Raw genomic sequence first — 144,179 nt, 5'->3', positions numbered from 1 at the left:
AAACATAATTTACATATCTTTACATACTTGTTTCTCTTTTATGTATTTTCTCAAATCATTTCTCTATTCTAGAATGGGAGCAGTAATGTAATCCAATTTACCTCTCGGAATCAATTAAGTATTTCTGATTCTGACATATATATATAATATCCTCACCAGTGAGAGTGATGTTTGTCCCAAAGCTTGCCGCTGTATTTATCCAGCTTCATTTCGCTGTGAGTGGTACTAACACAAGGTTCCCTCTGTCAGGGAGTGGGAGGGTGTAAGGGTCGGATTGGAATTGGGCCACTGTGGTACATTTGTCTCACCCTGATGACCCTATGACATCATTGGGCTTATTTTCTCTGACTTGACAAAGCTCCTTGAGCCGTTTTCAAACAGGCTCATAGCTGAGTTTTACTCCTCAGGTAAACTGACTTTAATGAGTACAATTGGTGGACTTCCCCTTTCCCTCTCATGTCATCTTGCATAATAACGTATCTACATATAAGCCAAACACACAACACATTTGCGTTTCACTGATAGGATCTGTTCGAGTGTCAGAATCCGTTTTTATTTTGAGTGACAGAGTAAATGTTGCACTGGCTATGTTGGCATCACAAACAAAAAAACTCCCTCTTTCCAGTTTTACCTAGTTCTTAGACTGCTCAAGTCAAAACAATTGTCTGGGCCAATAACCCTATGTCTCACAGCCCATTTGTCTAGAGTCCTTGGCACAGCGGTTGACAACCGCTGTCTTAGAGGCTTCATATGGATGCTAATTGGAGCGCAGCAGAGAACCGGAGCATGTGTTGCATCCTCTCCTCTCTCCCACTGATCCCTTCTCCTCTCATGATCATCTATTCTCTTTCTTCAGGCACTCGACCTCAGCTTCCAGTTCCAATAAAGTTTCCCCCACATCTCCCCGTTGACATCCATCTAACATCTCATTCCATTGGTTCATTTTATCCTCAATCCCCACCTCAGTATTTCATCCCTCACACTGTATCCGCCACCAGCCCTCTCCCTATTTAAATAATAAAAATAAAAAGTTGGGTGAGCGAGAGATAAATAGAAGTGGAGAATAGCAGCTCCGATGTCAGTGAGCAATCCCACTAACGCCACCGACGCACATCAGAGGCCCGTTGTGCAAATGTGTTTGTGTGGATAGTGCATCCTGAGGGCAGGAAATTTAAAATCAGGCGTCCAAGGGAAATGATACCACTGGAAATTTGAATATTTATTCCTTATCAGAAGCTGGGATATTAATGAGGGGAGCTGTGGAGAAAGAGAGAGAGAGCGAGAGAGTCTGGCTGTTATTGACAGGCAGATGGTGTGCTTACTTCTCGGTTTTGATGTCTTAGCAGAAAGCACATGAGCTCTGCCTAGTGTTTATCCTCTGGAATTACATAAGACTGAACACGTCTAACAAGGAAGTGGCGATGTGGTGTTATGATGACAGTATTCCCTGCTCCTCTGCAGTCTTGTTTCTTTTTTCTCTCCAGACTCTCCAGAAATAAGGCGGATAACCCGAATACAAGAAAGTAAAACCTGCTGTTCAATTTATTTTTTAAAGAGCTCTGGATATATTGCTGTTACAGAAATAAAACAAATAGTGTAAAAGGACATGCTTAAATGTGCTGGGTTGTGGATTTTTTTAATAATCTTTGAATAGAGCCAGGTTAGCCATTTCTTTCCCGTTTCCAGTCTTTAAGCAAAGCTAAGCTAACTGTTGCTTAACGGACAGACATGTGTCAATCTTCTCATCCGACTCAAGTCAAGAAGCATAAGCACCAAAAAACTTCTAAAAGGTCACTTAAACTATACAGATGTCAAAGGAATATTAGAGTTCCTTCATTACTGACACAACTTAACTTTCCCTGACTCTTGGAGTCAAAGAAGCCAACGCGTGGAACAAATCTCCCCTCCCTTTATCTCCTTTAACATTCACTCTGTTGGCCTGTTCCCGTCTTAATGGAACAATGTAGCCGCATTTCCAGCGGCTCATCCTTGTGATCCTGTCTCCCTGGGGTCCCGGTCCCCTTCCAGTGGTGTGTAAATGTAGGTCGACTGCACTGTGATTTGGCGGGCCTGCAGTTTGTTTGGATGAGGAGTTTTACTGTTTTGTTTGAACAGACAAGAACCTGCAGGCACCTCTCTTAAATTTGTGTTCTGTGATAGAAGTCCAGTGTGAAGATGTCGCCGTGTAATGGGGACTCGTGACGCGTGTTCTCATCCAACGGTTTCATGCACATTTTCAGTTTGTAAATATAGTTTGTTTATATATATATATATCATCCCTGTTGCTTCTTTATATATTTGATCTTTTATCTTGTGTGTTTGTATCTTCAATTGTAAGGCGCTACTGATGACGACAAAAAAAATTCCCCTTGGGGATTAATAAAGTATATATTCATTCTAAGCTATGGCTGGCGGATAGTTAGCTTAGCATTAAGGGGACACAGCTAGCCGGGTTTCCACCAATAACTTACCAGAACCTTTAGAGCTCACTAATTAACGTGATATCTTGCATTTCTTTAATATAGGTCTCCCCATACTTCATGTTTATCTATTATCGACTACACCTTGAATAAGGAAAGTAGCACTTAAATGGCACTTACTGATAGGACTTTGTAGTTTTACTTTATTGAAGAAAGTGTACTTTCTTGATTCTTGTTGTTCTGAGTTTGTACTCATGGTTGAATGCACTTATTGTAAGTCGCTTTGGATAAAAGCGTCAGCTAAATGAAATGTAATGTAATGATCTTCTAGCCAGCCAACCAGTATTCATTAATATTCCTGCAGGGACTTCCTGTGATATTTGTCTCTTTCTAACATCTACGACAGAATTATATTGGATGATTTTCAGGGAAAAGAGTTCCAAAAGGATCATTTTTGCAGGATCTATTGCCTGCCTCCCCCCCTCCCATTTGAAATCCTCACTTTGTCAGCGTGTTGTTCACCGACCAGAACGTACAATTTATCACAATGTTCTCCACAGGCACAATTTCAAATTGCAGAAGGCTGCACTTTCTTGTCAGGGAGAACGACGTTTTTGACAGCTTCCTAAGTAAGGTATTTTTATGTTATGCAGAATCTGTGGCCTGTAAACAATGCATTTTCCCAAGGGAAAAATCATTCAAACCAAGCACATCTTTCAAAAGCTGACAAAAAGAAAAAAACGGTCCTGTTGTACTCCAGCCCGTATCTCAACTGCAATATTGAGCAAAAAGAAACGGCAATAGGCCTGTGATTTCTTTTGTTTCTTTGTCAGCACTGTGCAGCCCAGAAGCAACACGCTCCGTGTTCCAAATGGATCAACAGACTGCGATAGATTTGTCTCGTCTACACTTCCATGCGCTTGTCCATTCACCCGTCCATTTATTCACCCGTGTATTACAGCGCTCTCATCTGAGAAGAGCAAAACAAGAGGGAGAGAAAAAGGGCAGTGTGTTTGGAGCAGAGCTGAGCCTTATTCCTCCGACGCAAAAGCTCACTCTGATCCCTGGAACACAATGGAGCCAACCCCCCTTGCACCTTTGGGCCTGGCAGCAAATAATACCCATAATGCAGCATGTCCGTTACTGCCGGAATCCCCCGTGGCCGTACTTGCCCAGCTTGTAGGGGACTGGGCCAGAGACCTGATGCCAGGCAGCAGCCTATAATGCCAATTTAGAGAAGCCATATCCTGGCACACGCCAACCATTATTCTTATTCTCTCATTCAGCTCTCCTTAGGGACAGTAAGAGACGTTGTTGTGCCTTGAATTGGCAGAGCCGGTCTGTGCCCTTCAGGTCTGCAGTGAATTTACTGTACACAAGTGTGTAGACCAGCATACAGGACCCTCGTCGCCTCCATCACGCTTAGAATGGAGTTATTCAACGCAGCCATGCTGGTCACACCAACAATACCATGCAGTGCAGCTCATGGAGGCTTAGATGAGGCAGATACAACAATAACCGTTCTCACACAAGTAATAAGTCCCATGGTGATGCTCCCTAAATAAAAGTTCAATTCACTGCAACGCTTCCCGCTGCACTCCCCCAAGCTCCCGTCATCTCCTCAAAACAGCTCCGATGAAGGAAAACTGGGAATTTACCCGCAGAAATAAAACAATTACATCTTTGATTCCCCTGAATAATTCACAAGTCGTTGTTTGCGGGATGCTACATAAACGTGTGTGTGTGTGTTAGGAAGACACTGGGCAATCCCTCGTAAACAACACAACTGTGCTAGATTTGTGGCCTCAAAGCTGAGGGGTTGGGAATTGAAGAAGACTGATAAACAGCTATTTTCTGGAGAGTCGAGTAGTGGCGGGCCAGTGTAAAGCTCCACAGCACCACACGGTGTTGAAAACAAAGCAAAACACTGGCATACTGTTTTTCCCTTTCTCATTTATTTGAAATATACAGGTCAACAGTGGCCTTAACAGCAAAAGTAAAACTTACACATCGGCAGCTCACACACACACGCGACAGCCAGCAACGTGTTCATCCTTTACGACAAAAGATTACAGCATGTAAATGCACTATATGGAGAAAAAAAAATGCGGAACATGTTCAGGTGCTTTTAAGCAACAATGATGCCCTCTGGATACATTAACGGGTCTCAGAGGTCTGAACCTAAAGCAGTGCGGTATATCGTATGAAGGCATAACGGCAGCGTTTTATTTGACCGTAACATATATAATAACAAGAATCCGGGATATATATTTACTGTCTGCCCTCGCTGGCCTGACGGACCACTAGTCTCGCCACATATGGGCACGAGGGTGTGTGTGTGTGTGTGTCCAGTCTGAGCACCCACACACACAGATCTTCAGGCTGTTTATGTGACTTGTTATTCATTACAGTACACCGTGATGTATTCTTGGCTTTGAACTCCCGGGAGACTCTTAAAAATAATAAATAATTGCTGCACATCCAACTAAATATAGAACAATTAAAAATAAAAAACACCACAACCTAATCCAAGTTTGTTGACTCGTGCACACAAACCGTTTTCTTTTCAAAAAAGGGAATGATAGTCGGCCGCCATCCGACATTCTCGGTCCTTATGCAGACTCGGGCTCAGGCGGCCTGTATCACAATCTAATAGCACTTAGAAGTGCACGCCGCTCCGTCATACATGGGTCTGCATCAACCCCCTTCCCTCCGTTCCATGGCTCCATCTAGGATCCACCACCCTCCAGCCATTCCAGATTTTTGGTCCTCTCAGCTCGTCCCAGAGCGTGACCAAGTGCTCTCCTCTGTTTCACCCGTCTCGTTCCGTCAGTCACACGTTGAGCTTCTTCAGCTGCTCGTATGTGAGGAAGAACTGGATACAGAGTGAAGGAAAAGTGCAGGAAAAGTGAACAGTGTTGTGGAGCGTGGGAGGTTCACTGAGGAATGTTTGTTGGACTCTTTCTGTACTTCAGCTCAAAGCCTCCCTTGTTACCTCAGACTGCTCAGCTGTAACAAGTCAATAATCTCATTACATGTTTCAGGCCTGGTGGGAGCACGCTGACGACCTGACAGAACTTCTCTCTCCCCTGTAACTCTTTGGCCTTTCCAGACAGACTTAAATAGAGTTCACCCTCCACTCTGTCCTTTTCTCTCCCCACCCTTCTTTCTTACTCTTGCCCCCCTCCCAGGTCCTCTCTAACCGCAGGCCGCGGAGCACTGAGGCAGTAGTTCCACAAACTTACATAAGAGTTCATCTGTGATGCCACACGTCACTGAATGTACAACATTCCCCCCGCTGATTTCTCCAGCTCAGAAAGATATTGCATCACAGAAACTATATGTAAACACAGCGCCACGCTAATGAGACGGTTAAAGGATACAATGATGTTCCACGGTCCCAGGCGGAGCCAGTTGGGGAAGAAACCCTTGTAGAGGGCCATGAAGCCCTCGGAGCGCCACGTCTGAAGAGAAAAACAAACACACTTTATCTAATTATCCTCTGATAATCGTTCTCAAGTCCTCTATGGGCATTTCTTTTTCACTGGGATAAGGAAATCAGTTGTATTATGTTCTGATCTAGATATCCAGCCTTACCACATTATATTAAATGTTCTTTCAGAAATCTAATCATTTTGACGTCATTGGTGGCTTTAAATGTCAAACGTTTGTCATTCACATGAGAATAATTTCCTAGAATGCAACCAATAGTATCTTCTTTTTGTTAGTCCCAGCCTGCCTACTGCACATTTTTTTCACGCACTATTTTCACAGACAAAAGTTCTCTGCAAAGCAGACATATTGTTATTTTTGTTGAATCAGTCGAATTGAGTCGTCTGCAAACACAATCTGAACAGGAGCAAGCGTAAGGTGACTGACCCGCAGTATGCAGTCCAGCGTTCCTTGGTACAGAGCTACGCCTCTCTGGTTCATCATGCGTGTCCGGACTACGTCCACTGGGTTGGAGGCCAATGCCCCGGCCAGACCACACGCAAAGCTGGACCTGGTGGGGGGTTTAAAGGAATCTCTCTGAATTCTTTCATTTTGCACCTTCATTTAATATTTGGCGCTAAACAGTCATTGCTGTGATGTGTGTGTGTGTTCTGTTTCCAAAAATGAAACAAAAGTTATTTCCTGGAAGGCTGAGAATGTAACCTGATACACACCGAGTGTTTTGAAAAGCTTGAAATATCTCAGCTGAGAAGGCAATCTAATGCCGATGGTCAACACGTGAAGATGGAAAAGGGATGGTCTACCTTCCACCCTAAGATGTAGAAATGTGTCTTGCCCTGACAAATTCCTCCTAGTAAAAACATTGCATTAAGACAGGAGGTCTCCAGGTGACTCTGCAAACTTACACAAAATGCGTGTACACGTTGTCCCCCATGTGACCCGACAGGATCAGATGCTTCTTGGTGATGTCATAAACCGGTAGCTCGACCCCGACCACGATGGCCGCCCGCTGAGCCGTGAGTGAGACGCCCTGTAGCAGGAGGAAAGGACAGGGAATGTTACAGCATTGAGGATTCAAGCATTAATGAGCAGCGTCTGTGCTACCTGCAACCCATGGAAACTGAGGTCATTTAGCATGCAAAGTAGGCATTTTTTTTTCCCCAGGCGCTCCGCACCTTCCACAGTCCTCTTGTTCCCTCCTGCTGATAAATGTTGATGAAGTTGCCCATCATGCTGCCCTGGATCACATTTCCCTGAGCCTGCATGCGGATCTGGAGAGAACAGACACACAGACGGAACTTGAGAGAATGAAAGTACTTACAATCACTGCGAAATGCTGTGGGGTCGCCAAGACAAGTACGGAGGTGAATTTATCTAGCGACCATTGGAACGCAAAAGGCAAAAAAGTTAGAGGCCGTTTTGGCAAGCGTGATGTCCTGAAGTGTTCACCCCCTCCTCTCTCTCCCCTCTCTCTCTCTCCTCAATTCCAGGAATCATTCATTAGGAAGGACTGCTGTTTGCAGATCAGCTTTGGTTAGTTTGTTTGTCCGACCACATAAATTATTAGTGGGCTAGAACACACTGTGATGAAAACACAATGTTCCAAGCCTGTAGCTACTTCCAATTAGCCTGTTAAGCCCCAAGAAACATGCAACGTCGACGGTAGGTAATTACATGCCGCGGGGAAGACGAGCAAAAAAAAAACGTCACGAGTACAGATGAGCATGTGCGCACACACATACACAAACCATAGTTATGCACCCATATCGTTTACAGAACACTATGTTAAGCCGTAGAGGCTTCCATCTATAAATAGTCCACAAGTGGGGTCTTGATAGCACCAAGAGGCCCTTCGCTCCACTCGGCATGCTCCTAAAGGACCCCACCTACAGCCTGCCCAGGTTAAGAGCTCACCTACAAACGGGATATTCAGTTCTGTGTTTCACAAAAACAATTAGTGAACTACAGTCCTACTCTGTATGTGTAAACAACAACAACTTCCTGCTGTTCGTAGTGACTGCCAAACCTGGTCTGCTGCTTAGGGAACCCCCGACAATTTGACAAAACAAGCCTGCCGTGTTTCAAATAGCTACCTTCAACACATCAGTGGGGTTGGCAATGGAGGACGAAATGACTCCAGAGAGAACTCCGCACATCACATTAGTCAGCAATGTCTCGTCTGAAAAAAAGGAGTGGGAGGCAGATTGTAAACAAGCAGCATTTGATACGACGCATCAGGTGGTCAGTTTGTCCTTACAGTCTTCTGTGTAGAAGCCCTCACTATTAAATTTAGCACGAAGAAATGAGGAGACATATTTAACTAGGTCTCACACACACTTCTGACAATTCCAGAGGAATGTGCATGTGTCGAGGGGGGCAGGTAGCCATAACTGTGTGCCGGAGGGAGATACAGAAACTGGGACTCACCCTCTGGTCTGTCAACCAGCAGCCGCTTCAAGGTCTGGTATGTGCCAATTTTTATGGTCCCATAGGAGGCCTGCCGCAGCATAGCAGGAGCTAGTCTGTAAAAGTGAAGTTAAGTCAAGTTTATTATTCATTCCCAGTACAACAATATCTTCAAAAGACCCAACAAATGTGGTTCCTGACTAAGCAAAATCCTTTTAAAAAAGTCATAGCACACAAAGAAAAACAAAAATACTGAGTTGAATAGATGGGGGTGGGTGGGTGCAGCAAGGTTGGTGGGGAACTGGCTTTTAACAGGAAGTGCACAAAAATGAGGAAATGCACGGTAAACACGGAGTGGGTCCAGCCCTTAGGTACTTCAAACAAGGTTTGGATGACAAAAGATAAGGAGACGACGACACATTGATCCACCATACTGACCCTGAATACAGCGCGAGCAGCCCCTCCTCTCTTACTATCCGTACGATAGCATGGAGCATGCCTCTGTACCGGATCTCTCGGTATCTGCTGTCGCCTACTTGGCCTTGAATTTGAAGACGTGTCTTTGCGAGGTCGATGGGGAACGTCCCTGCAACACAAAGCATGGGGGTACTGTGCTGGAAGACTGTATATCACAACAGAGACGCAGACCACGCAGCTCGGCCCCTCTCGGCCACTCTATTCATCACTTACCGCATTCTGCCGTCACAGAAGCGAGTCCGCCGAAAACAAACGGCTTCCAGCTGGCGTCAGACATTTTCTCCAACCGTGGACCGAGTCGCAGTGAAAAACCACCCGGCGGACGGGTGAGCGCTGGGGGCTAATATGAAAGTCTGCATCTAATACCCAGGGTGCAGCAGCGTTCAATCCCTGCCGGCGTTTGATAAGGCCAGCCTCGCGTGGCCCCTCCCGCTGCCGGTTATAAATAAAGCCCCGCCCCGGTTTTCACTGTCCCCGCCCAACGCCTGTTGCTAAGCAACCGCACCAGACAGTAGAAAGAAGACAAGATGTCGCAAAAAAGGCGACAGTATCACTTCCTTTTGAACAACAAAAAACTATTTATTTTGATTATATTGTTAGACTAAATGTTCGACGGACAAGTAAATACAACATATAAATGGAAATGAGCGTTGTTCTTTAGAGTCATATATGATATTTCTTTTGGCATATTTCATAAGAAATTATGCTGTTCTTCCTACAAATTGAATTACTTACTGCCATATAACTGTTGTCAACTGCTTTCACCGATGACGTCAACACAAAACCCTGCATGTAATCATCACTAGGATACAGAGGGTTAATGTGAAATTGTATATATAGTAAGTATGACATGCCTTGAAAATGTGTTATTGTAATACGGCTATCTAAACCTTTAAACATATGAGCAGAACATATTGCAACATGCTGTTCATCACCCGATACTGCTTCCCAGCTGCACACACATATCAGCACACTAACTTTAGCTGTACTGTGTCACAGAAAAGGTCCTGTTGTCACTCTCTTAAGAATTTCCCCAAGGGGATTAATAAATGATACATTATTATCAGTGGTGTGGTCCACTTATTTTTCAGTCAGCATTGCTTATACCCACTTCTCAATCACGCTGGTGCCTGGTGCGCATTATTTAGCAGTGCATGGGTCACTCACAGGCGGTCCGGGTCCGGACCCAGTCGCCGTTGTCTGTGGACCCTGGACCGAAATCCAATTATTATTTCCGAATTATTAACTGTTGATGGATCGCTTCTATTTCACCGGCGCAGCTTTTCCTGCCTTTGCGGCTCTCGTTCAGCGGTCCAGGAAACACACGCCTTGTAAATCCCGTCCTCGACTCTTGTGCCATGTTAACACACGGAGCGACAGGAGAGAGATCAGATAGTTGACAAAAGTACGTGAATCAGAGAAGTTATTTCACTTGGCGCTCCGAAAAGAGAAATTTGGGCCGCTTAACCAGAGCCTTTAACCAAGAATATAGAGACTGTTATATGTTTATTATTCCCACAATCAGTTCAAGAGCAGTACGACTCATGTTCAGCGATATTACAATCAGCGATGTGAAGCGCCACTACGAGACAAAGCACACGGACCGACTCGTATCCGAAATTAAGGCACAGAAAAATAAACCTAAAAGCCCAATATGATCAGAACCCTAACACATGAATTAATATGATCACAGAACCCTAATACATGAACTAACTGACCAACAATAATGTTTACAGAGGAGAAATGAGCTGGAACAAGTGGTTTAATAACCAGGTAAAGGATGACAAGAATATAATATCTTGGCTCTTTTGATTGACATCATTTGACGCCAGAATAAACTGAATTTGAAGCTGCATGACAATTCAGTTAAATAAATATTTCTAAAATTAACGACTTTATTTTATTTATTGAATTAATTTATATAGTCTGTATGTATTATTAGATAATGTATTATTTATAATTATTCCAGTTAAATGGGAAATCTGTAATAATGAATATTATAGATGTTAATTAATTTAACTTTATTGAATTTGACAGTCATTTGTTGACACGATTCAGACGTTAAAACTGTTGGCTACTTCAATACATATAGCACAAAATCATATAGCACAAATGTGACATTATTGTGATGTTCCAGACCTTTGCTTGAGGAAATTCTCTCGAACTGGACCTTGCTGAATTTGAGTTGAATACCCCTGTAGTAGTGGCTCAATGTTATTTCATAGGATGGTGAAGGCATGAGTCATGACCAGAGGTGTCAAAAGTATTCACATTCATTACTCAAGTAGAAGTATAGATACTAGGGTTTAAAAATACTTCTGTAAAAGTTAAAGTATCAACTCAAGCTTTTTACTTAAGTAAAAGTGTAAAAGTACTGGTTTAAAAACTACTTAAAAGTATAAAAGTAAAAGTAATGTAAGGGAATGTTTTTTTTCCATTAAGGACAAACTCTTAAGCCGCGTCTCAGGGGCCTATAGTGCACTACCCCACCTCCCCCCTAAAACAATCATTTTTATAAAGGCCATATTGACTATAATGTTTTAAAATGTTATGTTGAAAAATGTGGGATGCACTAGGCTACACGTTTCAGCTGCATATATGCCCATTTAAAATGATCACATTTAATTACAATGCAAATACATTAAAGTACCATATGTGTACTGAGCATTAACATGTGTTTCATGGAGAGGAAGACATGTTAACTAGTTGCCTATAAGTATTGTAATAGTGCAAAATAGGCGGCGGCGGTGACTCCGACTCCGACACAAACACTTAAAGCTGTGGTTCTCAAACTTTTTCTGTAAATAACATAATTGTGTGACTCATCTGTGCTTTTATAAATAACAGAATAAAGAAAATTGCAATCACTTTCAAGTAAATCAGATTGCCCTATCAGACAATGTTTTGTGTAAGTTATATCTGTGCAAAAAATGACTCATATTTAGTTCCTACTAAATAGCTCATTGTGGAAAACAATAAGCTTTGAATTTTTTTGCCAAACAAAACAGAATGAGTGCAGATATGTGAGCCGTCACGTTGTATCAGTATTAGTGGCTGCAGTGAGCTGCTTTCCTCGACACACATGTTATAAACGGGGTTGTAGATTTGATACGGCCTCTCTCAATTCATGCTCAATATTGAGCTTAGATCTGTTTTTTTATTTTGAGAAACGCAACAGCAAGAAAAGACGAGCTCATGGAGCTCACGGCGTCGCGTCAAATCGCGCATGCGCAAGCGTAACCTGTTAACGCCGTACCGTAACCATTTACCCGAAAGTACAGGCATTTGTCCATGGATTTATTAATGACTTAGTTTTAGATCCGTGTACTTTATACTTGTGTAATATGTGAAGCCAGCAGCTCATTGTTGGTAGAAGACACGAGCACTTTGGCTTGTTTCACCTGGAGCAGGAGAGCTGCTCCGGGTTCAGAGAGCTGCTCCAGTGCGAGGAGAACTCCGTTTGCTCCTCACATGAGAGCTGCTGTTGTTGCCATCTTCACCCTGGGAGCGTTTAAAACGCAGATATAGCGGTCTACTTTTCACGCGACATATTTTTCGACGCTCTCTGTCCGCTGGTATGTGTGCTCAGCGCTCACCTGTGTGCGCGCGCACGTATCTGTGGGCAACGGTTGGAGAGGTTTTTTTTGTGTGTGTTTTTGAACGATGACAAGCCGGAGTGAAAACAAACCAAAATGAAATAGTAGCGAGGCTATTTTTAAAATGTAGGGAGTAGAAAGTACAGATATTTGCGTGAAAATGTAAGGAGTAGAAGTAAAAAGTTGTCTGAAAAATAAATACTCCAGTAAAGTATAGATACCCAAAATTTCTACTTAAGTAAGGTAACGAAGTATTTGTACTTCGTTACTTGACACCTCTGGTCATGACCCGCCCTACTCTGCCTCTAATTGGCTAGTACTCGATGCCTGCGCTGATTAGATTGGTTAGGTTTTTAGCGCGAGTGGAGAGAACTGATGATAAGCCAATCAGAGGCAGAGTAGGGGCGGGTCTTAATAAGCAAAAATGTTTTGCCTATAGACAAATTTGTTAATTTACTTTGAATTATTACCCTTTACAAAAACGTAATGAACAGGTAAGATGAAGCGAGCCATTCAGACAACAATTTCTTTTTACAATTGCAAACGTCCTCGCGAAACTACATCAGCCAGCAGCTCAGCTACTGATAGTGAGGCTACACCGGAGCTGCTAACTGTTAGCTCCGTTAACATCAGCCCAGCGCCCGCGCTCACTCCATCCCCCTCCCTCGTTGAAGAGGATGCCGACAGCGAAGGAGATGAAGATGTCAACAACGGTGGGTCTCACTTCTATATTATAAGATTTTGTTTTCGGTTTATAGTTTTTAAAATGTAGAATTATTAAGTTTAGTATTTTCTGATTCTAGTGGTGCTAGTTAGCTAGTTAGCTATGATAGCAAACACAGTCATGGCAATGAACACAGCACACCTTAATGAGACAGAAAGACATTTGGAAAATGCATCAATTATTGGCTGCGATCCATATTAATTGCTTTCAACTTTATTTTGTCCCTTAAAATATGCTAAGCATCTGCCCCAACTTTCTTTTCCCGACATTTACATTTATCTTGTACACAAAATCCATACTCATACACCAAAGATAGCCTGAAGGCTTTTTAAGAGCACAGCTAGGTACTATACAATCTAAAGAACATTAGAAACTAGCTAACGTTAGCTAACATAACTTTAAAAGATCAGTGTGTGTTTGGTGACGTGACACAGCTAACTGCTTAATTGTAACGTTAGCTATGGCAACTGAAGTTAACTAATGTTTTGGATTGTCAGCATTTTCCTGTCAAAGGGAGATTACAAAAAATAGCTAGATAGCACTAGCTAGATAAATTGAGGTAAAATGTAGCTAGTGCTAACTTATAGGAGAATGCACAATCTGAGGGTAGATGTTGGCTGCCAGTGGTCCCTTCGAATTGAAGCCAGCCATTTATTCCGCCGATCTACCAATTTTAGGATGAATACAATCTTATATCTGGGCTACTTTGGCGACTGTTTTTACAGCCAACAGCACATACAGTATCAAGGGCATTTTGACCTTGTGCGACGCACAGCCAGATTCTGGCACAAATATGGCGGCACTTAAGCATAGGGGCGTCATGTGGAATCCATGAATTTGGGTAAATTATAAAAATGGGTACTTTTATTTTATTTTATAAAAGTTTACAAGTGCTTCTTCCTCACGAAAGGAAATGTTATTCTGTTGTTTACTTAGCACCTGGTTGAAGAGGGCACAAGGTTTGTCTGTGTTTGTCTAATTTGTGTGCAACATTGAGTCACGTTATAATGCCTTTTCTTAGAAGAGTTTTCACACTTTGTATTGACACAGCCAATGATAAAGCTACAGCTACATCATGTGTAATTGACTATTTGGGGGCTAAAATCAAAAAATGCGGATTATTAGGGTGACAACTTTACACTTTTGAATAGGCTGTGGTCATTGTTACCCTTTATAGCCTATAATTAAATTACTTTTGTTGTTCTTCCTTTAGACATCAATAATGACTGGCCTGACCCGTGGACTGTCAAACAAAAAGAGGATTTTAAATCCAAGAACCCATGGTTGGGATCAAAAAACAAAAAACTGGGTTAGTTTAGGTAGCTTCTGAAACAGTGTACACACAATAATATTGTGTGTGTGTGTGTGTGTGTGTGTGTGTGTGTGTGTGTGTGTGTGTGTGTGTGTGTGTACTTGTATGTGTATGGGAGAAATGGACCATGCGCACATACAGCTGTGGATACAGTAGCTACATTGTTTGTTTATGCTTCACAGGATGTCTGGTCTGTAGCTGTAACGGTTAGAAGGACTAGGACCCAGAAGCACGACTCACGAGACAGCAAACTCAGAATCCTTTACTTCACACAACAACACTGGAGAGCTTGTTTCCAAAACACAAGACAAGACAATAGACAGTAGATGGGGGCCTTGGAGCGGCGGCGGTTGGCCGCTGCGGAGTAACGGTTGGCTGAGCTGAGGAGCGCAACTCTGGCCTTGGCCCAGGTACGGGGGAAGCGGCGGACGAAAGCCTGGACCGAGGGGCAGGAAACCTCCTTCTCCAGGGCCGAGAACAATGGAGGTTGAAACCCGTAGGCACACTGGAACGGGGACATTCCAGTGGCAGAGCTGGTCAGGGTGTTGTGAGCATACTCCACCCACAGGAGCTGCTGGGACCAGGATGCTGGAGTTTCGGAGACCAAGCACCGTAGAGCTGTCTCCATCTCCTGGTTCTTGCGCTCAGTCTGGCCATTAGACTGTGGGTGGAATCCAGATGACAGGCTGGCTGTGGCCCCGATGAGTGTGCAGAACTCCCTCCAGAAGACTGACCTGAACTGAGGACCCCGGTCGGAGACTACATCCGTAGGAAGACCATGAAGCCAGAAGACATGCAGCAGAACCAGCTCAGCAGTCTCCTTGGCCGAGGGGAGCTTGGGCAGGGGCACAAAGTGGGCCATCTTGCTGAACCGATCTACCACCGTTAGGATGGTGGTATGCTTGTTGGACAGTGGGAGACCAGTCACAAAGTCCAGGGAGATGTGAGACCAGGGCCGATGACGCACAGACAGAGGTTGCAGGAAACCAGCGGGAGCCTGGTGGGAGGGTTTGTGCCGGTTGCAGACAGGACAGGCGTTGACGAATTCCCAGGTGTCCTTCTCCAGAGTAGCCCACCAGAACCACTGCTGCTAGGCATCCTTTCTACGCTGGCTCCCAGGATGGCAAGTGAGCTTGGAGCTATGGGCCCACTGGAGGACCTCAGGGTCTGGGGAACGAACAGACGGGCAGGGGGACAGGAGCTCGGCCCGGGCTGGGCAGCCTTGACTCTCTCCTCTACCTCCCAGGTGATAGAGGCAACCAGAACAGGGGCAGACAGGAACTTGTCAGTGCCAGGGGTGGAATCCCCCTTGTCCACAAACTGGCGTGACAGGGCGTCCGGCTTGACGTTATGGGTTCCGGGCCGGTAACAGAGGGAAAAGTTAAACCGGGTAATCGGGCATCTAGGCGGTCATCGCCGTCACAGCCTGCTCCTGGACTGCTGCAGACTGCCGTGTCTCCGCAGCAAAACTGACCATCTGCGCCTCGTGCTGCTGGAGGGCATTCTCGATCCTCTCGAACCGGCTTGCTGCAGAAGGTTGTGCTGGGTCCATAATTGGCCAGATTGTAGAGATGGGCAAACAATACCAGCGCTCCGAAGCTTGTGTCAGTCTACTGAACCGCCGTGTGTCGGCGCAATGTGTCGGAGCTTGTATCAAATGACAACTGTCACGTGACTGATGACGTCCGAAGCTTCGGACGTCATCAGTGCTTCACGAAGCGTTTCATTGGTTTGACGCGTTTGACAGCTTGAACGTTTTGGCACCAAACTCTGCTTCATAAGATGCCTCAGTGTCCATCAACAATGTGGGGTTTGAGAGAGGAGATAGCGATAATTGTGAGTTCATAAGCACGTTCCAATGCCACTTCTATGAAATCTTACCTCACTAAAATGAGCTATAAAGAACAAATACTATTTATAACTCTGTTGGCATAAAAGTTTAGGGCGATACAAATATAAAGAAATCTACTAAATTGTAAATGTCTCCATAGTATAGTGGGTTATGTACATGCAGAATAGTCTTTTTTGTTCTGTGTGGAGAGGTTCGAATCCCATGATGAACACGTCGTTTCATATTATTGACCTGCATTTAGTTTTATTGCAATGTAAAAAACGACAGAAGCAACATCGATTATGGTTGTATATAACTTCAAATCCGTGAATGAACACGCAGCTTTCATTGACTTTTACTGCAGAGATGTGAGATTGAAACATTGAGGTGTTGTAGTGCTTTGGTCACACTGTTAAACGGCTGCTTTGACTCCAGTCAGCCACCAGATGTCACTGTTTTTCTTCAAAGTGAAGCCCCAAAGCTTCGAATCATTTTCGGTACAAATAGGAAGAAAGCCTCAATGCTTCACAAGGCTTCATCCGCCCGCCCCTACCAGATTGTAATGTAACGGTTAGAAGGACTAGGACCCAGAAGCACGACTCACAAGACAGAGGTAGCAAACTCAGAATTCTTTACTTCACACAACAACACTGGAGAGCTTGGTTCCAAAACACAAGACAATCTGGCAGGGGACAAGTGCAAGTGAGGGGACCTAAGTAGTGAAGACTAATGAAGGAATGTGCTACAGGTGAGACGGGGATGGGCCAGGTGCATGGAATGAGGGCTGACGAGGAGGGAGTGACTGATGAAGGGGGCGTGAAGCAGGATCCGTGACAGTAGCAGTGTGAACTCCATTGGGATCAACAAGGAGCAACGTGTATCACTCTCAAGAGAATGGATGAACTTTGAAATTCAAGTGTCTTCTCAGGGAAGTAGAGAAACAAGTCTGTCAGTCTTGAGAAATAAGGTCAGGAAACATGCTTTGTCCAAGGCACACACTCAAACTGTGAAGGTGGCAGAACAACAGAAAGAAGCGGCCATTGAGAATGCAGTGGAGGTTATGACTGAGTCCTACATGAAGGAAACCGAAGCTGTGCTCCGAACAGCCTACCATTTGGCCAAAAAGAACGGACCCTTTTCTGACCATGAAAGCCTCATTGAGCTGCAGGAACTGAATGGTGTAAAGATGGGCTCAATACTTCATTCACGTTACAGTGCAACACAAATAATACAACATGTTGCCAGTGAGATGCAGAGCAAAATTGTCAGTAGCATAATAGCATCATCGACTAAGTTAGCTGTCCTAATTGACGAGGCCTCTTCTTTAAGTCACAAACCTGTCATGACAGTTTCTGTTAAAGCGTCAATTCAAGAAGAAAGCCCTGAGTTCATATTCCTTGAACTTGTTGAACTACAAAATCAGAGCGCAGATGGCATAGAGCAGGCTTTACTCACCTGTTTAACGAATGCTGGCTTTACAGAAGAGTGGCCTTGTGAAAACTGGGCAACATTTGTATCTGATGGAGCCAGCGTCATGTTAGGAAAGAAGTCAGGAGCAGCAACCAGGTTGACCTCTAGATTCCCAAAGCTGTTTGTATGGCACTGCATGAACCATAGACTTGAACTAGCTGTGTCAAATGCAGTTGATGAGGTACAGGGTGTCAATCACTTTAAAATATTTATGCGGAAGCTATATTCTCTGTATAGTATGTCAAACAAAAATGAACGTGAACTCAAAGATGCAGCAGCTGAAGTAGGCTCACAACTTCTTTGCATTGGCAGAGTCTTGGATTTACGCTGGGTGGCCAGTAGCTTTCGTACTGTTCGTGCTGTTTGGACATCACTGGGAGGTCTTGTGTAGCACTTTAAGAATGCATGTTCTGATGAGATGAGGTCCACCAAAGAGAAACAAATGTACATAGGTTTATTATATCGTGTTCAAAGTCCTGAATTTATCTGTGACCTTGGACTCATGTATGACACTCTCCATGAACTAAGTCTACTGTCACAGGAGCTTCAAGCTCATTCTATAACTCTCCTCAGAGCAAAGCATCTGCTGAAACGCTCAATCAGAATGATACAGTCATTCAAAGAGAGTCCAGGTGAAAAATACTGTGAAGCTTTAGAAGCAAAAGAGACTGGGGAGTATCGCTCTATAACCCTGGTAGGAAATGCAAAGCTGAAGTCAATCAATCCAGGCCAGTTCTTACAAAGCCTTGTGAACAATCTTGGCAACACTTGTCTTTTGAAGATGAGGTCATGAAGGACTTCAGCATCCTTGATCAGAGTAAATGGCCATCAAACCCCAGCATTCGCCATGGTGAAGAACAAGTTAAGCGACTGTGCAAGCGATTTAACTTGTGCACAGACCAAGCACTGAATGGGATGCGAGACCTACTGGAAGAGCCCAATAGTGAGCCCAAGGACCTAAACCCACTCATGAACTGTATGAAAACATTCCCTGTCAGCATAGCAGAGTGTGAGAGGAACTTTAGCCTTATGAACAATATAAGCTCAGACAAGAGGGCTGTCCTACTGATCTCAAACATATCAAACTTGATGATGATTAATATCAATGGCCCCCCTGCCTCGTCTATGCGTTCAAGGCAATGCGGTGTGAAAACCCCTGCAGAAAGCAAGTCTGTCTGGAATATACTGTAATATGAGCACTTATTTAGAAACCCAGCACTGGGTTGAGAGTCACTGTGATTTTCATGAATATGTTGTAAAATGTATATATTTGTGTTCATTGTTAACTAGATATTGTTGTTTTGTAACACATCGTTTTTAATATATTGTTGAATTATTTGAATGATGATATTCAATATTTGTGGTGATATTTATATATCTTTTTGATGTGTGGAAGAGGATGATTTGTGTTTTTAATTTAAAGTGAAACATGAACAAGGATGCATGGTCTAATTCAGTTTTGAAGTCATTTATTTAAATAAATGTTAAAACTGTGTTTGCCTCATGAATATATGTTGTACTCATGCATAACACCACCTGTGTAAGACAAGTAATATCTGCTCCAGGTGAAGTAATGTTAGTTTCATAATAGTACCACACTCTGGCCTACACTATGTTTTGTAAATTAGCTGTTCCAAGAGACAGTTTACAAAAGAAACTACTGGTCTATATGGACAACTTGCAAGGCGAGAGAATAGTTGTCCAATGTTGTGTGGAGGGAGTAAGGATAAGGATTAGTTCACTCAAATTGCATAATTATGTAGTTGTCTCTTAACAGTCTGTGGGTCAGTATTGGGTCAGTAATTTCATAATCCTTATTCCCTGAGGTCAAGCAGCAGTAATCATGTGGCAATGTGTAAATAATACTAGATTAATCATTTTTGGGTAAACTAAATAGAGTATGTCACTATTTATAAAACAGGGCGTTTATCCTTTGCTGTATGGGCTGCTTAAAAAAATTGCAAAATTAAGAGTATACCTACTTCTCCAGGGACAACTACACCACTGATTATTATTATTATTATTACATTGTTTTAATTGAATTTGAAATGAACCTGAGCTCATTTAAGCCAAGGAAGGAAGGCAATAAGGGCAAGGAAGCATATGAGAGGCATATCAAACTGAAGGATATGGCACGCAGGCAAAAGACACCGGACAAGGAAAGGTATGCAGAAGACGAATTGATTGTGGTATTAACAGTGAATCTTAAATCAGTAGTGTTGGCCAGTGAACCGTATTACAGAACTAAGCCTGTAACAATTACACAATCTACGACCTTCATTCCCATGATGCCAAATGTTACTTTTGGCATTCAGGTGAAGGGGGCAAAATGCCGACATATGTGCAACCTTGCAAAAGAATATATATTGTTTTTTTCTGCAAAAAGTTTATTTTTCAGATAAGAGGTTTTGCTCTTCGGCCATCGATATCAAAGGTCATACAGTACATCAAGGCAAATTAACTCATAACCTTTTTAAGGAGTGTGGGTGAAAAGAAAGCTTTGTATTGTAGTAATCTCAAAGCGATTCCTGTGTGTTATTGGCAAAAGGGCAACTACAGCAAATGGTGATCAGTAGAGAATACATTTAGTTGACGAATTAACTATAAAAACTAAATAAGAGATGCAAATCCAAGTACTAATGAATGAGCATGAGGCATTTCTGAGAGATAAATATATTTAAACAAGAGACATCACCAATAATCCAGGCACAGACTAGTAATAGGAATATACACGTCTGTAGTGCTGCCTTTTGTTTATTTTCCAATAAAGGTAATCCTCAAGAGCTTCAGTTTCCTTTTGGACTATATTTTGATTGGTGATTACATATGACACGTGATGCAAAAAGGGCCACGGATAAGTGCAAATATTACATAGCCATATCCTATTCTGCTTCGGTCATCTCCAGTGATGTCCACAATCGGCAAGAGAGCAAGAGGAGTGTGAGGATGGATGTGGAGGCCACTGATCCCTGAACACAAGTTGTCTCGGGCTGTAAATGTTCAACACAAGAAGGGGTCAGTATTTGATACGAGACTACCCGGAGATCCCCATGGACAGCGAGGCAGAGTTCGTTGGGGATGAACCTGGACTCACTGGAGGCCAGGAAGCTCTTTAACAGCACTTGACAAGCACCTTCAACATTCCTCTCATACCACCACAGAGGGAAGACAAGCATTATAGTCTTTCATTCGTCACCACTATAATAAGGATTCTATACTTTCTTCAAGGACCATATTCCCCCTAACAGTCACTACACTGCAGTTGTAGCCACTTTTCTCTCATCACCTCAGCCTGTCAAGTTGCCTCTTTACTTCATCATTTAATCAATATGTCATTGTATCTTAATGGCAATGCTATGTGTCAACAGTCAATTATGTTGACATCATACCAATATGCCTTCGTACCAAACATGTCAACGTGTCATTTTGACAATAGGTCACTGTGTGCTTGTGCAACGTCTTTATGTTTACATGGTGCTATATCTTGCGTTTAATGTCTTTGTGAGGGCTGTAGCTGATTCACATAGTGTATACGTGGAGAGGTTCTGGGAAATTGTGATGACACTACTTGGTGATCACACATTCCTTCATAATGTTCTTATTTAGTTAATTAATCTCAGTCTTAGTCTTATTCTCAAGTTTCTTGAAATCCAATTCAATGAAATTGTGTTTTACAGTGTGCAAAACGAAGTGCTTGATATAGAAATAACAAGATAAATGTACCCAAATACATAATATTAACAAAGGAAATGTGAATAAAACGTCGTAAAATAATACCAACGCATGCACTTTGCATTAACAATAATTGATACCTAAAGAAAGTACTTCAAATGTTGATATTTACAAGAACAACTCCTCCACTAACATGTGACCAAACCTTTCATTCCCTGCTCGGTCACGATGACACTAACAACAGGACAGAGCTCATTATTCGCACGTCCTGTTACTGTTACCAGAGCAACTGTCAACTGACCATTTTGGTGTACGACACAGAATGAAAACGAGGAACACCACACAAATAGTTCTGCTGCTCACACTCTTGGAATCAGAAACAAATAACCAATCAAAAGGCAAATACCAAAGAAACAGACAAATAAACCACACGTGTGATCACCAAAATGTCATATAAAATGTCATATAAAACTGAGAAAACTCCAAAATAATGCCTTGAAATCCCCAAATAAATGGCTCCAGATAAGTGGCTTTTAATCAGAGGAGACATGCAGTTCTTCCGCGTTCTGCTGTAGTTTCACATCTCTGCCACCAGAGGTCAGAACAACACCTCTGAGATATTCCTTCACACTCACATGAAGGCCCCTGTTATAGACGGTCTCTCTGACCAGCAGTGAGTCTATTGTGATAGTCACTTCAGCATCACATATAAGCCAATCAATCCCTTCTTAATGAGCGGACACTATCTATGCAGCCAATTAGGAAACACAGATATGTTTGAATGACAATATGCATGTATAACAGATAGTGTCCGCCGACGCAGTGCTCGCTTGTACTTCACGCTGTATGGATGACATGCTCGTCTGAGTGTAAGTGTGCTGCGCTTATCAAAGCAGATTTTCAAAGGAGGAATGTACCGCCTGTATTAATACCTCAGCTTCGTCTTATCTGTTTTCCATCACGTTTTGTCCTTCTGGTCTCGGCTGCCGGGCAGCATTGAGCGTGTTCTCTTGACTGCAAGACATTCATCTGGAGCATATTTATTATGATCATATGCTAGTTGCATTGTTTGATTAATGGGTTGGCTATGGGTCAGTAACCACAGTATTGCCATCAGTACATTATTAATGACCAAGGAGACAAAGCATGTGTGTGTATGTGTGTGTGTGTGTGTGTGTGTGTGTGTGTGTGTGTGTGTGTGTGTGTGTGTGTGTGTGTGTGTGTGTGTGTGTGTGTGTGTGTGTGGTATGGGCACGGGCGAACGCTATGCACAGCATCGACAAACAGAAATAGATGAACGGAAATATTGCAGTTTTATCTGAAACCAATAAGCAGAGGGAAGTGTGGTCTACGCCTGGAAATGGCCACGCTTAATGTGGTGATTTGTCAAAAGGAGCCAGAGAACAGACCTGTGATAGAAGAGGAGGGGATATATCTCTGTTTGGAGGCTTATGAAATAAGGAAAGAGAATACAGTTGTGTCAAGGATGTGAGAGTTGGCAAAGGGCTTTTGTTTGACCTGCGTGCATATAGTCACTCCAGAGAGATGTATATATAAATATATAGGAACACGTGCTCTACAGAAATATCTGAATTGCAATTGTGGGGGAAAAGCTGCGGTGCTTCCTGAAGTGAGGCCTACAGAAAACGTGTTACTGCTGCCAAAATATCTCTTTGTGTGTTCACAATTGCAACAACACACCCACACGTTCTGGTTTGTATTGCACTGATTTACATTTGTTTAATCTTTTAGCTGAACATGGGGCGCTTGTTTTGTGCTCACCGTGAGTGACGTGCGGCACCTTCGTACTAATGTCACTGAGTATCGCTCGACTGGTGTTTTTTACGCCAGTAATTCTCTCTCCAGAAAGAAAATGTGTGTGTGTTACTGTACGACATGACAGTGAGGTCACTGGTGGTCACGAGAAGGTACGATGTGTGACAGAGGATGCATGTGGATTAGAAAGTGTGCGATTATTTAACTCTATGCCAACACCCCTACAACCAACACACACGTGCAAAATTGGAGCTGTTCGAATACATTAAAGGACATTTTTGGAATTATGCTTAATCTCCTTTGTTACCTAGAATTACAAAAGGCGGTATCAATTGTATCCTCTTACTTTCGACATGAAAGTCAATAAGAGTGATTCTCAAAATTTCAACCAATGCTGCAGTGAATGAGTGCCATTTCTTGCCACTTCCAATACCTTGTCTTTAAGTCATGAATGTTAAATATTGTTTTGGTTGTGCCTGAAATAAGGTCTGTGTTTAACACGTAAGGTGAAGAGATTTTAACATTTTGTTCCACGACATACAATACGTCAGTATAAGTGTCTTTAAAAAAAGAAAAAAGGCAGTTGCTAACAAGCGGCTAAATGAGATGAAATAAAGCGAGACTACCTCATCAGACTTCATCACGCCGATGAAGTCTGCCTTTACAGCCTACTGTGGGATATATGTTCAGATCCTGGAAGGTGGTGGCTTAAAAAACACTACACTATCATGGTGTAGTTTGTCTATAGGAACTGTGTGAAGCATTTAGGAGGATCTGTTAGCAGAAATGGAACGTTTTTTACCTTTTTTGCACACGGCAGAAGGTTGCAACTGCACCGCTAGACGCCGCCAAACCCTACGTGCTGCACCTTTAAGCTCATGAGATAAAGGGGGATGCATTGACAGTGGGATGCTAATGCAAGTCAAGGGGGCTATTCAGACACGAGCTGCCTTTTCATGCTGAAGGGTTTAATCGCCCACAAATGTCCTAGATAGAGTAAACCTCCATACGTTTTTTTTTTGCTTCATTCTTTTTGCTGGAGGGAAGGTTTAAAAGGTTTAAAACTATTTTGTGAAATGAGAATGGCTTTTTCCTTCTTTTCTTTTTAAACGTATAGCATTAAATTGCAACCATCGTTATGTTTCCTTTAATTAAGATAATTAATTGCAGAGGAAAATCAGTCAGGTGAAGGTACACGAACAAGCACTGCCTCACACACACACACACACACACACACACACACACACACACACACACACACACACACACACACACACACACGTTGTTTTGGACCTTCTCTTTGTGGTGAAGTATTTTTACCCCATCCTCAGGGCAGCACTGAACTTAATGGGAAGCGAAGGCTTGTCCACTATGGTTAGTGTGTGTGTGTGTGTGTGTGTGTGTGTGTGTGTGTGTGTGTGTGTGTGTGTGTGTGTGTGCGTCTTCATGTGTGTGTGTCTTCATGTGTGTGTGTGTGTGTGTGTGTCCTAGTTGTTTACCGTGCCCCCTCTCACTCTGCTCCTCAAACCCTCCAGCTCTGACAGCGTGGGCTCATCGCTACGACTACGACTGCGACAAGCCGTTCTCTGATTGGCCCGACGTGAGCTGTGACCTGCTCGTTCCTCCAATCTGCATCCAGACTGCGTGTGAGAGGTGCGCACCAGTTATACAGAACCAACACGTCACAGTTACGCAAAAATAGCAGTTTTATTTTTTCCCCAAGACCTATATTTTTTACACCCCCATAAATCCATGCTTTGGATTTTAATTCTCACACCATATAAGGAATTCTCATGAGACGTCATCACTAAACCCCCAGGATTCAGTGATACGCTTGTTAATCTCCCTCCTGCGAGAGCACTTGTGTAGATTAATATGAAAAGGATCTGCAGTAAATGTGCACACACCGATTTTAGTTTGTGGGTGTGATTACCTTGGTTTGAGCTTCCTGTTGTCCACTAAGCATCCTGCCTCCTCAGGGCCGCCGCTGCCCCGTCAGCAGGATTCCCCTATCGAAGGCCTCCTAAGAGCTGAAGGTGGAAGGTGTCTCACTGACACACAAGTCTCCAACACAAATTGGAGATTTTGTTGAAAACACGAATAAGTGCTTTACTTTCCCAAGGCCCTTAATGTTGACCTTAACCTTCAGCCAGTGAGAACAGCCGACTTGCTGCACATTGATGTGCCGTCAATGTGCCAAGAAGAAAGAGGAGGCTCATCATAGTGAGGTCAGCAGTGTGAACCTCGGGACAGGAAATGTATGAAGAAGACACGAGCACACGAGAAAAGGCACGTGGAATACCTTGGAAAGTTAGGACATGTGAGTAACAACATGCTGAGTTTACATTTTCTGGATAAAAAAACTAAAACACTTTATTGGGGAACAATCACTAAAAAAGTCTGAGAACTCTCAGAAAAAACTCTCACTGTGAAGGAACCAAAAATATCCAATAAAAACCTTTCAGGAAACATCTTGGATCCAGCAGTTCAACATTTGAGATGAATGAACATATTTATTCATCCAATCAGACACAGTTGATCATTCCTGGCAGAGTACGTCATAAAAAATGTCTGGAGAAAATAATTGTAGCCACACTTGATCCCCAGCTGTACATATCATATCATGTAAATATGATAAACTTCACTCAAGCCTTTGTAACAAATACTTTTAAATTTCACATTTTTATAGATTGTCTGTCCTACTGTATATCATCTCGCCATAAAGAAGGCAAGATGGCTTTGAAAACAGCTACAGATTAAAGAAACTCAACCCTCAAAGAAAACTGTTCATTTTCTAGGAGCCCGGAGGCACAAGAGACATCTTGACTCGGCCATGCAAACAAACTGCAGAAAAAGAACACAGGCTGATTAAACAATAAAACTACATCTATTGAAATGTGTACATTTTTGCAGAGGCAGTAAAATGCTGCGACAGCAAGGCGAAGGAGAGAAAATCTATGGCTTAAATACAGTTAAGCGCCGAGCCTTTCTTTGTGTGTTCTCACTCAAAGGTCAAAGCCATTCGAGCTGCAACGTCTCCGACGAGCAAGAATAACATTCGGCTGTATTTTTCTTTATACCGACACAATCCCCCCCCTGTCGATGGAAAACTGCCAAAACGGATGCAATGTGTGTGATAATCGATCGTTGATGAATGTGCAAAGGTATGTCTGAGTCGTCAGATGTAGAACTTTGGCACATAAGAAAGGCTCTATGCCGAAGAGGAGGATTGGGGACAGTTCAGACTCATCTCGAGTGCAGGAGGCCCATAACTCCTAGCGACACCCTGGGAACATTTATAATAATCTCTAACACTCCTCTGCTCCGTTTAGGTCTGTATTTAGTGCCATTAAACCAACGTATGTATCCTCTTCTCCAACACTCCTTCACTCTGCTCCCTAATAGCCTGGATTAACCGCTGCTTTAATAGACTCATCCATCTCCTCTGTTTATTCACCAGCTTCCCTCTCGTTCGGTTCCTCCCGCCATCTCTTTCTGCTCATGGGCAATTACACAAACAAATGCACTTTGTTTTCCCCCCAGTCCGACTGTATGACAAATGAATGGATTTAGCGGGCAATTGCATCTTTCGTTTGAGGCCAGTTGTTGTGTGATATTAGCGCTGAGAAAAGGTGAAGTCACAGTGTCACTCCTTCAATTTGCACAGTACATTAGCCATGTAGATGAATGCAAATTCCTGCCACAGAGTTTTGCTTCTGATTGGCCAGAGCTTTACGCCCCCGCGAAGCACACTCAGGGCTTAAATCCCAAATTTGCATAGCTTGACAGGAAGTATGCGGGGGAGGCAGAGAGTAGCAGCCTTTTGTCAGCTGACGTCAAACATATGTAAGACACCCACATATGATTCAAACAAAAACATCTAAGGGGCAACACAAGCGTCCCTGTCATGGCTTCTGAAGGGCAAACCAAGGACAACCCCGGAGATTCCTGGGTTTTGTTTCTGAAAAAAATGTCTGAAGTGTTCAATTCTAGATGTTATGATTTGCCCAAAGCCTTTTAAAGGTTCACCCAACTCTTTAATTTCTGTAATTTTTTTTAGATTTGAAAAGGCCTTTTAAAAAAAAGAACCCACTGCTTGGAGGAAACAAGTGTTTTTAGATAACTGCAGCAATGTGCGTGTGTGTGTGTGTGTGTGTGTGTTTGTGTGTATAAGTCTACATGCTGTTTATTGATTAGCTGCCATTTCCCTAAACTCTGTAAAGTTAAGAGCAGCTGGGATCACACATACACACCCTCACACACATACACACACTGATACACTGGTGGGTTTGAAACAAAACAACATGTTTGACCTATAGTACTACTGTAAGCAATGACAGGGACGCGTCAACTTTCCGACCGTCACACACCCACCGGTCCCCGACCGCTCACTCCACATCCTGCGTGTTTTCATGCTTGATTCCCCGAGGGGAGGAAAACTCCTCTTATCAGTCGCAACCAGATGCAGCACTGTGTGTGTGTGTGTGAAGATAATCCCCTGCCTTATTGGCTCAGCACTAACCTGTTTTTTTTTTTTTTGGAATAGATGATGACTTGGGGTTTATTTTTGAAAGAGCTGCATTTCATTTAGCATTTCAAAGGTTGTGTCACTTAAATGGCACACCAGTAATTACAACAGGAAATCTAAGAGTGGCATTTCAGAAAAAATCATTATAAACTGTTGCGTAACTCTTGGTTCACCAGTTTGTATTTGCGACCGCTGACTCACTGGGCTTGTCTCAGAGTGTTAGTGTCAGTTCAGCTTATTCTGTTTTTACCAGCCGGCTCGTCCAGAGAATCTGCTTTCCTCATCCATATTTGTGATGCCCTCTGTTTGTATGAGGGTGTGTGTGTGTGTGTGTGTGTGTGTGTGTGTGTGTGTGTGTGTGTGTGTGTGTGTGTGTGTGTGTTTGTGAGTTTCCATTCAGCAAAATAACTACAGTCTGCCTGCACGTGAAAATGAACACTTCACTTTATTATGGGATGATTTCCGATCACCAATCACCACCGTCTTCAACCCCCATTGGTTGCAGATGCAGATCTGCTTTTTGATTCATCCCTCCATTCAGCGCCTCAGCCATGATCACACGACACCTGTGTGTGTGTGTGTGTGTGTGTGTGTGTGTGTGTGTGCAGCTCTATTGCCAAAATTGAGAAAAATGAAGAAAAAAACTCTCCCTCTGTAGTTGCCATAGTAACCAAGGATTTGCCGCATCTGGCAAATTATAGGGTTGCATCGAAGGGCGAGAGGGTGTGTGCGTACGTGAGAGTGTTAAAGCATGCGCTGCTGCGAGTGTGTGTGTATGTGTGTGTGTGATTGTAAGAGAGTGCGAACTTCTCCTGCATACAAAAGCCGATGTTCAGGTGAAAATGACAAGCAGAAATGGATGATCGATTGTGATTTCTGCAGCCAATCAATGTCAGAAAAGACAGTCCTCTCACACACAAACAGCTGTGTGGTCTGACTTTGTTGAGGACGAGCGCATGGAGACCGAAGCGAGAAGGAGGAAGATGTTGTCTCCAGTGACCTTGCAATAACGTCTCCTTCACCGGCGAAGGGCGTACAGGTATGAGGAGAAAGAGAGAGCAGTGGGGTTCGGATGATAGTCCCTGTGTGGAGATACTGGGGGTCACAGTGATTCTCCACCTCGCTCTTACATAAACCCTGTCAAAGAAGGTCAGAAGGAAACGATTGCTCCCTTCCAGTCATTTAAACAGCAAGCAGCATTGGGCGATGGACTCGATCAAAGAGTACTTTGTGTTCTGAAAGGTGCTATTTAAATAAATACAGTGACACAATTCTCTGCATGGCTCTACCCAACGTAAACCTGAGCAGAGATCGAATCAATAATGAACTGAAAACACCTGTCTGAGTGTGCGGGGCATTTAAACCAGAACTTTAAACCCATTCTGAACTCATTGTGCAGAGAGGAACTTTTGAGTATTCCATTATATTGTCTTGTATAATGTTTGAGCATAATGGTATCTTATTGAATTTATTTAATGTTTATTTACTGTGGTAATATCACTTTCCACCATTTTTAGGGTGAACTTCCAGCAGTTACGGCGTTGAATGTATTACCAATATTCATTCTCCTTTTAGCTCTGTTTTGGTCTCCACCAACTCACCAAGTATGTTCAACAGTTAGTTCCGAACTTTGTCTATTCAGTGCTAAACAGGTAGTGAGTTTAACAGCTGCCTGCTGTTGTTACTATAAACAACAGGCTTTGAGGCTGCAGTTAGTGACAGTTTGGGCTCCATAGCTGCTCTGGCTGCTTGACGGACTGGCAACGGGTGGGCGATATTTGAGAAGGTGCTATTTTAGTGATCAAGCTGCAAAACTTCAACAGCATGTTTGCATGATACACGCAACACAGCAAGCAGTGTTTTTGCAGGAGACAAACAAAAGATGAGACCTGCCTATTGGCTCCAAGCATTGCTGCATAAATCTCAAGGGTAAATGGCCTCTGTCTAAGGTTCAAGCACTCTCCATTAGAGAGTCATGTATGGCTGTCACCATTGTGTTTATTGGGAACATTAAGCAATTTATAAAGAAAACACATGTGTATTACAGTCTGAGAGTGTCTACCCTCTTCACCCCCGAGGATGATGGGATTATTGTTTTCTACCTTTGAACCAGACAGTGACATCTTTTTTTTTTTTACTGTATTTCAATTAACTGAGCAAAAAAAAAAAATGAACTGGGAGCAGCCTTGGGAGGGACGTAGAGGAGGAGGAGGGAGGAAAAAAAGGGGAAATGGGGAGAGAAACGAGAAGAAAGTGAATGAAGGATGGATGGGTGTGTGTCTGTATGTCCATGTGAGCGAGGAGAGAGATATACAGAGAGGGAGAGGTGTGTGAGGGCACCATTAAAGCCTTGTACTATAAATCTCTGACAGTGTGTATGTGTGTGTGTGTGTGTGTGTGTGTGTGTGGAGATAACAGAGGGATGTCTCTCTCCATTTTGGCTCCGTCAGAATGATGTATGCATCCCTTTCTTCCTCCCTGTGAAATATTACAGGGGGGCCCTGTGTGTGTGATCTCAGCCAGCGTGTGGCCAACATGTTTGGTAATTCTTCACCTCTTATCAGCGCTCACATGAGGTATTGTAGACGGGAGACTTGTGGCCGCCTGGGAAAAGAGGCGAAATGACCCAGAAACACAGTCACACACATACAGATGCCCGGGAAGCCAAACAAAAATGAGAGAAAGTCGGGGACAGGGGAGAAACAGTCAACAGCTGACAGTGACAGTTTTCTTGATCGAGGGCTCCAAGCTTGACAGGTGTGATTGATGACATAATGGCGAGCACATTTCGTCGCTCTGCTCTTCATTTAGCTGACAGCGTTTTCTTTATGGCACCTTGTGTTATGGTATCATAATCATGCCAGCGCCGCTGGAGCGCCCGAGGAATAAATCTTCATAAACCCACCCCACCACCACCGCATGAGGTGCGGCTGAGCTGTTGCCGCTGCTCGGGCCTCTTTGTCACCTTCGCGCTGTTTCCAATGGCTGCCTTGGCTGTCACTCAAATGACCTCATCATTCAACTGCATGCGTCATGGACAGAGAGAGTAGGTGTGAAAGACATGGAGGAGAGAGGGAGGGGGAGAGAGAGAGAGAGAGAGAGAGAGAGGATGGTGATAATATAAATCCTTATATTCTGCAGATATTCTCCATTACGCTTCATGTCTATTAAAGTTCAGGTCAGTATAACACAGCTATGAAGCTGGAGTTGGTTGTGTCTATGAAATGTCCAGTTCTCAAGGGAAGTCAGTCACACACCTGCACACTTCAACACTCACAACTGTTTATCAGTATATTGACATTAGAGAAGCAGATTGGTCGTTGCACGGTCCAGCCTTGTGAGAAAAGATGAGAACCCGAGATTCTCCTCCTCTTGACAGGATAGAGCGAATCAGATGTTAGGACGAGGCGAGACGAGGCGAGACGAACCTGTGACGATAACCTGTGTATGAAAGGCCCCACTTCCGTTTGTGGGGCAGTTGTTCTTGGCCCAACCTGCGTGTTGGCTGTACCACTCACTGCTTTTGCAATTGCAGCGCTTACTACTTTGCTAGGGGATCATTTAGTAAATGAATATAGAGACGGAGAGAAGTTGTTGAACTGAGTTCTTTCGGAGGCTACACCAGGCATCCAATAATTAGCACGCATTAACAATGGAGAATGTGTTCCTTTTCAGGTGTCATCTCACCTGTAGCCAATGGGACTCATGGTGAGCGATGGTTTTGAATCTGAAGTATTGCTCTTTAAAGCTGCGTTGATCAATAATCATAAACAATGAGTGAAATAATGTGATATGGTTCCGGGTGATGCACCCATACTGAACCACCCCCTGGCTCTGCATGCTCTATAGAGCCTTTTAGCCTCTTTTGGCTCATTGTTTTGGTTTTCTGGTTCTCAAATATGTGTACCTAAATAAGCAACAACATCCTTATCTCTACATGCATTAGAATTTTGGCAGCATAAACAAACAACCCAAAATATGTAAATTTCTGATCAGGCGGCAACCTCCAGATCTGAAAAGGTAAGCCAATGCGGAAGTGGTTTGAACTTGCATTCTTTCTAATAATAGCCATCAGGGGGCGACTTCTACGGTTGCAGAAAGAAGTCCGATTGTAAAGAAGTCCATGAGAAAATGACTTCTTCTTACTTATTTAGATAGATTTATTACCTCAGTAAACATTGTCAACATGAGTTCATGGTCACAAGCGCTAGTTTAAAGTCTTCTTCAATACGATATGATGTTCATTTTGTAAATTATGGTTCCATTTAGAGTAAAATAGGTGCCACAGGGTTATTCAGAAAAGTATTCAGCGTTCGGTTGTACTGAGCTCCACCCTCTCATGTCATTTAGTGGTCAAAAAGCCAAGATGATGATGGCCAAAAACCAAGATGGCTCTTGTCAAAATGACAAACTGGAGGCTTCAAAATGTGACGTCATGGTGAGTATACATCCACTTCTTATATACGGTCTATGATTCTGATTACTTAACACACTCTGAAGATCTATTTAATTTGTGCTGACCTGTAGTGGTTTAACTTCTCCCCTTATGCTTCAGCGATGTAGAAGTGTGCATGCCGGTACACTGTGACATCACTGGTGGGTGTGGTTACAGGTGCGACAGAGCACACAAATACAGACCTCTCTCATGTGAAGGAAACAATTATCCTTTTGCCAGATAGCAATGTGTCCATGCAGGCCCCCGTCACTTTCAGTCAGAAGTTGGGGAAAAAAAGGTGTTCAAGGCCTTTAAGGGCGTACACATAGGTACAGTGGAGGAGAACACGTTCTCACATTTCTCAGAAATGTCCTTAAAGGTTTAAACCAGTCTTGTGGATCTCTGTTAGATGTGGTTTATGAGGCATACACCCTCTTGTACCAATTCTACCCTTTCACTGCACCATCCTCAAACCAAATTTTGTGATTTTTAAAGGTCCCTCTCCCATTTAAAGATGGTGTGAGTAAATGTGTGTCTTTTTGTGGCTAATGGCTTTTTACTAGGATCAGTTTTAATTCTAAATCGTTTAACTTCCCAGTACAGAGCATCTTGGCCTGGACATCGGACTGCCTCTTTTTTTTAACAGCCACCATTAATAGATCAGTTACATAATATGATCACTAATCAGGTCCCCTCATGCAGTCAACCTCTGTAGGCTGTTTCATGGGAATATCTTCCTCTGTGGATGGACGGACAGCAAAAATGACAGAGACAGAAAATGAGGCGAGGAAAAGTTCTGGATATGGATACTGTGAAAAGTGGGAGGCAGATGGGTGGAGCGGAAGGAAGGGGTGGAATGCAAAACCCCCTGAAATGGGCGACTAGTGAAGAAGAGACAGAGATGGAGTGAGGACAGAAAATGAAGAAACACAGAGTTGATGAGTGAAGAAATGATGAATGGGCTGAAGGAGAGACAGATGGGCCAGCTCATCGTCAGTGAAAGAGTGCTTACGAAGTCAAAGATGATGATGATGATGATTGTGAAGATGACAGACACAAACACACACACACACACACACACACACACACACACACACACAGCAAAATCAGAAGTGGGAAATTAACTAGCATAGTGTTAAAATTAACACTATGCTATAATCCACTTGAGTGCAGAGTTCAATTTACACTTTTTTACACTCACAGTGTTGTCTTATGACACATGAAAGTGTATTTTTAACATTGCATTGTGTTGCTTCCCTTAACTGAAAGTGTTATCTACCACTCACAGTGTTGTCTTATGACACATGAAAGTGTATTTTTAACATTGCATTGTGTTGCTTCCCTTAGCTAAAAGTGTTATCTACCACTCACAGTGTTGTCTTATGACACATGAAAGTGTATTTTTAACATTAAATTGTATTGTTTCCTTTAACTAAAAGTGTTGATATCTAACACTCACAGTGTCTTATGACACATGAAAGTGTATTTTTAACATTAAATTGTGTATTTGTGTTTACAAATTTTACCGGAGAAAATGCCCCTTAATTAAATAACGTTAACTGATTGCTAGCCAGCTAGCTAGCATGTTAACCTAAATTTGTATTAGCTAGCTATTAGCCACCAGCCTCAATAGTGAATAAATCCCGTTAAACCACACTTGACGTCAACACATCATTGTATATAAAGATACACAGCCCGCATAACTAAATATGTTTCATTCTTACATCCTGAAATGAAAGAATATTCCAGACACTTTTCTGTGTATTTTCTCCACTGTCACCGTCACAGTTCAAGATGAAAGACCCCGATAAAACCGGATGTGTAGATAACTTAGTCAGGAGTGCATTGCGTTAGGTTAACTCCCCGAAACAACTCCACCACAGAGCTATTTCAGCACTGCAAGTGCTTAATGAACACCCAAAACAACATTGATCAACTCAAAATATTTTTCACTGGAAAATTAACACTAAGTAACATTACCGATTTAGCTGTGCACAGTCACTGCATTTATAGATGGAAAACGTATCTCGCCTCAAAGATTTGCAGTTCCTCCATGTTTTTGTATTAGGAATATTTTGGAGCCGCGGTTTCATGGAAGTCTTGTAGTATTTTTTACACGCAGGAAGTTGGGTTGAGATAGATGTAAGTGAGTCACATAAGATGTATGTTACGTTATTTACCTGAATAGTACTTTGTTCTTGAATTGATTTGTTGTTTCTTTATTTGTTGATGTTGTTTCTCTGGTTTTATTCACCGTGAGATGGTGCCATGTGTGACATGGAATTTTGGATTGTCTGGTAATAAATTAGGAATAAACCAGCTTCTGTTTTGATGAAGCTAATAAGGATCCTAATAACTGAAATGGAAAAATGAAGGCATGTCACAGCGGGAGAAAGAAACGTTACAGGCCTCCTCTGTAAATGACACTGAATCCACATGATATTCACACAGTTGTTGTGCTTTAAACACAGATTTCAAACATTCAGGAGCAGCTTGTGATGTAGCTGTATTTCTTTCTTTTGATCTGTGGCCCACCGTTACATCACACACAATAAGCCTTACTTGGCCCTCGTACTGGAAAAGTGCAATTTTGACCGATAAATAAGTCGATACTTGCAACACCTCTCTTGTCTTGTTATGCAGCCTGTTTATGACGTCAGCATCTGGCATTGGAAACTCCTCCACCCCCCTCTCGGTCTCTCTCTCTCTCTCTCTCTCTCTCTCTCTTTGTCTCTCTCTCTCTCTCTCTCTCTCTGTCTGTTACAGAAGATCCATACACACACAAAGCCATAATAGAGCAATTATCCTCTCCAACTCCGATCTGCTCCTCTGATTGTAATTTGCATTTATTATTAGCCCTCAGCCTACCAGAGGCTGCGAGGCGTGAGGATGGATCGTCACACACCACACCACACTGATAGACCTGCACAGATGCTTCATAAACACGTGGGCCTGAGGACACAGCAACATGAGCACCAACGTGCCACATACACACATAGACTTATTACACATGAGGTCCTTATGACAGCGTGACGTTGCTTCGTTTTTGTTCACGCTGATCCCTGTTAATGATGGGAACAGTGTGTTCAGTGGCGTTCTATCACAGAAATACACGACTCACATACCACATGGTGATGTCCTGCAGGACTGCGATGAGTCCTCCTGTCCCCTTTTTCCTGCTCTGGGTTCTCTTTTGCAGCCTCGGGGATCATCATATGGACATTTGTGAGAGGCAGAGTCTCTCAAGGAGCATACAGTACATAGCACACTAATAGATGTGCATTCGGGTGCTCACTCACACACACACACACACACACACACACACACACACACGCACAAGCTCATAAATGCACACAAAGAGAATGTGTAGAGGATCACTGAAGTGTGAAATGATTCTGTTATCATGTCGTCTGTGTGGAATATATTTTCCCATCACCCGGCCATGGCAGGTGTGCCTGATGGGCTGCTGGAGCTGTGTGTGTGTGTGCATTTTGTGATTCTCTCCGTCTGTCTCTTGTCTGGGGGGGTTCTCCATTAAAAACAAGGTGACAAAGTTAAAGAAACTTTTGTGGCTCATGTTCCACCAATTGTTGTTTGGCATATGACACATGACTAAATTGCTGTAAAGTCAGATCTTACGTGGGTGGTTGGGTCTGGAAACTCAGATGAAGGTATACATTTAAATGAGCTAATTTATTCTATACATTCATTTTTGGATATTGGTGAATCCTAAACATGTTCTGAAAAGCTGTGTGAATATTTCCATTGCACCAATCAGAGTTTAGCAACATTTTTAATCAAGATATGATCACATTTGTTGTTTGGTTTATTTGCTCATGTAGCCAGCTCAGTCAATCAGATCTGATCAAACCACACCGACACAGTCCTGCGTGAGGAAAACTGATGAGTCTTTGACCGTTAAACTCCAAAGAAATACCAGTAACTTTCCTCCCAAAACATTTACTGTGACTGTTGCATACTTAGTCAAGAATATTGAATGTTATACAGACATACATATGCCTTCCTTATCCCTCTTCAGTAGATTTCAGGTTGAAAAGTCATCCCTTTCCATGGGGTCTGCGCTTGTTCCAACTTTTCATTGAAGCTCCATGACTTTAGACGTCATGCCGTTGAAATATGAAAATCCAAGACTCTATATTTTCGTTTCTGCAGCATTTATAACATTTATAGACATTTTCACATTTCCTCCAAATTCATCCTAACTGCTGTCTTTAGAAACTGGGATCTCTCTCTGAGTTGAGGCTCAGTAAGGTTTAGAGGGTTGAAATGAACCACGTTAAATGGAGAAGAGATCTGGTTCTCTTCCCACACCGAAGGTGCTCCTTTCTGTTCTCGTGCCTGAAAGGTGTCCTCTATGTGTGTCCGACCTGTTTGAATTATGCACCAGTTAGAGCCTTTATTTTGGCAAGAGAAAGCAGCAACGAATTTACATAGAAACATTTAATAAAAGCAACATGTTCACAACAAATTGCCGGACTTCAGGGGGTCAATAACCTCCAGGACCTTGTGCACTCCTGAGACTTTTTCTCCTCCCAGTTGCACTTACTTGTTAATATTGTAAGAACTCCACGACCATCGGCCAGTTGATGTGTTGTTTTCTATTTCATTGCTGGGTTTCTTCCGCTTATGCAGTGACGAGTCAATCTCTATAAGACTGATTTCCTCCTCTTCACTTTTTACGCTTGTGAAAACACATACATTCTCCACAGAAGCCGGCACAACACACCCCATAAATGCACGTATGCACATGGATCAGGGATCCCAAGGGAGAGCTCAGTCCGAGCAACTTCACTGCACTGCCTAATTGATGTGTGAGTGGTGTGTGACAGGGCGTAGGAAGGCTTGCACATTTAGCAGTCCAAACTAACCTCAACTTTCTGTAAACTATGCTTCAAAACTCCAAAATGAACAGGCCTGTCAGTCATGTGCTAATTTAGTCTCTGTGAGAAGTCTGAGTTTTCAGCCTGTCAGTCTGATGGTGTATATCTTCCTGAGATTATTAGACAACCGTGAAACAATAGAGCCAAGTGCTGAGGAGACCTGGACTTATTAACCACACACACAATACTTAAATCCTCACATTCTCTCACGCACACACACACACACACACACACACACACACACACACACACACACACACACACACACACACACACACACACACACACACGCACATACAGATTCAAGACAGAGGGCAGCTCTTTCGATGTATGCACAGCTAATGTAGCAGTTACAGCCACTTATTGGATGAAATATGGCGGACATGGAGGGTGGACGGAAACAGCTACAGGCTATGTGTAAGAGGGAGCCATGGAGAGCAGAAAATCTCTTAATTTCTGAGCTTGAATATTATGAACGTGACTTTTTATGGATACCAATGCATTTTTATTTTTTTTTATTTCACAAAGCATGCTAAAACGACTTTGCACCACTGTTGCAGACTAATGGTTGGATATGAACAGCTGAATTATGAATAAAAATATTATATAATTGTGAATAATAATATTATAATATATATTAATATATATATATTAGTGATAAAATTACATGACAACACTATTATAACATCGGTAACTTTATATAATGGGTGAATTAACAACCCAATGAACAGGAATTGAATTAACTACCTATTTAAAATGAGAAAACATGTTTTGTTTTTGTAATATCAACATTTACGCCAGCACTTGAAGGCAACATCGAGTCGGTGTAGCTCCGTTACTATGGTCACGGCTATACTGTTGCGTTGCAGCCCTAATGACTATAATTTAGCGAGTTAACCATAAAGACAACCTGATTACAGGAGTACAGGAAAGTAACAGAATAGTGCCTCAAGTTGCTGTCATTCATCTTCATCCATGAGCAGGTGAGCAAACGGTGCCATTAGCTAACTGTACCTGCTAATTTAAGATAGTTAGTTGACGGCTAGTTAGCTCGGTGCTAACTAGCCTGTCAACTAAGCTAACTATCTTAAATTAGCAAGTAGGTTAAGTTACCTGGTAAGTGGAGACGTGACGTTATTCATTTATTTCAGTATCACGTATGTTGCTTGAGCAGCTTTATTAGTGAAATACAAAAAAACGTGCACGCACACAGACATACTAGGCCACACTGTTATTAACCATAAATCCATATTGACACATGAGGATTTCAAACATCCATGTAATTTACTTGACAAACAATAAGATGGTCACATGATTTTACATGCTGTTCAGGTAAGCGTGTTTAGTGAAATCCTCCACGGGCACTGCCACATTTACATAGGCCAGGCTGACATGTCTTTATTATTAATTATATTGTTGAATTGAAGTGTTGTTTAAGTAGGTCATACATTGTCCATGCTTAAGCATTCTCATTGTGTTTTAGACAACATGGGGAAAAACAAAGTCACTCGGTAAGAAAAGTCCCATCTCAGCAAATATACATTTCACATCATTTTCATTCAGTATTTTTATTTGTTCATTTACTTTTTGCAACCAGCAGGAAGAGTCTTCCAACTCAGCTGCTTTGTACTGTAAAGGTATGTATTCTGAGACAGACTACAGCGAGACTGGATTGACAGAAACAGGTTTTGTGTCACAACTGTAATTACAAAATAAATAAATGTCCCTTCCTTAAGGTTTCTTGCCAGAAGACTCAAAAGTCTGGGTTTCCAAGTGGGGCCGTGCCGGATACAGACAGTATGTGGTGGTGAAACTCATGTCATCAGTATTATTATTAGGTGTTTACAGGGATAAAAATGTCTCAATCGAAAATAAAAAATTGTATTCACTCTGGTCAAAAGAGCAGAATACAATTTAACCCTGAGACATGTTAATATTCAGAGCATTACTATAGCAGAAAACTATAAGCCTTGCACCCACCCTCTGGCTTCCCCTCAGGTAAACACTGTTTGCTTTTGTCATTGATTTTGCCGTTCTGTTTGCTCTCCCTAACTTGTATTTAGCAACTTCAAAGGATGCAGTTAGTCACAAACACTAGTCACTAGTGATTGAATGAAAAGACATGCTGCGTACACCAAAAGCAAACTTTTCTATCTATCTGTGTCATTTTCTCCTCATCATTCTTCTAGACTGTCACAGAAAGTTTCATGCTTTGTTTACAGCATCATGTCAACAAACATTTTCAGCTAGTTCTGTTCACACATGATTAACATTAAATACTATTGTCTCTATGGAGTCCCAAAAGAAAATATAAAATCCATGCAAGGGTTTCCTGGCTGAATGCAATGTCTTGTTTGTCTGCTTTTCCCCTGCAGAGTTCTTACCAAAGGAATCCATCAAGAGAACACAAAGGTACACCAAGGTACAGACAAAAAATTAAATATTGCTAACGCAGTTTTAAATCCTAAATGTGCTTTCAGGGTTGGAGAACACACACAGTCGGCTGCAGTACCTGATGACGAGCTGAAAATAAAAGACTCGAGAAACGTTGAGCCCCCAGAGTCAACACTAACAAGTGGGTTGTTGAAGAACTAAATGCAAAGTAAGATAAATGTAGCAAGATGGCGATGGTGTGAATGGTTGTCAGGAGGGCCAACACATTTTCTCCACAGCTATGCCTCTCCCAACACGTGAGCCAAATGGGGAGGAAGAACAGACCGAGGAAGAGGACGTTGAGGATGAAGACATCACGGCACCAGTGGATCTGATAATGAAGGTAACTGATCACAATCAATGACCGCACACGTCATGCTATGTAGAGAGCATTGGCTAAACTGCAGCAGCTATTTTTTGTTTTATTTCAGACTCCAGAAATCAATTTAATCCCTGATTTTAGTCAAATGTGTATATTTTTGCTCCACCTGGACATACTTAGCTGGGAGAAAAGTAAACCTCAAGTGAAAATGTGTGGTTTCAGTTTCTCAGAGCTGCGGGGGACAGAGACTACCAGCTGGCCGGCAAACTGTGTCAAATGAGTAAGTGTCCCGCATCCATCAACTGTGTCTGTCAGTCAATAAATATAACCGGTGAAGTCAGCCAATGCTGCCTCATCTCTCCTCGTTCCAGTTCTCATCTATGAACCAGACAATCCTGAGGCCTCTGAGTTTCTCCCGCTGATCCAGAGGAAGCTGTTGGAGGGTAAGAGACCCTCGGTTTTATACGATGGCAAACACATTTTTTCTGCATATTACAAAACGCGTCATGAGTTTGTATCATGCCTTTTCCATTAGAGCAAGAGGCAGAGCAGAGCACTGAGGAAAAAGAAGAAGATGATGATGAGGACTCTGGTAGCGATGAAGACTCATCTCAGAGCTCAAGGCACTCCTCTTCATCTAGCTCCTCCTCCTCACCCTCAGATAATGACGACGATGATGATGATGATGATGAAGAAAAGCAAGTAAACAGACACAAGCCGTGTCCTCCTTGTCATATTTCCCCCTGAAAATATTTTACCTAACCAACAGAGGCAACGACAGACACGGTCACCAGATATCTCTGCTGACAGCATCTAGTCACTTATTGAAAATAAATTATATTTTAACCCACTACATTTGTCTTTGTGCATTTTGAAGACGTTGTGATAATTGTATTTAAAATATATTTCATCTGCAAATAACATATTGTTGATGAAGCTGAATGGAAACATAAATGTATAAAATTGGCAATACAAAAAATATAAAGCTGATCAGGACATTTTTCCGCTCCCTACAAAAAAATACAGAAATCTCTCGTGTGAAATAACCAAAGCTGCTCTGTGTATGTGCTTCCATGCCCTTTAAGACTGCACTATTAAACAGGAAAGACCCGACAAAAGGATCAATTATCAACTACTAATCCAATTTCTGCAAATGATCAACATTTTAAACATTATCTTTACGTGTTTGTTTACCAGACGTCATACAGAGCACTCCACAGTGAGTCTCAGAAACAGCTAAAACCAGTTGTTTCCAGGGCTTTTGGCCATGTGAGGCCTTACAATTACATAATCTCTGCCTAATAATCACAAAGCATGACCTCTGTGTGGACCTTTGTCTGAGAACAGTTTGAACAAAGAGCAGTTCTTTCTTCTCAGACTTTCATTCTAAGGATTCTAAGCAGTAATGTACAAGAAAAACACAAATATAAGTCTCCGGCCACGCTGGCGTCTCTCTGAGGCTATAGCTTTGAGCTATCGTTGTAACATGCTGATGCTCAGCAGATGTACTGTTTAGGCTCTTTGGTTAGCGTGTTAGCATGCTCACGTTCGCTAATAAACACTTTGAAACAAAGGACAGCCGAGGCTGGCAGGAATGTCACTGGTTTGTCAGATGTTTGGTCAAACCTTTAAGTAGTGGACAAACTGAAACGTTGCCATGATGATGGAGCTACGCGGAAGTTCAGGGGATCACCAAATGTCACCATGAACATTTGGATCCAAATTCCAATGGCGATCGATCTAATAGTGGTTGAGTTATTTCAGTCTGGACCAAAGTGCCACAGCGATGAGGAGACGTTTCTACTTGATACATTAAATACATATTCATTTCCATCGCGTTTTCCAGTTTTCCACCTATTAAGGTCACGTTGCCCTTTTAAATTACGCCATCTTGTTGCGCTCATCTTCTTTTTTAAATGCTCCGCTCGGGAGACTTAGCCCCACCAGCAGTTTATCTCAAAGAACCAACGCTTAATACTTGCCCAAAGGAGGGAAATGCACATTCATTTGCATTTTCTTTTGCATATTTTCTAGAAATTTGGTTTAAATTGGCACTAGATTTGGATGGAAAGCTTGACTTATGTGACGGAGTGTCAGAGTAATGGTCAGAGCACAGATGGTCACAAATGAGGCGAAACAAGTTCAAGCTGGTTCTGTTGGCGCTATATACCTTTTGCTGGGTCAAGGAACTCTTCAGACTAATACAAAGTTTTATAAAACACAGCTTCAACCCAGACGGAGTGAGATGTTGAAATCGTGACACTTTTAAATGAACACACATAAAAGTATTATCAACGATATGAGCAGTGAAGGGTTTCCTATGTGCACACTGGATCATCACTGTAAAGGTTACACACACACACACACACACACACACACACACACACACACACACACACACAGCTAATCCATCCTATTGGAATGCTGCAGCCAGTATATTCTGAGTTATTATCACATGATGGCACCTGTCAAAAGAGGAAAGAGCTCCATCTGATGAAGGCTGCGTAATTTGCAATGACTGAATGAACATAATGGCGGCTCTCTGGCAATCCGGTGGACCAGGACGCAGGCAGGGGGACGACTATATGAGTCACCGCCCTCCAGGCTGGAGTCACTTTGATGCCTCTGTGTTATTATCCATGTCACAGTTATTAAAAAATAAAAATATGCAGGTCAAACATTATGATGCATGCAATGTTGTCATCTCATGAAGAAGAATATTACAGTCCCCGCCATTGGAGCTGAGTCTATAAACTATAGCCGTTGTGACCCAAACTGTGATTGTCATCCCAAGGTCAACTGCTATGTAACCCCACTCAGAGAAGAAGAAAAAACATGTCACATCCACGTCTCCATCCTGTGACACCCACCCACACCTGGAGACGCGCAGAGGGGCGGCAGGCAAAACGTCATTGGTGCTTTTTTTCTTTTCGCCCCTTTTAGGCTCCTTCAAGTGGATTGTGGCTGTCAGCAGCACTCAGGGAAGCTTCATTAGTCGTCAGAGGGAGGCAAGGCTGTGACTCACGCTTGCGTGAAGAGACCAATGGGCAGCCGGAGTCTGAGATATAAATAACGAATAAAAGATATTCTTGAGGGAGAAAAGGGTCACTTGCGCGCCGCTGGATGGGATTGTATTAGTGCGCTCTGGTATTCCGCTATCACTGTGGACTGTTGCTTGTCGTGCCTTTGGGTACTAATTGTAACATCTGGTTATAGTTTCTCTGGACTCGGCAACCTGTGCGCTCGTGAGCCGGTAAGATGCCTCCTCCTTTCATTTTATATCATGGTCTGCGCCCCTTGATATGTTCATCTGCTTCATATTTATTTCATAGACACACACACACACACACACACACACACACACACACACACACACACACACACACACACACACACAGGTGATTGTAACGTTGGAGTTATATTTTTTTGGGGGGTGGGGGACAATATCAAAATCTGTCATAATTCGTCGTGTCGTTTGAAAGAAATGAGTCCCGGATGAGTGACAGAAGGGATTCATTAGTAGTCCAGTCTGTCTCTCGTGCCACGGTGACAGTGAGTGATGGTGGTACGGGATGTGCTTGTTCAAAGCGCAACTTAATTGAAATGTCGATTGCTGAGTCAATTGGTTAATGCCGTTGCATCTTATCAATATGTGCTTAATAAATCAGTATGTCCTGTCATCGGTTCATTTAGTTTTTCCTCAGATGTCATCTTGACTATGGCATGCTGAATGCATCTGTTTTTTTCATTTTATATATATTACACACATTCTTGTTTTTATTCCTTTGATGATCACAGACACACGGATCTGATGGTGCGGATCTGATCAAGACATCAATAAAGAAAAAAAAGGTAATTTTGCTCCAACGAGCCAATAGAACAAAGGACAAATATGCATCTTATCTCCCTGACAACTTTTGAATTGTTATCTTTAATATTGTCCATAAACGTCAGTAGCCCTGGGAGTATTTAATGACCAATTGAATGCATGACACATTTATCAACATCTCCGAAATGAATGTACCCATAGGCATTATGTTATCACCAAGACTGTTTATCCCGATGCGCGCATTGCTGGTGCGTCGAAGTGCAATTCTCTCCAAATTGCGCCGCTTGGTTCGTAGCCCAATCAGATCAAATCCTATCAATTAAATGGATTACAGTTAATCAATACTGTATATATATATATATATATATATATATATATATATATATATACATATATATATATATATATATATGTATATATATATATATATATATATATATATATATATATATATATATATATATATGTATATATATATATATATATATATATATATATATATATATATATATATATATATATATATATATATATATATATATATTTGTATGAACTGACCTGGCTATCTCCTAACCCTGGACCGTTTTTATTTGCAGCTGAATTATTTCCCACCAGGAGATCAGATAACAGAGGACTGATGGCCACGTCTGAACCGAAAGCCTCTGGCGGGGACCAGGACCCCAACTCCGCCAATTTAATACCTCCATCCACAAGTACGTCCTCACATCCTCTCTCTCTCTCTCTCTGTGTTGATGCCACTCTGTGATCCCCGCATCGATCTCCGAGGGTAAATTCTCGTTAAAGATGTCCGTCTCCGGCGCGTAAAGGCGGTGCTTACATAGCCCACTGGAGCTGACAGCGATTTGGTGCCTTGCTCAAAGACACTTATGCAGTGCGATCTATAGCCATCACTAAAGCGTAAACCCCACCCCACCACAACCACACGCACCGCTCTATCTCTCTCTCTCTCTCTCTCTCTCTCTCTCTCCCCCCCCCCCCCCCCCCTTCTCTGTCTGATAAAAGCGAGTCTCGCCCGGGCCATTTGCTGTGTGGGCTCCGTCGTTAATCATTCCGGTTAAAAACAGAGCCATCACAGCTGCCTGTCGCTGTCTGGCGGATCGACGGTGCGCACCGAGCAGTAGACCCGGCGCAGAAATAATGTGCCATTAAAGCATTGGTATTTATAATTTTCCAAGAGCATTTTACTGATAACATGTTTCGAATAAAAATGCATTTTTCGATCGAATATATTCCTGTTCTCAACATTTCCCCCCTTGCCTTCGTTGCCTGGGTTTTAATCGTAAAATGTATTCGAAGGACAAACAAATAAATACATATAAATATATGTATATATATATATATATATATATATATATATATATATATATATATATATATATATATATATATATATATATATATGTTAATGATAATTTATATTCTGTCATGATTAATCTTATCTCGTTTCCCAGGCAGGATGCTGTAGGCCCTCGAGGCTATAGGCTGTATATATTAATTGCTCTTGGAGACATATTTTGCTGTTCGTTTAAAAAGAAAGTGGCTGAACATATTGATGTAGGCGATAAATTAACCTATGGGTTAATTAATCATTTTAAAGCCGAATGCACAACATTGTCTCCACAGTAGTGCACCCGAGCAGCATCTGCAGTGCAACGCGGGGAAATCATTTCGTGTTTTTAATCTTCGGCCAAAATGCAAAAGGAAAATAAGCCACAGTTCCTCGGCGACAATTCAATTCAATTCCACATTTTCTCTCTTAATCGAACACGCTCTTTTATGCAAGTGGCCCCTTGGGTGTCGATAAACATGTCTACAAAAACCTCAGACTTATTTCGAATTTTAAATCGTCCCGAGAAAAAAAGGCCCATTATAAAAATAAAAAAAAGATGTTTGTTTTGTCTGATTTTGCTCGTATACTGCTGCTCGATGTCGCCATTATCTCTCCTCCACGCTTCATCTCACGCCCGCCCGGCGGCTTGGAGTGTCTGTACGTGCGGGTGTGCGCGTGCGCGCCTGCCTGCCTGCCTGCCTGTGTGTATGTGTGCCTTGGCCTCGAGCTATTCTCTGATTTCTCTCAATTGCTTCAGTCAATTTAAATACTTGTTTTTGGTTTGAAAGTTATCCATCAGGTGAACTCGCCGCCTCGCGCTCTGCATTTTGTTGTTCTTCTCTCCGGCTTTCTGCTCCATCTCTGCTCACGCATGTCCACGCTCGGGTTTGTGTGTAGCTGTGAGTGCGTTATATGCATGAGACGCCCATACAGAGCCTTGCTTATAAGTGCCTGCAATACGCCGGCTGTAGACTTCCCGGCCACAGACATCTCCAGCTCGCTCCAGTCACATCCTGTGTTTCACTCAATTAATTCCTGCCCTCCTCCGTGAGCTCATTTCACGGGCGTTAATTCCACTCCGCCCCTTGGCTGGGTGTGTGAACCGGCCATTGCCGGTGTCCATTGATTGAACTCAAATCGGAAATGTTATAAGACTCATCCCCTTGTGATCAGTGCGTGCTGTGGTAAATACAAAAAAGGTGGCCAAAACTATATTTGAAAATATCAAAACAAGTTCAGAGTCACGCACCCGGCCAAGAGCCGTCCGCATCACGCCTCCACTGTGCTCACTGTACTCCACCAGCTTTATATTTATATATGCATCATCCGCTCCCATCCACGTTGTCTCCGCGGCCTACAGCACCAGAAACTCAAACGTTCAATCTGTTTTAGCCAACGAATATGCGTGGATGCACGGATGCACACGGAAACTGGGGATGAAGATTTGTGGTAAGTTTCTTTTTCCCGGGGAGGGGCGGGGCATACGCAAAACTCAACTCCTTTCATTTTAGTCACATTTGGACGTCTTTTGGAATAAAGCCATTTTTGGAAGGGCCAGATTCATTGAAGTATGGAGAATGTATGACTCCATAATATTCTGAATGTGATATATACCGATTCATATCATGGCGGAGCAGTTATTCTTTTTGTTTTGTCTGCGTGTAAATAAATGAACCCGTTTAGAGGCCTGGAATAGGCCATTATAAAAGCGGTTATATAGCGCAGGACCATCCACGACTGTCACAGTGTGTTTCCATCTTCCAAAGGTCAGTAGCCATTAGCCTGCAGGTCTGATGATGAGACCCGGATCACACCCCCTCGAGCCCCACATGTCTTTTACGTTTCACCGCCAAGAGAAAAATCACCGAGACAGGCCTGCAGATAAATACATGTTATAACGCCCAGAATAACCTGAATAGAGGGTTTTTTCTTCATTTCCCATTCAGATAAGGATACCTTTTTTTTCTTTGATAGCTTCTGTTAATCTCACTGATGACCTGTAGAGCGGACGTACTTTTGCAGTCAACCTTTGAAGGAATTTGTTTCTTTCGGTGACTGTTTGGATAGGTTTGTCTTTCAGCTGTGCAAACGGGAAATTAATGTCATGTAAATATGATCTATTCAAACATGCTATAGCCCGTTGGCCCGTTTTTTTTGCGGCAGAAATCTATTCTGACCAAATAATCGAATATCGCCATTTCATGGTCTAAATTACATTTTTAATGGACTGAAATATAAAGGGAATTGGCATATTTCTATATGGAGGCTATGGTAGTTAGAGAGTCTCACATATTGATTTTGAATAGGTCATTTACGATTTAATAAGCAAGGCATTATGGAGTTCCCATTGAAAAATACAACAAGCAGTATTTTACCCTTGCACAAGGGTGTGGGACTTCACGACTATAGCCCACACGTGACCACATTATCCTGCCCACATAACGAGCCCATATAACGATCATCATAGAGTTCAAAACATCTAGGCCTTGCTATTGGGTCTGTGCATCCGTCATTAACCCCTCTTTATAGGCTGTGCGTTTATTGGCTGTGTGGGTCATCGCCGCGGGCAATGTCCACTGAGCCGATCAGTCTGCCCCTGTGCTTCCTCACGGGGGTGTGGTTGTGACGTCACAGGATGGGGGCTCCACCCCACTAACAGAACCGGTGTGTGTGTGTGCGTGTGTGTATGTACATATATGGCCGAGATACATGTGTGGCCTCCACCAGAAAAGCATTTCTCCTGGAAGAATCCAGGCATTACGAGCTTAATTAATAATAGATATTTTCCAAAATCTGCATTACCACGTATATATTTATAGACTAAATAACACTGAATATCTGGACTTCATTATTCGTGATTCTTTTTTTTCTTTCTTTCTTTTTTCATTTGTATCTGTTTTGGTCCCATATTTGGTCTTTTTCCTCGTGTTTGGGATGGAGGTGTTTGGTGATAACTCCTGCCCTTCGCCGTGTAACACCCTAGGGTTCCTGCAGAAGAACAACAGCCTGGAGGAGAAAGGGAGGCTCGCGGGCCAGAAGAACCTGCTCTCGTGCGACAACAGTGACAGGGACGCGCGCTTCCGCCTCACCGAGACCGACTTCTCCAACCTGTTCGCCAGAGGTGAGCGCAATACGCGGTACTGCGTTACGTAAAAAAAAACATTTACGAGCTTTGTTAGAGCTGAACTTGGGTGGTCATATTATTTGTCTGCTCATTACTTCGAATTAAAGGGACTGTTGGTGACTTTGTCGAGATAAAGACGTTAAAGGCTCACAGAGAAGCACACAATAAAAATGATACTAATATAACTGCTATATTTGTCCTACAATGTTGTTAGCCTTCTTACACCCAATACAAGCCAACGTAAAGACTGAAGTTAGAGGCTTATTAATAATATCTAGAAAAACAACAGGTGGCTGAGGGTCAAGTGATTGACATTCAAAACAGTAAGACATATAGAACAATTATTCTAATGTGTTTTTAAAATGTTGTATAAGGAGTCTTCAGCAAGGCTATACCCCAACTGTTGAGACGTGGTAAAAAATAAATCGATGCACTGCTCAGCTTAAAGCACACACGACTTTATAGGCCTACTGATGATTTAACTATAGGCCTTAGTGTTAGCCTATTATAAATAATACCTTATTCGACCCCAACAAAATATTATCAGACATAAGTCACCAACAGAAGAAATGTAAACAATACAAAATCAAATGTGGACAAAGCTTTCTGAAGGCAATTAAATAGTGATGATGCTCAGAGTCCGGCTCTATAAGGGTTGGCTCCAAGGAAAGACTTTATTTAGCGAACAGCTACACGATCTCCACCTTTCTCCTCACCTCTTAGATCTGCTGCCAGCCAAAAATGGAGAGGAGCCCACCATACAGTTTTTGCTGGAGATGGTTGACATCCTCACCACTTACGTCAAGAAGACTTTCGACCGCTCCACCAAGGTGCTGGACTTCCACCACCCTCACCAGCTCCTGGAGGGCATGGAGGGCTTCAACCTGGAGCTGTCCGACCAGCCCGAATCCCTGGAGCAGATCCTGGTGGACTGCAGGGACACGCTCAAATATGGCGTCCGGACAGGTAGGTCAGGACATCTTCAAGGTTGAGCTGTATAGAGCTGTACCTGAGGAAAATGGGCTGGGAAGTGGGGGGCTGTTAAATAATTCATATGGTGGCAAACGTTATTTTAAATAGCAAAAGGACACTGAACGCGTGGAGATGAAAAGCAATTAACCTTCGCTGTCAGTTCAAAAATAGTATTTTTACCTGCCGACCAAGATATAGACGTCATGATACAAAGCATAACCTAATGTCAGAATTTTGCAGTCTTTTTCTGATATTTACCTCTCTGATGGCATCTCAAATAATATTTCTATGATGAGATAAAAAAATAAAATAAAAAAAAGACGTGTCCATCTTGTCCCTTTCATATAAATTGTGGAATTCAACACAAACCATTAAAGAGGGAGCTGTTTACCAGATAGTGTACAGCCCATTACGGTGACTGCCTTATTTATTGTCCCCCTGGTAATTCAGTTGACATCCTCCTTTTCTTTCCCCCCGACTTATTAAAGCGAGTGTCGCCTGAGGGGATCTTAACACGAGCTGTTTCAAGCTGTTAAAAACGACCACGCTCAAACTGTCCCTTGGGTTTTATATATCACACGGGGTCTACTGTGCCTCCAACTCAACCCCACTTTTCATTCAAAGACTTGGCATGTTTTTTTTGGGTCTTTTTCTTTGTGCTCAATCTTGTGAAGGCCCATAGGAGCTGTCCGCGGTGCTGAAATGTGTGGCGGACATTTCATTCCTCTCGCTGTTAAGCAGCCATGTCTTTGATATTAGATTTATTCTTCACATTTTATATTCAGAAGTAGCACAATATGAATTACTATATATTTGTGTGTGTGAACCACACAGCACCACCTACTCCACAAGCTGCTTATATCCATGACTGCATTTAGGCTCCCGGGCTATTGACGGTGGCTGTGTGCGCAAGCACCTTAGAGTCTAAATGGCTGTCATATAGCCTTGTTACCAATGTAATTATGTACACTGAGAAGTGCTATGTCAGATCCCTGAGGTTTCATGGTCGAACAAATGTGAATATTTAAATGAAGAACTGTTTCTTTATGGGGTGTTTAAACTTGTATTTATTTTCACAACCAGATAGGCGGTCAGCTTTAGCCTGCAGCACATTGTCGTCGTGTCTTCACAACGCTATCGTACTCAGGACAAGGCAGATGTTTCAGTGTCTGTCTTTCCTTCTGCTCTCCTTTTATATCATTATATAGATAAAGCATGGTTTTCCTCATCGAGGCAGTGAAGCCCTGTTAATAGGGAAGCCATTAAGATAGATATATGTTTCATGTTTAGGTCACCCACGATTCTTCAACCAGTTGTCTTCAGGTCTGGACATCATCGGTCTGGCCGGGGAGTGGCTCACCTCCACTGCTAACACCAACATGTAAGTTATATGCTCTTTGTGCATGACACAGTTATTGGCTGTTCGAGGGAAACACCTCATCATGTCATGACAGGACAACTGAGGTTTCCAGTTTGTAGGCCACTGGAAATAGCCCCGAGTCGTTCTCATATATAGTCACGGCGGAAATGCTAATTTGGTTCCTCTCAGCTACAACACCGCAGTTGGTTCGAATACAGCCTCTGAGGCAGTTATATAAAGTGTTTGGTTTGTCCCGTCGAGACAGTGTATTGACAGGCAGTAGGCTGCCACCGTGCTGTACTGTAGCCCAGCCCCCAGGGGTGGTTAGATTGCATATTGATCTCAGGTCACAGTTACATGGTGGCCCAGTCTAATAGAGGGCATGAGCCACATCAACATCACACACACACACACACACACACACACACACACACACACACACACACACACACACACACACACACACACACACACACACACACACACACACACACACACACACACACACAGATGCTGTAAATAAGCTATATATCAGAATATTGAATACAGACACATGCACACGCAGAGTTACACGTATAGAGATGGACATCTTTGCAGTAATAGTTACAGCTCTGACAAAGTTGATATCCTTGTTGAAGATCAGGAAGCAAAGGAATCACATGATGGCCTTATGCCCTTTGGAGAATCTACAGAACTAATATTAAGTTTGAGGAAATGTACAGCGTAATTTATTCAGGGATGTGACTATCAATGATTTTCTTCATGATTATTTTCTCAATAACTTAGTCAGTTATCCAGTTAAATAAAAAGGAAAATCAAATATTGAAATTTCATCATGAAACTTAGATTTTTTTGTTTGAAAAACCTAAAAATACTCAATTTACTAACATAAGTGTCATGGGACAGAAAATCCTCAGATTGTAGACGTTTTTCTAATTGATCAACTAATTCTTTCTACTTCTAGTCTCCTCATATGTACTAGAGGAACACAATCTGGGTATGACAACAAAAACAAGAAAGGCAAGAAAACTGATTTCCAAAGCAGAACCAGTCACTTAAATATCTAACAACACATCTGAGAGAGTTTGCCTCGCATAGTGCAAAAAGACCACACAAGTGGGCAGAGGACAATATACAACACTCATATTCAAAACATTTCCTCCCAGACTGGCTGCTAAAGGAAAGATCAACGCACGTGTAATAAACTAAACACTAAAGGAAATTGAGACACTTAATTTATCCCATTTCTCAAAACATTACCTTAGGAAACCACCCACTCTTAGGGAGAAAAACAACTTCCCATCTCCCGGTTGGAAGACGACAGGGCCATTGAATTCACACACTGGCGCACACTTTCATAATGACACACACACACACACACACACACACACACACACACACACACACACACACACACACACACACACACACACACACACACACACAGCTCTGGCTGTCCCAGATACAGCAGCTAGGATTTCCAGTCCATTTGCTGCAGGCTCATTGAGAGCTGGTCTTAGCAGATAGGCCAGCTGGGCCCCACACTGACACACAATGTTCTCCGGCTGCACAGAAAACCATGTCACACGCAGGAAACTGGCTGTGGCAGCTCCCTGCGGAGTGCTCTCATTCTGGCTTCATTGTCCCCGTGGTTACAGACTGACTCAGTGCTCCTTTGAGGGGCTGAGAGGAGAGTGCGGTGGGGGGGGTCAGAGGGTTAGTCACATAGACACAAACACGCATACACACACACGCACACACACACACACACACACACACACACACACACACACACACACACACACACACACACACACGCTCATGCACATTGAGTGCCCTTGATGATGATAATAAGGGCATTTAGGGGCTGTCCCTGGAGACGGGCAGGTGACTGAGGGGTAATTTTCACTCTGAAAAGACCAATGATTGGCTCTGATTGTGATAATGATCACCATTATTGTCATTACAGCGTGAAATGACTCAGGGAGAGAAGGAGAATTTAAAAAAGGGGCCCTGCTTTTGTCCCTTTTCTGCTTTGGATACATTTGAAGAAGGAATGAAAGTGATCATCCAGGATATGAGTTTTCTTTTTGTTCCTTATTATGGACCCTGATTCCAATATATCAAAGAAAATCATATCTCTGAAATTAGGCCAGCAAGAGGCGGCAAAATAAGACTTCTTTGTGATTTTATGCATTGCTGTCGCTGTTCATAGTCGAAGCTCAGCGGCCACAATCTTATCTGGGTTATTGACCAGAAGCTAATGTTCCAATAAACCGTGGGTGAGCCCTCATGAGGAATAATTACACAAGAAAAATGCCTTTTTCTTCTCTATTTCTCCATCCTTCTGTTTCTAATTCAATTTTCATCTATTCTCGGAATCCACAGCATTCCCTCTATTTTCTTTTCTCTTTAATTCTCTGCCATTTCTTCTTGCTGCTTTGTTCTGCGTGCTGTTCCTTCCCATGGTTCATTATCATCCCCTCCTTTTCCTTTGTTGTCACATTTTCACTCGGCGCATTGTGTTTCCATTCAGCTCCCTCTGCTCACAAGCCTTTATCCCTCCTGCTCTCTAACCAAGCTCAGCCTCAATCCTGGTTTAGATACCTACTTGTGAACGAAACAGAGAGGAATCGAAGTAGAGAGGAGATATGATTGTTGCTCTAGATTCTATAAGATAAGGGTGGAGGAGTGTTGTGTAACTGGCATCATTAAAAGCGTGGTAAACAGGGATCAGTGTGTGTGTGTGGGAGGCGATGAGATGGGCTGTCAGTTAGCAAAGAGAGCAGAGCTCAGGCCTCACTGAGTTGGCTTTCTGTGTCACGTTTAACTCCAGAAGTGTTCCTCTGCTTTTGCCCACGGAGCTACGAGCCTTTTATCTTTTGTTAGCCGACAGAGTGATCCGAAACACATCAACCACTTTTTTTTTTAAAGCTGTCCTCCGTGTCTCACTACTCTAACAATGCTTCCTGTGTTGTTAATATTACTTTTTGGACATTTAATCTTCCTCTTTCTTTTAATGAAAGAATACAATTAACAATTCTTCTTCAATTTCTGCTTTTCGGAGTCAACAGAGGCTGTTATCTCTTCAAAACACTCGGCCTGCCGGTCTTACGTACACACATGCACACACACACACGCACACACACATTTACGTCTTCTCAGACATCAAATCAGTCCTATTCAGACTCGCCATTGAGATTGGCAGGATTGACAGATAGCCATCAGAGCTTTGTGTGCTTTAATTAAAACCACTGAGTGATTTTAGAAAGCTTCTGAATATGAATGTTTGTTGCCCGAGTCCTATCAGACACTTTTTAATTAGCCCAGTCAGCGCCAGCTCCAGTTTGTGCTCCGTGGATGGAATTATAGCACAGCTAATAATAAAAAAAAACAATGAGAGTGTGTGTGTGTGTGTGTGTGTGTGTGTGTGTGTGTGTTGGCGTGTCCGTATTTAAGCTTTCTCATCTGCAAGTGTGTGCCTAAGAATCTTCTTTCATTCCTAATGCTGGATGTTAGTGCTTCCACCGTTACAGTAACACTGAATGAGACGCTATAGTCACACGTTCTGTGTATGACTGACAGGTTCACCTATGAGATCGCTCCAGTGTTCGTGTTGATGGAGCAGCTGACTCTGAAGAAAATGAGAGAGATGATTGGTTGGCCCAATGGAGAGGGAGATGGACTCTTCTCACCAGGTTGGTCCGTGAATTACTGGTTGAGTGGGTTTTACTGTGTTGAATGAGTCTGAAGGTCATTTATTTTTGCAATAATATTAGTTACCAGGCTGCTGTCTGTGGTGCTGATGTGCCTGTCTCTCCTCTACAGGGGGCGCTATTTCCAACATGTACAGTGTGATGATCGCACGCTACAAGTATTTCCCCGAGGTCAAGACCAAGGGCATGTCTGCTGCTCCTCGCCTTGTCCTCTTCACGTCTGAACACGTATGTGACACACACACACACATACACACACACACACACACACACACACACACACACTCTCTCTATTTTCAGTATCCTAATAAAGCAGACGCCATGCTTCATTGCCTGGAGAATGAGGCCATTGAAGAAGTCCGGTAATAATCAGTAGGTCTATTTGAATCCAGGCAATGGCTAGTTTTATGGATTCCGTTTGCCTTTCTCCCATCTGCTTTTGTCTTCGAAGCATTGCACAGCTGACAACATGATAAAAAGCGAGCCAAAAGCTCAAGGAGCAATTACCTCACAAAATCGCCACTGTATTATTTTACGCTATTATTTCAATGAAAGATGAATGTGTCCCTACAGAGTCACTACTCAATAAAGAAGGCTGGAGCTGCTCTGGGTTTTGGCAGTGAGAATGTGATCCTGCTTAGCACAGATGAGAGGTGGGGAATATATTTCTTTTAAAGCCACAATTTATACAGTAAATGTGTAAAACACTGTCACGAAAAAGGGAAAGACACTATTCCATGATTCTTGTTTAGCCTGCATGGCATGTTGATGATAACATGGCGCTTGGTGCTCTTTCAGGGGGAGAGTCATTCCTGCAGATCTGGAGGCCAAGATCCTTGATGCCAAACAGAAGGTCAGTGTTATTGTTCCTTTTTCTCTGTCTTAGTTTGCTTCTCTCTTCTCTCTAGTTTATTCTCGATCATCCAATCCTCTAATTGTCATGCGCGTTGATCCTGCAGGGCTATGTGCCGTTGTTTGTGAACGCCACCGCTGGTTCGACAGTGTACGGAGCATTCGACCCCATCAACGAGATCGCTGACATCTGTGAGAAGTACAACTTGTGGCTCCATGTTGACGTGAGTAGTGGACACTGAAGCGGTTTTTGTAGTGTGCTGGTAGTGGTAGTAGTAATATATGTCCATGCCTGCATACCCTCCTATAAAAGTGCTGTCTCCTCAGGGGGCGTGGGGCGGTGGACTACTGATGTCCAGGAAGCATCGCCACAAGCTCAACGGAGTTGAGAGGTGAGTGCTTGGGGCCAGATGGGATGCTCTGCATTGTCATTTGAAGAACTTTTTCTGTGAAGCTCCCTCAGAGCATTAAGACATGTATTAAACTTTGCAGGGCCAACTCTGTCACATGGAACCCGCACAAGATGATGGGCGTGCCTCTGCAGTGCTCTGCAATCCTGGTCAGAGAGAAGGTACAGTAAACGCACACAATCGAAACATTTCCATTCTTTTTTTAAATCCGTTTAAAAAAATATATATTTGTGTGGTGTGTGTTGTACCTGGATTATTTCTATAATTGACATGTTCGTATTAATGTAACCTTTCGTATTACTTGCAAGCTGTGAACGTTCTTCACAGTGCTGACATGCCATGAGCATAAGAGCCGTCGGGAGGAAACAAAGGTTAACAGTGTACGCGCTTTATGTGTGTCTGTAGGGAATCCTGTCGGGCTGTAACTCCATGTGTGCTGGATACCTGTTCCAACCAGACAAACAGTACGACACCAACTATGACACGGGGGACAAAGCAATCCAGTGTGGCCGACACGTCGACATCTTTAAGTTCTGGCTCATGTGGAAGGCCAAGGTAAATAAAAGCCAAAAGGAACGGTCGTGATGTTATCATAGCAGATGCTGTAGCTTTGTTGTAATTAGTGCCTGACAGACTTTTCTTCCCCCTGCAGGGCACCATAGGGTTTGAGCAGCACATTGATAGGTGTTTGGACCTGTCTCAGTACCTGTACAACAAGATCAAGAACAGGGAGGGATATCAGATGGTGTTTGATGGAGTGGTGAGCTTCTCTATTTTTCTATTCTATCAAAGTTATTTTAAATCCATAAGGAAAATTCAATTTTACGTCAGTATAAGTTATACTGGCGTGACCAAAACCATTTAGGGGGGTGAACCAACAAAAATCTCATATTAATTTAACAAACTGCAATTAACGGTATGTTAAATGTTAAGCCTTTGCAATTGGAACTCTTCTCCGTCACAGTATTTCTCTTGATCTCTTTCCTCCAATAGATCTCCGTCGTTTGCTTTTTGTAAATGAAAAAGGAAAAATAAAGTTCCAGAGGTGTGTGGATATGTTAACCGTGTTTTCTTCTGTCTGCAGCCCCAGCACACCAATGTTTGCTTCTGGTACATCCCACCCAGCCTGAGAGGCATGCCTGACGGTGAGGAGCGGCGAGAAAAACTCCATAGGGTAAGACACCTGACTGTTTTCCTTGTATTTCATCACCGGTGCTCAGCACAATAGACTACAGGTGGAAGATTCACTTCTCGCTGCTTCTGGTGCGATGAATGTTCTGCACATCATCCTTGTTATCGTCCCTCCTTTTTGATCTGTACAATCAATGAATGATGTTTTCATGAACACTATTCATAGCAGGAATAAATCTCTAATTCATTTTGTTTTTACTCCACCAGGTGGCACCAAAGATTAAGGCCTTGATGATGGAGTCGGGGACCACCATGGTGGGCTACCAGCCTCAGGGCAATAAGGTCAACTTCTTCCGTATGGTCGTCTCCAACCTCGCGGCCACCCAGTCCGACATCGACTTCCTCATCGATGAGATTGAGAGGCTGGGTAATGACCTGTAGACCTCTCAGCCATCGCTGCTTTAGTGGCCAGAGGGCGAACCTGCAGTCTTCTACCGGTTGTAGTTCCAAGGCAAGCGCCACTGAGGTGAAACAATCACAGTGCTGCAGACATAATAATGATGAGAAATGCTTTAGGTTCTTTCTATCCAGTCTTTCTTTGTCTGAAGCGTCTGGACTGTTTCTCCAAGCAATGACAAGTTTGCAATGAGAGAGACTTTGAGTGTCTTAGTTCCTCCTCTGGAAAAAAAAATATAAGTACTAAGTATCTGAAGGCCCCAGGTACAACAAACATGCTCTAATATATGTGTGTGCTGTAAAATCTTGTAATGTGTGTGTGTGTGTGTGTGTGTGTGTGTGTGTGTGTGTGTGTGTTTGTGTGTGTGTGTGTTTGTGTGTGTGTGTGTGTGTGTGTGTGTGTGTGTGTGTGTGTGTGTGTTTGTGTGTGTGTGTGTGTTTGTGTGTGTGTGTGTGTGTGTGTATAAAACAGTCTGTTAACATCTGTATGTATATGCCTGAGTGTGTGTGTGTGTGTGTGTGTGTGTGTGTGTGTGTGTGTGTGTGTGTGTGTGTGTGTGTGTGTGTGTGTGTGTGTGGTCAAACTACTAAAAGGCAGAAAAGCACAGATGAAAATATAACAAACTATCATAAAACTATTCCGCTGTATCATACATTTACGACGCAAAATCGAATCATTGGTGCTTTCAGCTCTGCATATATTTAATCTCAGTGCAGCAACCTAAACCAGTGTCTGCGCCCCTGAAGCTGTGTGTGTGTGTGTGTGTGTGTGTGTGTGTGTGTGTGTGTGTGTGTGTGTGTGTGTGTGTGTGTGTGTGTGTGTGCAAGTATGCACGTGGCACATTTGAGTGTATCCTGTGATGTATATTAAGCTAGCATCGTGTTGAAAATAAGCTTATTATGACCTAATGTGCACACCATGGTACCAAGCGTGTTAAGGTGAGAGGTTTTAGAACCTCCAGCAACTCATATACAGTCTGCTATATTTTCCTCCGTAAAAGTGTAAGATTTAGATTTAAAATGTCTACAGCTATCCCAAGTCTGTGGCAACTTTTAACTTGTAAAATGTTGGCTTGTTGTCTGTTTCATGCAATCATGTGATACCCATGTGTGTTTAAAGCATTGTTAAAATATTAATATTTGATTATATAAGAACTCATATTTATTGCATTTCCACTGTATGCAGATTCAGGTATTTTATTGTATATGTATCTTTATGTGTATTACATGCTAATGCACTTGTAAATGTAATCACAGGAACTAGAGTAAAGTTTATTTATAGTGATTTTGTGAGCCAAAGAAAGCAAGTCGGGAACAGAGCAATCCATTGTCCTTCATATAGAACTTCTTATAGATTATAGGTGTTTGTAAAAGGTTACCTGTGTTATTGAACCTCGACTGCGATGCAATTTCTATAGTGTGTTTCTTTCTGTGATTGTGAGTCTTTTTGACCGAATGTTTTGAGATGACTGATGGGCCTGCTGATGAGATTAAGAATATATAATTAAGAATTAAGTCTATATAATCCTCTGGCAGTTGTGCCAGTCTTTTATTTTAGAAAATAGCACAAGGATGTGAGAATGTACTCTCCTCTTGAGACTGGGAAGAACGTATTGTTGTATCTGTCTGAATCCTAATGCATTTACTGTAATATAGTATATATTAATTGTAATACATATTACCTGTATTCTCAGTGTCATGGGAACTCAATGGAATATCTTGTATGAAGAGTTCCTGTTTGTGTCTTTGCACAATGTTCACCTTTCTTTCTTCCATTGTAAATGGATGTGTACTATGGCAGTATTCTATAAGACTTACGTTAACAAAGTATTTATGGGGACCATATGTGAATGGCACAATTGCATAAAACATATTTAAGGTAATCTGTGTGGTGTATGTGGCCAATGACTCCTGTTTGTGAACAATCTGGTTATTTGATTAAGCCAGCTGTAAGGAACGTTTCCCAGGGGGCACTTTAACAGAATCATACCATCTCAAAAAAGATCTTTAATAAAGTCTATTAAAGTAAAAAGTGAGTCTGACTTATTAAAACACACACACACACACACACACACACACACACACACACACACACACACACACACATTCATTAAGCCTCTCTGCCTAATCATCTTTGAAGAGGCTTTGTTTGGCCCCCAGCTGATTATGGGATTGGCTATTCTCCAATGTGGAATGTTCCTCTCATCAGCTCCCTCTCTCTCCTAATCTTTCCTTTCCTCTCCATCTCTTTCCTTTCCTCTCCGTGTATTTCCTCTCTTCTCCCCTCACGTACTTTTCTCTTAATTTCCCCACCGATCTTCTTGCCGTTATTCACCTATGAGTGATTAGATTCAGCCTCACTAAACCAACATTTCCTAGAGAGACAAAGGCATTGGTTAGCTTTGCATGGAAGGCATGAACATATCAAAGAGTAGGGTGGTTTGTGGAGTGAGGCTGAAAGATCTAGTGAGATCATAGAGTGAGATCAGGAACGAGGATGTGATGTACTGCCGCGCCCTCTGGTGGCGAGTCTCCGTCTGCACAATAATGCTTTATTATACTACATTAGGGGGTTTAAAACCTAAGAGCATCTTAATACACGTTATAACACAACTAGAAGGAAGCCCATATATGTCAGTGCCACTGGGTAAAGTTGGTTAATTTTTTTTGTTTACTTTGTTTTAATAACACAATGGATTATGTCTTGCTCTCATTGGTTTTAAGATAACAAAGTATACAAATTTGATGAAGGTGTTACATTGAAGTCTAATAGTGATCTCAAAAGCCTAAAAGCTGTGTGTGACACCTAAAACATAATTACATCAGCTTTACATTAGACACGCAAGTAATGTCAGAACTCGGAGTCCAACAAAAATAATTTGGTGCTCATGCACGAGCTGCTAGACTTATTGAAAACAGAGAAAGCTTTCAAAACTCCAGTGCAGGGCTTTAGGCTAAACAACTGATACAGATCTTTGCATTATATATATATATATATATATATATATATATATATATATATATATATATATATATATAAATATATATATAAATATATATATATATATATATATATATATATATATATATATATATATATATATATATATATATATATATATATATATAAAGGTCAGATGAAATAGGCACACTACTGTACTAAGGCAACAGTGTATAACAACTGCGTGTCGTTGTGACACAATATTTCTTCATGGTAAAGATCAGATGGATTTGGAGATGGCAAGTAACTGCAGAGTTAGTAGGTTATTTATTTGTTCGAGAGGGACAATGTGCATTGATGAACACTTTAAATTAAAATGTAAATGTACCCAATTACAGCCACAAGTCTTATTTCCATTGTCTGTCCCCCTGCCAGAATGTACAGACTGAGTGTCCTCCAGGAAAAGGTCATGCCAAAGTGTAGTAATAAACTACAATCAATTATAGTCTGTAGCTGACAGATATATTGCACATAAGGGCATTAATTAATTTGCACATTTAGAGTTAACCCGAGTCGGGTTATCAGTACATCACATATCCATGACTAATAGCACTAATACTGCTAACCCAGGTTAAACTATATATGTGCACAAGTTTGGGTGGACAACAGCCATCCCTTCATGTGCTTTTTAAAAGTTATTTAAAAGGTTATTTTGTATGTTGTCATAGGTATTTATCAATGCACTGTAGACAGAGCACTGTAGAGCAGTCCATGTTATGGTTTAATGAGGGCAGATATCTTAAAAGATGGGCAAACTTCAACACAATTTATCATGTGAAAAAGTAAGTAGTGTGTGTTTGTCTGTTGATTTAATCTGACATAATACATTTATGATTTGTACAGCTATATATGTATATATATATATATATATATATATATATATATATATATATATATATATATATATATATATATATATATATATATATATATATATATATATATTTACAATATATTACATTCATATACACATGAATGTATATGAACGTTGAGAAACTCTTTGAATTATACAAAAACCTTTTGTAAAATTGGAACTTGGAATTTGAATGGCAAGTATCGAAAAAGGCGTTATTTCCTGCCACGTAACAGCGCATGCGCATCACCCCGCTAACCATTTGGCGACGTGTACCCGGTGTGTGGAAGTGTGAAGGTCTCTCACCTCTGCTGGGTAACGAGCTGCCATTAAAACCCCGAAAGCCTTAAAAGTGCGAGACCATGGGAGGTGCGCAGAGTGTGGAGATACCGGGTGGAGGCTCCGAGGGCTACCACGTCCTCCGGGTGAGTTTGAGAGCATCTCTAGCCCGCTGCTAGCTTCTAGCTTTGCGTCGGCTCAGAGGCGGAGGATTCCCCGGTCGGTGTGTTGACGAGAAGCCGGGGATGACTGCTGGGGCCTCCGTCTGGAGGGAGGGGAAACACACCAACACAGTGTCAGAGAAATGTTCTTGTGTGTTGAGTTGTGGCACAAGCGGTGTCTCGCGACATGGTCTGTTTATGTCGGCCATATGCTGAACGGACTTCAACCAGCACTGGTGCAGCTAGCTGAAGCTAGCGACGGAGCTAGACTGAATGACAGCTGCCAGTCTGGTTCTGTTGGTGTCCCAGAGCAACAGCGTGGACTATGACGGCTCTGGTAGCAAGATAACTACGTCACTTAACGCAGTCACGCGAAGCGACAACATTAGTAGCAAGATGCTCCAGTGAGGAAGGCTACAGTTGCGGACCATTGGTCCCGTCCATTGATCGTGGAGGTCCTGTCCTGCACGAGCAACACAAGTATAACCGGTTATTAAATGATGCCTGCGTGAATCATTTGGAACTAGCTTACATCACATCAAATCCCCTGACACGTTTGTTTCCCTAAAAGTTGCTTATTTGGAAGCCCCTGAAAACCCCAGCTCTCTTGTATGTTGGTCACACCGGGTCCAATCTTATTGCTGTACATGTACAGAATATCTCGCGTGCTCTTTCCAAGAAATTCAATTGAATGCATAAAGTCCAGCAGCAGCAGCTCAGGTGTTCTCTCATTTGTGTGCAGGTTCAGGAGAACTCTCCAGGACACCGAGCAGGACTGGAGCCTTTCTTTGATTTCATTGTCTCCATCAACAACACCAGGCTGGTAAGGGAAGCCAGCAACTGTCTCTAGTCGGACCAAGTACAAGTTATAAGGGACTGCATGATTTATGGTGCCCCACGCCGCTCTTCTTCCTCCCCTTTTCTGCAGAACAAGGACAATGACACCTTAAAAGACTTGTTGAAAGCCAGTGTTGAGAAACCAGTTAAGATGCTGGTGTACTCCTCGAAGACCCTGGAGCTGCGTGAGTCTACAGTCACTCCTAGCAACCTGTGGGGGGGCCAGGGCTTGCTCGGTGTCTCCATTCGTTTCTGCAGCTTCGAGGGAGCCAATGAGAATGTTTGGCATGTGCTGGTAAGTCACCACCAAATTGTCCATTTGTATTGATTTGTTTTATGTGGTGCAATGGTTGTTTGTACACTTACTCTCCCCCTCTCTCTTTCACAGGAAGTAGAGCCCAATTCCCCAGCATCCCTCGCTGGCTTGCGGCCGCACACAGACTACATCATTGGAGCCGACACTGTTATGAATGAGGTAGTTTACCATCACTTAAGGTCCTTGCAACTGTCACTCATGCACATCCACCACCTGATAAGGATAAGGATAATGATAGAGATTGTGCGTCTTCTAATTTTACCCACTTCTCTGTGACTGTATCTCTTTATCTGCAGTCAGAGGACCTGTTCTCTCTGATAGAAAGCCATGAGGGGAAAGGACTCAAGCTCTATGTGTACAACACGGACACAGATAACTGCAGAGAAGTGATCATCACACCCAACGGTGCCTGGGGAGGAGAGGGCAGGTAATGCAGACTTTTGTTTCTTTTTAAGTAATCCGTAGTGGGTTTTGTAGCCATCTAGTCGACACTGGCAACGAAGCCGGGGCAGCGGTTGCGAGGAGCGATGGTCGACTAAACATGCTGATTTAAATCGGCTACAATGGATATTTCCATAATGATCAAATTAAATGACAAATGTGTGAAAACAATTATTCTTGGTTGCTGGTGAAACTAAAAGGAAAGTGATTATGTGACTTGTCTGGTGGACACAAATTGTAATGTTGCTTTATTACTGCTGCATGTGTAATAAGCAGCTTTTTGTTAACAAGTTCGCCACATCAACTTAAAGTTCACATTTTGACCTCTAATAGCGCTGTTTTTTTGATGAATGGACCCGGGTTTGGTTTTATCAAGTGCACAATCAAGTTGACATGACACACATTCCTACCAAGAGTTTCACACTGATGAATATGGCTGTAACATGCCAAGATACACAGCAAAGGCAGTGATTCAAAATACCCCAAAATTGGCTGAGCATGTTTTATGAGGGAAATGTATTGATGTGTTCACGACTCGTTTCTGCTGCCCCCAAGTGTTCATAAAGGTTATTATTACAGGTTTAAAATTAAGAGTTGTTATTCCTGTAAGTCAACTCGCAACAACCTGAACAGCTATGTCTGTTTAGTCTCTGCTTGTTGCCATTTGTGTGACCACTTTTCTATTTTGCACTATTCTCCATTGATGTAGTTATTTTTCTACATCTAGCACAGGAACATGAGGGGCATCTCTATTTTAAACCCCGCCCACAAAGTTCTGATTTCCCAACACACCCATGGCCATAAATATGTTCACCACCTGACTTGCTTGAACTCAGAGATATGAACGACCCGATGATCTGCAGAAAAAAGTGTCTTATGAAGTGTTGGATGAATAGATTTTCAGCAATTCATAAGAAATATTTAAAACTTAATGAATATCAATTTGTGTGATGTCTTTTTTTTAATTAAAGAAAGAGTTATAAATACGGTTATAAGACAAAATATAATTCATCCTTTTATAAAATCAAGTACTCAAATTCCTCATTTCCTCGTGACTAGCAGGCAACCCCGACTCCCAAGTTTTCCCTAAACACACGTCTTGCGCTCTCATTGGCTGTAGCTCCAGACAGTTATTCAGTGGGAGGAAACCAGGCCAATCTCAAATACTTGAACGAAAATGTCTCGGTTTGTCAGTTTGGATTCTGAACTACCTTTCTCCCTTTTACAGTCTCGGATGTGGGATCGGCTATGGATACCTCCACAGGATTCCTACTAGGCCTTTTGAGGAGGGGAAGAAGATCAGCTTCCCTGGAAACTCTCCCAGTGAGCCTGTCAGTCCACTGAAGGATGGATTCACTGAGGTTGGCACACACACACACACACACACACTGTACACACACGTATTCCAGGTTGAACGTTATTTATATGGGTCGGCTGTTGCCATGTAGTGATCGTAAGACTAGAAAGAATGTGTAATGTTGTGTTTGCGCATGTCCACAGTCAGCAAAAAGCAAAGTTAATTGCCCGTTTGGATGAATGTGATCTTCTCTGTTTGACAGCAGCATCTCTTTCTCTACCACCTCTATCTTTTCTCTTCACCTCCTTAGGTCCAACTTTCAGCAGTGAGCCCACCTACTGCGCTCGCCGTCCCTACTGGCCTCGAAGAGTCACTGTCGAGCCTGTCAATCAGCACAGCCCCGCCCACCATGCCCAGGGAGCTACAGACAGGTATTTTTTTGTTTTGTTTTTCTTCATTCACACACATCCAAAACTCTAACACGTTGAGCGCGTTATATGGTGATTTGTGAATTGGGAGGGAAAAAACAGTGTCACTCTCTCACAATCAGTGTATTTACTCTGTATATATGTTTCCGTAAAGGGTTATTTGTGTTGCCCTCTCCTCCAGGTTTGCCTACTGTCCCTCTGCTCCCCTCCTCCACCAGCCACGCCCTCGGCCCACTCACTCCACTGAATCCCGCCACCACCGGTTTCAACCCCGCCACAACGATACCAGGTGAGGGATTTGTCAACGTAGTCGTTCAAAGCACATGACATCAGTCTGCTGAGTCTGTGAGCCTTTAACACCAAACTTTGGGGGAAAGCCAGTGGATGGCAGAGGCATGACCGCTCTGCCTCCACAGATTGATGAATGTAAACACCCTTTCAGAATAAAAGAGAAAGGTCTGCCTGAACTGCATGACGTAACATTGAGTCTTACTTTGTGTACATGGTACACACACCACTTGTTAAGGCCAAGCTGTGACTATCAGTAAACAGTAAGTATGTTCATTTCAAGAGCTTCAAGTGGCTACAGTTCCCCAAAAATAGCCAGTGTCTGAGTTCCTATCAAACTACTATCAACCTTTTTCTGTCTTTATTCTTGTTATTGGTTTTGTTTGCCACATAAACAGCAAGTCGGCTGTCTGAATTCCTACTTCTTCTTCTTTGGATCTTGTTGGCTCACACAAAAGGCCATCCGAGTCTTGTGTGCCGCTCCTTTAAACGAGTTCCACTCTTCCTTAAATGTACAAAGTTAATCTTTTTGCAGGATTTTTGCCCAATTTTCATTTCCAAATCTTCTTCCCTGTAGTAAAGCCGATTTAAAGCAATTTGTGTGTCTGTGTCTGTGTGTGTGTAGGTCTGATGTCCCTCCCAGGTGGCTTACCTCCGCTCCCCAACTTGCCCAACCTCAACCTGCCACTCCCAGACCTCAGCGCCATGTCACTAGCAGGCAGCACCTTAACATCAGGAGGAACAACAGGTAAACAAAGCAAAGGCATCAATCACTTGGAAAGATTTTCTCTGAATATTTGTGAAGCTTTTGAAATTGTAATATGATAGTATTGTCCTTCAACTGGAAATGTCTGCCTCTATATATCTATGTAATCAACTGGTACATAAACCTCAGTATAAGGTTTATACTTAATAGTATGAGTATATGCACTGTTACGAAGAGCATATATGATTATACTTAGTATGAGTGTATGGTCTAATACTTGGTATGACTGGAATTTACACTACCTATACTCTGAATATAGTAATACATCATGTATACTATATACTAGAGTAAATATTGATTATTTACTGTCCAAAACAGCATTTATCTCTAAATGTCCAACAATTTAAGTGTCAATGCATAGCGTGGTTGTTTGGTTCATTTTAAATATACATTTCAGCAAAAAATCGACTCATCACTCTTCTTTTTCTTTCTTTTTCCTCAGGACACTCTCTGGCTGCTTTCCCACCCCTCAACTTCCCAGGTCTGGCCCCCTTACCACCTCTGCCCCCCATGCTGGCCTCCCAGCTGCCGCCTCTCCTCCATCAGGGAGTGATGCCCCTACTGCCCCTCTCAGCCCCCGCCCCCACAGCCTCGGTCACGGTCACAGCAGCGCCTGCAACCGAGCCCGCCGTTGACCGCACAGTCTCGACAGAAGCGGCCTCCACGGACTCACCAGCCCCAACGGAAACAACATTAATGTCGTAATATGTCCAAGAAGGTTCCACTTGCCATCAAACCAAAATACATACCCGGTTACTCTTTCTCTCTCTCTCTCTCTCTCTCTCTCTCTCCCCCCTTCCGCCTGGCTTTCTCTATGTTTTTCTATTTATTTGGCCAAGAGGGACAGGCAGACAGCTGCACCAGTTCAGACACAGGTCGGCATGTTCCAGGTATGGGTGGGGAAGCTTGTTTGGAGCGATGAAGGATGAATGGATATGAAGAATGGAGGACGGCTGTAGACTGGTCTAACCAACATGTCTTTGTTACCAGATTGTCTTGGAGCTAGTCCAAGCCACTGTATGAGGACGACGAGATCTACCCTTCGGTTGGTAGTTTGCTTCACACTTTTGCAGTTGTAAGGATTTTCCCCTTTCAAATTTGGCAATTCATTTAAAATATATATATGTATGAATGACAGTTTATGTAGATGGGGCGGGATGATTAATCAAGTTAAATCACTATCCACATCATGAATCCCTTTATAAATAAACTGAGATGAGCTACAACAACCAATGGAGCTCACAGTCGGGACAAAGATATCAGAAGTGGGCCTACAGGAGAAAAGAAACATCGTGCAATGCTGTATTAAAACCTAGATAAACGTTAGTGTAAAATAAAAATTCATCATGTTACATATTTTTGGTCTTATCGTCCAGCCCTAATGTAACCTTTTATTATTAGTTCATAGAACCCCTGACCAATAGATACATTTGATTGACATGTATACTTTTTTTGTTGAAAGTGCGTTATGACTGTCTACACCCAATGAATGAATCCACCTTTTTGTGTTTTGGAAATTATTAGTCTGTCCCTTTTTGTATGTCTCCATGTATACAGAACTCTACAGTATCCGTCTCTACCACACAGGGATGGTAGCAGCCTGAAGGCCTTGCCAGAGGGACAAAGGGTTTACAGTTTCAGCAGCTACTGAGTAGAGTATATGTGCTCACTGTTGGGTGAAACATGGGTGCAGGGGTATTAATATTTACATAGCACGTAGTATCCCCTGGGCATGGCTGAAGCGAATCGGTAGGCAGTCGCAGTGACGCAGTACAACCACAAGGGGGTCACTGTAAAATAACTTTCTGAAAACATCTACACTGCACAGTGAAAGCAATAAAGCCAAATTAATTTTACATCATGACTCTGTGTCTTTATGTCATGTTTGTTGCTTCTACAGTGTTAGTTCATTCCCCTCATTGCCATTGCTTTTGAACAAAAGCAATAAAGGTGGTGCAGTAAGCGAAAAGTGATGAGTAAAATGCATTTTATGTTAATATGTAACGGTATGTACAATTAAACTGTTTTCATTGCTTTTATACTTTTGGAGATATATCAAAAACATTAAACTTCATAAAACCCGTTCAGACTTCAAAATGTATTTCCTCTTACAAACTACACACTCCAAGATCTGCCATAATAGATACTGTTATAACTTTTCAAGATAGTTTTTTTCTTATTTTTAAGTTATTCTTATTTCCATAGTATCTGTTCATTCTGTGTGATTTGTTCGATTTTACAAGATAGGCATTATAGGAAAAATATAGTTGTTGCACCATTCCCAAACCTTTGTTTATATAGGCAAGACTGACTCCATAGTAAAACCTTTGTGAGCTTATTTTCTGCAATAATATAATTCATGTATTTGTAGGCCAACCCTGGAATTTAGCATCGACATCCAGGGGGATTCTCCACAAAAAGCCAACTTTTGAAACCAACTTCAATTTTTTTTAAATATTGCACACAAAAAAAGCTTTGTGGCAAACAAATGTTTCTGATACTTGCACGTTTAGTTCAGCAAGACAACCTTCACAAGTGAACTCTATTTGTTGTATTTGTTAAGTGTGAATGCAGTCTCTAAAATTAAAAAGCTAGTTAAACTACAAACAAACTACACCGCGGTCGCACGAGCCCGAGTCGTCACACACGACGAGGCGCACAGTGATGACGTTTGTATTCACATTTAGCAACTTGTTAGTCTTCTTTTCAAGACACGTTACACGTTTCCAACTTCCTGACAGGAGTATGTATGGTTGTGTTTCATGTTGTAGAACAACACGTAGAAATGTCTTAAAGTTGTGTTTACCACTGACTTTATTTCAGGAATCTCACCAAAAACACTTCGAGGCGAGGGAAGCGGAAGTGCCAACATGTTCACTTACATCCGGGTCTCTTTTAGACCCATTCTTGGAGCACTGTATAATGTTTTTATCCACAATGGGGATAACAAAATAAATGAATCCGTTTAGATCAGTATAGTGTTTATTTTCTAAATGTTCTTGTGATAAATGCATTAAATATATGTTAATCCTTTCGTTAATAATGTAATAAACATGTCAGGAGGGGTGCATAAGTACATGTATATAATTGCTTGGGTTTAACCAGAAATACTGCAGCGAAGTCGCTTGCGTTGCAAGAGAAATTAGAGGATGCTTTATTATTTATTCTCAATCCGAAACTACACTTTCTAAAACCGTGTTTCGGTTTCGGGCGTCATTGGTTCTCTCCACTCACTTCTCGAAAACTTCCTGGATTACTCGACACGCACTGCGAAGCCTCGGCACGAAACACTCGCCTCTCAGTCAGTCTCGTCCGCATATTTGCATTTACTGCTCTCTTTTTTTAGCCACTTTGTTATGCGTTTTGCTGAACTGTTGTTGAGTGTGTGTCGATCAGCTGCTTTATTGTGACTTTCTAACCAGAGATGGCCACCGCTTCGCTTCATATGAGATCGGCAGATCTCATTAAAAAGGAGGCCCTGGACTACGGGGGCTTTGGAGAAGTGTACCTGTGCTACCATGTCACCCTCGGACAGGTGGTGTTGAAGACTATGTATACAGGACCGATTAGCAACGTGTAAGTTATGTGTGTGTGTGTGTGTGTGTGTGTGTGTGTGTGTGTGTGTGTGTGTGTGTGTGTGTGTGTGTGTGTGTGTGTGTGTGTGTGTGTGTGTGTGTGTGTGTGCAGCCTGCTGGGTATTCCCCGCGCTGGACTGGTAACTTGAATCATGTGCCCCTTCAGGAGGGGAACTCAGCGAGTCTTAAGACTTATATAGTCTTATATGTGTGTGTTTTTTTGTATTTATTTGACAAGATGTGGTTATGAGATATCGGCGCAGGAATGTTCGAAACTACTCTGTAGGTTCATTTTGGTTTCCTCTTCGTTCGGGAAGAAATTCAGATTAAAGAACTTCCTTTTTAGCTGAGAGCGGAAATGCGGATGTAGGTCAAACATCCGTTTTTTTCTTCTTCAGATAATATGTTATAACAACGTCTCTGTTCGTTAATGTGCAGCCCATCTCCTTTGGGGAAAAAATTAAATAATAATTCCTATTTTTATTGCAGCTTGACATGGGATCTCTGAAAGGTGATTTAGATTTTCTATTGTCCTCAAGGGATGAAACTGCCAATCCAAATACTTAATGTCAGGGTATCTCTAGTGGTATCTAGTCAGGGTATCTCTAGTGTACCAAATACCAAGCGTTGATCCAATACAAGTGCTCTTTTCGCCCCCCCCCCCCCCACCCCCCCCTCAACATAACATCTTTATGTCACAGTGTGGAACTCATATACATGCTTTTTTTTAAATGTAGGATAACATTTGTGCATGGCTTTCTGTAGCACTGAACATGTAGTTTGTGGCACCAATTGTCTGAATGATTGTACCTGATAGCAGAAATACTGAATTATATCATGCTGTTGTCAAAGACACTATTTCATGATCAGTCACATCTGATCCTCTTTTTATCGGTGCATCACCTTGTCTTCCCACTAAGTCCACTGTAGGACTCCACGTGATGCAAGTCATGCCACTTAACTGGCAGATATCCGGTTCTCACTTTTTTTTTGTACTCTCCCTTTCCAGAAAGAGTCAAAGGTCACTGCTGGATGAGGGGACCATCATGGCGAGCCTGAACCATGAGCGGGTGGTGAAGTTGCTGGGTGTGATCATGGAAGATAGAGACTGCTCGCTAGTTATGGAGCTCATCCCCAGAGGCAACCTGTCAGTCATGCTAGATACGGTCAGCAGGTTTAGAATTAGTCTGTAACTCCAAACCGTAACGTAAATAATCACGTTATATTTATACGAATGGATGTATTAATACACTAAATTCTTCCCAGGTCACTGTGCCGGTATCCATCAAGGGCAGAATCATCTTAGAGATTTTGGAAGGGATGGTGTACCTCACAGAGAGACGAGTCATACACAAGGACATCAAGCCAGGGAACATTTTAGTGGACAAGGATTTTCACATCAAGGTATGTCACACACTAAGGCTCGTGACACGTTTATGATTCTGACAGCAAGCTGAAGTATTGTGCCTCCTCTGTGTTTTTTCTAGATCGCAGACCTCGGCCTGGCCACCTGCATGACATGGAGCAAGCTCACGAAGGAAGAGTCTCGCAGGAGGAGTCGCATGGGGCTGTCAGCAGAGGTGAGAGGTGCCGGCACGCTGAGCTACATGGCCCCTGAGCACCTGGAGAGTGTACACACACCCTCCACTGAGAAGTCTGACGTCTACAGCTTTGCAATCGTGGTTTGGGTCGTCCTCACAGGTCAAGAGCCGTACGAAAGTGAGTTGGGATGTCGAAACACGATCAAGCCCTGATGATAAGACACATTTTACCCATGGATAAATAAGCGTTGAGGCACTGTTTTGAAATAACAACCATCAGGTTTATTGAACAGGCCATGAACAGGCCATTATTTCAAAGTACATTCGGTGAACCTCATGCAGACAAACAAAGTGTCCTTTGTTTGTCCAGACGCAAGGAGTGAAGAACAAATCAGCCAGTGTGTGCGAAACGGGGACCGACCTGCGGAGGACCTTATTCCAGACGACACGCCTGTCGAGATGATTCAGCTAATGAAGAGATGCTGGGATCACAGCCCGCTGCAACGGCCAACGTTTAAAGGTGCATTTTATGCTTGTCTTGTGTGCATTAAAGGATACGTTCTTATGTGGATCATTGGAGTATGATCACACAAATCACCAACGTGATCACACACTTAAAAGAAATCTTTTATTGTTGAATTCAAAGAAATTAAGGCTTGAGTTTGTTACGTGTTTGGTAATCAGTAGCTAATATGCACTTTTTAAGATGAGTATTATGATATTGTTGTAACTTTGTTATAATAACGTAATTTGACCCCTTCCGTTGACCATGTGGCTCTTCTTCTCCTCCCTTCCCTCCCTTTTCTTGCAGAGGGCTACAACTTCTTCCTTCCTTTCTACACGGAAAAGCTTAAACAACACATAGAGGAAGATTTACTTGATTTGAGGGTATGTATACAAAATCAAATGTTTTGAAGTAGGATTAGATGTGGTTAACACAAAGTGGTAGATTTGAAGTTAAATTAAAGCCCAAACATTTTCATATTATAATAATGCTCGTCATTTTCATGCAGAAATTATATGAAGGCCCTGAGGAACTTGTGGAGAAGATGAAATCTTTATCAATGGATTATTTATCGGCAGGTGAGGACTGTTGGTAATCTGGATGGCCTGAATATTCTGTACTCACTCTAATGTCCACTCTGATTATGTCTTGCATTCAATGGTCTAAATGCTCAGAAATCAACAGAATACTTTTGAAAAGGAGTGAGTAGCATCATTGCTTCAACGTCTCTCCTTACCTCACAGATTGCCCGGCTCCTTTGGTGAGTTCAGACAGAAGTGTACCTGGGCCAGTCGAAGCCAGTATTGAGGACATGCATGACATCCAATATGAGCCCCCCGCAGAGTCCGTTCAGACGGATGCAAAAGCAGCCCCTTCGGCTCTGGAGGAGAAACTGGGTCGGGAGCTTCAGTACCACAAACATGGTAGCTATAACTGTGAGAACCAGCAGGATGCTGCCCACTGCCTCCATCACAGCAACGCAAATCCTTTCCTGCAAAACCACGTCAGCCCTTCAGATCACGCAATCAGGCAACCGGAACCGGACAGATCCTCCTTCGCATCCTCGGTCCATTCCTGGACGAAAGCTGAGCCGGTGCAGCCCACCAGTCAGGAAAAGGGTTGTTATCGCCCCACCGCGGGTCTCTATGAGTCCATGAACTCCGCCACACTGACTCCATCCCACTCGGCCAGCAATCCTTCTCTATCACTGTTTAACCAGCAACATCCACTTTCCAACTATGACCGCCAGCAATCCTGGCCAGTTTACCCAGTGTCTGATACGTCTGCTCCTGGGCGTCTGCTGGTCCCTTCCACACAACAACAAGATCCAGGTACAAACAAACAGGAAGCCTTTTTGTTGAAGCGTTTCTTCAGTTAATTGTAGCTCTAGATGCCAGAGGTGTTTTCACCTTTTGACTGACGTGTATTGGAGAGACTGAGTCCATGTGTTCTTGCTTTGTGCTTGTTCCAGCATCTCTTTTCATAAAGAATGCCAGCGGCATCCAGATTGGGAGCAACAACACAATGACTATCCGAGGTTACGAGTCCACCAGTAGTTTAGTGTCTCTGCCGTGTAGCGCCTCTGCTACCTCTCCCATCAAAGAAGGCATTCTGAGATATGGTGAGACATGGCAACATTTCGTTTTTTGTTGTTGCTCCGTTTGCAAACGTGTTGGTTTGTTAGTAGAGCGGCAACTAACAATTATTTTCATCATCAATTAATAATGTTTTCGATTCATTTATGTTTTTGACATAAATGTCAGAAAATATCGACCAACACAACATGCACTTATTATAATTTTGCACATGAAACCATTCCATATTACAATTCATTGTCTTTTCTTCTTTCTTTCTATCCAAAAGATAAACAAATCCACTTTGCTATCAAATATGAAAAACAAAAGCATAGAATCCTCATATTGGAGAGGCTGAAATCAGAGAATGAAAAAGAAAATGACTAAAACAAATAAAGGTTGTTTTTTTAAATCGTCGAAAATATTTTTTTGTCCAGTAACAAACTGATACGTCATATTTGAGTTTGTGCTAGTAGTTATTTATAGGCATTAACACTTTTATAAGTAAAGTAAGTAATGCATTGTGCACTCTTTTGGATGGCAGGTCAGGTGAGCAGTGTTTTCTAGTATGGAAATGAGAGCTAAACTTGAAACAATGTTCTCATTCAAGCTAGTGCTCCCTCTAATCGATGTATCTTGTATGTCATCCAGAGGACCACGCTGTGACCGAGGAGCACTTGGATCTGCTGAGGGATAACATCGGGGCCATGTGGAAGCGCTGTGCGCGGCGACTGGGTCTGACCAGTGTGGAAATAGAGACCATCGAGCACGACTGTGACCGCTACGGCCTGCCAGAGATGGTGCACCAGATGCTGGATCGCTGGAAAATGAAGGAGGGAAGCATCGGCTGCACAGTTGGGAAGCTGTGTCGCGCTCTGGAGGGCAGCATAAAGGTAGATGTCATCCAGAAGATCTTGGACACCTGCGGTACTTCCTCCTAGGTCAGATAAACATTCAACCTCGTTCCCTCTGAATACTTTCTACCGATGATGGTTACATTTCTGGAGCAGTTTGCAACATTTAAAGGCTATCAAAAACCAAAGATAACATATTCGTTTTGGTCTCAATATTGTCTCTGAATACAAGTGAATAGAATGTCAACCCAGCTTCATCTTTCCAGATTTTTTTTAAATCTTTGTTACTCATTATAATTACCACAGAGCTCGTTGTCAACTGTTTTCACTTTCTGGGACTCACTCATTTCGACAAATTGATCACAGGACTTGACATTTATTGTGACAGTTTAAAAGCTCTGAGTGCCTTTATGAGCGATGGAGACGAACATGGTCAGGGTTCAGGTTTTTCTTATCGTGGGATTTTAAAATGATTGTTTATTTTATAATGAACTATTAAGTAATTATAGCCTAGCCTTTCTTATTCACGTGCCAGATGAAATGTTGTAGTTGGCGAGTCAATGTAGGAAATAATACATAAGTCATACTTTCAAGAGAAACACTGGGCAAGTATGTTCTTCAGAAATTGTTCCCTGAAAGATCGCTTTGTGGAGAAGCCCCTGCGATCAGTTACTGAAGCTCTAAATGAAGAATGGACTCATCTTTGGGGATAATCGAACGGTACGTATTGATTTATTCCAGCCCAACACAAACATAAAGACTCACAGAATCACAGAACAGGTAAGAAGATTAAAACACAAGGAGACATTTATACCATTAATACGTGCATCCAGTAGGGGTCAGTAGACGATACATTCGTGAGTAAATGAGACCTGTTTTTGATTATGTGGTCCCATCTCCCCAAATTACAGTAAAGGTGCGTGAATTATGAATGAGCTACTTGCATGAGTTTCCAGTGTGAGTGGAATTACTGTCGTGATGCAATATTGTCTATAAACTGTTTAGCAGCTGTGCTGCACTTCTACTGTACCACACATTTTGGATTACAGGTTACTTCTCTCTTACCATCCAAAGATTAGATTGTCTCTGAGATGTAAAGTGTCTTTGTGTGTTGGGTCTCACAGTTGCAATGTAGGTCTCCCTACACGGTCGCTCTCCCCAAACCTGCATCTGTTTTAAAGACATTTTGATATTCTGAATAAACTGTATACATACGTTTCTAAAATTCCAAAGTAAATGTATTTCATAGATTGCACTACACGGTATTGTTTCTAGTTAAGTATTTACTTCAGATCTGATTAGTTATTACATATCAATATAATGACAACATCTACACAGCTGTCACTTCGACTACATCCAGACTGCAGCTGTGTACCAATTCCAGACTGCACCCTAAATCGAAGCTAGTGCCAAAACATAGCATACTCAAAAAAAGTGGTTAACTTTGCTCTTGACTCACATCGTTCTCTGACAATGCAATGCACAACGGGAATGGAAAGGTTATCACAGCTGGAGAGACGATGACAACAAATTAACCTCAGAAAACACTCCGTAGTATACAGTATGGAATTGAGACCGACTAAATATCATGTCTCTCAAAAGCACATTTCCCTTCACGACCCAGTAAAAAGACCTTGTCTAAATCTGACTTGCAATAGTTCCAAATATAATGTGCAGGCTTTTTGTATATTGCATTGTGGCCTTGCTTATTGTGTTGTGATGATTGACTGAATAAAACACACAAACAAACAAACAAACATTGACCCAATGTAGACCTGATGATAACAGTTAACCCCAATAGACTCTTGTGAAAGCAGATATAATATATATATATATATATATATATATATATATATATATATATATATATATATATATATATATATATATATATATATATATATATATATATATATGACAGTATGTTGTAGAATGTGGATCTTCTTCCTGAGCTCTAGAGTTTAAACAGCAGTGTGTTGGTCCAGATTATCCGCTTTAACTCCCACAAATCTTTTCCCTTTTACTGTTGTCATTTAAAAGACTGTTTGAACTCCCGTTTAATGGATTTCAGATGTGATGATAGTGCGATACCTCTGCTGTTCTTTTTTACCTGCTGAGTTCAATAATCCCTCCACTAAACACAAGAAAATCCATCCTCCCACGCCATGATGTATTATTGATAAAGTCCTGGGATATAAACGTGAACAGGCTTTCTCGTTTCTTAACAATAATTACATCCATCTTCTATCAGATTCAGGGATTCTGTTAAAGTTGTATCCTGTTGATGGATAGATAAAATCTAATGAACTAGTTCAGAAGCAGCATGCTTGCTACATGGGACCTACAACATGACAAGTAATTAAGAAATTGGTAAAACGACAATATTCTAATTAGAATAGATAGCAGTTGATCGCAGTTCATGAGGGTTAATAACTCTGCGAGTGGCTGAGACTCTGAAACGATAGTTAGAGCTGTCTGTCAAATAATTGGTCCTGAGGGATCGCCTGAATGCCAATAGTCATGTTTACGTCACACAATGTATTTACACACAACAACAATTACAGACAACATGAACTTTCTCCTCTTATGAATTTATCTACAGCTGCATATTTGGAGTGGATTGGATGTTTATACAGGTAGATATCGTGCAGTGCAATAATACTGATAATATTATGCAGCAGCAGTTGTGTTATCTCCATAGATAATTGATCAAGCACCATAAACTATGTACCTGCACTTGTCAAGCCTAAACAATACTCTGGCTGGCATAGTGAAGGACATGTTTACAGCTTCTTAAATGAGACAGCTCTCGGTTCTCATGGAGGCATTTTGGTATACTGCTGTAATAAAAGGGGTGTTCATTAGTGAAGAGTATCACTGCGGAAAATCAAGGGAAGAAGGGTGATGCTAACTTCCCGGGTTGGTCGAGAACAAAACGTCATTCCTGTACAACTCAGACCCAGAAATGCTAAACATATTTTTTGCATTTTATTTCTTTGTCTTTTGAACTAAAAAAAACATGCATTGTTTCCAATGTTGTGTTTTTTTTTTTTAAAGTATTCCTTCAAAAGCCTCGAAAGCTTGTTTTCTCAATCAGTTTCTTATCATGAGTGATGAGATCCACATAAATACACAATTTTCTGTCAAAGTAACCAGTTTTGGTTATTTCACGCGACAGATGTCTGTATTTATGTTGTTCTCAGTGTTCCTCTAACTAATTTTGAAAAGGTTGGGGCTAATTTGGAAAAAGGTGATGTTGTGTACTTGCACCAATCAGGATTCAGCGACATTTGAATCGGAATCTGATGACAGTTGGTGGATTGTTTCATTAGTCAATCTAATCTCATCAAACCACATTTACACACAGTCCTGATGAAGCAGATTAACGACATTTTACTCATAATGACTATTACCTAAGGAACTTCTGGTTGCTGTGTAGTTAATCATGAATGTTTAAGGATGTAGAGAAATACTTCTGAAATCAAGTTTTCAGGGGCTTTAAAGTGGCGTGCACAGTTTAAACAAGATGCATCCAAGATATTGCACATTTTGCAAGTTGCTCGCCATCCCACTTGACCAAGTTTAGCCAAACTCAAGGTCAAATATAAGCGCTTCCTTAAGTTGAGGTAATACACACATAAAGTAATTCCAGACAGATGCTGCTGTCAGGAGTACTTCAACGGATGTTTTAGACAGTACAATTTGGTTTTGAATAGAAAATGAAGTGGCCTAGGGGATTGAATACCTTCAGTTGGTATCTAGATCTGAACTAGAGCTGAAAAACGGGCTCTTTTTGACAACTTAAAACTGCCAAACATATCCATCTTAAGCCACATAGCCCTGGCACAGTGATTTAGAAGCTAATTTGACTCAAACAGCAATACACTGCCAAGCCAACAATATCATTTCAAAGAAGCATTGAGTGTAAATATTACTAAGGCAACATAATACATTTGTTTATGGGTTGCAGACGAGGTTGAATGTTAAATACCCATCAAATTATAGTTGTCTGCATTTAACTTCAAAGCTATTCTGTCATATTAGTTAAATAAAAGTACAGAAGATAAATAAGTTACATTGCTTCTGCCAAAACACTTATGGTGCATCGCTGAACAAGATTTCCTGAAAATATTAATTAAGAAATGCCACACCTGAAAGAACACAACCTGCCAAATATGTCCAGAGATAATCTGTAAACATTTTGAATTGAGGGAAATATCAAGGCCAAGCCACTTTTGCATGCCCTGGAACCATCTCTAAATTAATTTGGAAGTTGTCTATTTCTGAAGTCCTTTTTGCACACATGATGGCCAGCAGGGAGTTCCTGTGGCACACGCTTTGAGTCTTCTGCTTATGTGTTTGGGAAACTGGAGTGTCTTGATCCTTAGATGAGTCCCTATTGGCAGCAAAGTTAGTGACGTTGCACGTTTGAGGTTGTCTGAATCGCTCGAAAGCACCATTACACTCCTCACAGCTGTGATCCTTTAATGCTGCCATAGGAGGTTGAGCACAGGAGTTGAATGAAGGGAATTGGTTGGCCTGTCTGTGGATTGAGGGAAGTCCGACCCTAGTCTCTGGCTTGAAGCAGCACTTCACGGGCCACTGGTAGCAGAGGCAGTCTTTCAGACAGGCGTTGCATAGAGTACCCATGTGCCTGCACATCACCCTGCGGACGTTCGGCCTCAGTATTAGGTAGATGATTGGGTTGTAGATGGTAGAGGACTTGGCAAACATGGCTGGCAAGGCAAAGGCCATAGGAGGGATGTTCTCAATGTGTCCAAAGGCAGCCCACATCGACACCACTGCATATGGACTCCATGCCGCAAAGAAACTGATGCAGACAGCAACACTCAGCTTGCAGGGAAAAGGGAAATTTATATAATTTCATAAATAAACAATGCACTGATTTTTGTGGTTTTCCTAGAACATTGTATTGAGAGTATAAATCTGGTGTTATTCTTTATTCATTTTTTGTCAAAAAGAATCCCATGGAAAGACCAAAAACACTAATGGTTTAGTGTGGTTCTCAATACTTTTCTTCCCTCTCACCCCCAAGCCCATGAGTTTCTAGATGTAAATCTTAAAAAATTGATCAAGAATACATACTATCATGTTCAAAAAAGCTTCCAGCATCTTGACTTTGTAGTTTTTAGCAAACTTTGGGCTAGCCAAAGAAGATTAAATAGTGCATTTGTTGGGGACTACTTTCAGTCGTGGATTGATTTGTGGTAGTTAGTGACTATAAGAAAAATATAGAATTTCACCATACTTATATTTTAAAATCACAAGATAAAATCTAAACAGTGACTGGCTGGTATTGCTGACTGAATGTGAGCCTTTAGCTTTACAACCTGAAAACCTTATTGACCCACATTATTCAGAGGCTATGAGTAGAAAGGCCTTTTTGTAAACCTTTTTTTCTCCTGAGAATCAGCTATTATTAAAGGCCTATAATGATAATGATAATAAGCATTTATCAGCAAAGGCATCAGTTGCTTCTCATCCATCACAGTACAACCAAAGCCAATTCCTGCTAATGAGAAGCTCCATCACTGGAGGATCTATTCAGGTCACGGACAATTTCCTCATGTTATGGAGAACTCCAGAGGGCTCTTGTCTCTCAGGAGGAGCTTTGATATTCTACCCCCTTCTGTTTCACAGAAAGTGTAAAAGCACTTAATAGTCTATTGGGCAAGTGATATCTTTGACATGGTTGACGTTATAGTGTGTGTTAATCAGACTTTCCTCTTACCTTCACAATAATTGTCTCGATGCTGCTCATGTGCGTCTGCCTCGACACGTGCCGCTCAATATTCTTGCGGGATGCATGCACTGTGACCAGAATGCTTGTGTAAGATGCAACTATAGCACAGCATGGAAGGATATAGCACAAGATGAACAGTGCCACAGTGTAGGAGCGTGCCGTAGAGTGCTGGTTGGATAGACGCCAGTCAATGCAACAGGCGGTGCCATAAGGCTCTGGTCCGTATTTCCCCCAGTGGGCAAGCGGGGAGCAGGCAAACAACAGGGCGTAGACCCAAGCACTGGCAATGAGCAGACGGCCGTGGACACAGTTAAACCTGTTCCCTATGAAAACAAATGTTTTTTTATTATCCATGTAGTTAAAAGATTCTGGCAAAACTGTTTTTGGATTTGCCCCAGAACATTATGTCACAACAATTCAATACACAAGTAAAATATCTGCAAAAATGATCATGTTTTCCCAGTTTGTCTTCTATAACATTTTACATTGATTATATGATTCCAAATCTTGCTTGTCACATTTTTTTTAACTTATGTTTTGAATGTTTGATGGAAATCTATAATTTTACCTAACCCTAACCAATTTGAGATATTGACCAATGAAGTTGATAGTTCTTCTGCTGTTTGCTTCTTGTTTTTAGCATGTAGATATATGACCGTATCAGTAACATACGGCTGACAAGTGACAGCAGGCGGAAAAACCTCAGGTTGGTCCTTTAGAGACAAACTAAGTAACAGTGGACCCAATGCTGAATCTTGAGGTACACCAGCATAACAATCAACTAATTGAGAGGGAAGCTATTTGCAGTTTCAGTGAGATTATGTTGTTGTTTATTTTCATCACAAATCATTTGTGGTGTTCCCCTCATTTGTGTGGACACAAAGTGATAGTTGAGTGAATATGTTTAAAATTGAGAGCTTCAGGAATAAGTTAAAATCCTGCATACTTTCTCAACTCGGGTCAGTTGTCGCGTGAAGTTGGCATGTTTGGCAGGTATAATGGGCACCAGAGATTTCAACTGTGGCCCGGGCAAGTTCCAGCCAGAGGAAAGCAGACCTGGTGTAGTTTTGGTCCGAGCTTTGTTTCTGCAGCTAAAATCCCTTTTTTTCATGTTGACAGGCAGCTTGGCAGTTGTATTCATTTGGCTTGAGCGCTATAGGAACATAGGGTAATTATCTGAATTGATCATTAAATTTACATTTAGTTGACCCACATTTCAAAGGAAAATCTACAATGATTGATTAAGTGACTTAAAGATGACGTTTTGATTATACAAAGTGCTTAATTGAGAGTTCTGTATAGAAAACCTTTTCGGGACCTTTCATGCCGTCAAAAGGAAGGCTAAAAACTAAAACAAACAAATAAAGTATGTATGTATGTATGTGCGTAAGCGTGTATGCATGTACGTGGGTTACAATTGGGTTTCAGGCTAAAAAAGACAAAAATATGGATATTAATAGAATGAGTCAAGTTTGTAAAAACATAGTGAAGGATGGCCAGATGGGGTGGTGTTCTGTTGTATTGTAAATGATGAAGGGGGTTAGATTTTCCATTGAAATGTATTCGATCATTAGGTTTTTCCAGTGTGTGATGTGTATGTTATTCCTCAATTTCCAGTTCATGAGGATAGTTTTCTTGGCGATAGTTAAGGCCACGAGGAGTAATTGGCGGTTTGTTTTGCTGAGGTTTATTGTAGAAATTGTCTCTGAGTAAGCACAGTGAAGGGGATAATGGGATGAGGCAGCCCAGGAAGACAGACAGTGATTCAGTTATTTTTCTCCAAAAATGTTGAACTGGTGCGCAGTGCCAGGTGGCGTGAACGTAGCTATTCAGACTATATTGAGTGCAATGTGAACAGATGTCTGATGTGAATCCCATTTTAAACATGTTTTGCCCAGTATAGTGAATTCTGTGAAGTATTTTATATTGTATTAGTTGTAAATTTGCATTTTTGGTCATGAAGTAAATGCTTTTGCAGATTTGGGTCCAGAAGTCAGCATCAGGAGTGATGGATAAATCTAATTCCCATTTTCTTGACGGTATGTTTAATGTTTGGTCAGACTGTGATATTATCCTACATATTTTTTAGATTATTTTTTTTAAGGAGGTGATATTCACTAATAGTGAAGTTATGGGAGGTAATTCTAGATTAGTGGCCTTAATGTTAAATTTGGATTGAATGGATGATTTGAGTTGCAGATATTCCAGAAAGTGATTGTTCCCGATGCCATACTTCTGAACCAAATGGGAGAATGAAATCAGGGTATTGGTATTGAAGATGTGTTTCAAATGAGTGATGCCTTTAGCGGACCATGTGTGGAGATATAGAGGTTTATTGTGGCTTAGAAGGTCATGTTCCATATAGGAGTGAAATTTGAAGGTGCAAAGGTGATGTTTGTGATGTTTGTGATTTCCACCAGGCTGTCAGAGTCTCTGATACTGTTAGTGTTTTGAAGCAAGGATGGCGTTTGATTGATTGGCTGAGAAATGGGAGGTCTGAAATCTGAATGTCCTTACAAAATGTCTGTTCTATATCTAACCATGTGTAATCTGATTGGTTGGGGTGAATCCATTTAAGAATATATTGAAGTTGGTTTGCTAGTAGTGAAAAAAATGAGGGGCTTCAAGTCCTCCTTGTGTTTTTGTTTTTTGTAGAGTTGCCAGTTTAATTCAATTCTACTGTTTTATTTTTCCAGTAGAATTACGTGATGATTGAGTCAAGAGATTTAAACCAGGAATGGGTGGGTTGAGATGGTATCGTTGTGAATAGGTCATTTATTTTAGGAAGTATTGTCATTTTAACTGTAGCTATTCTGCCCATAAGTGATAGTGGTAAATTCATCCAGCGGAGGAGCTCGTCAGTTATTGTTTTAAGTAGTGGAGTGAAGTTGAGTGTGAACAGCTCTATGTATTATATGTATTATATTATATGTATATTATATGTATATATGTATTCCTAAATAAGTGATGACACCGGTGCAAAAAGGGACAGGTGGTGTATGGGCTGCCCCATCCCAACTGTTACTCTGTAATGGAAGAATGGATGATTTGTTCCAGTTGATAGAGTAGTCAGAGATTTTAGAGAATGATTCAATTATTTTGATAGTTTCCTGTAATGAGGAGTAGGGGTTTTGGAGGAAGAGCAATATAGCATCTGCATAGAGGCTAATCTTGTGATGGGTGTTAAGTGTTTGAATTCCTTTTATATAGGTGTTCTGACGAATGGCTGCAGCTAACGGTTCATGGGGAGGATTATAATTGAGTTTCTTTTGACAGATAAATCAACGATCAGCCACTATGATGGCTATGATGGTTAATCCTGTGCCATTTTATTGGACAAAAATATCTGATTTGAAGACTTACCATAGAGCGGGTAACATACTTTCACAAAGCACACCATGCTTAGCAGGGTTTGAGTGGTTAGACTGCAGATGCCAAACAATATGCCGCAAAAAGCGTACACGGAGCACACTGTTTTCCCATACAGCCACCTGCGTTGGAGGTTATGTGAGACAGAGAACAAAGCGAAGACAGAAAAGAAAGATCAATGGAGGAGAGGGTGAAAGGGAAAAGAGGAGTATAACATGCGCATGACACTCCATATCTGTGGCCTCACAGGAAATCATATTGCTAACCAACCATACAGTTGAATGAACCATGAAATATGAAAGGGCGTCTGATTTAAAAGCATAACTCACAGTATAAACAGTCTTTCCTACAGCGCATGTGTTTCCCATGAACGTATATCCCATTCTCCAGTGGTGAGAACGAGCGCGTTGTCTCTGTTCCTTTGCTTTGATCCCTGTTCATGCTACAGTAGGTGCCATTTGTAATACCTGTGATAGAAGCTTGAGGTTATCGCCATGGGGTAGAGGGACAGAGTCAGGCCCAAGTCGCTAGCGGCTAGGTTGATGATGAAGTACTCAGCTGGTTTCAGGCGGTGCTTTTTCTGGTAGGAGACGTACAGCAGGGTGCTGTTGCCAAACAGTGAACATACTCCTGCAGAACAGACCAAATGTTGAGAGGGCTGTTTTTCACCCAAAGCAATTGGGGTATTTTACCTATAACAAATAGGCTATGTAAAGAGTCCCTATAAGGCGTCTTCACAATTACATTTTTTTTAATGATCACCACAAAACACTGAACACTCACTTTGGCATATAACTCGACAATATTTATTTAAAGCCATGTGAGCAGTTTGAACTAGTTCCTCTAAGCAAAACACATCATGAATTAATTGTAAAATGACCATCCTTAAATGTATATTGTCAGTAAACAGTGCCTTTCACAAAATTAGTTTCATATTTAGTCTTTTTGGTTTCCTTCTAACAGCGTGCATCCTATATGATCATCATGCATGTAGGAGGGTTCTCCAACGCTGTCAAGATCAAAGACTGAGATGTGTTTTTTTTAGTACACGGCCCAGCCACCGAATTCATTATCAGAGGCAGTTTACGTTGTCGTATCGGAAGCACAGATATAAATGAATTAAAAGAAAATCTGCTTCACTGGCTGCCTTGCTGGGTCTGTACATTGATGTGTGCATGTCTCTGGGAGCAAGTGAAGAATTTACACATAAATAGAGTAAAGATGGAAGAGATACATATACATAGGTATTATGTCTAGGTGGAAGTGGAATGCGTATCACTTTGTAACACAGTCAAAGATACAGAAAATACACATGCTTTAAAGGCTCACTGTGTGCAGGCTTGCTTCATCCTGTTACTCATTTCAGCTTGAGCAGAACAAGTAGAAAACTCATTGACAGCGTTATCAGTGTTATTAACTCGTTATTGTCTATTATAGCATTACAAAAAAGGCAATATGGTTTTGAATTAATGTAGACTTTTGTGACTGCAAATTTTACCCTGATGACGAATATCAAAGAACCAGAACTTGTCTATATAATCATAAAACATTTCCATGACACTTTACTCACCAAAGACAGAGTAGACCACAGCCACGGTTATATCCAGTGGCACAGGTATGTTGGAGTGGAAGGCAATGTCTTCATCTGACGGCCCCATCTGGAAACTGGTGAGGTTTTCAAGAGCAATGTTGTTGTTGTTGTTGTTGTTGTTGTTAATAGCTTTTAATTTGCGTGCTTAAAGTTGTTACAAATAGGGTTTGTACAAATGTGGGTGTACGAAATAGGGTAAAAATTTGGTTTGCGACTGTATTAACTTTTACAATACCTTTGACTAAATATGGTTGCCTATATTTAAAGAAAGAGGACCAATGCATTAACTTGCCTTTTAAGATACACGTGTGATCACATCAAGTGTTTCCATGGCGACTGGCGGACAGATCAATGGATGAAATGAGGGTCAATGAACAAGTGATTTAATAATATGTAACAGGGAAGTGCACATCAAACACGTCCTAATGTGCTATTCCTGTGTCAGTCCCATTATTGGATTTGTAGTAACCTAAATTCCAGCAGTATTTCAAATTCTGCATCAGCGAAACATGCTTCATTCATTCAAACAGACTTTAGCAGTAAACCACCAGGGAAGAGTTTTATATCGATGCATCTCTGTGGATGAACGCTGTCTCTCTCCTCTCCTTTCTGACTCTGTCCATCTGTTGCTGCTTCTTCTGGAATAACCATCAGCAACTGCTGACAGTGACAATGACAATTGGGCATTGCCTTGGTAGACGAACTCTGTAATAATGTTAAAGCACGAAGTGAAACAGTGATAGACTGCTCTGTAGCCGCTACTTTATCCTTCTGTCCCTCTCTGGTGAGCTTACAGGCTGCTTGTCACAGAGGAAACCATTCATGAGAAACAGAAGTGGCACTAAAACAGTGGAGCTGGGATTCAGTGAAAAATAAACAGAGCTTAAAAAAGAAAAAAATCCACGCCGTTTTCAGTCGTGTAGGCTACTTACTCTTAGTTTGAATAATACAAAAATCAAAAAGAAACTGAATTGCAAAACTCATCACTGTTACGCATGCGCAATTGGCTCCAAGGAGACGCTAACACGTTTAAGACGATGATGGAGGGAACTGTACAGAAAGAATGAAGTCTTGAAAGTTGAAGTCTTTTAGGTTTAAATAATGACAAATACAATTGCCTTACCTTTGCAAATCAGGGATGAATTACCTAAATCCTCCTCCTCTAATGCTGCGTTTGTTCCAATTAAGTTCCCACTGAGTTAAAACATCACTTTTTAACCTTCTCCCCGTGGCTGGTTGCGCAGGATGAAGTAGTCCCCGAGGTGTTCTCTCTCCTCTCAGCAGCAGTTGGAGTGCAGCGCGTCCACGGAGAAGAAGAAGCTTGACGCTAAGTGACGGAGAGCTTCAGATCCAAGCTGCTCTCCACTCACACCCGACATAACACACTCTGTGTGACTGTTCCCGTTTCATTTGAATTATACATTTGGAACTATGCTGTATATTTCTTATACGGCTAAATAATCATTTATAATGTATAGTGATAATCAATCATTGTATTCATTCCCAATGCAATGTCCTTAAATGTGTGACTGTCCATATATCTGTGCACTACATTGCACATAACAAATATTCAAACCCAAGACTCCATGTATACGTTGTTTTGTTGTTGCTGTCATTTTCTGCACTTAATAGTTCAGCATGAACAACTTTAACATGCAATCTTTGGAGACCTTGTTTTGCCTCTTTGCTGGAATTTAAATGTTGTATTTTTATTTGAGTTCAAGTGGTCCAGGGGTTGAATTGGTTAAATGTGTTTCAGCAGTGTGGTGCTTTATGGTATACGTGTCAATTTCAGCTCTGCAAACATCCCTTTTGGATATGATTCACCCATTGTGTCAGCAACAGTGTGTGGCTTTTAATTACAACTTGATATTGCACATGCTTCACAAAGTGAAAATCATAGCGAGTCAGAGGACACTTGAAAATTAATTTTGAATTAGTCTCAGAAAATCCCATAAGGGAAACAATCCAGTTTGTCACGCCTTGAAAGCAGGGATGAATTATCTTCAAAAGAGTTGAAAGTATTGCATGCCATTTGTTCTCCTTCTTTCTTTCAGGTGAATTCACACACACACACACACACACACACACACACACACACACACACACACACACACACACACACGTGTATTATACACACATGATGATAGTCTGAAAATAAATAAATAATCGTATCATTTTTCTTTTGATACAACATTTAAACGGGTCCCACAGACCCGAACGCCCACAAGGTTTAAAAAAAACTGCATTCTCAATCACGTTAACGTTCAGGCAACAAAGCTGCTTGGTTAGGTTTAGTAAACGATCATGTTTTGAGTTAAAATAAGATAAGATAAATTAAGATAATCCTTTATTAATACTGCAGTGGGGAAATTGCACTAAGTGCTTTACTTGTGGTTTTACACACAAACTCTGGTCTCACTGTGTGAGAGTCCTGAGATCGACCCGGTCACCTTGTTCTCGTCCCTATGCAGAGTTACGATGGAATTTGATTACAAACAGATTTGTCACACGGCTGCTGATTACTTTAGCACCAAACAACCAGGCGCAGCTGAGGCTGATATGAATGTTTTGTATCTGGTCATGAACCAAATTGTTTGACAAACGGAAATCTTGGACCATTAAATGATGGCACTATTTGAGGAGTCAAGGGGTGAAAGTTATTCCAGCCCAATGCATGATAGGACATAGTGTCTGAAGTAATAAATGACTATGCAGTACAACTCTGCTGGAACCTCCATTTCATGAAGACTTTATATATAATGAAACGCAGTATTGATGGTAAAATGTCTCCACGCTATGCCAGTTTTAATCAACTGGAAAATATGAATATGGGGTTGATGTACACATACATGCCTCCTCTGCTCATGAGCCGTGAGCCTGTTTTTAATGTGGAAGAGTTGAAGTCGTGCTGGGCTGGAACGGCTCACAGCAGGACTGATCTGCCAGAGATCATCTGGTATTACTGAACATGAATTCACTGCCTGTAAATACTGAGGATGTTCATAAGATCACATTTTGTATTTGTTCTTCTGTGAGGAACATTTGAAACGGTGGAGCAGAGGAGGAGCCTACCAACGTATTATAGAGCCGTCAATATGATCTTAAAGCATCTCTACTACTTTCTGCTTTTTGTTTTGACTCAACTGTGCTAAGAATAGCTTTGTCTTTTTTCGCATTTCCTCAAATATTGTCACGTTTGAACCGTGGTCATCAGTTTAGAATGGTCCATAATTCACTGTGACATTGGTTAATTTTAAAAGCTTTGGTCTCGAAGTAGTGTAGCAGAATTGCCCAAAGTATTTGCACTAAAATATTTACATCTTTGCACCCCATGTGGTGTGAAATGCCTGTGATTTGCAATTAATATTGGAAAGCGACCTATGGCAAAGCAGTGAATCACTTTCTATTAAACCCTCCAGTTAGATGTCATATGCATGCTTTGCAGTATAGAACCAGAAGGTACAACTCAATTTAAAATTCATCATACTCAAATGTTCCAACGCTTGAAGCTAAAGGTGAGGTTCGTACAGAGATTGTCTCCTACAGAGACCACATTTTCCAATTATTGTATATACATCAAAATAAAATGGCTTATATGAACCTGAGCTATACCTTGACCAAATACAGTAATAACTCGTAATACTAATGCAGGCTGTGCACGAGGACTCCATCGCAGCACGTGTACAAGGTTTTTATTCTTACAATTATTTTTCAGGTAGTGCACATACTTGAATAAAATCCTCTTGTCACAGTCACAGAAAAATCTGTCCAGAGCCTGAACTCCATCAGTTCTGCCCCATTTGTTTCTTCTATACAAAGACCGAGTAATATAAAGCAGAGGCCAAGAAATATCAATAAGTAATCACAAAAACCTAAAAAATGACACAACCATACCACCCAAAGTTCACATGAATGTGGCAGCTGTGTTTGTTTTATTCCTCCTGCTTTGTCCTATTTCAACTTTAATCAAGGGCACGCGGTTTATCGACAAAAGCTTTCATCCTTCACTTATTACTTAAACAGTAACGATGGTTCACCAATCCCTATTATATTTTTGATGAGCATAAACTGACATAATCCTGTGTCTTGAATGCCCATACATAATATGGAACAGATAAGAGACAATGTCTCCAGAGAAATGTTTTGTAGTTCCTTTTCATTTTAATTAAATTAAATGTGTGGATTGTCTGTTCACGTTTAGGTTAAGGGAGCCACCATGATCCGGATTAGAGGTCTGTTTCTATCTCACCATCTGCAAGAGAGTAATAATAAAACAAATAGAACAGGACATTGTCAAAATTAGCATATGAATTCAAAGATCCTATGATTCAAATCGATACATTTTTTAGTCATAAATAATGTTATATAATAGTCATAAGTAAAAGACTATATCATAAGAAATGGCATATTTAAGTTTGTAAAAGAAAAACAGTTGTAAAATAAAAGTCAAATTAATGTGTCATAAAAATTTCAAATATAAGTCACAGTATAGTATGCCATAAAACATGTCATAACAGTTTATAATGCAGTGTGAAAAAAAAGAATGTCATAAAAAGTCAAAGTGTAGTATGCTGTGAAAATGTCATATATAAAGCATAGTATATAGTATGTTATAAAATGTTATTTAAAAAAGTCTTAGTATAATATGTCATCAAAAACGTAATACAAAGTCATAGTGTCTTTTAAATGTCATAAAAGAGTCAAAATATAGTATTAAAGTCGTAAAAAAATGTTAAAGGGGGCGGGGGGCAAACTATTCATTAGTTCATTAGATGGTTAAGAAAACAAAACGGTTCTTATTTTCAATAAAGAAAACATTATATCCATTTTCTGCCAGTAGATCCCCGAACATATTGAACTCTGCTCTTTAAGACATCAATCAAAACACTGCTAGTACACCACATGACGCTCCGCAGCAAACGTTAACAAGGTTTTATGGATTAAGTGTGCAATTAGAAGTCTTTTAGCAAAGCTGCAAAAATACACTAGCAACTATCTTGAATGGATCCACTACAGTATGTCAGGACAGTCCGGTCTCATTCAATACAACATCAGACACTCAGAGTGTGGTGATGTAGTATGAAGTCCGAAAAAGAAATATCGGATGGATGAGACAAACAAGCACCAAGGAGATCATTGTTCATGTCTTTATGTTCACAACGTTTCACACCCACCTTAGTAAAACTAGTTATTTAAAACCCAAAACACAATAAGTAACTGAAAAGTGAAAGTCTCTTAAAAACTATTTCATAATATACATGTCAAAGCTGCCATTTCCAAAATGGCCGTGAAGCACTGAGATAGTCCGAGGTAATGTTTATCTATGGCAGGGGTCGTAGCCCGTCTGTTGCGGCTCCCTGAGGCTTTGACAAAAAAAAAAGAAAGACAATTTTTTTTTTTTTTTTTGCCCAGTGGAAAAACTTTTGAAGGGAAGTCCTCTTATCTTGGAGTTTTAGGTGATATTGGGTCACTGAAAATAAAAATAAATGTTTAAATATTTCTTTCACTAAAATGTGCGTCACGTCGCTGCCAAGCCTCCGCCCCTGCAGCTGCTACTCGTGATTCAGAGCCCCGCCCTCGCGTGCAGATGAGTGCAGAAGAGCGATTCCTCAACTGCTGCAGCAAACTGAGTAAAGTAGATATACTTTCAGGAAGTGGATCACGTCTCCAAACTCCACTACTGCTGCTGGTTCTGTGTCAGCTCATGAGACACTGAGGCGGCCGTTAGTAAAAACGGATCCGTCCTCCGTTTGCGGTGCTCTAGTGAGGAGGACGCTCAGTGGAAACGTAGCAAAAGATATGCGTTTAAAATGTAAAACTCACTAAAGAGGACAGGTACCAAACCTGCTACCTTGCAGTTACAGGGCAAACACTCTACCACATGAGCCACAAATATAGATAGACCTGATGGTCTGTATAGTTGTGTTTTTAATTAACCTTAATGGAGCCGACACATGACTATTTTTTGTTTGATAGTTATAAACAGGTAAAATAGCAATACAATGTAAAAAAAAAGTCTTTATTCTTGTTCTATAATTTCATAAATACGACAAACTATAGTTTTTTTGTATATATAATATGACTATATATAAAACTTCAGAAGCTGTGATATCAAATATTTTTTGTGGCTCCAGACAATTTTTTTTTGGTGGAAAGAGGTTAAAATGGCTCTTTGGATGCGAAAGGTTGCTGACCCCTAATCTATGACAAACTAAACATTGACTTGTGAGGAACTGCCAAAGAACATCAAGATTCTGCACTTCCTTTTATCAAATGTAAAATTACACAGAAAAAATAACTGTCTTAAGAAAATGTATTGATTTGTTTTTGGCTCAATATAAGAAGTAGATTTTACGTCTTGTTTTTCATCCTTGTATAAGTATGCACACTATAAGAAAAAGGTACCTAAAACCAAAGCATAACAATTTGAGAACGCTACCAAACTCCTTCAAATGTGTTTGTCTAAGGAGCCACTGCAGCTTATCTACAAATGCATAAAGATGTGTTCACAGATAGAGAGGGAAATTTAGGTTGCTGTATAACTCAGACCCTTTCCAGCTCTGTCAATTATCCACTTGAGATCACCCTTCATTGTATTCCCTGTATGCACCTCTGTGCTCACTGCGTCTGTGAGAGCTCAGTACCTGTCACCTGCACTGTCCTGCATCGAGGGACATTTTAGGGACATGGCAGGAAGAAAACCTTCAGGTGTATTTGTTCTTCACTTTGCAAACCTCTTGTGCGGAATTGCCCTTTGCCTGGTGAGAAGTTGCTTTGTTTCGTTAATACACTCTCGTATGATAATACATTAAATTACTTTTTAAAACACTTGCAAATCGATAACATTTACATTTGAATTCTCTTCGGTGCAGCCCACGGCCAAAGTGTTTGGTATGCGATTGTTTTTTAAGACATAGACTTCACCAAATACTGACACTTTCATTTGAAGATTCTTCACATTTGTTTTTATATCCATTTACACAGACTATGATGTGGACGGTGGACGGGACCTTGACATTTTCGACATCAATGAAGGTATGCAGACATTTTTCTTTCTGCTCATGTCTCCAGATTATTAGTCAGTGGCCATTGTAACCCAATTTCCCCTGTGCTTGGTCTCCCTAGAGGCAGGGTTGAATCTCGTGGAGGGGGACATTGTGCTTGAAGAGGTATGTTAATTGAACATGCTTTTAATTTTCACCTGCACAATTGCCTTTTCTGGAATAAAGCCTAACCTTGACCCATGTTGTTCCTATCTTTTAATGACCGCCTCAGAGGCAAACTCGTAATTCCATCATAGGGGAAGAGTACAGGTGGCCAAAGACGATCCCGTACTACATGGAAGATGACTTGGGTAAGAGTGCCCGTTCGAGCCTGGATTTGGAAAACACATTCATAGTTTTTAGAAATATGGATGGCTTCATACAATCTATTCACCGAAATTAGTCTTGTGGAATTGGTGGAAAGTTACTAAGTAAGAACTGTTAAAAACTACCCAACACTATATAAAGCAGTTCAATTAGCTCCACCTTGACCAACTGTAATATTAAAGTATGCTTACATGTTAATGCATTGATGATGATGATGATGATGATGATAATAATAATAAAGATACACATATAGAATCATATGACACTGACAGGGAACTTTCTGTATAACGATACTTAAATACTATGTACTAAGTACAATTTGCTACTAATACGTATTAATACGTTTGTGCTTTTGCTTTTACCACTATGTTGGGTAATATACTGTAGATATACATAATAATATACAGTAAATGTGTTCATTCATAGCCCTTATATAACAAATAAAAAATGAAATGTCTTATTTGGTGTAATAACAATGATTTCTTGTCATGTCACTTTCGTCAAATATGCCAGTTCAGTTTGTAGTCAGAGACGTTTAATGGCTTTAATGATGTGTTAAAACCAATATTCAGAGGAACAAATGTAGTTAATCCTGCACTTATGTTTACACAGCAGTGGGGTCTGAGGGAACTAAAACAGGGAAGGAGAAAAAACAATGGTTAAACAAGAAGAAACATGAAAACATACTGATAATTCTGTAACTTTTCCATCTTGCATTTCCTCAAACTTCTCCTCAGAGTTGTCAGTTGAGAACTCAGGTCGGACATGTGCACCACTGGGTGAATACCGCATGTTTGATTAGTTACGATTTATACAGCGAGTCAGAAACCTGGTCCCTGTGGGAGTCATCTTGAAGGTCAACAGCTATAAATATTTGAACAGAGGCCTTTTTTGAAATTACACATCACTGCGGTTAATCTGGAAGGGGGTTCAGAAGGCGTATTTCACCATCTTTAACTGAACTGATGTATCGTCTTCTCCGCAGAGATCAATGCAAAAGGTGTGATTCTGAAGGCCTTTGAGCAGTACCGCCTCAAGACCTGCATCGACTTCAAACCTTGGAGCGGAGAAGCAAACTACATTTCTATCTTTAAAGGGGGCGGGTAAGGCAGAAGGAACATTGTACTTTTACGGTCTTCAAGATGGCAAGATGAGCTGCACTTTCTGCACAAGTATTAATGCTTCATATGTATACTGTATTTTATAATTATAACAAAAGTCCTCAACGTGATATTCATAAAAGCCCTGCGTTCTTTTCTTTTTTCTTCCAAAAGCTGTTTCTCCTCTGTGGGAAACCGGCGAGTTGGGAAGCAGAGATTGTCAATAGGGAGAAACTGTGACCGCATCGCCACCATCGAACACGAGTTCCTTCATGCTCTGGGTTTCTGGCACGAACAGTCCAGGGCAGACCGCGATGATTATGTTAATATCATGTGGGACCGCATCTCACAGGGTAAGGAACCTGCCACTGCTATTCTGCATAATCAGTTTAAACACTACCCACTCATGCTCCAACATATCATGTATGCATTCATGACATACCTATTTCATTGCTTCTTTTTATATGTGCATGGTTTTAAATGTGTGAGAGCTTTTATGAATTACATTTACACAAGCTTTTCACAGAATGCACGTTCTGAAGACAGACAAATCTCTTTAGTTCATGTAAAGTTTGCTCGAGGTTTGTTATGTAGAACTTCATGCAGCAGGGGACTTATTGCCTGTTTGATAAGCATGTGCATGCTTTAAGATGAGATAAGCAACACTCATTATCATCTCCTGAAGGATTATCACATTTGGCATCTTGCTTTGACCTACGCTCTTAAAATGTCAGCAATCTTTTTGTCACGTTTTTAAACACGTCAGCCATTGCTGAGCAACTTTTAGCGGCAGTGACACCTTTATTTATGTTTGATCTCCAGGTAAAGAACACAATTTCAACACCTACAACGACACCACCTCCAGCTCTTTGGGCGTGCCCTATGACTACGGCTCCATGATGCACTACAGTAAAAATGCCTTCCGCAACGGCACTGAGCCCACCATCGTCACCAAGATCCCGGCCTTCAGTGGAGTCATTGGCCAGCGTATGGAGTTCAGTGACAGTGACCTGCTCAAGCTGCACCGCCTCTATAACTGCAGTAAGAGTCAACAACCAACATCAAAGTTGCGTTTTATTATCTGCAACTAGCTGTTGAGTCAGCGTGTACCACCATTGTTTTTTACTAATGTTGATATCAGCTGTCAATTAAGATGGTTTATCTCCTGAATTCTTTCCACATGGAAATGTGTGGATAAGCAAAACACTGTTGTTACTGCGCAGTCAATCAGTTTATAGCTGTTCAAAGTCCTACACCTATGTTATGTGTGTTAATGAAATGTCTCCTAGCCCAGGGCTCCACGTTCCTGGACTCGTGTGACTTTGAGCGCGAGAACATTTGCGGTATGATCCAGGGACCAGGGGACACGGCAGACTGGGTCAGGGTCTCCAAAGCCGACGGAGGGCCCAGCACAGACTACTCCAACATGGGCAAATGCGCTGGTGAGAAGTTTGTTGCAAGGATGTACAGCACATAACACGTGTAGAGACAGCTCAGCGGTGAAGGATTAGTTCACGCTTTGTTCAAGTCGGTCTGAAAACAACAAAATGCCCACATGTACATTTAAAATGTGTCTGGGCACTGCAGTTGTTCCTCTTCTAATAATGACCCTGGGAAAAAAACAACTTTAAAATGCAATTCCAATGTAGGTAGACAAAAACAGATTCTGGTGAGAAAGTCCAACTAATGCAAACAATGTGAGGCTTCAGCGGTATGTGTTTGACAAATCAGGTTGGTATCTTCTGCAGAATGTCTTTTCAGGATGAAACTCCCCCTTTGTGTTATTACGCCTCCACCAGTGCTGAGCAAGAAAACACAGAGACTTTCATACTCAGGGAGCCTAGCTTTGGAAGATACACACTTGATTTGTTTGACTTACTTTACAGTTGAAGCCTTGCTGAACTTTAACACTGAACTTGAATATGCCTTTTAAAGCATCTCTTACATTAAATACACATACAGAGGATCGCTTCACAGCCAGTATGGACAGGAGCAATTACAGCGGCACCAAAAAACACTTCAACATTTAGGCAAGTGAGGGTTGTTTTTGAAGATAGAAATGAACCTACCTTGTAATCATTGCTGTTTGATAGTTTGGCCTTTGTAACCATCTCTCTTATCATCCAGTAAGCATTTCAATAGTGCTTAATTATTGACAATATTAATCAAGTGAAATTCTGACCTTTAGGCTCAGGCTATTTCATGCACTTCAACACTGGCACGGGCACCACTGGGGATACCGCTCTGCTGGAGAGCCGGATCCTTTACCCCAGAAGAGGGTACCAGTGTCTGGAGTTCTTCTACTACAACAGCGGCCCCAGCGACTCATTGAATATCCACGTCAGAGAATTTGACGATGGTAGCCCCAATGGAAAACTGCGCATTATAAAGACCATCCATGGTGACTATTATTACGTTATACAATTCTTCAAAATCGAATGCAACAGTTTTGCTTGTGAAATTTTGCCATTGTGAACTTGCTGTTCAATGAAGTCCATTTTTTCCCGACAGGATCCGCTCAGGAGCAGTGGCAACTGCACCACGTGAGTCTAGACATCAAAACTAAATTCCGTGTAGTTTTTCAGGGGATCAAAGGGGCTTCTGGGCCCTTGACAAGGGGGCTGTCACTGGATGACATCAACCTTTCTGAGACCACCTGCCCGGAGTTTATATGGCGTGTGAAAAACTTCAGTCAGGTTATAGAAACCACCACAACAAACACGTCTATCTTCAGCCCCCCGTTCATCTCTAAGGAGGGTTACACCTTCCAAATGGAGCTGTACCCCAGCGGTAAGGCAGGCTACCCTGAAGAGTTGTCGGCCTATGCTCATCTGGTGGCCCGGGACGGGGACATCGGACAGCAATGGCCATGTCCCTGGAAACAGATAACCATGATGCTGATGGACCAACACCCACACATCCAAAAGCGCATGTCCAACCAGCGCAGTGTCACCACTGACCCCAATATGAAGGCAACAGGTGCAGCTACTTTCACTCTCAAAAAGATTCAAATTGATTATTCTTTACGTAAAAGAAAATCTTGACAATACTATATATATACATCTATACACCCTTTCGACATCCTTCAGACTCAGACAGCTTTTTCTGGGATGACCCTCGCAAGGTGGGCGTTGAGGTCACACAAGATGATGGGTCCAAGTATTTCCGAGGGCCGGGCGCCGGCACTGCAGTGTATCTCACCCACCTGAGGGCCAAGAGCAGGGATTTCATAAAGGGGGGAGATGCCATCTTCCTTCTCACCATGGAGGGTAAAAACACCAAATACAGTACAAACTCAACATAATTCAACATTAAAACATGAAGTGTGTCCAAATATATTCGGCAAGAAATGTATTGCCATTTATGTTATGTTAGAATTTATTTTGGTGAAACTACATCCATCCTGTCATACAGCACATCAATGATGTATTCATTAATATGCCACATACCCATCCGTGGCACCTGTGCAAAATACCACATTTGTTGGATCATGTATACCAGTGATGCATTATTACATCCATGATTCATATACCCACTAGTATTTTCTTAATTTGTTTTACTGTGTTTTTTATTGCACCATCTTTTAATGTGCATTTTATTATGCTTTCCTAACTGTTGTAATGTTTTGGCCCCTGTCATGGTCAATTTGGTTTATGTTTTTCTCGACTCCTGTACATCACTTTGTGACCTTTGTCTGTGATAAGTGCAATATAAATACACTTTACTTCCTTACTTTTAGTCAATCATGTGATCCAGTTCGCTCCTCCACTTCCAATTTCACCCAATTAACCGCTCTTTTATTTGCTCTTCCTCTTCAGATGTGTCTCATCTGACAGTGACCCAGCCTCTGCCTTCCACAACCCACTCACCGGTTACCACTGTGCCCTCTGAGGCCTGCCTCAATGTGCAATGTCTGAATGACGGAGTCTGCGTGGTGGATGAGGGGAAGGCCGCTTGCCGGTGAGCGCTTTCTTTGACTGCACTCACTTAACTGCAAAAGTAACATTTAAAGTTACACTCATGGGAGTTTGCTCATACATTATACATGTGATCTGTGGATTCAGAGAAGGCTTACGTACGACCATCTCCTCCGGTGAGTCCTGTGGAGACATGGGTTGGTTTCCACAAGCCATCCGGTCATTGTATGGCCAAAGTGAGAGCTGTGTCTGTATAAGAGGCAGCGAGTCAAACATGTTTCCAGTGGGTGTTCGCCTCCACCAGGGTTTTGTCCCTCGTCACCGATTCTGTTTGTGACCTCAGAATTGCATCTCCACTCTTTGCAGATGATGTGGTTCTGTTGGCAGTTTGCAGCAGAGTGTGAAGCTGTCAGTACCTCCAAGTCTGCAGGTGGACTGCGCTCCCTCCGGGTTTGGGAGTGAGTCACTGTAAAGTATCTCGGGATCTTGTTGTCGAGGGTAAAATGGAGTGGGAGACGGGACAGCTGGTTTGGTGCGGCAGCAGCAGTGATGCGGTTGTTGCACCGAACCGTTAGGCAGTAAAGAGTAAGCTGAGCTGGAAAGCTAAGCTCTCAATTTACCGTCCATCTCAGTTTGGACCCTAACCTATGGTCATAAGCTTTGGGTAGTGACCGATACAATGAGATTTCTGTTAAAAGCGGCCGGAATGATCTTCATCCGCCGGGTAGCTGGGCTCAGCTTCAAAGATACTGTGAGACGCTCAGAGCTGCTGCTCCTTTGCTGAAGTGGTTTGGGCATCTTTGGGTTCCCCAGATAGAGCTAGAAATCATTGTTGGGGAGAGGGACTTCTCCCCAGAGTCTGTAATGCCCTGCTAAGCATGTCGTCCCCAATAAGCAACGCCCCGGATAAGCAGAAAAGATAATGGGAACAATCTGATTTAATAATTTTTCATTTACTCTCTCAGTTTGTGTTAGAGGTTTAGTCAGTAAGTACAGTGTAAGCATCTAGCCATGTATGGTTCTCCTGTAGCATCTTGTCGAAAGAAGAAAGTTGTTTGGCTCCTGTGTGGCATTACCCCGACCTGCACCTGCAGAAGGTACGCCCGCCTACACTACGCCAGACGAAATCAACAGCCAGTATGATATTGCGTGTTTGCTGGGACTATTTCTTGGCTAAGCGCAGTAACTTTCTGTTACCTTTTGACAGAGTGAGGTTTCAAGGCTTTGTGTCTTTGTGCCATTCGGTATATTCAATATTTCACGCTCAATATCTCAGAACAGCACTTTACCTATAGTTTAAGCTTCATTTTAATTTGTTTAAAACTCTATATATGGTATGTATGATTGCTGGGATTACCTTTAAATCAAATTTTTGTTCTCTGCTCTCCAGGTGTGAGGTGGGTGATGACTGGTGGTACTACGGGAACAGCTGTCAGTACAAGGGCTCCATCATGGATAAAACCACCCTTGCACTTGCCTCTTCCCTGTCCGTACTGGGAGTAATGCTGGTGATTACAGCAGTCAGTGTCATCTGCATGAAGAAGAAGTATAAGAAACGCAGTAATGACAGCAGTGTTGTCATGGAAAACATGAGCGCATCTCAGTAAGCGCAGAGGACGCCCCTGAACTTTGTGAACTTGGTCGATAGAAGAAAACCAAAAATAAAAACTAACTTTAAGTATTAAAAAATATTCTTTTTCAGTTTAGTGCTTATGATAAATATCTTTGAAAGCAGGCTTTGGATTTAAAGATGTAAGGCTTTTTACTCCGGTGCTCCAAGGTAAAGCGATCCCTTACTATACGTAGACCATACCATTTGTTGAGATTGCCTCCTTCTGGTCAATCAATGTAAACACACTAGAGCAAACTAATAATATTAATGTAAATAAAACAAATGGAAATTCTGAAGTCTTCTATACATTTTTTTCACATTAAACATACATTAAATATTAAAAACAAATTCAAACCGCATGACTTATATTCACAAATTTAAAATTTATTATACCAAAGACAGGAACATCTGTGTTGTCTCTTTTCCATGTGGATATATTTGTTTGTATTACTGAACTTGACACAGTCATGCCGGCGATAACAGTTACTGTAGGAGGGAGGTGGGACTAATATTATGCGTGTGTGTCTGTGTATGTGTGTTTGTGTGTATGTATGTGAGTGCATGCAAGTGTGCATGCAAATATCTGTCTATTAGTGTTCATTAGATACAGTGATGACTACAGGACATCACAATCAAACAAAGTGGAGCAATCCATGGCAACTTTGTGTAGGTATATTGCATGGAATGTTGGGGTTTCTGACCTGTAATTGCACAAATACATTTCTACGCGTGTGTGTGTGTGTGTGTGTGTGTGTCTGAGTGTGTGTAGTATTTGTTGGTCGACGTTGTAAGATAAAGGGGGTGGGGGTGTGACACCTCCATAACAGCAAACTCTTGGTGAACCTCACGTCCTCCCGACCACTAAAACCTTCACCGACATACAGGTACGTAGTTCCTTTAAAAGCATCAGTATACAATATTTCTCTTATTTACAATCATTGAAAAAAAAATAAATCACCTTTTCTCTCAGAGAAGATTAGTAAAAGTGACTGAGTCACCATAAAGAGTATGCAACTCCTAGGAGTTAGTATTTAACATTTCTACAAAAAATTTCTATGCCATTTTACAGGCCAAGAGCCATGATTTACTGAAGAAATACAGTATTTTAAGTGCCCTATCTAAAACAGTTAAGTGTGGTATTACTGGTGTACCATTCAACATAGTTCACTGATAATAAAAAGATTATGAGTCTCTGTTTTAAAAAGTTCTTTCAGCAACTTGACTGCTTTCACATTAAAAGATATGGTAAGTTCTTACAAAACAAACGACAAACAAACCATGGAATTGTTATCCATATTAACAAGTGTTGTGGCGAGCTAATGCTATTGCAAAGAGACTAGTGTTAATTACATAGCTGGTCGTCTAATGTAAAAACAACGTTCCACAGTCAGTGAGAAGGGAACAACCACGGACACCAGGAGCCGTGTCCACGGGCTATTCAAGAGGGTCGAGTGTCATTAAAGGGCTCATTTGCTTGTTTTACTGTATGAGTTGCTTGGGTAAAGATGAGTGGATCACGTGACAGTGCATGGTTCTTCAATGATGAGGCTGTGTGGAGCGAGGAAGGCCGTTTAGAAAAAGTATGATGCAACTTTTTTTCATGTGCATTGTCCAGCCTTTTAAGGACACTCGTCTGTTTGTGTCCATGTACGGAAAATCAAGCGGGTTAGGTCGACGGTACAGTAGGCTTCAGTGCATGCTGCGGCTGGGAGGGAGATGATGCTGTAGGTGGTGGTGGTGGAGTTCAGAGAGGGGTGTCGTAGTAGTCTGTTGTCTGATCGGTCCCAGGCGGCTTCTGCTGTTTCTGCTGATGCTGCTTCATTATTTCCTTCACCTCCTCCTCCAGCTCGGGCGGGATGATGAACTGGTCATCTGGGTCGGGCTGAGCCGGAGCTGTGAAGTAGCCCCCAGACTTCTTGGAGGGGGCGTCAGCAGCCACCTCAATAAGGTTGTGACTCTTCTCCTGGCGTGCCACCGATCCGTTAACCCTCTTCTTGCCTGCTAACTTCCCCCCATCCCCCCCTCCTGCTCCGAATGCCTGCCAAGACTCCTCTCTCTCCAGCCCGTTCTCACCCTCACCGGGGCTCATGTCGATCCCTTCCTCCAGGGGCTCTGGGGTGCACGGCGGTGGAGGGGGAGGCGGCGGGAGAGACAGCGTGGTTCGCTCCTGGCTGGAAGACGAGGGTAATGATGTTTGGCGTGATGAGGAGGATTCTGCTTTGAGGCAGTGGACATCCGCCTCTACTTCCACGCGGCTCCCATTAGAGAAAACCCCAGCGATGGGCTCCTCGTCCTCGCTGTCCAGCCCGTTGTCGGACAGGGCGCTGGAGAAGGTGGCACTAGACAGCTGCCTCTGGAAGGAGCCTGCTAAGCAGGCAGGATGAAGGGCACAGCAGCTGCGGGCAGAGGGTAGCTCTGAACTTGGGAACAGGTACTGGCAGGGCTGGGTGGTTGTGTGCGCCTGCTGGTGCTGCAGGGACAGCGAGTGGGGCTGCTGGTGCAGGTGGAGGTGTGGGTGGTGGGGCTGCTCGTGCAGCAGCACCAAGGAGCTCTGCGGTGGCTCGTCGGATGAGGCCGTGGAGCCCACCTCGCTGCTCATCTCGCTGGTGCTGATCTCACTGCTGATCTCACTGCAGGAGGAAGGCGGCACAGGGAGGGAGCCATCCGAGGGCCGCTCCTTGATGGCAGAGGACGACGGGGGGTAGGGACCCAAGCCGGGACTCGGAGGTGGCTGGGGAGGCTCGGAACAGCAGCAGGAGCAGCAGTCTTCACTCACGCTGAGCTGCACCACAACAGCGCTGAGGCTGTCCGTGCAGCCGTAGCCCTGCGCCAGCGTGCACAGCTTCTTAGCAGCGGCCAGGCCGTCGGGGACGTTTCGCACCGCCTCCACAGCCTCGGTGGGAGACACGGCATCCCACAGGCCCCGGCTACCCAAAATGAAGAACTCATCCTGGGGGGTGAGAGTGACTGTCTGCACGTAGGGACAAGGGATGACGGATGGGTAGAGGAAGGAGTAGCCCATAATCCGTGTAGAATCCGTCACGCCATTCACCTTGTTGTCCTGTGGAATAGCATGAACATCAACACAGCGTTCATGTACGGCACATCTAAGATTGCATTCCCATTAATGTACTCAACATTGATTTCAGTGTACTCTGGGATCTCTACCTCGGTGATGATGGCCCCGTGCTGCCTGATCCTGCGGTATTCCTCCTCGAGTCCCACATTTTGAATCAGCGACAGCGATAGAGGTTTTCCATCGCGGCACAGGATGGCCTTGCACTTGCCCACGTTCGCCGCTGTGAGGGTGAAGCAGCCACCGGGGTCGGTGGGGTCATGGCGAATGTGGCACAGAGCCGCTGAGCCACCCAGTTTCTGCCCCGCGGTTCCCAGTTTTCTATGGTGGCAAAGAAAGAGGGGGACGGAGTGAATATTTTAAACGTCTCGTCTCAATCATTTCATGGTGCAGACTGTAGTTTAGACTAGAGACTTGTAACATGTTACGGGCGATGTGTGTTGTCGCGTACCTCTGCATGACGAGGAAAGTGTTGGTCATGTAGTCCTCTTCGCTCTTGGTCTTGTGCAGCTCCTCCGCCAACACGTCGTTCATTGTGCACTGCAACAAGTAGGGCACCTCCACGTTCCTGTCCCCGTCGAACACGCCGTACAGAGCCTCGCGACTCCCGCAGAAACTGCTGACCGAAAGAGCTGCGACACACAGTCTGGAGAGAAAACACAAGACGGGCCGTAGCGTCATAGAGGTATCTGCTTTGTGAGGAAAGCAACGAGAGCTTCAAAACTCCTTTGTCCTTCACATACTGATCACACTACCCGACTCATCAATAACCATGGAAACAATGCCTTCTCTGATTCACTTGGCTGTACAGCAGGACCCACGTCATCAAAGCAGATGCGCCTTTTGATCCTCGCCAGTACGGAAACAATAGGCGCAATTGCTTAAACCCTTATTGTAAACGTGCACATCACATGTGTTGAATTGGCGATGTAACTCACACAGAGATGTTTGGCATGCGAGTGTAAGTGATTCATGTTTTCAATAAGCGGCGCTTTAATATTTCCTTCGTATGAGTCATCTGGCTTTAACAATGCACATTCTCAAGAGGGGCTGGGATTAGGGATGCTTCAGTGTGACGGTGGTTGTTTTTGTCAGTATTGACTGATTTGCACTCACTTATTCTTGACGCCTGAGGCCTCTGTGTACCCATGACTCCACACAGCGGGCCCACCAGATGCCTTGTTGGACGAGAAGGTTGGAGGCGGATCAATACGGAAGCAGCGGATATTACTGAAAAACAACAAAACATGAAATAGATGACATTCACTGTAAAGATACATGTGCTACTGACAGCACTCTATTCAGGTTATTTATAGGTGGAATATATCATAAAAAGATAGTTTAAATAAAAAAATATGTTCTTTGGGAAACTGGATTATCATATCAGCAAGTTGTGTAATATAAAAACTAAAAACAAACAGTTAAATGTATGCACACTGACAGAGCAAATATTAAGATAAATAATAATATACTTCCTTTGCAAAATTATAGGTTTATATTATCGGTTATAGCCTCATTTTCAGATTTACGTGCAGATTTACACTGTGAGTAAAAACAGCAACGGAGCGAAACAGTCACATACTTGAGCTGCTCGAGGGTCTTGTGGTCCAGGTTGAGACGAGGGTTTCCAGTCAGGTCCAGCTCCTGAAGCTTGGGGGGCAGATTCTCTGGAAGCGTGATCTCACTCAGCTCATTACAGCTCAGATCCACACACTGGCAACAGAGGAAGAGGCCCTTGTGTCACACGTGCACAAACAGTTCCAGCCTCTCATACGCATATACTGCACATGAAGACGAGCAGATATAATACTATGTATTACTACCGTCTTACTTTCATCTCCATCAGCTGCATGACCTCAGGGAAGACCTCGATGGCGTTGGAGTGGGCGATGAGTGTGTGCATCCGCCGGCAATTCATGATGGTGGTGGGCACAGTCTTCAGCATGTTTCCGCTCAGGTCCACCTCCTCCAGCTCCTCCAGCTTGGCCATTTTACTGAAGAATAGGGAAAGCGTTGGGTGAGTCGAGGATGAAGAATTAAGATTTGTTGGATAACAGAAAATAAATAAACAACAATTTATTTATTCATCAAGGAAAACTGGCCTAATTGATTATTTTAATCTTTGTAAATGGAATCTCTTTGGGTCCTGGACTGAAGATTTATAGAACTATTTTTGTTAAATAAATTGGAGGCTACATATCGGCCAGTTATGAATAACCAATATATTAATATCTGTGCATATGTTGACCAATAAGTACAAAAGTGCCAAAGATACAGTATGAAGACCATTTCACAGTAAACATAAACATTATAAATGTGTCCTTGGTTATTTCCTGTTGCAGCGTATGTGAATGACATCTGTATCACCCTAAAAAATCCAGTATCGGTCGGGCTCTGGACTAAATAATTAACCGATTCAATAAATAATCAACATATTGATGGAAATAACCAGCAGTTACAGCTTTAAATCCTAAATTCAAGTTCTTTACCTGGCCGGAAAGGTCTGGAGATGGTTGAAGGCCATGTGCAGAACACGAAGGTGTGTGTGGCCCGTCAGCAGGGGAACACACTTATCCGTCAGCCGGTTATTGGTCAGGTAGAGTTCCTGCAGGATGCTGTGGCTCTCCTCTGATAGGCTGGATGGTGGCAGGTGCTCCAGCTTATTGGCTGACGCATTTACGCACCGTAAGCTGAAAGTTAAAGTTAAAGTACAGACTCATGTTTGTGCTCCTTCAGGCAGGGATGTAAAAAAAATACCGACATGTCACTTTAATTACAAACTTCTACATGGCTTCCTACTTCTATGATCCCGCACCCCCATTTAAACCTCGTCCTCCAAGCCAACCTTGTCCTGGTTGGTTGTTTTATATTTGCCTGTCATCCTTGCCCTTCGGGCATCTCGTCCTCGATTAAAATCCTAATAATAATTTCGGTACTTCACCTTCATCTTCTGTTCCCCCTCTCATTGTTTATTCGTCTTGGGAGATGTCGGGTGTACTATCTGATGAACAATAAATCCCTTCCAGCTGGTGATTAATGCTACCTGTTAGATTTGAGGAACAGGTTGCAGGGCAGCTCCACCAGTTGATTGTGCTGTATGTCCAAAACCTCCAGCAGAGGGCGCTCCACTCTTTCAGGAAGCCTCTGCAACTGGTTATGTCCTGCACTCAGCTTCCTCAGACTGTTGCTGCAAAACAACCTGCGGTGTGAAGAGTACACAGATGGTTGGGTCAGCACTAGAACACCAAGGGTGAACATGTGGACCTCGTGTGGCGTAAGATGCATAGATCGACGCGTTGTTCGCTAAACGAGGAGACAGCTAGTTTTTTTGAAATTATTCATCCTGACACTTATTGGGCAAAAAATAAATCTGCAAAATGAGAAGAGAAAAGGCAGAGGGAGGAGGGTCGGACGAGAGCCGACGCGAGGCAGAAAGAAGAGGAGGAAGTGAGCAGCATCTGACCTTCTAAAAAGCTATATAAAGAGGAAGAGAATGGGCGGAGGTTACAGGCTATCCGTGTGATTTATGAGGCTCTATGGGGGATATATGACTGGCCGGCAAAAGGTAGGGAGAATAATGCAGCAATGGACTCCACTTACAGGCTAACGGACACATTTGCTGAGAGAGAGAGACTCACCGCGCCGGGAGCTCAGTGATGAGGTTGTGGCTCATGTCCAGAACTTCCAGTTTCTTAGCTTCCCACAGCCAGTCTGGCAAGGACTCCATACGGTTCCTACAGCAGGAGATGGGTTGACGATGGTTAATAATGTGCTGTTTGAAAAAGCAAGATACCTAACATTGAATATGATGTGCTGCGATGCTGCATCTATTTGAACAATCCTGCTAAAAAAAGGCAGCATCTTTAGTTCTGGTTGGAAATTGTCTGTCTTCCCATATTTTGTACTATTTCAGATAAACTTTTTTCAGGTAAGCGAAGTCTCAGCTGTGTTGTGTTTCAGACACACACAAAAAGCAATAATAATTACAACCCTCACCAGGTCTCAAAAGTATAAAAAAATAAAACGAGTACAGCACTTGAAATGAAAGTACTCTTATTGACCACAAGGAAGCCATCGAGGCCGGCAGTTTGAGGGTGACCTCTAACGTCAACGTTTTACCACACTTTCACAGATTAGTTTACCAGGTACTCAGCGACGCAGTTACAAGATCTTTAAAGCAAAGTTTTCTGATTAGCGTTGCATTCTTTGTGTGTATGTATGCGTGTGTGTGTGTGTGTGTGTGTGTGTGTACAATTGTGGAATTTTTCTCACCTCGAGATGTCCATGTAAGTAAGATTGGAGGGCACAGGACTTACATCCAGTTGCCGGAGCGCTGTAGGGAGAAATCCAAACACATTAACCTACAGCAAGGACAGACTAATACAAAAGCAGGTAGACGGAAAATGGTGGGGAGCGTTCAGGAGGAGGAGGAGGAGGAGGAGGTGGTGACAAGGTAGAGAGGAATGATGGAGCGGGACCATGAGACTGCGGCAATGATGAGAAGAGCGTTGGGGGAAATAAAGGTGCTTAGGAAGAGGGAGGGACATCTGGGAGGTGAGATGCAAGTTATTTTGATTTCAGTTTAGAGGGGGTGGTGGTGATGTGAGATGAGGAAAGGGGCCCTCTGTCTTTTCTCAAGCGCACATGGAGGCCTGCGTGTCGAACCCACCGTTGTTGGAGGCGTAGATGCCTTTGAGCACGCCGCCCTTGGCCTTGAGGGAGGCGATGTGGTTCCTCTCGCAGTGAAGCACCTCCAGTCTGGGGAAGACCGAGACGTCCAGCTCCGTCAGCCTGTTATCCCTCACGTCCAGCTGGGTTACGTGCCTCAGCAGGTCAGGCTCATCCGGCACCATGCTGGAGATCTTATTCAACCTGACAGAGAGAGCAGGCAAAGGCTCAGCGCCAATCGGATCAGGTTGAAGTGCACAGGCTGTGGCCTTTCTTATGAAGCAGGGAACATGCCTCAGGTGATGGCCGATTTATATTGTGCAGCAGCTTCGTGAGTTCTGTTTAGTCCTACGTTGTTCTGTGTGAAACACTGAAGGAAGCGGTTTTGATTTAGTGTGTGTGTGTGTGTGTGTGTGTGAATGTGTTGAACTTCTGTTCTGTCTCATAGAGGTGATAGCTGAATGTTCAAGCATTTCTTTATGAGAAATCACCTAAAGCAAAACCTGATAATATGTAAATATCAAAAGGCATAAATATATTAAACATCAGACTTTCAAAAAGGGACGTTTTTAAATAAAAACTACTGCAATGAAATGAAAATGATGATGTCTATAAACTCTGTTAATGTGAAAAGAAGCAGGATAGGATAACACTTCATAATTTTTTAAACAGATTATATATTGTGTCTGTGTTTTATATTATGATTGATAATGTATCTATTAAATATTAAACATAGATAAAATAATGCATCTATTAAATATTAAACACTTCACATCTCCATCTACTCTACCCCCTTTCTTAGGAAATAATAATGCCCATTGACTTGATAAAAGAAACAACTAGTGATCGATTATTTTCATTTTGAACTGATCTGTTGAGAATTTTTCTTAATTGGTAGTATACTCTCAAAATGCATAATATAATATAATAGTATAAGCCCAAGATGACATCGTCAAACACCTGGTTTTGTCCAATGTTGAACTCAAAGTGTGGAATTTAAAGTGACAAGAAAATGAGAAAAGCAGCCAACACAACACATTTAAAAAAAAAAGTCTTCTTTGACCCCAGGAACTTGTGTCAAGCTTTTCAAACTGTGTTTTGACATTTTCCAGACTAAACGATTAATCCATCAATTAACTTTTGTCAGATTAAACAATAAACCCGTCGATTAATTGAGTCATAGTTTCAGGATACATTTCTGGAAATAAATCGACACAAAACAAACAGCTGCAGCGCTCATCATCCTCATCAGAAATACCGAGTGATCTTTGCCCAAACAGGAACGCTGGAAAAATGTATTGACTGACCTCATCTTAGCAAAGTCGCAAGGGGTTGAAGTATTAACTCGAAAATAGTGCAAGTCACTCCAACACTGTGCTTTTGCAAACGCGGCAAGAGACCTGATGGAGCCACTGAAAGCAAATGATTTCCTGATTCCGTGCGGTTTTGGCTTCCTCTCGCTGGTTTTGTTTCCATCATTAGTAGGATGACATGTGTCATCGAGTGCATGGCTTTGGAAAGAAGCATGACTGGGGACTTTAAGTGATGCTTGTTCTCTAAGAAGTTGTCAAGTAGCTCCTTCACATAACACCCCAACATAATCTCCGAATCATGTTTTAGTTTTATTAATATTTGTAAACAACCCGCCTAAACTGCCATACCTCAGGTCGATGTGTTTGACGCGGAGCAGTCGGAAATTCTGCAGGGTGAGTGTGTCGAGGCTGTTTCCAGCCATGCACAGCTTCTCCATGGAGGCCAACTGCTCCAGCACCTGTGGCACGTGATTGAACTGGTTGAAGGAGAGGCCCAAGTAGCTGAGCCTCTGGAGGGAGCCCAGCTCAATGGGCAGCTCGTCCAGACTGTTGCCATCCAACAGGAACGTCTGCAAACTGACAGAGGAGCGCGAGATTAGGCGATTTCAGCATTCGTAGATCAGTACATCTGATGTCCAGCAGATGGCAGAAGCGGCACACACGCCATACTGGACACTTCAGGAATTTACAGGCATACCAGATCATTCCTGCAGATTAACTTCTCTTCTAGCCCTGCTGCAACACACATAGCGATATGTTCAGCTTTGAGTTTAAAGCACATGTCCTGCCCACGAGTCAGTCGTGACCCGGCTACTACAAGACTGGACTATGTATTCCCTATTGTCATGGTGGGGTAGATTCTGCCTAATAATGCATGAATTACCAGGTTTAAGACACAATTCATTTGAAATATCTATTTATATTTTTGCTGACACTCCTTTAAACAAGTGAGTAAACAGATTTTCCCACAGGCATAGGGGACTGATACTGGAGCCCAACCAAAACTAGTAAAAAAAAAAATTGGTTTTGGGCCAGCAAAATCTAATTTGCACCATCCTCCATTGAAAATGTTGGCATAGAAATAGAAATCTGTGATTATTTTGGGGGACACAGCAACAAATTCATTTTTAAAAGGTAATGCAGTGGACGTTGATGTTTTACTGGCAATGGAGTCGAAGGTGTGCATCACAATGCAAAATTGGATTTTCCACAATAGATATATATAATATGCAAAATAACAAGCTGAACCAACTTTTAAAAAGGAATAAATATACATAAATGTTGTGCTTTCTACTTGACTGGCATGGACTTGAAAATGACCTCAAACAGACCAGGGACAAAATGACAATGACAGACAAAAGACAAAATGTCACGGGCAAACACCACAGATGACTGTGCAAGTTGTGTTGCTGTTTGCTCACATGTCGAAACTAGCTAAGTGAACCATGGTGGTTGTTATGCCATGCACTCGTTGCTAGGTAACGCCCACATTTGGCTAGGTGGTTGGTTTGTTGAATAGATTCACTGGTTTTCCACCCAGCCCCGAGATGGCATCAATGCAAGCTCGAACTAGCCCCGACTCAGCAGGAACGACCCGGCACAATAAGTGAAAGAGTGGTATAATTAACCAACATCACAAGCCAATAGTAGGGGGAGGTGGGGTGAGACAGCACAATAACCAACACAGGAAGAATAAATAAATTCTTACAATGATAAGTGTATTGAAAAAAAAGACAAAGATAGATAAAGATCATAAAGATTTCAATCTTGCAACATAAATACCGTTGATTCTCATCAGGGTGAACATCTGCTCTGTGTTCTCAGTAACTTCCTGCTCTTACTTACTTGCTCATGGCTCCCACAGAGCCCGGGACACAGGTTAGGTAATTACAGCTGAGGTTGACCTCCGTCAGCGTGGGGATGTCACAGATTGCCAAAGGGAACTGACCGATATGGTTGTTGGACAGGTTGAGGCTTCGCAGACGAGAAAATCTGCAAGTAGAGAATACAAGTTTAGAGAAAGAGAACAGAAGTGTGAGCGAGTGATTGGAGACGTAGTTGTATCTTGTCAACATGAATATTGTAAGAGAGGGGAAGTTATTCATAAATATATAAATGAATCTGGGCAATGTAACAAAGTGTAGCTTACACTGAATTTGTTTAAGTGAAAAACACACACAGGAATATACAACCTGCCGAAACCTTTACGTCTGAATGTTGAGAAAACAAGCATCGACGTCTGTGTGTTGTTCATTCAAACACAGTGACCGGTGGCATTTGGCTTGGTGTCATGTGGCAGAGCGTTGACCTTCAGAGGGGTTGCCCCCTCGCTAGGGCGGGTGTGGTGGCAGGGGAGGGGTCTTTATTTATCCATCCACACACACACACACACATACACACTCGGGACCTGTTATCACCTATCATGCTCAGAGAGCAGCCGTGACCAGCCGGAGATGGGCACTGCGCCATATTAGCACCTCGGGCTGGAGCAGCTGCTTAAACTGGCACAACTTGATTTACCTCCCATTGTGCACGCACGCACGCACACACGCACGCACACACGCACACACACACACACACACACACGCATGCACTATATGTCATGGTGACGGAGAAAAAGGCAACCAAAACGTCAGGGCTATTGATTAGGCTGGCCAAGTAATTCCAGCTGAGGGTGACTCCAGCACAGAGTGGTGGGAGAATGCCATTCCACCCTTAAATCAACCCCTGCAATGTGCTGAGTAACGCTCACACTCCCTTCTCAGACTCTCCCCTGGTCCGTATCATCCTCTCGTTTTGTGTGACCATGCTATTCTCTTTTCTCCTCGCTTATTTCCAGGTGTATTCAAAGCTGCACTCATAATTATTTATACGGTCAATGGATGAAACTATCGCGTTTTTTTAATCGCAATTATCCTACAAATACGCAGCACTCCTCTGCGATGTGAAGCCCGAATCGTCCCAAAAAACAACCAACCGTCACGAAATGTGGACCGGTCCAAATGTAACATCTTGGTTTTTCTACATCATTAGTTAAAATCATTCAAAGTAACCTTGAACATAAACAAAACATCAAAAGCGATTAATGTTTGTTATTAAAAACCTTGTTTGTTTATTTAATTGTAAAAGATCATTTTAGTGGTTCGCTATTTACAATTTGCACATTTGTTTTAGATTTTGATGTCAACAACGCAGCTCAGTCAAATTTAAATATATTATTTTATGTGTAAAAGTAGCATTCTGTTCCAAAAAAAATGAAAGCTTGCATAGACACAACCAGCGAGATCTGGCCCTGCTAGCCGGTGCGTCTTAAAGTGGGAGGAGCTTCCAGACAAGGTGCTCTTGTCTGTGGGGAGAGGCGAAACAGGTTGCCATGGACAACATGCGATGGAGAGATCTCATTGCAGCCAAACTACCCAGAGGAGTAAGTCCATACATAAGTGGTTAACTTTAGTAACAAGATCTGACTCCCCATAGTTAGCAGACTAGCGGTCATGAGGTCAGAGGCCTGCAGCGCGTGTGTTTATGTTGTCAAAGAGCTTTCCTAGGACCTGTGTGCCACACTCAACTTTAAAAAGGCAACGATATGTCAATGTTGTGACCTAACAAACAATCTGTTACTGCGGGTTTTAAGCTGCCCAAAACTATGTTTTGTGCAATTATCCTCTGACTCTGCAGTTCCCCTCAGCTGTACAGAGCCTTTACGCCTCTGTATCGCATGGTGTTGGTGTTCCAGCCGACAACTCTGCTGTCATCAACCTCGTGTCTCGCTGTTGTAACTACAAAAAAAATAAAAAAGCCTGCCAGATATACTGTATCTCTCAGGACTCGATGAAGAGCAAACATGAAGTAAAAAGAGTGTGGATATTGGACTTGGATTCATTAGGTGGGCAGAGACACACACTAAACGAATGCTAATGTTATTCTGTGTCAACTGAATGTGTAAAACAGCAACTGCTTGCAAAAATGTCGACCATATCTACTTTATAGGGTCAATATTGTGTTTTGAGCGACCACCGAGCGGCCCAAAAAATAAATGAGTGCGACTTTAACCATTTCACTTGCCTCACATCCCCTCTTTTATCTCAAATTCTATCTTTCTAACACCATTCTGTCCAACGTTATTCACTCTCTCTCGCCTTCCTCCTCTCTTTCATGTCCTTCATAATGTAACTCGACTATCATACCTATGTAAATAAACGGACCAACGGTTCCACCACGTGCATGCAACATCAGATATTTCCCCCTCAGTGAGTGGTGACCTCCGTCTCTCAGTGGGATGCATGCTGGGAAGCCAGTCCCATGCCAGAGGAGACAGCTCGTATCCCAGACAACTGATTATATGCATAGCTGATTGGCAAATCACCCACCAGTTAGCATTTGGAGGGAGAGAGAGGGAGAGAGAGAGAGAGAGAGAGAGAGAGAGCATGTGGCAGGTTCACACATTCCATTCCTCTTGGAAAAACACAAAGCACTATGACCCCACGTTAGATGTCAGAGAAAGCCGGTGTTTATACTGAAACAAAAACAGACTCTCACACAACTGTCCACACCAAAACACATGCACCCACATGCATGGGGGCTGCACACAGAGCGTTGTTGTTCCCGACTCCAGCTCTTTTGACTTCCGCCTCTCTGGGGCAAAGCGAGTACTCAAGTAACTCCGCTCCACGTTTCCGTCAAAACGGCTCTATTTTCAGCCACCTATTCATCTCTTTCTCATTACTGACCTCTTTTTCTGTCATGCTGGGTCAAATGCGGATGAGCCTACTTAGGTTTGGCAAAGATAAATGGATGCCATCTCGATTGACCAGCAGGGGAGCTGCGCATCACTCAGCCTATATTTTTCAAACAAGATATGTCCCCTTGCATCGTCGGCCTTTTTAACACCCGTCTTTATTCTGAGATTTAAAAAAAGAAAAAAAAATTTAAATGATGAAAAATCTTGACCTGCTCATTCTCAATTATTTCTCTGGAAGACATGCAAGCACGCAAGATTGTATGTGCACAGCCAGAGCCCCACACACACACACACACACACACACACACACACACACACACACACACACACACACACACAAATAACACATTCCTGTCAGTGCAGTCATCTTAAAAAATGAATGCCATACTGTATCAAGACTTTGTATGCACTGACCCCAAATTTGTAGCCTGCAGCCACTTTTTTTCTGTTGCATACAAGCAAGCAACTCTCTCCTCCTCGCACACATACAGACGCTCCATTCTGCGAACATCGCTAACACACAACCGAGCGTCAAATTCACACAATTCACTCACTCGAAATCTTCTGGTGATAATCTTCAGTAAGAAAGGCTGTGACACATGCACATGTACCACTGTGTACATGAATGCGAATACATTTGTACGCACACACGCACACAAACGCGAACACACACACACACATACACACACGTGTCTTGGCTGTGGGCTTTAATCTGGGACCATGATAAGCATGCAGCAGATGGTGCCCACAGAGAGGGAGAGTGAAGGAGGCCAGGCACATTAAAAGCTCCCCTGCAGACTCATCTACCCTTCTGGGCTCTGGGCTCGTTTGCCTAGCCTGGTACGGCACAGTCCTGGCTAGCCTATTTGTTCCCCATGTGCCAATGGCCGAAGTCCGAGACTGCTCAGGTTGATGGCTCACGAATTGCAGAGGGAAGCTGCTAAAGCTGGCCAAACAAGCCAGTCATGACCTGTTGAGCCTGTGTCTCGCCTCACCCCTCCTAGTGTAACAGCCCAGCTCCTATTGTGGATAAAATTATGAGAAACTTTGCAAAACCTTCTCGAGTCTCATCATGCCCCAAAATGCCCCAGAACTGTCACCGCCCCGACCTGTAACACGGTCCTCCCATCCCGTCTCCCTGCCTCTCCCTCTTCTATTAGTTTGGCCTCAGGTGTGTTCACTGTGCATTTACGATGCCACTGTACCTCTGCAGCTGCTGCAGCCGCTGGTCTGCAGGCAGGAAGTTGTGTTTGAGGTTGAGGTGGGTGAGGTCGTGGCTGTAGAAAAGGTTAGGGGGAAGTTGATCCAGGCTGCAGCAGGACAGATCTACCGAGTTGATCCTCTGGGACACCATCTAGATGGGAGGACGGCGAGACGAGTGGAGAGGGAACAGAGAGAAAGAGAAATGGGATTATCACTACCGCACAAGACTTAAACTGGTTTACTGTGTGCGAGTGTGTGCGCGTGCGTGTGCGTGTGTGTGTGTGTCGCCCGCTGCTTAGTGGTCAAATGTCACTCAATGGCCAATCTTGTTAGGATTAGAGAATCAGGAGAAGTGGAGGGAAAGTCCGACAGGTTAGTGACCTGCCATTACATCATCGCGTAAATCTAGTTGCACTGCAGGTGCGTTAACCTGCAATTTGTTAGTCAAATTAACCTTGTGTCTTAAAAGAGAAACTCTACACCCTGTAAACCCAAGCTTTTCCGCCCGGAGTTAGCTTCGAGGCTTGTCACTGGTGCACGAGCTGCTTCTATCCAGGCTTCTATTCTGAGTGGCCCCTCTGGATGCTGGTGACATGCGTGTCCCTGTTCATATTTAGAAAGGAGGTTTTCTGGCTGTGGCCTACTTGAGTTCAAATGAGAGAGGAGCGATTTTTCATTCACTCTCAGCTCATACTGTACTGGGCGGTGTACCTGTCGAACTCTCATGCGCGCACACACACACACACACACACACAGTACCTTCGCAGCGTGTCTGTGCCAGCGCAGGTGCTCCGTGAAGCTGTCGAAGCTGACGTAGTAGGTTTGACTCTGAGGCCCCGCCGAGCTGAAAGCCAAACAGTGGTTGTGCTTCTTCACCTCCTCCACCTGCAGAACGACAAAAAACGCACACTGGAGTGACATTGCAGCCTTATTAGACATTAACCCCCCCGCCTGCTCTGCATATAAATGATAACCACCATAACGTGCCTGTGGAGTTGAAAGTTCCACAATAAATGGAAGAGGCGAGGAAAAGCTGACACATGGACGTCTCAATACATCAGCTCTCATTCTAAACAGCTTCCGTTGAAGGAAGTAATGCTTACTGGCTGCAGGGTAGACAAATCCAGTCAACCAGAAGCACACTTAACAATATATATGAGGCATGGGTGATCATTCAATGAACACATGTGCGTGACATAAGCAAGAATAAATGTGAAATTGCGTTTTAGACACGCAGACTTACACACACTCCAGCACGTGGACTCTGCGAATAAATGGCTGACTAGTTATGTGTTTGAATACAATACTTGCACGCATACAACTCACCACACACATGCACATGCAGGGGCAAGTGCATGGATGAATAGTTGACTAGAGGTCACATGCTGTGTGTGTGTGTGTTTGTTTGTTTGTTTGTTTGTGTGTGTGTCTCTGTGAAATGTTTAAAAACTGTGTGTGGCGGAGTCTGAAGTGTACTTTGTGTCAGGCAGGCAAGTATAAAAGGGCTGTTTTTTTTCCAGGAGAGCCCTTGGAGCTTATTTAGTGGCCTTGCAGATAAACAGATCCATAAAGCAATAAACAGATAAACGTCATTTTTAGGGAGGCACTTCAAAAAAAAGAGGGAAAAAAAATGAAGAGCGAAATTGGGCTATTTGAATGCCCCAGTGATCCATTACAGTGAACATTACAGCATTATGACTCCAGATTAGAAATGGACTCCTGCAGAATACTGAACACATTTTGAACGTAAAAAAAAAAGGCTTGAACCATTTTCGTTTGACGTGGAGCTAAAACCATCAAAGCTGGAAGCATTCCTCGGTGTCACTAAAGGACAAACATTTGTTCAAGGTGAAATGTCATCAAGACAAATCTTCACTGCGCAGGGAGACATTGGCAGAGGGCAATGAGTGACTTTATCAGGTCACCCACTGGTGATATGACATTATGAGTTTATGATCTAAAAGAACAAATTACATAACATCACCATAAAACCGAAAGTCGTGCCCGGTTGTGGTGCGACTTCGACTTACTTTTCCTCCAATGAGCGGCAGGATGTGCATCTTCCCCGTCTGGCTCTCCTTGACAGAGGAGACGATGAGGCAGGTGCCGCACAGGATGACCTGCCGTCTGGTCCAGCGGTTGACCGGCAGCTGGAGCTTCCCTTTCCGGACGTTGTACGTCCCCGACAGCTGGACCCGCTCTGAGCTCTCGATGCTTTGGGGCTTCCCTGGAGCCAAGGAAGAGACATGTTGCGTGATTAGCGCTGCAGACGTGATCTCAACACAGGTCTGTCACATTATCAGGTACTGTTTAAGGTAAATAAAATACAATCTATTTCATGGTGTTTCTTATATACGACAGGCATTGGATGTCCCACTTGGCACATGGATGGAACCGAATGGTGTGGATTTGAATTCAGTGCGGCTCCACGTTCCAACAATCTCAAATTCAATACCAGGTGCACTTCCCCTGATTAATTCCCTTACAACTTCCGAGCTTCCTGTAGTCACTTTTCCCCCGTCTGTCTGCCTCTCCACCGTTGGCCCCCATGTTCTCTCAATTCACCGCCGGCCCGCCAAACCTGACAGTCAGGCTGCTTATCAGACGTTCTGTCAGCCTAGGCTTTCTTATCGTTCTGTCTAAACATCCACCTGCTTTCTGTCTACCTCCACCTCCGCAAAAAGAAAACTCCCCAGGCTGGCATGCGCTCCCCGTCGTCTTATATCTGTCCGGCAGCCTGGTTTTCTCCATTCTATCTATGGCTCTCTTTGCTCAACAGCATGTTTAACCTCACTGTTTTTCCTCCCGTCTCGGGCCAAACGAGATTGAATGCCGTGGAAGTTTTCCTTTGCCAAGAAACAGATGGCCTAAGAAAGTGCCTCGCGTCCCATGGCCTACTGTAAACTGGCTGCCTCCATCCCACACTGTCTCTCTCGCACATATTCCCCTTCACTCAAACACACGTGGAGGGGTTGTGGAGGGAGAAGGAGTCAGTAGAGTAAACTAGCCGCGAACTCGCACGCACGCGCCTCTCGTGGCTTTAAATAATTCAGGTCCTTCACATGCCGACTGTCAGCCTCGCAGAGTGCTCCTCCAACACACTCAGCAGAGTTTAATAGCATTCTGACCAGAGGTGTGCTTGTTGGTGCTGAGGTGGCTACACCTGAAGGGGTCATGCAAATGCATACATATGTTATAATGATTTTCACTCACACACAGATTCAATTATTTTTTTAAACCGGCACAGCCAGGGAGCCCCTGACCTTTACTCTCTATCTTGTGTTAACAGCTGAATCAATAGCCTGGTTTGCGAAAGGATATTTGATTTGACTAAATGCTGAGTGCGTAACATAACACGCTATAGTTAAATGTTGATAAGGAGTCCTGTTTGATTACGAGGAAGAGCTGTTTTGAGACTAATACACAACCAGAGGGTTTGCCAAAGAGCACCGGCCTCGGGGGAAAAAACTGCCCAACATGCAAAGATGCGGCTGTCTTGCCGCTTATTACTAATCTTCTGAGAAAAAAGCGTGAGAATGCAACACTGTCAGCTGATTACAAAGTCACACGTGTGAGACCGTCCCAACCTCGTGCATGACGTGATGCTGCAATCAAGCATTCATATTCACTGCATATGGAGAGCCCGGGAGGTACGCTGGCGAAATAGCAATGATGCGAAAGTCTAAATCCATTCGCGTTTAAACTGCTCAGGTGGGTGGTTCTGGAAAGAGATATACATATTTTTCCTTTATGTGAAGGACTATTTAGAAACCTGTTTCAGGGCATTGCCAACTTAAACATATTAAAGCAAATGCAGTTCCCACTGTGCCAAAATCTGTAAAGCTATCCTTATGCTGTATATGACAATTTAACTGGCTTAACCTGTTTTTCGTCATTTCTCCATGTGCTCTGGCAGCCTTGGCTTCACAGCAGTAATCAAAAGTTGGCAACTAGAAATCTCGAGATAAATAAGTTTTAATGAGCTACAATGATATGAAAGACATCTGTAATATTCAAAATTCCTCATCTTCATACTGTGCTTACATGTTAATGTACATCACTCTGCCAAAAGATTCAATACAGATATCTTAATAAAATCATAATGAAGTAGAAGGTTTTCTTTTTTATATTTTGAAAGAGAAATATCTCTGTCACACATCAACATTTTAATTTGTACCAAATACCAAAAAGAAAATATAAAAACGTATGGAAACATTTTTATAAAAGGCCATAAACACAGTGCTCAGTGTGTTTTGGAGTTTTGTATGAGATGGTAGAAAATGGTACAATCATCTGTTGCACTGTCAATGTTTCGGCCACTTTTTATCAGTATTGAAAATCAGAAGAGATCAGCAGATCTCCACGCTCATTGAGTTGCACCTCAGAAACAAGTGGACTGTGGAGCGACTATTTGTATCATTGAAAGTTTACATGTGTGAGTAAAACCATTACATTTTTCTCCACCACTTCCAGGCATACCTGTGAACCAGAGGCGCCCAGCTGTGCCAACACATACTTTTACGAGGCCACGGACAAACGTGACAGGTGTCCACTTTCGTTTTCTCAAGTGGTTTAGATAAGCGAGTTAAACTGGCGGCTGAACTTTCCTTTCGGAGGAAACATGGAGAAGCAAAACAGGGAAAGATTAACCAGCATGCACCTACAAACATATTTAATATGTCAATATTAATACCTTGGTACTATCATGTAAAGGAGGGGAAACAATGAACGCAGCTTAACAGTTACACCTGAAACGTAAATGCCAGATTACCACCAAAATTTTTCAGGCTGAGCGCTATCGTCTGCCAAACCTCCTCCAAATCCGAGTGACATCTTGCTAACAGACAGACTGAGCGCAACGGAACAGACTGGTTATGCCCCCTTCCAACTTCTCTGGCTGGCAGAGGCAACCGGCAGGCGCATATTTTCACTACTGAGCTTGGGAAAGGGGGATGTGTTGCATTAGACAAATTATTCACAAGCTTTTAGCCTCAATATGTCACATGGGCATATTCCTACTATTTTTAGGCCTTTTGTTGGAACGTGCTCTCTCCCACACACACACACACACACACACACACACACACACACACACACACACACACACACACACACACACACACACACACACACACACATTAACCATCTCCATATGTGCATCCATCTATCAGTCCTCCCCCCCCCGAATGTTGACGGACCCAAAACAGCAAGATATGTTGTGGAGGTAGAACAATACAGACAGCTTGAGTGGGCTGCTTTTGGGATAAAAGAAGTTTGAAAGCTTCTCCCTTGCGAATGTTGCAATTTACAACCATCTCACACAGACGCCTGGATAGATGCTCCGGTCTGGCCATAGGAATGCACAGAGGAGGAAGCAAGGAGATGGGTGGGACACCCACATGAGCATCCTGTTGACAGGATATATATAGACAGATATATAGACAGTTGCGCCATTCCAAATGCATGAACCACAGGCCACCTACGATAGCAATATTTTGAGCAGCGATGATGTTAGTCATGATGGCCATCCCATAATCTATGGGGGATGCTTGTATGTAAAAATAATAGACAGGCCCTGCAAGGTGGGTGTGTTCATGTGCAGGAGTCATAAGTCTGTTTCTAGACCTACTGTACGTAGGAGCATACTACGGTGTGTGTGTGTGTGTGTGTGTGTGTGTGTGTGTGTGTGTGTGTGTTGGTTACTAGAGATAGTGTCCTTCCTGCCCCCCAAGCACAGGAAAAGAGTGTTTCTCCTACACACTCGGCTCCAATACCCGTGTGTGTGCACGGTTACTACTCAAATATAAAAAAAAATATGCAAGCTGCTGTCACTCTCAAGACAGAACCAACAAACTAAATCAATGTTTTCAAATCTGTGAAAAAGGTTTAGTCAGTAAACGTCATAGTGGAACACACCAGGGACAGGTTAAGAGTACCGAGTGAGGAATCAGCAGGCAGTCGATGGTGGCATAAAACGGCGAGAAAAGGTGATTTTGAGAAAGCGTGAGTGTGACCACAACCCCGAGAGGTCCTGGAGCATCCAGGTGGAAGTGGCCGCCCAATGCATTCTGCAGTTTGTTGCAGCAGAAGGCGAGAACAGCCCTGGACAGACGCAGCGGTGCACAGTCACTCACTAATCGCATGATCCTCCTGATGATGACCTCAGAGCGTTACCTGCAAAAGGCAAATTATTTGAATTCACACGATACCGTCCGTCTGCTTTGCGTCCTCCTGATAAACTATAACTATTTGCATTGAGAAGGTGAGGAACTTTCAAAATGATAAAAATGGCACATCCCATTGGTAGGACAATATATCTCACAGAGCACACACACCCCTGTAGGAATTGGGGAACTGGCACTTTGCATTTTCAGTTTAATTCAGGGCGTTACGCCTGTGAAGCGCAAATTATAGATCCAGAAAGCAGATGTGTACCAGCTGATACGAGCAGCGCGCAGCTCCGACAAGACGCCTCGGAATATTGATACTGTCGGTGTGTATTCATGTCGCGCGTGTGTAATCTTCACAAAGTCAAACTCTCGGTTGCTTAATGTCGGTATTTATTCCTGAGCTAATGTTTCCAGGCGTCTAAGCTGCCTGCCAGATGCCCTGCTGCTGCCCCCCGTTATCCATCATTGTTAGCGATCAGCACCCCAAGGCCAACCTCTTTCCGTCCGTCTCCCAATTTAACAGATCAACGCTTCCTTCTCCTGGCCCTCCTGCAATAACAGGGACACATCCCTGGTTATTCATCCTGCCCTGCTAAATGCAACCTGACATCAGCACACCTCCACTACAGGACTGGGCATGCCGTACCGTAGGGCATCGATGACCCACATAAGTCACAGCGGAGCACGAGCATGCGCAGACACACACACACACATTTACTTATTCTATAGGCGGTGGCAGATGTGATGTACCGCATGGCAAGGCTCTAGGACTTCTGAATGCTTCTGAGCCTACATTGGGCTCTTACATCTCCAGTCAGCTTGTATCTGCTTCTTTTGAAGCATAGCTGCACTGTCCTTCTGTTACAAAACACACACACTAAGACGCACACAATGTCAAAATGTATCTACTTAAAAGGTGTCTGTTTGTCCTTTCGCTTGGAAAGGATGCGCTTCCCACATCTGATCATCCTTTTCTCCATCTCTCCTCCCTCTCTTTCTCATTCTCTGTGGATGACTTGAGGTGATGACTCGGATCCAAAGTGACAGGCCGACTGTCCGCTCCAGCAGCGGCTGGCGAGCCTTGCTGGGGAGGTGGCAAAGGGCGTCACTTCACGGGCGCCGGGCGGCTTGCCACGCTCGCCTAAGTGCTCCACGTCTCTGTGCGTTGAACTGTGAATGTGACGCGTCGAAAAAAAGAAGAAGAAGAAAAAGAAGGGGGAAAAAACATGCCAGTGGAGATTTTCAGGAAGGCCCCCCAAAGATCCTTAATAACGCCTCATTTTGCACTGCACGATTCGGCTCAATTTGATTTATTTTTCAATGCAGATACTAACCCTTCAATGTAAGTGGAATTCTTAGCTGATTGTCATAGCAACGCAGAGTGAAACTGACACAGTGCTGGCTGCTCCATTCAGGATCCTCGCTGGATAATCAGCAATCAAACGGGGGATGTGTGCAATTTAAAGAAGAAGATAAAGAAATAATGAAAAGTTAAAAATACAAAGATTTGTTGGCTGTCCGCTATTAAAGAAATGTCATGTTTGCGCGGGATGTCCCGTGCCATGCTAGCTTGCATGCTAGCTTGCAGCTTTGAAAGCCCAAGTGGAGCATTTTATTGATGGATTTTAGTACTTTGACTCGCAGGGAGGCTAAGAGTCCAACAAAATGTTCAGCAGTCAAAACAGCAAGACAAAGAAGAACTTGGATACCTGTATATGTTTTTTGTGTCAGGTAGTTTTTAGCAAGTCCAAGAAGCCAATGTTGCTCTGTTGGTTTGGTCTATTGGTCCAGCAATTTGGTCCAGACTGAAACATCTATTGAAAAGATTGCCATGACATGTTGTACAAGTACGTTCCCCGGCGGGTGAATCCTACTGACTATTCCTGTCGTGTCACAATGACATTTTTGGTTTTGACATTCATGACCCCTCAGGATGAACCATACGGACTTTAGTGATGACCTGACTTTTTCTCCAGCACCAACATGACGTCTATATTTCAATTCATCATTCAATTTTCTATTTATCTGTGGATGTATTTTCTTTTTTATTTTCTTTTGTCACATTGTATTATATTTAAAAAACAAAAGCCTCCTGTGGACAGGTGTTGGAAATTAGCATTTTGCTATATACACTTAAGACAGTGCATCTGGTTTTATTTCTGTGCATAGACGTATGCTATGAATTCTAATGCCACTGTGATGTCCACATCAAATAAATAAAGTCAAATTAATTCACTAAACATTTGGTTTGAAACCAAATACCTGCAGAACCAATGGCATTCCCATTAGCCGCAGTTGTACTTTGTGTTTTATGCTAATTATAAAATATTCAGCCTTGTCATCGATTGTTCTAGTTTTGTCCAGAGGTGCTCTATTGATAAACATAAAAAGTGAACATAAATGTGATTATAATCTAAAGTATCAATACATTTAAAAAATGTTAAACGTCACTGTTTGGAAGCAGGAAGCTATTTCTAAACTTCGAATGATACTCATGTTTCATGTTTCTAGGTTTTCGTTTGCCATTTGGCTTCATTCAAACAAACCTTGACCCGACTGCTGTTGAGTCTGGAACATGTCCAGTACGTTAACGCAGAGTCAACTCAAGAGTGAGTCGACAGTGACATCGGGATAAACAACATTGTTTGGACAGCACAGAGTATCTATTCAATCATCCATGTTGCTGCTCGATTTCATCAAAATCTCTTTATTAAATAAAATGAAATGCAAATAAATTAAATACACATGATTACATTGTTATGCATCTCACATGGGTTGAGCTACACGTGTGAATGCATGGAATAAAAAAGTAATTTGAATTATATGTAAAAGTACTAAAACAATATTTACTGATAATTCAGGATAGGTGACACGGCTGCCGTGTGTGTGTGTGTGTGTGTGTGTGTGTATTTATTTTGCTGAGAAGTGCTTTTAATCCCTCGAGGAAAAGCTGAGTGGCGCTGCTTTGTCCTCCTGTCTATCGCCAGACATCGAACATTCTTCAGCTGAAAGAGCTCAGTGGAGGTGATGTTTCTCCCTCTTTCCTTTTAACCCCTTGGCCGCCCTACTCTCAAGCTGGTGATGTTAGCATTGAGGGGAAATGTTTCGCTGCGGCCCGAGCGACCTTGAGACGTCCCCAGAGAGAGGTTGGGGAGGGTAATTAATAGTTTGATGGGTGCCCTCAAATTCTGATGCCTCATCTCTCTTAAGCATGTCACCAGGAAGGACACAATCAGACACACACACACTGTATCCAACCTTCTCTCTCAGTCTAGTGAAACACATCCTGAATCCAAATGAGGTCACAGACTGCAATATCTTCCCCATCAAACCATTATTACCCTTTTCCCCCGGGGAAAAGGCAACTAAACAGCCCTCTGCTATTAAAGGCATTGTACAACTCCAGTTATCAGGTCAGTACATTACCGTCAACCCCCTGTAGGGGCAGCATGGGAACTCATTGTGGCAGGGGGATGACCTGAAGGAGGATTTTTCTTGTGTTCTGCAACCCCTCAATCATTATTATTAATTTTAACTAGAATTTGACACACATTTCCTCTTCTGCATTGTTAATATTTACCATGACTTCATGCACAGCCAAGGATACTTCATATCCACACCGATCAGGTTCTGTTAACCTAGAAGCAGGGACCCACGCAAACAATGTGTAAACATGTGATCGTAACTCATGAGGCTGACAGCTGGAATGAGGAACCGCAGTGAGAGAACCCTCCATGGGAGTTGGATGAATCACGTCGAGCAGCTATATGAATATTTAAGTAAATGACTTATGTGCCCTCAAGTAAAAAAGAAGTAACCACATTTCCCATCAGTCCCTCGCACCGCCCACTGCACTGTGAACGCGCTTCATCATGTAATTCAATCAATATCCAAAAAAAATGGATCCAGATGCAGCGTGGGGGAAAGGAGGACACCTACGATGCTTCAAATCATAGGTGTGTGAAAAAAACAAAAACAAAAAAGATTTCCCCCAGTGATTCCCTCAGTCAGTGGATGGGCTCGATGCTGACGTACATAGAAGTGTGCTTCCTCTGTGCTCTCCCCCTCTCTTCCCAGCTCCACTCCTGCTGCTGTTATGTAATGAGTGCGAGTTACGAAACCTTACATTGGAAAATACGAGCCCACTGATCAGTAAGCTCAGAGCGGACACACACACACACACACACACACACACACACACACACACACACACACACACACACACACACACACACACACACACACACACACACACACACACACACACACACGGTTTTTCTCCCCCTTCTTTGTGTGTGAGCGAATGCAAATGTTGTCACCATAGTGGACAAAAGTGCCAGAGTGTTTGCTCATGCATACAATGCGTGTGTGTGCTTGTGTATAGTGTGTGTGTCTGTGCACACGCACTGCAATTTGATTGAATACACGGGTGTAAATCAGAGCATTTTATTGCGAGGCTGTGGAAGTGCGCAGAGCTCAAAAATAAATAATTTAGTGTGTTTGGGTTCGTATAGTTGTGTGTTGCAGTACACAAGGGTGAATACCGGGAGCTTTGCTGATGTATGAAGAGCTAGAGCAAGAGAGATGTTAGGGATGGACAAGGAAGAGAAAACAAGATAAGGCAAAGCATAGATGGCTACGATGGAGGAAGGAGAAAAATATACAGATAGATGAATACACAGCTGAACGGACAGAAAATGAATAACATATCCTGTCACCTCAGGCAGAAAGGGAGAGCTGTAAAGCGAGGTGAGCTAATCTTACTCTGCTGTTAATTTCGGTAAGACTGGCCACAAAACCAAATAGACAGAATACTCTGACTCTACATAAATAGACAGAATACTCTGACTCTACGTCCTCTTGTGCTGACAAAATAAAAATAGCATCTAATTGTATCAGCATGCATGAGCAGATATTAAAGGATACAGTTTATTACAACCTGGGTGTTTCCCCCCATCAGTTATGATAATGAACGTCATCTGTGTGCGTGCACAAACGGGTCACAGATCAACCGAGGAGGCAGTCCGTTAACTATAATGGAGGATTACAACGAACAGTTTTATAATTCATGTTACCGTTTTCCATCATTTCTCTTCCTAATGAATCTCACTATATCAAATGTGAAATGTATTCACACCGTCATTCCCGTGCCCTGTCGAGCGCCGGGCACATGCGCAGAGGATTCACAGGCAAGGACTCGGGCACATACTGGACAAAATAAAAGAATTGGCCGAATTGGCTCGACCTAGCAGCCACGGCGGCGTGTGAACAAAGGGAGTCTTAAACACTTGAATCGTTCCGTGAAAAAATGTTTTTTAGCTGCGTTTCCTCCCGTATCGGCAAGCTGCTTGTTCGGAACTCTGGGACTCGTACCGTCTAGATTTCTCAGCATTGCCAACATAAAACCACAGGTGTCGCCAAACCAACCAGAAGGGAAGTCTTGAAACTGAACCGAGAGCATCGGAACTTGATAACCCGAATGCTCGTCAAGACTGCTTGTGTTTCTGGCCTTGTCAGACTCAGTTTTAGAGACTCATTATACCGACCAAAATAAGACTGAAATTGTAATGTGCCAGCAGAATCCTCTAACAAGCAAAGCCAGACTCGCGATCCTCAGATTCTTTTGAAGCGAAAGCAAGTAGCGTCTATCTACTGCGGACGAGAAAAACAGCACGCTGTCTGACAATACCTTGCATCACACCGTGATGTGTGACGCTAATATAAACGCTCAGCAGTTATCTTTTTTTATTTATTAAGGTTAACAACTCAGAAAACGCTCTTATGTCTCTCTCATTCCCAGCGAGTGATATTATGCTGGCAGAAAGGTCAGACATATTCTCCGTTCAAAAACCCCTTCAAGTGTTTCAATGCAGCGGCGTTGTCCGGCGTGGATCGAGTATGAGTGATGCACTTGTTTGTCAGTGTGGAGGGCTATACTCCGTGTTGGGAAATAATGAATTACCAGCGGGTCATGAATGCCTGAGAAACGAATGGGAGGCTGAGCTTTCTCACACACAAGAATAAAGCGAGCCTGCACACGTGTGAACTGGGTTACTGCTGTGTGATAGTAAAACTGGCAGGAGAGCCAGTTATGTAATGCCTTTCTGTCTTGCTCTCACACACACACACACACACGCACACAGGTTCTGACCTGCATATTTTAATGTTTAATGAGGGCAGGGAGGGTCTCAGCTGAACTGAAATTTCACATTTTTTCCCTACTCATCTCCCTCCAGCTGTCGTCCACTCTGTTAACTCTCCTCTCTCCTTACTTTCTACTGCTCAGATTATAAAGTTTGAGTGGCGTTATGTGGTTGCGGATAATACAGCCCCTCACTGCTTCATCCACAGCCGCCCCCACACCCATGCCTCTGGCCCCGTCCACATCCCCCCACTATGCCAGCGGTCTCCGCAGTGAGTCCCCGGCACAGCCTGTGCCACCGCGCTCTAGGATACGCAGTCGACAGCTACGGGTCAGTGCAGTCCAGTCACAGGGTGGCACACACACACACACACTCATGAATGATGCAGTGCTCGCCATCAGTCCTACGGCTCTCTCGCTAAACACATGAGGACACATAATCAGGACCGATCACGGGCGATGCATGCGCGACGACACGGAGGGGAGGGCGGCAGTGTGTAGTGAGGACGCAATTAAAGCACAAGGAGGAGCCAATAAACAATGCAAGACAACACTGATGAGATTCTCTGCCCGGATGAGCCTTGAAACATAGTACGAACTGGAGCACGGCCTCCATTATACTGAGCATGACTGACTAATTTTCATGGGCTGTTGCAACTCCTGATTGGTGCACCAAACAATTAGTCGATCAATCGCTTTGCAGATCGACAGAACATTAATAGAGCTTATTCTTCATTGTGAGTTTGTATTTTACGTTCAGGCAGTTTGGGTCGTTTGCAAGAAAAAAAGAAGAATAACGGGAATAATTCATGCAGCAGTGGCCGAAATAATCCCAATTGGTTCCTCCTGGGGATCAAGTTCTAAATTGCTGCCTCCTACACTACCCACGATGCAACATGCTAGCGGTAGGCTTCCTCTTCTCCCTGGTCAATTTCCATATTCATCAAATTCTAAAACCCCAATCTGCTACACTTGTGCAGTAGGCAATATATAAATATTATACATATATCGTGACACAAGACATCGTCTTAGATTTTGAAAACCTTGATATCTTATTATTTTCCTTAACCCGTAATCTTAATATTTGTACAGCCCCAAATCATAAATTTAACCCAGAGGGCTTTGCAATCTGTACAGCACAAGACATCCTCTGTCCCCGGACTCTAGCATCGGAACATGAACAACTTGTATCCACACTACTGATGATTACTTGGGAAAAAATCTCATCGTGTAAATCAGGGGTGCCCACACTTTTTTAGCTCACGAGCTACTTTTAAAATGACCAAGTCAAAAAGATCTACCTACATTAATAATGCTTATATCTATATAAAGCATTATTAATGTATAAATATACAGAGTATACTTTATATTTACAATATTGGCGTACCTTGCATAACAGCATGAACCCTTATGACACAATACAATTTTGTACATTTTTGGTCATTACATTTTACTCTGATGACTTCACTGCATGGAACCAGCAGGGTTGCATAGTCCGGACAGTAGCTGCTGGTAGTCAGCGTCAGGCAGACCAAATGGTCATCAGTCATGGTGGAACGGTGTTTGGACTTAATCTTTTTCATGTGGGAAAAGGCTGACTCTAGGGCTGCAACTAACGATTATTTTCATAAACGACTAATCTATCGACTATTTTTTCCGATTAATCGACTAATCTAATGACTATTTCCCATAGCAAATTAAGAATAGTAACTCAAAATGTTGGAATTTGAACTTCAAATGTATTTGAGTAACAAGATCTGGACATCAGAACATCATCATAACAAATAAATTAAATAGTAATACAAATTAAAGTGCAAATATGCTTTAAAAATAAAGAAAAATTACAAATAAAGCTAAAGGTAACTCAACATAGCAATCAAGCCTCTGAAAGTGCAAAATAACTAAAGAATAACTGGGCTGCAAGTGCCATTCAAAGTCCAAAAGTTTAAAAAAATTGTCCATCCTACCCGATAATTAAAGCGCAAGGGTTTAAAAGTAAATCAAAATGACTCATTACAGTCCCACGTCTTGCTGCTCCCTCCTTCAGGGGAACACACAATTTACACATGTTTTAAAAATTGGAATTCAGAAACGTGAGCATATTGACATACTCTTAGTTGGTTGTATTCTGCATGTTTAACAACATGGAGAAACTCCTGTATCTCCGGACAGAGCTCTATAAGCCATCTCACATCAGTGTGCAGCAGGAAGTCAGAGTGGCTGCAGTCCTTCTCCAGATGCGCACAGAACATCAGTCTTTGAAGAGCTCTCGATCGATTAGACGATCTTTGTTGCCACATCCGTGATCTCTTTCATGTTTAGCGTTGTAGCGCATAATGCTTGTTGGTGTATTATGCAGTGGTAATTAAGGAAGTCGGGGAAAACATCTCCCTGTACTTGGCAATACATCCATTCAAGCGGCCAACCATTGCGGGCGCAGCGTCCGTAGTGATTGACATCCCCTTGTCCCATTGACAACCCTGATGACGTCACAAGGGTTATTTTTACCAGAATCCGGAGAGCTCTCTCCAGAAACACTGCAGACCTTCTACAACCGTTTTTCCGCGATGGCCACTACTTCTTGTGACAAAGTCGGTGGAGTGCCCCACCGTTTGACAGTTACAGCCCCTGACTGGGTGAATAGATACCAGCCACCTAAATCTATGCAGAGAACACTCAGTTCCAGCCTCGAAAAATGGGAGGATTCGCTTTCTTTTTACCCGGCCAGATAAAATAGGGAAATTGAATGCATCACCTTAGTTCTGGGGGAAACGGTGATTGGCATATCTCTCGCTATTTCCTGTTGTTTAATATGGAGCCAACTGGCGCAGGAAAGATTCTCAAACACACATTATCTCCTGATTTGGGGCACCGGTTGCTCGTCACTGTGTCACTTCAGCCTCCGCATTCTGTCACTCAGCAGCCGCTAATGGCCTGTATACAGCCTCCCCACCCCCCTCCAGCACTCCATATACAGCCTTGATGAAGTGCGGCTCCTCGTACTGTATGGGAGAGCTTGAAGAGAGCGAGAAAGAGAGGGGAGCGAGGTATTGTCGTCTTAAGCGCCAGTACAATAACTCTTTTCCAGGCACGGGGGATTTAGGCATTCAACCCCCCATGGGAAGTGCATCAGGGGAGGGTGAAATGTGAGCGCCGGGAATGAAAGGAGAGTAGAGCGATAAGAGGAGCAGGCTGACAACACCTCCCTCTGATACGGAAGGCTAAGGAGGGGAGATGAGAACTGTAATTGGTGAAGCCAGGGAAGGTGCGATGTCGCGAAAAAAAGATTAGCGCTGAATGTGGTCACATGTCTAAAGGTCAAAGGTGACAACAATGTGACGTTACATGTTGAATCTGATCACACTTTCTTTCCTGTGTGTTTGTTTCTGTGTGTGTGTGTGTGTGTGTGTTTGTTTCTGTATATATATATGTGTGTGTGTGAAACCATCTGGTATTGTTACACATTACCTTCCAACAATGTGTATTGAATTATTACCACATAAACCCACCACGCAAGTACACACGTGTGTGCGTGCGTTATGAAAGACGGCTTGTCAACTTTTGTTAGCGAGCAGAGGTGACTTCAGCATGTGCTACCAATCACTGAGAAGACACATTCTTGAGTCGAGAAAAGGCAGATGAAAGTAGGCGGCTGCAACATTTTCATAGATTCAGTACAAGAATAGCAGACAGGGTGAATACCAGAGCAGTGCACTGTACTATAATATCATCAGGAGCGTGTGTATGCTGGGAAGTCTATACTGCTGGGCGGTACGGAAACTGTAGCCCGCTTCAGGCTCCTGTCTGAACTTGTTTTGCTCATAAACAAGGATGTGAAAATTAAGTATTTGTGCCTTTTGATATCACAAACGCACCAAAAGCTGACGCACTTCTGTTTCTTTTACATTAACCGGTAAGAGAAATTTTGATCCCAGTCGAACTTGATCTCTGTACAACAGCTCTGTAACAATGTTTGCCAACACACGTGTGGTATAAATATAGGAGCAACGTGTGTGTGTGTGTGTGTGTGTGTGTGTGTGTGTGTGTGTGTGTGTGTGTGTGTGTGTGGTGACAAAAACATAATTTGTATCGCTGATTGGAATAATCCACAGTGAAAGGCAGTCCAACCACTTCAAGTGGTCCCTGACGGTAGACCCAACAGGGCCACACAGATAAGCACATTGTTGTTATTGTTTGTACTTAACCTCTAATGACATTCATTATCAGAGGCTATGAAGGACTCGCAGCTTTAGCTCAACTCTGGCAACGAGCCACCGGGATGTTGCCGGCATCCAAGTTGTTCTGGGAGACTTTTTTTCTATTAAAAAGCTGCCATGTTGTGGCATCCCTTTGATGGTGAAAATAGAAGCAGAGTAATGAGCTGACTCATACGATGGACGAGCACAAGCAATAATAAAAAGGTAAACAGTGGCTGTTGTCGTTTTATAGTCCAGCTATTCCTCCATTCCATAAAGTCTTTTAAAAAAAAAAAGCATCTGATGGGCAGAAGTTGTCTCGAGGGACTCGAGAAGACAGCAGATCCAGAGTCAGTTGTTCTTTAATCCCAGAGTAGGACACAGGCCACAACGTAATCAGACCCCAGATCTGTTGTTAAAGCTACAACCAGTCCAGTTCAGAGCAGGAGAGAGAGAGACTTTCACACGCAAGCAGAGTGTAAGTGGGGTGGAGAGAGAGAGAGAGAATTAAAGGGCCCCTCTCTCCAGATGATGCACAGGGACAGGACGAATGAATGAATGAGATTGCGATGTTGTTGCACATTCCCCATGGCCCCCTCGTGCTCACTTTTCCCTTTTCTTTTGTTTTGTTTAAAATTTAACAAGGTCTGGAACAGTGGAGGGCTGAAGCGGGCATCCGGGGTGTTTTGGCTCAGCTTCATGTCACATGCAGGGGCCATGTGAACACAGTGGCAATGAGAGAGAGAGAGAGAGAGAGAGAGAGAGAGAGAGAGAGAGAGAGAGAGAGAGAGAGAGAGAAGAATAGTGAGAAGAAGAAAAAAGAAAACTAAAGAGGGGAAGTATTTAACCAGAGGAACTGGGAAGCAGTGAGAGCTAGAAAAGAACTGGGTGGTAGCCAAGCGTGAGTTAATAAAACGACTATTTATGAGAGAGACACCACAAGCGAAACAGGAAGTAGACACAGACCGCCTAAAATAAAGAGCACGTGCAAGAGAAGATTAAAAAAATTAAAATGCAAGGAAGGACACGGGGAGGGAAAGTGAGCAGCGAGTCTCTGGGGCAGCAGGTGACAGCTCCACTTTGTCTTCCGGGGCCTTGGTGATTATCAAACAGCATCGCTAACAGCAAGAGACAAGCGCTTTGCCGCGTTAATGATTGAGACCGGCTGCACATGCCGCGATGCCCCTTGTCTGGAGATCTCGTCTGGACCGAGAACTGGTCTTGTAGTTTCACAAATGTCAGCACTTACTGACCTACTTGTTTATTAGGTACATCCGTTTAAATGTAATTAAATCCAATAAAAGAGAGAAAAAAAACAGGAATAAGCTCTGCATGCGTTTATGAAGCTGTGCTACACTTATTTTGCACAACATTTTCAGAAGGTTTCACTACATGTTACTAGGGTTGGGTACCGAGAACGGTACCGGACGTGTGTTCCAACACGTCCGCTCCTACCGGACCGAAAAGCAACGCAGATTTCGGTGCTTCCTTCCGGTGCCTGAGCCGATTTAAATACTTTTTTTTTTATACTACTCTGTAAAGTTGGACGGTATATAGATACTAAAAAGGTAGCGCGGTACCCGCACGCTAAAAACGATTATTAAAATAGCGCGGATCAGAGCACACTCGCTGCTCTGCTCTCTGCCTGCATGCAGAGCGGGGCTCGAGGGGGCGGGGCTTCCAGCGCACACACACAGTGCGCGCACACAGAGATCGCTGCAGACACGAGCACGAGCTTTTGAACGTCCGTCCTCGGTTTGATGCAACAAATCTCTCCAGTTGATAATAATGGTGACGTGTAGTCCAGTAAAGCAGCAGTTTTAGGATCCAACAGTGTCTGAGTTCTGTTGCACACGGTCCCATCAGGCCACCTGATGCTTGTCTGTTCTTTTTTTTTAAATATATTTTTAAATTTTGAAGTTAAAAGGTTTGAAGATGTAGTTTGAAGCGTGTTTTGTATGTACTTATTTATTTATATTTATAGTATACTTTAAACAGTTAATAATATTGTTCAATTTGAAGAAAAAAAATTGCCTTGGCAATAAAAAAGTATCGGTTCAGGCACCGTTTAGGCACCGGTATCGTTTTAAAAGTATCGGTTTAGCACCGGTATCAGAAAAAACCCAAACGATACCCATCCCTACATGTTACAGAGACATACTGTACTTTAAACTTTGCGTCTTCCAAGCAATAAAAGTCACAGAACATGCCGTACCTATTGAACTCTAGATGATGCTGAAAGGGTAGAAAAATGTGGAATTGCAGCGTCTACTACAAGAACAATGTACTGCAGATTTATCTCCAGGATCAAAGTATAGTAACCCCGGTGTTGTACAGCACATAACGGTGCAACGCATCTACATCTGTGGCGTTAGTGTGCTTTCAAAGAGAGTCTATTCCAATGAGGAAGTTCCATTCTTGTGCTTCAGCATTTCAGATGAGAGATGAACTTTAAACTAGGTCATTCCATATCAACAACTCTGCCCCCTTCTATTGGAGCAGAGTCCATAGAAACAAGCTCAGCTCCACCAAAACACACCTTATCTAGCCGTGTCCAGATTGGGGGGAACAGTTTGGTAACGATTGGAATTCCTTCTGTGCAATGATATTTGCAAAACACTCTACATATCTACTTAGCCGTTTGTTTCAGCAGTGCAGGAACCAGATGCTCTAATAAAACAGCTGCCGTACAACCTTAAAAACAGATCATTTTGTAATCATTACTAAATGTGTGTTGAGGAATAAAAGAATTATAATAAATTGGAACGTAATGCAAAATATCTTCTCCGGAGACTGGCTTTATAAAACAAATCAGTGTATTAGAGCAGTGGTATTTAAAAAAATAAATAAATAAATAAATCATCCAGGAATTGACACAGTTCTGTCCTGTACACCAGCAGGCTGTGTGTTCCCTAATCGGAATTTTTTTGGGCCTCTTTAATGCTGAGAGTTGCAGATGTTGTCTGGTATTAGAGTGTGCTGCGGCTGATCAAAGCTGCGGAGAGCGAGCCCCTGCTGGCCTGCCTCTAATCCCCCCCTCCCACCGTGCATGTGGTCGGGGCCGGCACTGCTGCTCAACTCTGGGATAGTGGGCCTTCTCCGTGACCCCACCACTGAAGGAGGGGAGGGGGGGGGACCTTTTTTGCTGCCTTTTGCTCGAGAACACCGCCAACCGGTACCCTCTGAGGTTTCTGGGGCGCATTCGGCAAAGGCAGTTTGACAGACAGCCGAGAGGCCGGGCTGCTCGCACAAGGCAGGCCGCTGCCCTTCCTACCTCCTTTCCCCCATTCCCTAGCTCACAACTTGCCAGCAGGCAGACAGGAGTGACATATCAGCATGACATTGTCCAGCCTAGATTTAGCAGCTAACCACAAAGCAAAGAGAATTTCAATTCCCTCTTTTTTTTTTTTACTTACACAGGGGCACGACTGTATACTGAAGTGTGCACACTCTCACACTGGAAGACAGCGAGAAGGGTGCTTGGACCTGTAAAACAATGACCCACGCTGTTAGTTTTTCCCTTTTACATAATTTTTTTGGGAGAGACAATCATGAGGGTGACCGGTAATTCTCGGAGTAAAAAGCAATAAGCCAGGGAGAGATAAAGAGATATGGGATGATTAATGGAAACTGTCAGATTGCGTGAGGGAGGAGGAGATGCGAGGAACGATAGCGCAAGAGGAGAGGGAGGGGGAATCGATCATGAGAGAAATTGAGAGAGGGAGGAGGATTCGCCGCGGGAGGAGGATGTCAGCCAAGAAGGCAATCTATATTAGACAGAAAACCGTTCCCTTGGCTTCAACCGCTACAAGCTGACACCGCCATCCTCTTCCGCGTCTGCCTCAGCGGACACACACGTGCGACTCCTCGGAGACGGACGCATTCCAGCTCTGCGCTGAGGCCTCCACGTGTAGCTCCCACGTGAAGAAACATGAAATACAATCAAATCAATTCTTTGATTGCTCCCCTTTTTTTTTTTTTTTACACATCCAGTAGTGAATCCGATAAAACCTCAGCGCATGCGGACAACATGCGTATTGGATTGGAGCTCTGGAAGGAGTGAAATCTGATTACACAATTACTTAAAGACTCAGCAATCAGCCATTTCGAAAGACCATTAGCTGTCAGACTTCACCTAAGATAAGGCGACCACACCTCATCTTAGGCAAAGTCCTCCCTGGAGAGTTTGCATACACACCGAGACGCTGTAATACACACAGCAACACATCAATTGAGCAGCAAAATTCATTCAAAAAACAAGCCACGAGGAAAACCCTGTGTTGCTGATGGTGAGACGCACGCGGCAAAATGCGCACAGAACCAAATTGTGAGCGGGAGCGTGGGAGCAATCTGCCGTGCTGACTGTCCAAAGAAGGGAGCGCGGCACAGACGAGACGGATCACGCGTCTTCTTTCTGCTTAACAGCTGCCACGGCCTGCTGGAGAAAGTTGGGAGCTTCATTAAGCCTTTAAACCCCGCAGAGTCCTTTAAGTCGCCACGTCACCAGAGAGGCCTGGAGGTAAGAGTGGAGAGATAGAGTCCCGAGATGAGATTCCTCAAAGCTTTTGGAGTCGCTGAACTATTCATTATCTTCTTAAAACGTTAGGATGCTGTATGCTCACGGAATAAAGACATCCTCTCGGTAGGACACGAGCTGCTGCTATTACTCGTGTCATAGAGATTTCTCTCTGGTTATGAATTGAGTGCTTTTTATTTCATTGTTTCTAATATTGATTGAAACTTCTGTCTGAGGAACCAATTAAAGCCACACATTTATCTCAGACACGACATATACTGCAAATTGACATTCCTATGATGAAATTTGACAATGCTGACATTGCGTTTTTTGTATTTCTTTTTCAACTGACCGTCCTGGGGGTCGACATCTATTAGGTTTTGTGGGAGTTACCATCTCGCAGCTGTACGTCTCCGCCTCAAGTCGCACAATGACATCACTTCCTTGTTTTATCCCATCAGACATTTGTGTGAATTTGTCCTATCATCATATGGATCTTTTTTGTTATTGCCGAAAATGTGTTTTCGTAAGTTGACGGTAACCTTTGGCCTTCAAAATCCAAATCAGTTCATCCTCGAGTCCAGGTGGACGTTGTGCCAAATTTGAAGAAATCCGATCCAGAGAAACTTGAGACGTAGTTTACGAGAATGGGAGGGACGGAGGGACGGAGGGACGGACCGGAAAAATAATTCCTCCAATCACGGCTAGAACAAGAACACATTTAAAAAGGATCTTCACAAACTAAAAAGTCATTTAAAAAGATGCTGCAGAATAGGTGACGACAGAAACGCAGAATCTGTGCAGTGTCAGCCTTAGAGTTGTAGCTCGGTCCTGAAGTAATGAAATAATGTTATTAGTTGAATTTTGATACCAACTCAATAACAGTGAGACAATAGGCATGAAATCACAATTTGTTTTCAGAATTATTGCAGAGAAAACATTATATTAAAAGCAGGCAATAAAAGAAACGTGCGGGACACTGAAAACTACATATTCCCATTACACATTGTGATTTGTGCAATCACAAATCCAACCGAATCATGACCATAAATGTGCGAAGCCATAAAAACGTGTCAGCAGGTACATTTGGCACTCTGGTTTCGTACAGAGCGGCACCATTTATCTGCCACATCCCATTAGACATCTCTGCTTTTATTAGTTCTGCAAGAGCAACTCCTCCTGCCAAGTTCACCTTGCTGGCAGACACTGAAAACAACAAGAGAATTAACCCAAGAATTGTGTGCAGCGTGTTGAAACCGTTATCGACCCCAACTTTGTGCCACAGAAGCTTGAGCTGTAAACCAGAGAGTAGAGCTGAAAAGGAATTAATACCTCGACAGTTTCCAGGCCGGCTGTATGCCAACGGCCATTCACTTCGCTCATAAAGCAGGGCAAAACATACCGCCGCTTTAGATTTACATGGAGCTGCTTTAAAAAAAAAAAAAGTGGGGCTTTCAACTTAAATAGGGTGAGCAGAGAGCTCACAGAAAGCAGAGCTGGAGTGCACGAACAAGAGTGTTTGCAAAGCTGAGTAGGCTAATGAATCTAAATAATTAAGTGTGCTGCTTTGGTTTGGTTAAGGACTCTGGGTCCTCTGCCTCTTGGGAACCCCATGTGCCACTGTGAGTTAGGGTTCAGTATGTCACTTCCTTTTCTTGCAAGTCCACACACACAGACACACACACAGACACACACACCGACACACACACACCCCTCTGGGTAAGGGAACAGCGCCCATGCAGGGGGCGACTTCATTACATGAGGGCCGAGAATCTCCTGTCCGCAGAGCAGACAACCCATTACTGATCGACGCCAACCTGCGCCCTACACGTTTATCTAATGGGCAATTAAAACAAGGCTAAATGTACAGTTAGAAAAACGTGTGCTTATAGCGATGGCATTTTTGGGGGCCTCTCGGCAACAGAATGTATTGATTATATGAGTCTGTATGTTTTATTTACCCTTTCTCCTTGTACTCAAACTCTAATAAAGCTTGCTCAGCATTACAAGAGGGTCCTGTGTGAGCAGCCCTGAAAGGATCACTCGTCAGGCTGCCAAAGAGGACAGCGGCCCTTTGATCTAGGCAGAGTTCTGTAAATGTGTGTGTGCGAGTGTGTGTGTTTGTGTGTCCAGCAGGGCAAAGTGAGTTCTCTCATCTGGCCATATGCAATCAAACCATGACCTGAACCCTTTCAAAGTCAAACCGGGCATCTGCATTGTTTAAAAAGGGTCTGGCACAACGCACCACAGTAACTCTTCGACTTAACCGCCTCTTCCCATCATTCTCCCGCCTCCCCAATCACGCTGAGTGCCGAGCACCTCTTCTGTCAGTCTTATTAAAAGATACGGTACAGTTTACTGGCTGCTCGTGCACTTAATATAGGTATACATATATATAAAATATATGCAAAGAACTCCAATTGAGAGACAGAAAATACAGATTAAGGAATCAGATACTGGACTTCCTGTATCAAAGGGCGCTTTGCACGACAGGCCTGCAGACAAAAAGGCCCTCAGTGTGACTGAGGTCTACAGTTGTGGCAGCTGCGCCTGAGAGTCAGCCAGCAAGTCAGCTGAGACCGGCCCTATCTCGAACCATTCAAAGTCAGCGCAACATGTGTCGGCGCGGTATCCCCCCCCAGTCATCCACTTCCTCCTCAGCAGACGTGCCTGACATTCTAGACGAGCCAGCGTACATTCCTCGCATGCCTCCATCGTGTAAAGGAAAAGGGTAGAGGAGCAGTGCTGTGGTCACAGAGTCAGCTCTGCTTTCTCTTCGCGAGGCATGCAACTGTGCGTGTGCGTTTGTGTGCGAGAACGTGCTCTTCTGTCCCTCTCCATGCGACTGAATGCCAATCAGGCCTTTTGTGTCGGACTGTGGCATGAGTGTTGCGTAGTGTGTGTGCGTGTGGGAGGGGCTGGAGAGAACGCTCAGGTGACCGCAGTTAAGCCGTCTCACATGGGACGTGGCGGGGCATCGGCAGGCGGCTTCTGACCGCCTTTAGCGGCTGCGGCTACCACCGCTGGTTGAGCTCGGCTGACTGCGTGGACTCGTGATAGGGGAGGGATCCGTTTCTCTCCCAAAATGCCCATCCACATGAGCCCCTACGGGCATGCGCTCATACACGGCCCGCCGTGACACGCTATCTAAATGAAATCATTGTACCTTGAAGCGAGGCAGTACTCGGGGAGCACAATAGGTCGCCAAGGCGCACGTGATCGTGAGCAGGAGAACATGCGGCCATCGTCGTCAGTGACCTCTGGTTCAACAGCCTCTCGGGACAGGAAGCCGGAGAGTGTCAATGCCTCTCTTCCCCACACTTCAGACCCAACAAACACTCTCTCCTCAACTGTCCTCACCAGACTCAGTTTCACCAACTCCCTCCCTTCCCTCCTCCTCTATTTCAATTCCCTCAGCGGCGACAGCAGCAGCCAGCGGTGGCGGTGGTGAAGAAAGGGACTTCCTGAGCTTTTGGAGCACGTTAACCCAACTTGGCAGGCATGTTTAGTTGGTGTGACAGTAGCCGCGCTGGCTGCCAACAGGACAGGCCCTGTGCAGCATCTCAATGACCAGAATTCACTTGGTACACAGAGAGGGCTCATGGCGCTCCCAGCCATACCGCCCCCGCCCCTGCTCTCCATCCAACCACAAAGCCATTCAGCTTTTTTTCGTCGGGATGATAATGGGGCAAAAGCCGGAAAAGGCCTCATGTCTGAACACCATAAGTTGTGGCGACGGCTTTGTGGCAATGTCATGCGTGTCCATGGGAGCACGGTGTCTGCTGCTCGCGGGGCTGGCAAGGACAGTCCAGGACGAAGGAAACTATCTGGAGGAAAATGTAAAAAATAAAATGACCCTAGACCTGAAGAATTCAAACGGAAGTCCGAGGCAAGGTCGATCTGGCAAAGCGGCAGCCTTCTGACCGTGACCTCACACTGACCCATACCTGAATGTGGAAAATCATCCCTGTGGAACCACATATATGGTAAACACACTTTTAATAATAACCCACTAAAGTTCTGTCAGACAGCAGCCAAAAAAAGGGCCTCCTGCTGCCCTCAGCTCGCCTGACAGCAATTAAAACGTGTGCCACTAACTGTTCACACCCACCGCTTGGTCACCCTCCTGTGAAAATTACAGAAAAAGAAAATAAACTGTCGCTCTGCTCTATTAGTGCAATGTCACAAAGTACACCTGCACGACTGCACCTGCCAGGTGATACAGGTTGCTACCAGTTATAAAAACGCACAGTGGTCTGCAGTCCAAACTACGTAGTGTGCAAAGAAGAAGAGAGAAGGCCTCGACAAGCCCCAGGGTGAGTAAGAAACCTCATGAGGGGGGGGGGGGGTGCTTCAACCAGGAACAAATCGTATTACTCACCTGCATAGAAGCGTAACAAGGAGCCAATTTCCGTGTTAAGCCCTTCCTCTTGAACTCTCCACGGGTCCTTAAATCCAAGCTTAAAGAGAAAGTCATTCTGGATCTGCAGAGGCCTCTCATCTGGGCTAAGCCTCCTGACAGCCTCGCCATGCATCTGAACATACAGCATGGGGATGGACTCGCAGGGGTCCTCATTGTGGCCTGCTGTCGACCCGGATTTCGCAGCATCTTGGCTATCAGGTGCATTACCTGTAGAACAGGCTCTCGACAATGAGCCGGCGCTGCTGCTGGGTGGCAGGCTGCCCAGACCGTGTGGGCTGAGTCTGCTCTCTGGCCTCACGTTGGTCGTCATGTTGCCGCGCTGTTTGTAGTTGGCGGTGGCGGCAGCGCCGAGCCCATTGGCGTGGCGCTGCGAGATGGGCTCCATGCTGACGTCGAGGTCCAGCTCGTCCGAGGAGCTGCCGTACGTGTCGTGGCCCTCTGTGGCACTGTCGAACGAGGGGCTGAGGACGGACGCGTCCGTGCCCAGGACCATGTCGTCGCTGAGGGAGTCCCGGTGCTCGCTGAGCCGGGCCCCCCCGGAGCTCAGGTCATCAAACGCGCTGCTCTCCACATCCGAGCCGGAGTTCAACCCGTAGCTGTCCAAGCCGTTCCTGTGCTCCGAGTCGTCTCCGTCGGGGGTGTCCATGTTAGAGTTTGAGTTTAAATCGGACAGTGAACAGGCGATGTTGTCCCGCGACTCCGATTCCGGGGTGAAAAGTTTCCCATCTGCGTCCTGTTGCTTTTGCCTCTCATCCGCATCCTCCACGAGCAGCAGCCTCAGCCGGTCACCCGGGTGGCCCCTTAGTTCTGCGGACTCCAGGTGGTTGCGTTTCACACTCGAGTCCTCGTTCACCTTGCGCGGGTTATCGCCGTACTCGTACTTCACATTGCAGTTGCCATTTTGGTCAGTCTTGGGGTTGTCTTTACAAAAAATGCGCACGACCGAGGTCGACTTGCCGCCGAGTTTGCTCAGTCGGAGCGCCACCTCGCCGGCCGTGGTATCCATAGTGCAAAGAACCGGCCGGGGATACGACGGCGTCAGTCTCTCGTGGACGTGCACGGAGCCCCGGTGGAGATCCGCTCTCACCCACTCGCGATCCGCGGACTGCAGCTGCATGTTCTGCCGGTGCTTCAGCAGGGTCTTCCTGTCCAAACTCCGGGTGTGTAAAGACGCAGAGGACGGGGCCGAGTTCATCTTGGCGCCGCAGGCGGCGGTGACAGCGGAGGCGGCGGCGGTGGCCGCAGCTGCGGCGGAGAGGTTCCTCTTCAAGCGCCTCCGTCTCAACAGGAGGGTGCTGGAGTTGCTGGACGAGCCCCGGCCATTAGACGCCACAGCTCGATTTGACGCACTCGCAGAGGCGCACTCGGGGAGGCTGTTCCCGTTCTTCGCCTCGACGCGGGAGGGTGCAGAGTGTCCACCGCCATCATCCGCCGGAGTCCCCCGGGCGACAGACAGTCCGCTGGGCTTCTTCATCAACTTGGTCGCGCCTCCATCCGACGCGCCTTCCTCGGCGACAGCTTGCACGCTTTCCATCGCTGCCAATGAAAAGTCCCCCGACTCGAAATAAATAACGGTGCGCACTTGGTTACACCTCCAGCCTCTACATTTAAAAGCCGTAAAAAGCGTGCCCGTCGCGGTAAATGTCCGCCAACAGGGCGGTGCTGCTGACTTATTCCACTAGTAGTCATTCACTTCTTGGCTTCCTTTCCTCGTCGGAGTCTCCTCCGCTCCCCCCCTTCCCCGTAAAAAATAAATAATAATCAGCATTTCACCGATTACATTTGCTGGGAAAGAGGCTGGGCGCGCGGGGACAGATCAGGGCGGAGACGTGACTGCGCGTCCCATTTGGACCGAAAACACAGCGCTGGAATATGAAATGAACGTCGGCCGACCTCCTACGCAAATACTGGCTGCTATATATTCATGAGGAGGACACAAGATGGGGTCGCTAACAACAACGCGGGGGCTTGTGGGAAATGTATTTCGCCGGAGAGCCGCCGCCGTCGCCGCCGACAGGGAGAGAACCGACGTCACGAATACATTTCCCATGGCGCTTTGCGACCGTTTCGGGCCAGTGAGGCGGGGAACCGACGGGAGGCGTAAACATAGCTCGTATAAAACGTTCGGCGTGAGGCTCCCAGAAGTACTTCCTGCTGTCTGTTGTAGTCGCTGTGGTCGTAGTGTTTGTGTCCACGGGCGACACGGACGCCGGTGGTGAATAAAAACGGGCCGTAGCGACGTCACTCGTCGTGAAGAAGTTACCGCATAAACAGCCGTTACTCACTCAGCTGTCAACTGTTGAACACGAGGGGGAACTTTTGAGCCGTCAGTTATTCGGGGCTCCGTTCAGTTTCTCACAGCGTTTACTTCCCTTTTAATGTAATGACACGAAGCCTCGCTGTCGGTGTGTTTTTATTTCAGACTAGTGGTGACGATGCAAATAACTTCAGCACCATCATCTCCTCTGGACGCCATTTCACAAGGCCGTCACAGCAGGATCATTCTCCCTGCCCCTCATTCTATTGTATTTCTCGCCACCTAGTGGAGCGAACCGCAAAGCTTTTGACCTCAACTCCTTATTTTAGTTTTGTTTGTTTCCTGTTGAGGACGCAACGACCCTGAGCAAAAGCAAGGCCGGTGGTTTGAGGTTTTAAGCTCACCGTTTCTCTCATTTGGTTCTAGCCAAAGGGCTTATGCAACTATAAGACGTGCCAAATCCAGTTTTAATTGCCAAATGTATATGAAGTTTTGCAAATCACGGATGCAATTTAAATTCCGCAGCATTTGCACGTCGACCTCTGTGATTTTTTTTTTTTTTTTGCAGATGTCCTCACTTCATCTTCAAAGTAACATGACTTGCGATAATGAAGAAATTGAACTTATTTAGGGACTGATCTAAAACTAGAAACAAAAAGGCCTGCATTTTCTTTTCTGGCCAATTAAGGATAGGGTCACAGTGGTTCAAGTCTGTCTTGAAACAACACACGTGTACACATGTTACATGCTTTAATCCTTCCTCGTGTTCATGCTGAAAGATCAATAACTAGCACATATGGGCTCCATATCATAGTCTAAAAAAAACAGACTTGGGAAAACTGTAAACCCTTTAAAATATGGCACAATAATGGATGATAAACATCTATTTGTAGTTAGTGTGTGTGTGTGTGTGTGTGTGTGTGTGTGTGTGTGTGTGTGTGTGTGTCACCTGAACACCTGCTATTATCTAAATACAAATTGGATATGAAGTGCAGTGTAATATTACAGGAGAATGAGTACAAATGGGGAATAAAGTACTGAATGTGCAGGGAAAGAAATTGTGAACCGAGCCCAATTGCAAGTAAAAAGTAGTTTTGGCAAATATGTTTCGATGCATCAGTGTTAAAGTGTCTCAAATACTGTTGAGTCCCTCGATGGCAAACCTTTAGGTGAGTAAAACAAAATGTATAAAGATGATAACTCAAAACAATGCAAATGCATTCAGAAATGGGATTTAATTGGCATGATGTATCCTTTACATGTTATTCTGTATTTCAAAAATGACAACAAAAAAAAATATTGGTTCAGTTGCTCCATCAACATGTAAAAGGAAACAGGTTATTGCTGAATTCATGTCCCTTTGATTCCAGCAAAATGGAAAACCTCATGCTCCGCCACGCGGCTCAGGTCGGTTTCCTCGAGCCAAAATGAGAATGGGAGCGTATTGGCGTAATTCATTCCTATTTATGCTCCATTGTACCGAAAACTCATGGATGGTAAAATTTCAAAAATAATGGCATGATGCTGGAATCATACAGAAGCTGGTTCTAAAACACAGAAATTAGCTCATATTTAAGTCTCTGAGATTAGATGACGCAATGAAATATTGATTTTTACAAAAAGGAGCAACGTGACATGATTCCGAGGATTAACTGCTCCGAATTCTAACAAAACCCCTATTATTTCACATAAAAACCATAAAGTGCAAGACAATTTTCTATGTCCCCGGCGGGTTTTATTGGGTCATCCATCAATCACCAATCGAGACCTTGAAAATAAAAAGGGAGAACACATTTTTCTTCGGACAAATGCATCATGATAGGCGACCGACAGCCTTTCGCCTCGACCACTTTTCGTCATCTGACAAACAAGAATTTCATATTGCAACTTTAAAAGTAATACAGTAAAAAATAGTCTGTGTACATAAAGCTTATGAGCATTGGAATACTGGTGTGGGATCAGTGATCGGGTGATAGGGCCGTTGACACGAAGAGACGAGATGGCCACGGATCAGACATCCAACTATATTTTACGCGCGCGGCCCCTGGCTTCAAAAACAGTGACCGCTGTAAAGCCAAACTCTGAACAGTGTAAAGAATTTCAGCAATACAAATTTAAAAATCCAGACTCAACGAATATGCTTCTACCTGGACTCGCGTTTCAAAATTGAGATTGCATCGTCGTGTTCAATTGTAGATTTGAGACGGAATCAAATCGTGTCTGAATGCCTTGGTAACCTGTGCAAGAGGCAGATGATTTTTGGTTGCTCAGTCAAGAGAAACGCAAAAAAAAAAGTCCTCCTGAATAAAGCCTTCTTAAAAGTAAAGTAGAAAAGAAAAATAGAACCCTGAAGTGTGACGTAGTGTATAAGCACAGTTTTTAAAAAAAGGGGGTACACCTGTAGTTTAACCTTTTTCTCTACAAACAACAGATATTGCTTGGTCAAAAGCTTATAATAACATAAGTAAAAAAAGTAAAGTGTATAATACAATGTACATTATGAGCAAATACCATTAAAAACACTGCCGCAAACACACATACAAAAATAAAAATGGAAGGGATAAACAACATGATGATCCAGCTCTTGGTATTCAGTTTCAATTTCAAAGAGCCGGGACATGTAAAAACACAGAAATTAATAAATTATAATCCAAGCGCCTCTATTGGAAAAAAATTACAAAAACGGGTCATTGTTGCGCACACTGGAACCAGAATATTTCCGCCAGCCTGCAATTCTTACATTAAACTCAAACGTTTGTGACATGAGTGACACGAGCGTGATTCTTCTTTAAATGCAACTTTCCCTCTTCAGTATAAACAAAATGTACATTTGGAGAGAGCGCGGGCATCGTCCACACTCTCAAATTCACAGTTAGCAATTAGATGTCAACATTGTCGGTACAATGAACATGTACCGACAATGGGGGCGAGAAACAGAAGTCGGGACTACATAGTAATGACACAGAGGGGACACTAGGGGGCGATATAGCCTAGGAAAAGCAGAGGAAAGAAAATATTGCACATGATTCTAACTTTGGACCCGTCCCTCCCTCCCTGCATGTCTTTCTAAGTCCC

General features: G+C 43.0%; 7 protein-coding genes across 8 annotated transcripts; 4 read left to right on the top strand and 3 right to left on the bottom strand.

The window, feature by feature from the left end:
* Window positions 1–4,360: 4,360 nt before the first annotated feature.
* Window positions 4,361–9,114, bottom strand: LOC306735094 (kidney mitochondrial carrier protein 1-like). Of its 2 annotated transcripts, XM_079216533.1 has the most exons (9): window positions 8,970–9,114; window positions 8,718–8,865; window positions 8,301–8,395; window positions 7,967–8,052; window positions 7,049–7,144; window positions 6,779–6,903; window positions 6,300–6,423; window positions 5,804–5,884; window positions 4,361–5,295 (listed from the first exon to the last, which is right to left on the bottom strand). In XM_079216533.1, the coding sequence occupies exons 1-9, from the start codon at window positions 9,031–9,033 to the stop codon at window positions 5,254–5,256; spliced, it is 861 nt and encodes a 286-aa protein (XP_079072659.1). In that variant the 5' UTR covers window positions 9,034–9,114; the 3' UTR covers window positions 4,361–5,253. The 2 variants fall into 2 exon arrangements, with proteins under 2 accessions (XP_079072659.1, XP_079072660.1); XM_079216534.1 differs by lacking the exon at window positions 7,049–7,144.
* Window positions 9,115–44,222: 35,108 nt separating this feature from the next.
* LOC306747744 (glutamate decarboxylase 1-like) lies at window positions 44,223–56,942 on the top strand (the record flags this gene model as incomplete). Its single annotated transcript, XM_079230834.1, has 16 exons — window positions 44,223–44,298; window positions 46,329–46,385; window positions 47,920–48,057; window positions 48,784–49,026; window positions 50,323–50,413; window positions 53,978–54,090; window positions 54,221–54,336; window positions 54,682–54,761; window positions 54,907–54,961; window positions 55,068–55,184; window positions 55,288–55,352; window positions 55,453–55,531; window positions 55,776–55,925; window positions 56,023–56,130; window positions 56,455–56,544; window positions 56,769–56,942. 16 exons carry the CDS (start codon window positions 44,223–44,225, stop codon window positions 56,940–56,942), a joined length of 1,752 nt encoding a protein of 583 aa, XP_079086960.1.
* Window positions 56,943–61,134: 4,192 nt separating this feature from the next.
* On the top strand, window positions 61,135–67,627 carry gorasp2 (golgi reassembly stacking protein 2). Its single transcript, XM_079230019.1, has 10 exons — window positions 61,135–61,236; window positions 61,994–62,074; window positions 62,180–62,383; window positions 62,477–62,563; window positions 62,701–62,831; window positions 64,074–64,206; window positions 64,453–64,573; window positions 64,752–64,859; window positions 65,484–65,606; window positions 66,067–67,627. The coding sequence occupies exons 1-10, from the start codon at window positions 61,174–61,176 to the stop codon at window positions 66,327–66,329; spliced, it is 1,314 nt and encodes a 437-aa protein (XP_079086145.1). The 5' UTR covers window positions 61,135–61,173; the 3' UTR covers window positions 66,330–67,627.
* A 1,254-nt stretch (window positions 67,628–68,881) lies between these two features.
* ripk1l (receptor (TNFRSF)-interacting serine-threonine kinase 1, like) lies at window positions 68,882–75,365 on the top strand. Its single transcript, XM_079220513.1, has 11 exons — window positions 68,882–68,925; window positions 69,047–69,200; window positions 70,209–70,365; window positions 70,466–70,603; window positions 70,687–70,918; window positions 71,111–71,260; window positions 71,552–71,628; window positions 71,754–71,823; window positions 71,989–72,576; window positions 72,717–72,866; window positions 73,471–75,365. The coding sequence occupies exons 2-11, from the start codon at window positions 69,049–69,051 to the stop codon at window positions 73,758–73,760; spliced, it is 2,004 nt and encodes a 667-aa protein (XP_079076639.1). The 5' UTR covers window positions 68,882–68,925; window positions 69,047–69,048; the 3' UTR covers window positions 73,761–75,365.
* A 2,526-nt stretch (window positions 75,366–77,891) lies between these two features.
* Window positions 77,892–84,464, bottom strand: opn7a (opsin 7, group member a; the record flags this gene model as incomplete). The annotated part of the gene is made up of 5 exons (XM_079232917.1): window positions 77,892–78,527; window positions 79,426–79,760; window positions 82,801–82,928; window positions 83,274–83,436; window positions 84,377–84,464. The coding sequence occupies 5 exons, from the start codon at window positions 84,462–84,464 to the stop codon at window positions 77,892–77,894; spliced, it is 1,350 nt and encodes a 449-aa protein (XP_079089043.1).
* Window positions 84,465–91,086: 6,622 nt separating this feature from the next.
* On the top strand, window positions 91,087–98,576 carry mep1bb (meprin A subunit beta b; the record flags this gene model as incomplete). The annotated part of the gene is made up of 14 exons (XM_079232426.1): window positions 91,087–91,161; window positions 91,273–91,291; window positions 91,385–91,435; window positions 91,526–91,569; window positions 91,676–91,766; window positions 92,756–92,873; window positions 93,045–93,223; window positions 93,693–93,911; window positions 94,160–94,312; window positions 95,059–95,271; window positions 95,382–95,849; window positions 95,960–96,139; window positions 96,689–96,830; window positions 98,178–98,576. The coding sequence occupies 14 exons, from the start codon at window positions 91,087–91,089 to the stop codon at window positions 98,392–98,394; spliced, it is 2,169 nt and encodes a 722-aa protein (XP_079088552.1). The 3' UTR covers window positions 98,395–98,576.
* A 1,537-nt stretch (window positions 98,577–100,113) lies between these two features.
* On the bottom strand, window positions 100,114–140,381 carry phlpp1 (PH domain and leucine rich repeat protein phosphatase 1; the record flags this gene model as incomplete). Its single annotated transcript, XM_079232120.1, has 17 exons — window positions 100,114–101,460; window positions 101,568–101,796; window positions 101,927–102,121; window positions 102,592–102,705; window positions 103,058–103,188; window positions 103,307–103,469; window positions 103,965–104,165; window positions 104,519–104,674; window positions 105,114–105,209; window positions 105,748–105,808; window positions 106,145–106,347; window positions 107,805–108,032; window positions 109,302–109,448; window positions 113,403–113,551; window positions 114,160–114,285; window positions 115,431–115,627; window positions 138,806–140,381. The coding sequence occupies 17 exons, from the start codon at window positions 140,379–140,381 to the stop codon at window positions 100,144–100,146; spliced, it is 5,289 nt and encodes a 1,762-aa protein (XP_079088246.1). The 3' UTR covers window positions 100,114–100,143.
* Window positions 140,382–144,179: the final 3,798 nt, after the last annotated feature.

Source organism: Taurulus bubalis (genome assembly GCF_910589615.1).
Source record: "Taurulus bubalis genome assembly, chromosome: 1".
In the NCBI taxonomy this organism is placed as follows: Eukaryota; Metazoa; Chordata; class Actinopteri; order Perciformes; family Cottidae; genus Taurulus; species Taurulus bubalis.
The sequence above is the reverse complement of the archived record's forward strand: the minus strand, read 5'-3'. Positions and strand labels throughout refer to the sequence as shown.

Coding starts and splice junctions, on each gene's coding strand:
- LOC306735094 (XM_079216533.1), bottom strand. CDS start 9,033: ATGTCTGACGCCAGCTGGAAGCCGTTTGTTTTCGGCGGACTCGCTTCT. Junction 7,145..7,966: donor ACCCCACTGATGTGTTGAAG/GTAGCTATTTGA, acceptor TGTTCTCTCCAG/ATCCGCATGCAGGCTCAGGG. Junction 5,885..6,299: donor CGCTGGACTGCATACTGCGG/GTCAGTCACCTT, acceptor TTTTCTCTTCAG/ACGTGGCGCTCCGAGGGCTT.
- gorasp2 (XM_079230019.1), top strand. CDS start 61,174: ATGGGAGGTGCGCAGAGTGTGGAGATACCGGGTGGAGGCTCCGAGGGC. Junction 62,384..62,476: donor AGAATGTTTGGCATGTGCTG/GTAAGTCACCAC, acceptor TCTCTTTCACAG/GAAGTAGAGCCCAATTCCCC. Junction 64,860..65,483: donor CCCCGCCACAACGATACCAG/GTGAGGGATTTG, acceptor GTGTGTGTGTAG/GTCTGATGTCCCTCCCAGGT.
- ripk1l (XM_079220513.1), top strand. CDS start 69,049: ATGGCCACCGCTTCGCTTCATATGAGATCGGCAGATCTCATTAAAAAG. Junction 71,824..71,988: donor AATGGATTATTTATCGGCAG/GTGAGGACTGTT, acceptor CTTACCTCACAG/ATTGCCCGGCTCCTTTGGTG. Junction 72,867..73,470: donor AGAAGGCATTCTGAGATATG/GTGAGACATGGC, acceptor TATGTCATCCAG/AGGACCACGCTGTGACCGAG.